The 121,521-nt window shown below is 40.0% G+C and overlaps 2 protein-coding genes and 2 long non-coding RNA genes across 6 annotated transcripts; all 4 read left to right on the top strand.

Moving 5' to 3' along the window:
• The first annotated feature begins 5,083 nt into the window (after positions 1-5,083).
• LOC311600750 lies at positions 5,084-25,483 on the top strand. Its single transcript, XR_014780351.1, has 3 exons — positions 5,084-5,204; positions 7,735-7,829; positions 22,996-25,483. It is a non-coding gene; the product is annotated as an uncharacterized lncRNA (long non-coding RNA).
• A 12,869-nt stretch (positions 25,484-38,352) lies between these two features.
• Positions 38,353-38,774, top strand: LOC311608192 (large ribosomal subunit protein eL31-like). Its single transcript, XM_084800550.1, has one exon. The coding sequence runs from the start codon at positions 38,369-38,371 to the stop codon at positions 38,621-38,623; it is 255 nt and encodes an 84-aa protein (XP_084656676.1). The 5' UTR covers positions 38,353-38,368; the 3' UTR covers positions 38,624-38,774.
• A 5,420-nt stretch (positions 38,775-44,194) lies between these two features.
• Positions 44,195-116,443, top strand: ATP6V1H (ATPase H+ transporting V1 subunit H). 3 transcript variants are annotated; one of them, XM_084791486.1, is made up of 14 exons: positions 44,195-44,389; positions 45,537-45,684; positions 50,017-50,119; positions 52,697-52,786; positions 56,338-56,451; positions 57,912-58,016; positions 60,682-60,735; positions 75,049-75,146; positions 79,556-79,748; positions 90,152-90,330; positions 92,916-93,041; positions 94,553-94,654; positions 100,305-100,418; positions 116,097-116,443. In XM_084791486.1, exons 2-14 carry the CDS (start codon positions 45,572-45,574, stop codon positions 116,155-116,157), a joined length of 1,452 nt encoding a protein of 483 aa, XP_084647612.1. In that variant the 5' UTR covers positions 44,195-44,389; positions 45,537-45,571; the 3' UTR covers positions 116,158-116,443. The 3 variants fall into 3 exon arrangements, with proteins under 3 accessions (XP_084647612.1, XP_084647614.1, XP_084647613.1); XM_084791487.1 differs by lacking the exon at positions 44,195-44,389 and adding an exon at positions 44,561-44,711; XM_084791488.1 differs by lacking the exon at positions 60,682-60,735.
• On the top strand, positions 68,264-70,918 carry LOC311597325. The gene is made up of 2 exons (XR_014779188.1): positions 68,264-69,148; positions 69,249-70,918. It is a non-coding gene; the product is annotated as an uncharacterized lncRNA (long non-coding RNA).
• Positions 116,444-121,521: the final 5,078 nt, after the last annotated feature.

Here is a 121,521-nt window from a genome sequence, read left to right as displayed (position 1 = left end):
GGGACCGCGGCGGGCGAGTCTGGGAACTGTGCGAGGTGGACAGCAGGGAATAAGAGAAACAAAACCAGCATATCATTATGATCTTGTTCAGTCACCTACTTGAGACCTTGCTGAAGCATTTTGAGAATTTACTTTGAGGGTGCTAGGGAAGGTCGGTGAAAGAACAAAAGAAAAAGCCCTAGGTTAGGGTTCCCCTTCAAGACTCCCCTCCTTTAAAACTATGCTGCTCAACGTTGAGGACACTGGACCAGCAGCTGTTGCGAATATCCAGTACTGAGCCTCTCCATAGGAATGCGAAATTTGTGTCCCTGTCCAGCCTAGTGCATCATGATCTGCACGTTTACACCCCCATGGAGTCTTTATGCACGCTAAATGTGCCTGTGTAGAAAGGCTTAGTTCACATCTATTCATTTTTTAAATTCTTCCTCTTTCATCATCCGAATCCTCTTCGCCCTGCCCTGTCCTTTTCCGGTAGTGATAGACTTCCTTACCAGGTGCCACTGGGAAAGCTGTTAAGTGAGACAAGAATTCCAGACCCACTTTAAGCTGGAGGCCGGGGTTGGGTAGAGAGAGAGGGAAGAAGGGGCCGACCAACTTGGCCTTAGCTTTTAGGGGAGTGGAGGAGATCAGAGTTCTGTTTTGTAAGCATTCCTACTGCAGGCCTCTTTCCTGAATTCCATGTGTACATATTATTTTAAGAATTCTTCCGCTTTCTAAAACGTATAACTAGGAGACTTAGGCATCAAAGAAGGTGAAAGTAAACATACTAATGTTTTTCTTGGGGAAAAAAGTAAAAAAAAAATCATACTTGTACATATTTAGACTAGTAGGCAGGAGCACAGAGTCCTATAAACAGCCTTCTCAGTAACAGCACCCAACTGTCATACTGTAGGAATGACACTGTAAATTTCAAGTTTATCTACTTTTGTAAAAAAAAGAAAGAAAGAAGGAATGAAATTAGTTTTTAAAAAGAATTTTTAGTGGGGGTGGGGGTCGTGTCATATGCCTTTAACCCCAGTACTTTGGCAGGCAGATCTCTGTGAGTTCAAGGCCATCCTGGTTTAAATAAGTGAGTTCCAGGACAGCCTGGGCTATGCAGAAGTGCGGCTAGACCGTGTTTTAAAAACAACAACCTTTAAATTTGAATTTTAAATATTCTTGCCTTAGTGGGACAATTAAGATGTAGCGCAGGTAAGGCTGGGAATAGGGTACATTTGGTGGGGTTTACCTAGCATCCTAGAAGCCCTAGGTCAGCATAGCAAAACTGCCCATATGACAGTAATCTCAGCACTGGGGAGGTGGGAGGTAGGTGGATGCAAAGGTCATCCTTGACTTAGTGAATTTGAGGTCAGCATACTACATTAGAACTTGAGAACCTGGCTCAGACAAGAGGAAGCAGAGGAGGGGGTGGGGGTGGGGAAGGTGGAGGAGGAGAAGATTTTGAAGTAGGATTGCCAAAAGGAACCATTTGTCAAAACAAAAAACTTTAAAAATTTGTTCTTATTGTTGTTTGCTTGTTTTTCTGAGACTATGCCTTTCTGAGTAGCCCAGGCTGCTAGTAAACGTTCCATTCTCTGGCCTCAGCTTCCTGAGTGTGAGGATTGCAGGTATGGGCCATACTGCAGCTTAGTGCTGTTTGAAGACCGTGGCTTCCGTCTTTAAGCCCTTCCTACCTTCTTGGGCACTAACATTTAGTGTAGTTACAAACCGGAACCGAACTCTGCCAATCTAAACACCTCCCTCAAGCAAAACACAAAAACATTTCACTCTGTCTTTGAAAGGAAAAAAAAAAAGAGTAGTGGTTGCCAAGAAAAGTGAAGGGGGAGGCAGGAAGCAACGAATAAAAGTGACAGTGTGTTGGGGCTCGGGTGGGGAGAGAGTGCCAGGGACAGCTGGGCTCAGGTCCCAGGGGCGAGGCGCGGGCGCTCTCCAAGGTCCTGAAGGCGGGAGCGGCCGCGGGCGCTCTGGGGCCTGGCTGGGTTCCCGGACTTGGGACTCACCAGGCCTGCCTGTTTTCTTTAGGCGGTGGAAATCTTGTGGGAAGGGATTGTCTGGGTGGGGGTGGGGGCTGGAGGTAGAGGAGGAGTGGGGGCGGGTGGGTGGGAGGGTGGAGGCAGGGAAACCTAGCAACCTATTCTCATTCATGAGACCTTTTCTGGGAAGCAGCCGGGCGCTAGCTGATTTGTCTCCGTCTTTTGTGTGTGCCGCAGAGTTGATCTGGGTTTGCATTTCCGTGTAAGCACACATTGTGTTGCTTTCCTTCACTGCCGTTTCTTGGGGAACGGGATCATTCTAAATTTTTCATTCTTCACGTTCACATGCCCCGCCCCTGCCTTCAGCCACGGTGCATTTATTTTAGCGGATGGGGCTATGAACGCCGGAGGTTTCTGGAGAAGTGCCAATAGCTCACTTGTGGAGGGCGAATGAGCCATTTGGAGAACTCAGACAGGCAGGCCACCTCACTCAGAGACCGAGGATTGCCTTGCCCTGAGAGGGAGCAGTGGACAGTAGCCCTCCAGCTCTCTGTCTCTGTCCTGTCTCCCTCTCTCTGTCTCTCTGTCTCTGCCTCTCTGTCTCGCCCCCCCCCCCGCCCCCTGTGTGTGTGTGTGTTGGGGGAGGTGTTCAATACGGGGCAACAGGCTTGCCTGCGCTGAGGAGCCGGACCTGGGCGGTTCTCATGAGTGCAATTACCCGGACCAAGGTCCTAGGCCACACCTGCTTCTGCCTCCCGAGCCCCAGGTGCAGACCACATGGCATCGGTCCCAGAACCCGCCACCAACCTGGGCAGGACACCAGCAACTGGGTGAAGCTAGAAGCTACGAAATTAAAACAGGACTGGCTCCTTCCCAGCAATCTACACCCGGCTACTCGCCCACGCACGGGGAAGTTAGAATGCAGTGAAAACGCTGACAGTGCCCAGCACACTTCTGAGACGCAAGAGTTTGTAGAGCCTCCAAAGGGCCTGAAGACGCTTAAGGCCTTTTGTAGATCGCCGATTTGGTATCACCAGCGTCTGTTGCGTGAAAACTCGACCTTCCGTTTTCCTCTTCTCTATTCCCAGTCAGTCTTCCCAGTCTCTCTCAAGCCGCTTCCTTGGGCATGCTTCATTGGGCATTTTGCTCCGGTCCTCTGCTTCAACACAGAGACTCTTTTGAGGGAGCTATGAAGTGTTCACCAAGAATAAAAATGTCCTAACATATCCCAGAGGAACAAAGTTTATACTCATTTGCTCATCTCGAGTCACACACCATTTGGGGTCCTTCAACTTAGCTGTTCTGTTCACAGGCCCTGGGAGCGTGGCTGGAACCGCAGGGGTAAGTATGGGAGGGCGTGGCGTGGTAGCGATTTATAGGCTTCAATAGCAAGGGCAGAGACAGCCACGGAGTATTGATGCAGCCACAAAATTCCACCAAAGAAGGTTATCTCAGAAAAGACCTCCAGCTGTCCGGTCTGCACCCAACTTCCCACTCCTCTGTTCTGCTGAGGGCCCTGTTTGCTCCCCTTGCAACTCTGTTGTCTGTCCTTTCAGCCTGATACAAAGTAGACTCATCATTCAATCCCTACTCCTAAAAAATCTTCAGGGGTTGGGCGATTTAGAGGCACTATGCTGAGTGAATGTCAGACGCCCTAATTAGTCGCGTTGTCGGTTGAAGGCAATCAAAATGACTTTCTGCACACAGAAAAGATACCCTCGAAACAATGTAAACAATACCTCCCAGTTTCCCAGGCAAATCGAAGTTGTTTTGCATTTGAACAGTAGGGCTTCACAGAGGAAATGCCCCTTTGCCAAAACAGACCTGTAGAGTTAAAAATCATAGCTAAGACCGAGTTCGAAATTAGTTTTAATTTTATGAACTGATCTACTTTTTCCAAAACTTTTTTTTTTTTACTGTGGCTTAGCCATATTGCATTTTAATTTTTTTTCCTGCTATTGGAAACAACATCTTTCTCTAGGACCCAAGGATCCAGTAGACAGCAATCAAGAAGTAGGAAGGCAAATTTTGCCTGTAGTGATGTAAACTGAGCGATGCGATGCGATGTGATGCCTGAAGTAGAACACGGCTGGTAGAGCCACAGAGTATTATTCATTCAAGGACCACCCAACCATTAACAACACGCTTCTGTTTGCATTTAGTTAAAATCTCTATGTTTATTCCAGAAGCACGCTGATTTAAAGCAATATTTCTGCAGCTCACGATTAGTTCTGACTTGACATATTATTTAGTGAAAAATTGTAGAGACGTTTTGTAATGGAAGTAATGATGTTGAGGAACAAAAGGCCAAGCACGGAATAGAGTCGGGCCATAAGTGAGCTTCTTCAGGACAGGCAGCGCTCACAGCTCCTCCTTCCTAGTTACTTCAGAGGCAGCTGGGCCCACCTGCACCTTTAGTTACTAAGTAAAGGGCTTAGGAGAGAAAGTGGGCCTTTGAGTATTTGTCGTATCTCCATGGCTTGAATGTGTTCAGGGCCTTTAGGAAGACATTTGATCATAAAGGCTCTGCAATATCTAGAGTGGCTGAGTTACAAAATTGAGTTCTTTCTAGCTTACCTGCTCTGTCTTCTCCTGTGATGCCCTCCAGTATATCATGATTCAGCAGGAAGATTCTCACTGGATGCACTGCAAAAGCTGGAACTACGTTCCTGGACTATTCAGTTGCCAAAAATGTCTATTCTTTATTTTGTTATGGAAATCAAAATAGAGTAAGACAAAATCCCAAAGTAAACTCCTGACCCCCATCATCTTCTCCTTTTTAAGTCTGTATCAGACCAGTATGTGTCAACTTGTTTATTATTTTTTAAAGCAGAAGTTTACTTAAAGAAACATTTTTTAAAAACAGACTTAAAACAGTTAATAGAATGAAAAGCACTTTACCTAAGAAAGAGTAAGGCAAACCCAAGAGCACTGGTATAGGCTTCTCAAGGAAGAGTCTGCACAATTTGATTATTTTTAACTTTCTGTCCCCTCTGTACCTCCTTGATGCTAGAAGTTGAACACAAGGCAAGTTACATGCCCCAGCCCTGAGCCTGACCCCAGTTCCCCTTTTAAAACCAACTGCCTATTATTAATCTTTGTATTCACAGATCACCCTGTGTTACCAGCTGCCTTGACACTTACCAGTTTGTAGCTTGAAATGTGAACCCTGAGCACCTCAGGATATGACCTTACTTGGAAGCAGAGTTGTTGCAAACGTTATTAGTCAAGGTGAGGTCATGCCAGTGAAGAATAAGGATTCTGCTGAATGGTCTCTTTATTTTTAAAAAAGGAGTGTGGACTTAGCCTTGCACATGGGGAGAATGCTGTATAGGCATGCAGACAGCGATCGGGGTGATGTGTCTATAACCCAAGCAATGCCAGAGATTCTTAGCAAAGCACTAGAACTCAGGAGAGGCCTATGGCAGGTTCTCCATCAAAATGAATTTGGCCTCCAGATTGCAACACAGAAACCCTGACCGAGTTTCTAGCCTGTTTGTCCTGTCCTGCAGATTGCAGAATCAAGACTGAAGCATCAGTTCTTATTTGCATTTGTGAGCTATTGTCTTGTTTCCCAGACTTAGATTTTCCAGTGTTCCCAATTTCCTGAACCTTAAAATAAATCTTTCCAACACACACACACACACACACACACACCTCACATATATACACATGTATGTGTTTAAGTACTTGTGAAGGAAGTTGTTAACAATCTTGTCTCTTATGTTTATTGCTGTCTTGATAGTACCACAAACAGTGCTTACCCCTTGATAAAAGACTCCATAAATAGTCAGTGGTCAGATGAACTACAAATAAATAAAAATTATGCAGCCAGCGAGGGCCCAGGGTTCTTATGTAGGCTATAACAATAGATGAATCTTCAACATTTTGTGCTAACTGAAAAAAAATAAGATACAGGAAGACAAATATTGCAAGAATCCATTCATGTGAGTTACCAAGAACAGGCACATTTAGAGAGGCAGGGAGTAGAGTAGAGGTATTAAGGGACGAAGAGGTGGGAGAATAAGTTATTGTTGCATGGTCATAGAATTTCTGCTTGGAAAGAAGAAAGTTCTAGAAGCAGATAGTGGTAATGTGTACAAAACATGATATATGGGCCAAATGCCCCTGAATCGTATACCTAAAATGCTTAATATTGTGGAGTGTGTGATACTTCCATTTTACTGCAATGAACAAAACCACCTCTGAACTGCAACGGGATGGAAACAAATCTCAGTGGCAGAATGATCCATAGGATGTGCAAAGCCTGGGTCCATTCCTAGACTTGAAAATACAAACAAGCAAGAGAGTGAGCCAACTACTCCAGTCCACTGGCTCTATGATGAAGGCAGCAAGCTGAGCAAGGAAATACAAAATGTATAGTTTGGAGAGAGAAGGAGCTCCAAGAAGTGCAAAAGGAGATGACAAGCTTACGGAAAACCCTGATGCTATATGGATAAAGGGACTGGTAACCTCAGGCAAGAGCCCACCCCAAACAACGAAAAGGAATTAAAGAAAAGCTTAAACATGGGAGGAAACCAGTGAGAATAGAAGGCTGATGTAGATGCATTTGGGGGCAGTGTTCCAGTCCCAGCAAACAGCAAAACATGGTAGCTTTGGCCATGTCATTCTGGCTTTAGAGTCAAGGATCCAAGAAAAGGGTCCTGGAGTCTTCCTCCATGGGAAAAGAAAACCACTGAGGTCATTTATGTGTTGGAGGTGTCCCTTCATGGAAGTCCAGGGAGGCCCTCATGTGAGGCTGTGAAAGTGAAGTCTCCAAGATATGGAAGATGCCAGAGTCATGGGACACCTGTCGAGGAGAACTGCTAGCAGGATGTGCAACCACAACAAAAGAGTGTTGCGGTTAACAAAGCTGTGAGGAGCTGGAGATCTGAAAAGCACCATGACATCAGATGTAGACCTGGGTAGCTTAGTGCTTGCCCAGCTGGTTTTCGATTTTGCTTTGGACCAGGGTTTCCTCACTATGTTCTCTTTCCTCCCCTTTGGAACAGCAATGTGTATTATATGTCATTGTGTATTATAAGTATGTCGTCTGCCTCTTAATTTTTATTTTATAGGGGGTTGCAGTTAAGAGATTGCCATGAGTCTGAGAAAAGACTTCAAACTTTGGGCTTTTGAATACAGTTGAGACGTATAGCGTATGGGGGCTTTTAAAATTACACTGGATGCATTTTGTATTATGATATGGCTACCAGGCTATGGGGCCAGGAAGTAGACTGTTGTGGTTTGAGTAAGAATGGCCCCCCCATAGCTTCATATGTTTGAATGCTTAGGAAATAACACAAATTGACAGGGTTGGAGGTGTGGCCTGGTTGGAGGAAGAGTGTCTCTGGGGAGTGAGCTTTGAGGTTTCAAAAGCCTAAGCCAGGCCTGGTGGCTCTCTCTCCTGCTGCCTATGTATAAGGATGTAGAACAACCAGCTCCTTCTCCAGCACCAAGTCTGCCTGCCGTGCCACCGTGCTTCCCACCAGGATGATAATGAGCTGAGCCTCGGAACTACAAGCCAGTCCCAATTAAAGGCTTTCCTTTATAAGGGTTGCCGTCATCACTGGGCCTCTTTACAACAGTAGAACACTGACTAAAACACAAGGTCTTCATATGTAGTCTAGGCTGGTCTCACACTTACAACCCTGCACCCCAGCCTTCCAAATGCTAGTATTAGAAACATACACCACCCTATCCTACTTTGTCATTCTGTCAACACTCTTTATTCATGTCTTCTATTTTTTTCCCCATGAAGGCTTGGAATTCAAGGTGAATAAGAAAGGAAATAAGCATTTTTCATCATGGGGTGGTCAGTGAGAGGGCAGGAAGATTCTATATAGAACAAGCCAGGTAAGTAGATCATTTTAAAGGTTTTAGATGTATCCAAAAGGCAATAAAAATGTCACTAAAAAGCTGAAAGGAAGCAAGTGACATGATCTGATTGCTATTCTGTATACTAGTCTGAACTGGGCTGGGTGGGATGTGATGAGGCAAAGATGGCTACAGGAAAAAATGAGGCTTTACAGTGGTCTAGGTGAAAGATGATGATCTAAGCAGTAAGAGTAGTGAAAATGCAAAAAAAAAAAATTGGTGCAACTTTTAGAGGTGGAATTGATAGAACTTTGGGTGGATCAAATAAACAGAGGAGTCAAAGGGAAATTAGAGTTGATTTCTAGTGTCCCCTTCCCCCCCCCCCATTCAACAACTGGGTGGCTTGCTGAAATGAAGAAATTGAGAAAGAAAGGTTTTCGAGATGCCTATGAGTCACCTAATTGTAAATGTCAAGAAGTTTGCCCCAAGAGGGATTTGAGCTCAAAGTAGAACTGTGGTAGGAAGGAGATGTAAATGTGTCATTAGCACAGAACGGTGTTGAAAGCCGTTCCTTTGGAGGGTGCGGATTGGAAGGGAAGGGGGCATAAACACACTGAGTCAGCTTATGGAGCCTGAATGTTGTCCGGCTACAAATGAGCCATTGATAACGTTTAAGCCAGAAGTCAATATGATCAAGTCTGTATTTTAGAAAGATGTCTTTTCCCCTCTGGTGTTACTTGGAGGCAGGCATGGGTGGGAAAAGGGACACCAGATAGAAAGCTATTGCAATAATTTTTTGACATGTGATTATGACCTGATCTAAAAGTGATAAAAGGGATGGAAATAAATGAAGAGGTATTGTGGGTTCATTATGCAGGAAGTGTAGACGAGCGTGTTTTTGTCTTTCCACAATGTTAGAAATTTTTGAATAAAAATAAATTCACAAGGCACAGTAACTATAATGGCAGCAATTTGGCAAATAGTCCCTCCTAACTTAATAGGTTGGACAAGGTGAATACCGGTTCTGTTAGTCCAATCTCTCTCTCTCTCTCTCTCTCTCTCTCTCTCTCTCTCTCTCTCTCTCTCTCTCTCTCTCTCACACACACACACACACACACACACACAGCAATAACAGAGTTCAAGAGTTTTCAGGAGTGGGCTGACAACCCTGGAGAAGACTATTTCTCGCACTCTCAGCTCTCTGTGGTGGCCTGTAGTTCTGTCTAGGATTGAGGCCCATTGAGCTTTCCCCCTTCCACACTGGCATGTGCATTGGTGGTGTCCTTGTTTAGGTCACATTTAGGCATATACATACAAGCAATATTATATGGACTGAACAAGTTGTATTTATATTTAAGGAAAAAATGAACACATACATATACATGTGTGTATATATATATACATGTGTGTATATATATATACATATATATATATGTATGTATATATGTATTTCTGAAAGTGGAGAAAGGGGAGGATTGAGAGACAGGTTAGGTGCAAGCACTCTGAATACATATATATATTAACATCCATGAACCAGGTCCAAGAATTTATCAAACACTACAGATCAATGTTGTGGAAATTTTGGTTTATATGTAAACAGGTTTTTGTTTTAATCCCAGGGGTGGGATATGGGACCGATAGTTGTCTCCAGAGAGGGCACACAATGTTTGTCAGCTATGAACTACCTCATGTGGGGCATGGTGTTTGCTAGGGCTATAAAAGTCTGACGGGGAGGAGGAGGAGGAGGAGGAGGAGGAGGAGGAGGAGGAAGAGGAGAAGGAGGAGGAGGAGGAGGAGGAGGAGGAGAGAAAGAGAGAGAGAGAGAGAGAGACTGACTGGGAGCTCTGAGAGAGAAGATGGAGTCGGCTGCTGCTGCTCCCCCCTGCTGCTCCTGGTTGCTGTTGATGCAGTTTGATGAGAAGAAGTTAGAGATGTCCTGAAATGAGGATTAGACTTGCCCCAAAGAACCTGATGACCCTAAACAGCAAGAAGCAGCTAAGGAAAGCTATGCCTCCTCTCCCCACTGACCTTCTTTCTCCCCTACCTGGTGTTGGGGTGTTGGGAAGGATTGGAGTGCAGTAAGGAGGAAGAGATTTAGGGAACCCAAAATAAAAACAGATTTTAAAAATATGCCTACCGATCAAGTAAAAGCTATAACTCCCTCACCCAGGGAAGAAGAATGAAAACGGTCCCACACTAACATGCATCGGATTCCTGGGGTATACATCGAGAACTAATAGGTTTTTTTTTTCTTTTAAAAAAATTTTATTTATTTATACAGTAGTCTGCCTGCATGAGTACCTGCAGCCAGAAGAGGGCACCAGCTCTTATTATGGATGGTTATGAGCTACAATGTGGTTGCTGGGATTTGAACTCAGGACCTTCAGAAGAACAGCCAATGCTCTTAACCTCTGAGCCATCTCTCCAGCCCTGCTAATAGGTTCTTCAAGTGGCCTTTAGTGTTACTTGTCCCTCTACCTATTCCCTCCTTTACCCTTCTCTCCTGTCACCATTCCCATTTAATACTCCCAGCTTCTCCTTTATCATTCCATATTACTAAATGGTGCTTCCTCTTCCTAGGGACAGTGTTTCTGTGTTCCTTGGTCCTTTTCTAGGTACGTAGCTTCTGTTGTTATCTGGATTGTAGACACATATCAAAACTGTTATGAGCTAACATTAAAGAAAAATTCAGTATTTGTGTTTTGGCGTCTGGGTTACTTCACTTAGTGATTTTTTTCTTAGCCCAATCTACTTACCTGTAAATTACAGAATTTAAGTTTTTCTTAACAGCTGGTTAATTTTCCATTGTGTAAATGTACCACGTTTTCATAACTTATTCATCATTTGGTGGGCATCTAGGCTGTTTTCAATGTCTGGCTACTATGATTAGAATAGTAATAATCATAGATGAGCAAAGTATCTATATAGTAAGTTGTAGAATCTTTTGGGTATATGCTTGATTCAGCTTCCTGAGGAACCTCCACACTGGTTTCCATAGTGGCTGTACCACTTTGCTTTCCCCCCAGCAAAAATGGTATCCTTTGTTATACAGAAGCATTTCAGCTTGAAGGTTGCTTAATTGTTGGCTTAATGTCTGTGTTATCAGTGTCCTATTCAGAAAGTTCTTTCCTGTGCCACTGAGTTTAAGCCAAATCCCCATCTGTAGTGCATATTTTGAATTTTATTTTATTGAGTCCTTATGCCTTTTTCTCCCTTCTCCATCCCAATATGTTCCAACACCCCAATACCAGAGAGAGAAAGAAGGTTAGAGGGCAAAGGGGGTGGAGCTCATTATACTATTTCCTGCTGGTTAGGCTTGTTGGGTTCCTTGAGTCAACTCCAGTCTTTGTTTCAGGATATATCCAACTTCTTCTGGTCAACCGACATCATCAACAGCTAGGAGCAGCACCCCGGAGCATCAGCCTTCTTTCTCAGAGCCCTCCTCTCTCTCTGGGCTCTGGAATTTATTTCCTCTCCAGAGTCCTCAGAGTTAAGCTATCTGCAGCCCGCACAAGGCAAATAGTTTGCTGCTGTGGACAATCTGAATCAGCCCTATATCCCATACCTGGGATTAAAAGAAAAGCATGTTTACATAACATAACTGAAAATTTAAAGACACCAAAGTTTCCACTACACCCACCGTCTCTTTTATTATATTCAGGCATCTGGTTTCAGTGTGACGTTCTTGATTCATTTGCAGTTGAGTTTTGTGCAGGGAGATAAATATGGATTTATTTGCATTCTTCTCCAAGCAATTATCCAGTATACTAGAACTACTTACTGCAGATGCTATCTTTTCTCCAGTGTGTTGGCTTCTTTGGCAAAAATCAGATGATCATAGGTGTATAGAATTATGTCTGGGTCTTTAATTAAAATCTATTGATCAATATATTTTTATACTAATACCAAGCTATTTTTATTACTATGGCTCTGTAATAGAAGTTGAAATCTGGTGTGGTGATATTTCCAGATTTCTAAAATATTATTATTTAGGATTGTTTTTGCTATCTTGGGTATTTTGTGTTTTCTGGGAATTGAACTCAGGACTTTTGGAAGAGCAGCCAGTGCTCTTAACCTCTGAGCCATCTCTCCAGCCCTGAATTGTGTTGTGATTTTGATAGGAATTACATTGAATCTGTAGATTGCTTTTGGTAGGATGGCCATTTTCACTGTATTAATCGTACCAATCTATGGACATGGGAGATCTTTTTCTTGTGTCTTCTTTGATTTCTTTTTCAACATCTTAAATTTTTTAATTATACAAGTCTCTCACTTGATCGGTTAGAGTTATCCTAATGTTTTGTATTTATTTTGTTTTTGAGTCTACTGTCAAAGGTACTATTTGCCTTATTTCTCAGTATGCTTGTAATTTGTGTAGGAAGGCTACTGATTTTTGCATGTTAATTTTGTGTCCTGTTACTTTGCTGAAAGTACTTACATGTTTCTTGGTATGGTTTTTAGGGTCTTTTATGTATAAAATCATATCATCTGCAAATAAAGATACTTTGAATTCTTCCTTTCCTTTTTGTAGCCCCTTGATCTACTTCAGTTGTCTTATTGCTTAGCTATGACTAGAGATACTGTATTAAATTGTACACAGGGAGTAGATATCTTTGTCTTGTTCATGATTTTAATGTAAGTGCTTTGAATTCCTCTCCATTTAGGTTGATGTTGGCTGTGGGCTTGCTGTGAATGTCCCTTACTATGTGACATATGTTCTTTGTATTCTAGTCTTTCTAGGACTACCATGAAGGAACGTTGGGGTTTGTTAAAGACCTTTTCTACATCTAATGTAATGATCACAATTTTTTTGGTCTTTCAGTTTGTTTATGTGGTGAATTAAGCTTATTTATTTGCTTCTGTATCCATAAAGGATATTCTTTTTTGTTGTTGTTAGGTCTTGCTGTAGTTTTTGTATCAGGGTAATAGTGGTTTTGTAAAAAGAATTAACAAACGTTTCATCAGTGGCTATTCTGTGAACTAATTTGAGGAGTATTGGCTTTAGTTCTTTTTTTAAGGAATGGTAGAATTCTGCACTGAATCCACCTGATCCTGAGATGTTTTTTATGGTTGGGAAATTTTAAGTTACCAGATTCATTTCACTAGTGATTATGCATTTGTTGAAACTGTTTATTTTGCTTTGATTTAACTTGGTATGCTATGTATGTACCAAGAAATTTATCCATTTCTTTTAGGTTTTCCTACTTCGTGAAATACAGATTTTTGTTGTATGTCCTTATGATTCTCCAAATTAACTTTTTATCTGTTGTAATGTCTCTCTCTTCATCTATAATTTTATTCATTTTTATCTTCTCTGTGTTTTTTAGTTATTTTGACCAAACGTTTATCAGACTTGTTGATTTTCTGGAAGAACCAGCTCTTCATTTCATTGATTCTTTTGTTGGATTGTTTGTTTCTATTTTATTGATTTTAACTTCCTGTCTATTGTGTTATTCTAATGTGAGCCCTCTATAGGTTGTTGTTGTTGTTGTTTGTCTTGTGTAAGCACTTAGTGCCATAGTTTAATGAGCTTGCCTCTTAGAACTACCTTCATTGTGCCCCATTGGTTTGGGCATGTTATATTCTAATTTTCATTAGATTCTAAATAGTTGTTATTGTTGTTGTTGTTATTATTATTATTAATACAGTGCTCTGCCTGCATGTACATCTGCATGCCAGAAGAGGGCAACAGATCACATTATAGAGCCAACATGTAGTTGCTGGGAATTGAACTTTGGTAGAGCAGTCAGTGCTCTTAAATTCTGAGCTATCTCTTGAGCCTCCTCTAAATAGTTTTTAATTACTTTCTTAATTTCTGTTTTGCCTAAATTTACATTCAGTAGTAAGTTGTTCAGCTTCTATAAGTTTGTATACTTTTGGTGTTTTTTTTCTTTTTCCTGTTGTTATCCAGCTTTCATCAATTGTGATTGGGTAAGATGCAGGAGGTTATTTCAATTTTCTTATATCTGTTGAGTCTCACTTTATGTCTTAAGATGTGTTTAATTTTGGAAAAAGTTCCATGAACTGATAAGAAGAAAGTATATTTTTTTAGTGTTTAGGTGAAATATTCTTTTAGGTCCAATTTGTTTATGATGTTACTTAGCTCCAATATTTCTCTGTTTAGTTTTTGTTTTGATAACTTGTCTATTGGTGAGAGTGGGTCACAGAAGTCACTTGCTATCCCTGTGTAGGGGTCAGTATGTGATTTCAGCTGTAACAGTGTTTCACTTATGTACTTAGTATTTATTTTTCTATCTGGCACATAAATGTTAAGGATTTTAATATCCTTCTGGTAGATTTTACCTTCAGTGAGTATGTGGTACCCTTTTTCTACCCATTCTGTTTAGTTTTGGCTTGAAGCCTATTTTGTCAGATATTAACATGACCATTAACCATTAACATGACCTGCTTGCTTTTTGTGTCCATTTGCTTGGGGTACTATTTTCTATCTTTTTATCCTAAGATAATGTCTGTCATTGATGATGATGTATGTTTCCTGGGTGCAGCAGTAGTTTGGACCGTATTTTCTTCTCCAATCTATCAATCTGTCTCTTCTTATTGGGAAATTGAGAACATTAGTATTGAGGATTATTAATGAGCATTGTTTATTGATTCTTGTTATTTTGTTGTTATGATATGAGGTTTCCCCCTTTTACTTACTACTCTTGAATTATTTATTCCTTGTGTTCTCTTTGATGTAGTTAACCTCTTCAGACTGAAGTTTTCTGTCTAAAATGATTTACAGTCTAATCTAACAATGACAGCCTATGAGTGAGAATCCAAGCATCCAGAGTTTTTCAGTCTACAAGGCTAGATATCTCAGCTTGGATTCAGTACATGCTGGGATCCCTAAGAAGTAGCCTCTAGTGCCCATGAAGGAGTGGACTTGTTAGCAAGGTGAGAGCAAGCAGACAAAGAGCAAAAGCTTCTTTCTTCCATGGTTTTATATAGACTTCTAGTAGAAGATGTGGACCAGATTAGAAGTGGGTTTCTCTAGTTCAAATGATCTAGATTCAAGGTCTGTCTTCCTACTTCAAAGATCTGGATTAGAAGTAAATCTTCCCATGTAAAATTAAGCAAAAATATCTCACAGGTGCACCCTCCATTTTTGGGTTTTTCCAGATGGAGTTAAGTTGGCATCCAAGAAGAGCCTTCAGATCATATGCCTTTTGTAGAATTGGATTGGCAAACAGAAATCACTTAAATTTGCTTTTATTGTGCAATTTTGTTTTATCCATCTATTGGGATTGATAGCTCTGCTGGGTATAATAGTCTGGGTTGGCATCTGTGCTCTCTTAGAGTTTGCAGAATATCTGTTCAGGCCTCCAGAGTCTCCATTGAGATGTTGGATGATACTCTATTCTAATGATTCTGTCTTTATATGTAACTTGGTGTTTTGCTCTTCCAGCTTTTAATATGCTTTGTTTTGTACATTCAGTGTTTTGACTACTAAGTGTCGAGGGAAATTTATTTTCTGGGGCTTCTTGCTGTTCTGTATGCTTCTTGTACCTGCAAAGACATCTCTTTATATTAGGAAACATTTTCTCTAAGACTTTGTTAAAAAATACTTTTTGTACCTTTGACCTGGGTTCCTCGCCTTCCTATTTACCTATTATTCATGGATTTGGTTTGGGGTTGTATAAGAAACATGTTCCTTCTCTGGAGAGCTAGACAGTAAGCAGGATTTCTCCATGACCTCTGCTTTGGTTCCTGTCTCTGAAGTGCCTGAGATAATGCTTTCTTGTCCTGATTTTATTCCATTTTGTGCCTGCTCAGGTGTTTTTATTCCCTAAGCCTCTGAACAGTTACATCCATCTTGGCAATATATTTTAGAGTTTCCATGACCAGACACAAAATGAAAAAATCTGCTGAATGTATGGCCAAAATAAAGTTGCCAAATATTATTGGGAAAAGTCATTGTGTTTTTTACCTTTGTAAACACTGTGCCCATGAGTTTGGTGCTGAGAGTTTTTTTGCGGGGACAAGAGTCTGCTTTCAGTGTCTGATGTAAATAAGACTTCAATTTGGCTTTATATGCACCATAGCCTGTAACTTTCTCACCTGGATTATCACACTATTTCCCTCGTTGATAGAATGTAATATGAGAGTTGTAAAATGAAATAAATACTTTCGTCCCCGTACAGCAACGGAAACCCTATCTAATACAGAGACCTTGGCTTCCTTTTCCATACAACAAGGCACTCAGGGAGGATGATTTCTAGGACTTCTTTTAAAAAATAACTGATTTAATTTTATTTTATGTACGTTGGTGTGAGGGTGTCAGAGTCCTTGGAACTGATGTTCCAGACAGTTGTGAGCTGCTATGAGGGTGTCATATCCCTTGGAACTGAAGTTACAGGCAGTTGTGAGCTTCCATGTGGGTTCTGGGAATTGAACCTGGGTCCTTTGGAAGAGGAGACAATACCCTTAACCACTGAGCCCTCTCTCTAGCTCTGATTTCTAGGACTTCTAACCAAATCACTTTGTGGTTTAGAATGGCTAAGTCATGCCAGTCTCCAGAGTACTCTCTTGAATACACACTCATAACCCAAAGCCTAGCCTTGCTTTAGAGAAGTAGAATAGAACAGGGGCCAATCTGCCTCCTCGGGCCTGTGCTCCAGAGCAATTTTTCTGGCCCTTCTGCAGGCCTCTTAATGAAATCACTTGCAGCCTCCTGGCCTGTTCTTGCTTCTGGCCTAAGAACACTGTTGTGCATCCTCACCCTTCCCGCCCACCGCCCATGGGTGATTTTTTTTTTTCTGTCATTGTCTTCTTTAATCATTCTGTGACTTTCAGCTCTTGTTTTTTTCTAGGATGAAGTTGAGTGAGTTCATATGGCAGCCAAGAGCTGTGGTAACTTGGATTTGGGTCCATTTTTCTTTCATTGTTCCTTTGAATGCAAAGCCCCAGTCTGACTAATACTCCTTCAGTTTCTAAGTTTTGTTTGTTCTCACTCCTGGGAATTTATCTTCTGTTCCTTCTCCTGGACATTTCTCAGTCTGCCCCCTTTTCATTTTCTCTGAGTTATCTCCTATTTATTCTTCATGGCCCAGCATAGTTCATTTCTTTCAGGAATGTGCTCCTGAACGGGTTAGCTGTCTGCTGGGCTTTCTCTTACCACACATTTACTGCTGTGTTAGATCTTTGTTTCCTCATTAGATTATAAACTTACTGTTATGATTTAAAAAAAATAAGAAAATAAGATGATTAGATAATAAGATGCCAGGCAACAGATATTATACTATATGAGGTTTATTAAGTTAGCATGGGGGGAGAAGGAAAAGGGGAAAGGGTACCCCAGAGAAAGAGAAAGAGAGAAAGATAGAGTATGAGGTAGAAAGAATAGAGGGAGAAGGAGTAGAGAGAGACCATGAGGAGAGTTTGTCCTTTTATATATCCCTGCGCAGGGCGACACCCCGTGGCAGGTAGGCAATGACATCACAGGTAGGCAGACTGAAACAGAATGCTAACACTGCCAGTGTCATGATTTTTGCCATATTCAGCCTCTTGTCTTAAAGACTTAAACAATAGTAGAATAAACTGTGCATGTGTTGAATCTTTGTTAACTGGTTGAACTTAGAACTGATATGATATGGAGTTGATAATTGTTGGCCATGATAATAGTCAGGTAAGGTTTCATTATACTAAGAAGCGTTTGACATTCTTCTGTGTGTTTTGTGTGTGTGCATTAAGCATCTTCTTCAGTTGCTTCTCTGCCCTAGCTTTGAAATAGAGACTCTCACTGAATCTGGAGCTCACCAATTCGCTAGACTTGCTGACCAGTGAGTCCTAGGGATCCTCCTGTTTCTACTTCCTCAGTGCTGGGATTACAGGAGTGTTCTATGAGGGCCTAGTTTGCCCGTCCTTTACATGGGCGTTGGGGATGCAAGCTCAGGTTCTCATGTTTGTATAGCAAGTACTTCACTAATTGAGCCATCTTGCCGGCGCCCTGTTTGAAGCTCACACACGTGCACGCGCGCGCGTGCGCACACACATACACGCACACAGACACAGAGACACAGACACACACACACACACACACACACACACACGGGGGGTGGGGTGGTGGTGGCTAAAAGTAATGCTTCTCATTTAGAATTAGGGCATTTGAGACAGTCTCACCATGCAGCCCAGACTGGCCTTACCTTACTGTCCTCTACTTCAGTATCAAGAGAACTTGGATTGTAGGCATGACTCACCATGCCCATAATCATTTAGCAGCAGATATGTCTTAAAGCACTGTAGTTCATATCCCCTCCCCCCAATTGCAGCATATCAGAGATTTGGATGAGCAAGCCTCATGGGTAAGAGGTTTATCATAATGGGTATTCAGAAACGGCCTGATGCCAAAGGGAACACCTCTTTGTCCCCATGGCCTCAGGCTGGATCTCCCAATTACATTCTGGTGCACCCAGAAAATCAACAAGCAAGATGGCAAGAACAAGGGAAGACTTTGTGCGCAAAGTGGGGGGAACTTGCAGGAGGGCTCAGAAAGGCTGTCGGGGCTTCATAGCTTTTGCAGTCAATTATTCCAATAAAGTGAGCTTTGTGAAGCCTTACTTGGCCAGCTGTTCTCTAGTTTTCTTCCTCTTCTGGCCTGGCTGCTGGAAACATTTGTAAGCAGTCATTGATTTCTTTGAGTTGGATGCAACTGAATTAGAACGCTTTGCTTAGCATTTGGAAAGGGCTGTTTTCTCTTGGCAAAGCTGGAGGTTGGTACTGTTTTGAAATGATGCATTTTGTAAGCCACTCAGGATTCGCAACTTACATCATCTTCTTTTAGAGCACATGAGTGTCTGAAAGAAGTTTTTAAAAACAATCTTAATTTGAAGAAGTCAAGAATAAAAAGGTTACACATTATGGTGGGGATGAAGCAGGGAAACAATTTTTTTTCTACGAATATATTGATTAATTAGTGTATACTGGGTTCCTACTATGTGCCCAGTAAGCAAAAAAGCCACTTGTTATGAAGTTTCTGGAGAGGAACCCAACACATTGGCTTACAGCAGTTCCCAGGAACTCATGGGAATATATATATCAATATATTATTAATTTATTATCTATTAAATATATATATTTAATATATAATATATATATAATATATATAAAGTTTCCTCCAATGCTGGGGATATAATCCAGAGCCATGGGCAAGTAAGGCAAGCATTATGCAACTGAGCCACACCCCACCGTGAACATTTTTACATATTTACCTCATTTGATTACTTTTCAAGACAACATATTAAAATGTACAGTGGGTGTTATTATTGCCTTAATTTTATAGGTGGTTAAACCAAGACTCAGAGAATGAGTCTTAGATGTGAATAAACTTAGATGTGAATAAAAAACCCAGTTCTTGCACTTCCAAAGACATTATTCTGGATGTAGCCTTACTTCTTTGTTGTAGTTTGTATCAAAAGGGTGCTCACTGCACAACTTCTTCTTCTTCTTTTTTTCTTTGTTTTTGTTTTTGTTTTTGTTTTTTGTTTTTTCAAGACAGGGTTTCTCTGTGTAGCCTTGGCTGTCCTGGACTCACTTTGTAGACCAGGCTGGCCTCGAACTCACAGCGATCTGCCTGCCTCTGCCTCCCGAGTGCTGGGTGAACAATTTCTTAGGTGCTTCACAAAAAGGTATTCTTAAGTAATCAAAATTAAGGGAGGACAATTGAATTTTGAGTTTTACAAGCTGGGAGTCACACAATATTTGAGCCTCCACGAGGTGTCGCCATTTAGTATTCTTTTTTTTTTTTTTAACCTTTTTCTTTTTCTTTCCTTCTTTGCTTTAGAAAAGAGTCAGGTGACTCTGGGAGCCATTATTGCAATGGCAGGGTGTGCAGAGTTGTGTGCCCAGAAGCAGCAAATGAGATTGCATCTTGACTGGGGAGAAGGAATTTGAAAATGTAGTGAGGCCTCTACCCTGTCCCCAATTCCTAACATGCAAAAGCATTCACTTTTAATTTTCCCTTGTTATTTCATATAAACAGTAGCTCGTTTCTGATAGATAAGGCAGGCTGACTTGTAAAGTGGCTTTTTTCCAAAACTGCTTAGAAAATGAGGACCTTGCAAAGTAGAGAGCAGGCCACAGGATCAGCAAACTTTCTCTTTAAGCAACAGAAGAAGCCACCGGTGGCAGACACTGTCAATAAAGCATGAAGACCATGAAGTAAAATATGAAAATGGATTAAGACATTGCTTGAAAGGCAGGAGCAAAGTGTTTAATATCAACTTCACATGTTTCTGAAAGGTGCAACTGAGATTTTGGACTAGAATAGAGTTTGGTTCTGAGGCAGGGCTGGAAATAGCTCCAAGTTGTTCTCTCTCTCTCTCTCTCTCTCTCTCTCTCTCTCTCTCTCTCTCTCTCTCTCCTTCCCCCCCCCCCCCCGTGTGCTTAGGTATCTTGTTGGATCTACCTGACCTCTCATAAGAGAACAGAAAAGCTTACACAAATACCCCATAACCCACCCATGCCCTATATGGAGCGCGTGTGGTCTATAACTCTAGGCCTTATTTGGAGAGCACCCATTCGTGCATTGTTTGTCAAATGCAGGGAACACCAGGAAGACATGTGGAGTTTTCTTTTAGTCATGATCATAAAGCTTATGAACAATAGAACTGAAATGCAAGAAACCAGGTATCCAAACCAGGACTTGGTGTGATAGAAGAAAGACAATTTTAAGGTTTTCAGAATGTATAGAGGGAGAAGGAATAACCCAGGACTAGAAACCAGCTCCTGCTGTCCCAGCTTTTCTCTCCTGGGAATCTGAGATGAAAACGTGGAGATGGAGCTGTGTGTGTGTGTGTGTGTGTGTGTGTGTGTGTGTGTGTGTGTGTGAGAAGTGGTCTTTTGATCACATTCCATATACTCATGAATTTTATTTCCTAGTCACATGGATGTCTTTTTCTTTTCTTTTCTTCTTCTTTTTCTTCTTCTTCTTCTTCTTCTTCTTCTCCTTCTTCTTCTCCTTCTTCTTCTCCTTCTTCTTCTTCTTCTTCTTCTTCTTCTTCTTCTTCTTCTTCTTCTTCTTGTTTTGAGACAAGTTCTCACTGTGTAGCCATCACCGGTCTGAAAGTTGCTAATGCAGAGGATGGTGGCCATAAAAGCCCAGAGATGCACTTGCCTCTTCCTCCCAAGTGCCAGGATTGAAGGTTACACCACCTTGCCTTGCCATTCATATGCATTTTAAGCAGATAATTAAAAATTATGTCTAGTTTATATGTCTATGATTTTAGTTCATCTGCAGTTTTATTTTGAATGGATATCCTTAGATCGACCTGACACTTGAAAATGAAGCCTGGGAATCTTTATTGTTTCAAGTTCAAAAATCATATGAGGAAAATATATTCTTAAGGGAAAAAACATGGTTTGCTACATAAGCAATGTCAAATTAAGTCAACAATATTGTCTGTGATTCGGGTTCCATTGTGTACATGACTTGGCAACATATTTGCTTCACTTTTAAACTTCCTTTTCTAGTCATTTTAAATAAGGTTGCTGTAAAAGTCATCCCAAAGCTACAATATGGCATATGTCTAGCATCCCAGCACTGGGGAAGCAGATTTTCAGTGCCAGGGATTATTAGAACCCAGCCTGAGCAACACCAGACCCTGACTTACTACTGCTCCAAAATGAACTATCCTGTGGAAGTTTTGGAAATAAACTCTCAAGTGACTTAAGTTTGATCTGAATTATGTTTATCCACAGAATGAAAGTAGTTTCTCTATAACCTATATCAAGTTTGATCAAGAAGCTCCAGTAAAAAATTCTCTATATCACACAGTGTAGTTTTCTAAGGTGTTTGTAAAGATTTTATTGTAATTGAATCTAAAAGCCTCTAGACAGGCACTCTGCCACTGAACTGTGTGTTTCCAGGCTTTTTTGTTTGGGTTTGTAATTTAACAATGCTGTCTGTTACAGCAGAGGAAGGCGTTGTAGAAGCCTTCCCTGGCTGGGGCAGCAAGGACATGAAACTGCCTGCTTATATCTGAGTGGGTCAGGATGCAGAGACGAGAGTGTGTCGGCACTCAGCTACGCCCACAAGATAGTGTCACCCACAATCAGTTCATCTTTCCTGGCAACCCCCAAGTATGTCTGGTGTGATTCTCAGCCCAGTCAAACTGATGTGAAGATTAACCATCGCAGTGTTCCCATCAGAATCTCAAACGGGGCTTATCGATGCTTCAATGTGGGGTTTCATCGGAGGGTGTGGCACATGTTTATGTGTGTATTAATGTTTACTGGTACCTTGGGTTTCTCTAGGTTTCCAGCCGCTTCTGCAATTAGACTGGCTACGGGCCCAGTTCTGATCATGGAGTACAGATGAGTAAAGCCATGGGATTCACCTCCCCGTGATAGCTTAGGTCTTGAGTCGCTATAGCACAATACAGCCTCTCTGTCAGACACAAACAGGTTGTCTGAGCTGGGCTACACCCTGACAGCATTTTCTGCTGCTGCCAGAGAATACGATAGACTGGATACTTTAAAAAGAGAAAGGAAGTGTATTTGGCTCACGATCTCAGAGGCTAGCAAATCCAAGGACAGAAGGGCGTGGCGCTGGCCCGTGCTGTGCTGCATTATGGTAGAAGATGGAAAGGTGAGGGCAAGCTAGTAAGAGAGGCAGGGAGGGGAGCCAAAGGTACTGTTGGAACAAACCTCTGTTGCGAAAATCAGCTCACTCCTGTGACAAGGACATTGATTGGTCATGGGTACACCCTCATGACCAATCTTTTCCTGTTCAGCTCCATGTCCTAACAATGTCACCCTATGGATTAAGTCTCCATTACGTAGTTTGGGGAACACACCCAAACCGTAGCAGCTAAGTACTTGATGTTATTTTTGTATAAGTTGTTTTATCCTTAAAACTGTTTTCTATTTTTATTTTAAATTAAAACATGGCAATTTTGTGTAATTATAAGGTGCTGCAGTATGATATTTTGATTCATAAATACACGTTAAACAGTTAAATCATCAAGCTTATTTACAAGCTTCATCTCACCTATTTGTACTTTTTGGGGTATAGAGAATGTTTATGATAAACAATTTAACTGTGGTCACCATACTATGTGACAAACAGAGCCCATATATATGTGTTGCACACTGTCCTTTGACCAACACTTGTCATCTTCCCTAGCTTCCCTGCCCCCATGATTTGTCTTGGGTTCTGTGATCTAGAAGCTGAATAACTGAAGACCATTCTTTTTCTGTTCTCAAGCTTTTGTCTATGCTGCCCGTCCGAGGAAAACAATATAAGCATGATTATGGACAGCTCACGGCCCTGGATCTGCAGCCTTTTGATCACATCCAACTCTGCCTCAGTCGGATTTATTACAAAAGGCCTGGACTACCTGAAACTACGCAGGCTGCACATGGCAGGCAGAACGCAACAAAAAACACAAAATAAGCCTTCCCTAAATAGGTCCAAGAATGTCAGAAGAGTTAAATTAATTGCTATGAAGTCATTTCCAGAGGACTTTTGGAAGGAAAAGATGCAACTTTGTGCTCCGTTAGTTCACCCATTGTCAGGGAGAAGTAGAACAGAATATTATGGTGCCTACAGAAGGCATTAATGGTGATTTCCTGGATGGCACCATGGTAATTGATTTCTTGCGAAGGTGTTTTTCCTGTCTTCTTTCTTCAATATTTTCCTTACACAAAGCACTATGGTTTTAGTAGCTCCCTTTGGAGTCCTGAGAGTTTATTTTTCTCCACTCACTGCTTAAAATCTCAAAATAAGTGTCTTCTCAGCTGTTCAAGGAGTCACACGGGCCTGTAAGAAGACAGCATTTAGTCCTGGAAAGCTATTGACACTGGAATGAGGTGACATATGATGTTAAAGGAAACAGCTCTTCCGCCTCATCCCTGACTATATTTATTACTGTGAAAGAATCCATGTGCACACAATAGACATCTATATTCAGATATGGAGGTCTCACTAGGCTGGCTGTGATGGTGTCTCTTTCTCTCCTTTGGAAAAATGTTGACCCAGGATATATCTGGCCACCCATTTGTTCTCTTTGTCACAAAGGGAAACAAAAATGTTAATGAAGGAAAAAAAATCTGATGAAGATAAGAATGTGAGGGTGTATGTCTATATAAAGTAGTAAGGTGCCATGTTGGGAAATTTGTAATTGATTCATGGAGAAAGACTCATTAAGAATGCTGCATTTGGGGCTGGAGAGATGGCTCACTGGTTAAGAGTACTGGCTTTTCTTCCACAGGGCGTTGCTTTAAATGCTAGCACTCACATAGTAGCTCCTAACCCTCTATAATTCCAGTTCCGGGGGATTTAACACCCTCATATAGACATAGTTGGAGGCAAAACACCAATGTTAAAAAAAATGCTGTATTTAGCTAGGCATGGTAGCACATGCCTATAATCCTAGCACTCTGGGAGGCAGAGACAGGGGGACTCTCTATGAGTTTGAGGCCAGTCTGGTCTGCAAAGTAAGTTCAGGATAGCTAAGGCTTCACAGAGAAACCCTGTCTCAAAAAATAAATAAATAAATAAATAAAATAAAATAAAAATAAATAAAATTTAAAAATGCTGTATTTAAAAATATAAGATCACATTTATTTTTCTTCTTTTGAGACAGGTTTTTGAATGTATTAAGTCGTGTTAATCTCTCCACTATCACCCAGTGAGAAGAAGACCACTACCACAATTTTGAGCCAAATTTGAAGCAAACTTTAACTAAATTCTGGACAGGATAATGGACTCTGGCCAGGTCTATTCCTGGGTTCTCAGAAAACAGCCTTGAGTCACATTTTGCAGAAGCTTTAAAGGGCAATCCCATAAGGCCATGCATTTCCTATCAGGCCCAATCAGATGCAAGCATATATGCTGACTTATTTCCTGCTTCTGTACCTCCCACCTAAATGTGACCACGCCCATCCAGTACCGTTGGGTGAAACAAGCGCATATAGGAAAATGAAAACACGTGGCTTTATTATCTCCCATAAACAATAGCCTGTAGCATTTCAGGAAGTATCTTTGGGCAAGGGGCTTACAGGTTGGAGGTATTTTTGCTTCTTGGATCTCTTAGAGTAATTAAAACTTAAAAAATATAACCTTGGCTTGCACAGTAGCCAAGGCTGGTCTTGAACGGCCTCCACCTCTACCAAGTGCTGGTTCACAGTTACTTAGTCTTTTTCTCTGCGGCTCTAAGGTCTTGATAGTTGGCTAGGCATGGTACCCAACACCTTTGATTACTGTACTCAGGAGGGAGAAGCGGGCAGACTTCTATGAGTTCAAGACCATCCTGGTCTATGCATTGAGTTTTAGGCCAGACAAGGACTATATTGTAAAAGTCTGCTTAAAAAGGAGAGGAAGAGGAAAAAAAGAAAAAAGAAAAGAAGAGAGAAAGAAAGAAAAGGACCCTGGAACTTCTGAAGGGAGCCTCATTAAGATTCTCGAAGAAAAAAAAACAAACTCCTAAGTCTTAGGAAAGATGTGAAATTTACCAGACGTACAAGGGGGCTCCCTCATGAGGGTTCATCACAGTCAGGGCTACAGAGGAGAGACTCAGAGCAGCCAAGCTGCCTGAAGGAGTTAGTCCCGCAGTAAGCTGGAGGGGGGTTCAGACTTCCTGAGCTGGAGTAGGCTTCTGATGCTGCCACTGTGTTTGAGTTGTTCTTGCTCCTGTAAGTAGCCCCTCACCAATAATTCTGTAACTAACCCCAATAAACTCCTTGGTTCATCTAATGGGCCTTCGGTGGTATTATGACTTTGGTCTGTTTCTTATCTGGGATGAATGGGTGTTGCTGTTGGCAGTTCCCCAGGAATAGCAAACATATCAGGTATATAGCTTACTTTGTATTTTTTTCTTTTATGTGTGTTGTATGTGTGTGTGTGTATGTATATATATGTATATATATATGTTGTATGTCCATAAGTGTGTGGGTACATGTGATGTGGAAGCCAGAGGAGGATATTGATTACCCTCTACTTCATTCCCTTGAGGCAGGGTCTAGCACTGGACAAGAAGCTCATCTGGTTCGGCTAGGCTGCCTGGCTGGTGACTTCCTGGAATCTGCCCCTCTCCACCATCTAATGCTGAGGTTACAGGAACATGGTACCACGCTCAGCTTTTATGTGTAGCCAGGGATTCAAATGCAAGGCTTCATGCTTGCACATTTAGCACTTTTACTCACTGACACATCTTCCCAGCCCGCAGTCTGTTTTCTAAATTGCTTTTGGCAACTATTAGTTTATTGTGGAAATCAGTCAGAAACTCCAGATTCATGTCAACACTCATGTGATTTCCATATGTAGCCAACAGTATTTCCAAACTTGTTTTTTTACTTCTAAATCTGGTTTGACAACCTCAGTCTATTGACTTAATGACGTTGGGCAAGTATGCAAAGGAAAAGACCAACCAGAAAAGCCACAATAATAAATGTACGCAGCAAGCATGTCAGTGACATTAATCTAACCTGCCTGTGGAATGTATTTACACTCCACTGTCTGTAATCAGTTCAAATTCACAAGAAATTGCTAAAGACAATAAAGTGCACTGTGGCGATTCAGTTTATACCTATGAAGATTGCATAACTACAGTTCAGTATCAAAACCAGGAGATCAGCATTGGCACAGTTAATAGTGCTTACTCAGATCTCCCCGGTATTACATGCACTTGTGTGTTTGGGAATGTATGCATGCAGCTATGTGAGGTTTGTACCACAAGTCTAGATTTGTGAATCAGCAACTACAATCAAGATGTGCTGTCCCGGGTCTGCTTTTCCCCTCCGGTATCCAGGCACCACTGTGCTGGACTGGAGGGAATGAAACTTAGCTGGGGCAGGAGGGTTAGGCAGGATCTTGGTCGGTGTGAATGCAGGAGAAACAGCCTCCTCTAGAGATGGTTTCCAGTGAAACAGCTCTCTTTATTGGGGAGGAATCAGTGGCTATTATAAACCTTGGGGGATTGGCTAGGGGTATTCAGGGTGAGTGTACATCATTGGCTCAGGATGCTTTGCTTGCATGAAGAGGAATCCCAGGTGTTTGCTGGACATATCCATATAAGGAGAGAGGAAGTTCAACCTGGAACCTGGCCACCAGGCTACATGACTACCTCAAGGATGGCAGAGGTAGGGGTCACAAGGCTTACATGAGCTAGGACATGCAGACCCAGAGCAGAAAGGAAGCAGTCCTACTCCTGGTGGTCTTAGGATGAGACTTTCGAGGTTTGGACACATCTCAACTTCACTCTTGCTCTAGAAGGCTCTCCCTATTTGCACGGTTTTCCTGGACCCACATTGATGTGCCACGGCAAGGCTCCCACTAATCCGATCTTCACTTCTTTCTAGCTGTACCCACCACTCTGCCTTCATTCTGAACAGTAACTAATCTAGTCTCCATCTCTATGATTTTATTTCAAGAATGGGATGATCTTTGGGCATGAGTCACAGAGCGTTGCCTTGAGATCTGTAAAAGTTGTATTGCATCAAAAGTTGCTTCCTGCCCCCACTTGCCACTGGTGGCCTCACGCCTACTCCTACTGCAGCCCCACAGAAATATTTCCACTACCAACCATCCTTTGCCAGATGAGACCAGTGTCGCAAATGCTGGCTTCTCATCTCACTGAGACCTATGCCAAAAATGTAAAATTTAGTGTGGCTGCCTGAACCTTAATGCTTCATGGTGTAGATCTTTCAGCCAAGGCTGCAGCCATGACTCAAAGGGAAGAACAGTGACTATTGACCAGACTTGGAAAAGTCCCAAAGTAGCAAAAGATGGAATTACTGAATTACTGTTGCAACATCAATTGATGTAAAGGATAGCTATGAAAATATAGAGGCTAAACTAGTTCAAGATGCTGCCAATAACACAAAGATCCTGAGGATGGCACCACCAATGCTACTGTTCTGGCACATTGTATTGCCAAGGAGAGCTTTGAGAAGATCAGTAAATATGCTAATCCAGTGGAGATCCAGTGTCGACTGTTGCTGCTGTTATTGCTGAACTTTAAAGGGGGATCCAAACCTGTGACAATCCCCAAAGAAACCATTCAAGTTGCTATGGTTTCTGAAAATGGAGACAAAGAATTGAAAGCATCATTTATGATGCGATGAATGTGGTTGAAAGAAAGGGCATCATTGCAGTGAAGGGCGGAGAAAAAAACACCCTGAACGATGAATTAGAAATTATGCAAGGAATGAAGTGTGATCGAGGATATATTTGCTAATATTTTATTAATACACAAAAAGGTCAAAATGTGAATTCCAAGATGCCTATGCTCTATTGAAAGAAAAGAACATTTCTATGTGGTTCGTAGGTGTCATAGCTGGTTAGGACTGTTGGTTGATTCCCTTCTTTAGAGCTTGCATGGTGCCTTCTGGTACCACTAAAGCTAGTCCTCAGGTAGGGGACATTCAGATCACTTCTAGCTCAGGTGTCTCTGATCCCTATTTGTGAAGTATATGATGTCTTCAGCAATAGAAATTCAGCTTCCTCTGCTGGGCTATGGGTAAGCAAGGGCCACAGCAATAGGCTGTGTGTTTTGGGAGTCTCCTACACATCCCTGGCCAACAACTAAAAAGAGGATGTCTCATGTCTGATACTGGGCTTTTCGTTAGGTGATCTTTAGCTTTTGGAGGGAACACCATCATCCCAGACCAGAAAAGTTCATTATGACTATATGTGTATTTATACACTGAATTCTTTGTATTGTGGGTTTTGTTTTTTTTCTAAATAGTTAATAGTTTGATTCCTTGTGGCTTTTTTTCAGGCATCTTTTTTTATCTACTAATATGTTTATAATTATGGTTTTTCCGTTTTAGAAGTTTTCCCCCACTGTGGATTGAATTTGCTATTATCTATAGCTGATGCTGTTGAATATCTTTCCCTGTATTTATCTGTCATCTTTAGATGCTATTTGATGAATTATCACTTCATAGCTTTTGCCCATATTCTTGTTAGATCTTTTTCCTTTTCTGAGTTTTTAAAAGAATCTACTTGATTCAAGGACTTTACTAGATTCAAGGTAGTGGTTTGTGAAATGTCCCTCGCAGGCTCATGTGTTTGAATACTTGGTCCCCAAGTGATAGTACCATTTGGAGGGTTGTTGAATGTTTGTTTAGGAGATGAAAGCTTACAACAAGAAGTGGGTAACTAGGGGTGGGTCTTGAGGTTCTACAGCCCGGACTCACTTCCTGTCTCTGTTCTGCCAAGATGTGAGGATGTCGAAAGTCCAAGCTGCACAATCTGCAACCCTGGGGTTACCAGCTACCATACATGCCTTTCCCTCAGTGACAGACTGTATCCTCTCAAATTACAGAATGAAATGAATCCTTATTAATTGCTTTTGCCAGGCTATTTGTTATCACAATGAGAAAAATAACTATTCTATGAGGTTTGCAGATTTATCTATAAAGCTCATCTTTCATGCTCTTAATACAGGTTTTTGCAGTTCAAGTTTTAAAAAATTCTGATAAGGCATAGTTAATTGACTTTTCCCTTTTATAAACTATTTTGAGGTCTGTTTATTCTTTGCTTAATTCTATATTTTCTCTTATTTTTCTTTTAAGTGTGCTACAGTCTTCTATATAGTTGCTTGTGGTCTATTTTTGATCAGTTTTTCTGAGGTGTGAGGCTGAGCTTGGGGATTTTTTATTTTCTTGTGTTTTTGAGACAGTGTTTCTCTGTGTATCTCTGGCTGTCATGGACTCACTTTGTAGACCATGCTGGCCTTGAACTCAGAAATCCACCAGCCTCTGCCTCCCAGAGTGCTGTGATTACAGGAGTGTGCCACCGCACATGGCTTATTTTGAATGATTTTAATTGCTGACCCCGCAGCATTGAGCCACATTTTAGTCTATGTACCTTTTACTATTTATATGAGTTCTTATTATTTTTCTCTCAATTTTTAGAGATTATTTTATGTCCACTTTAACTTTTACTTCTTCCCCTTTTTCTTTAGAGCTTTGAAGTCAGTTTTACTGTAACTGATGGTGTGGTAGTTTGAATAAAATGGCCCCCACAGGCCCAACTGAGTACCACCAAATTTTCACTTGCTAGGAAGAGACATGTATAATTTTTATATTCAAATGCAATATGAAAAGTTTGCTGGGCATGGTGGTGCATGTCTTTAATCCCAGCACTTGGGAGGCAGAGGCAGGTGGATCGCTGTGAGTTCGAGGCCAGCCTGGTCTACATAGTGAGTCCAGGACAGCCAGGGCTACACAGAGAAACCCTGTCTCAAAACAACAGCAGCAGCAGCAGCAGCAACAACAACAACAACCAATATGAAAAGTTTTCTTTAAAGACAAAATGGGGCTAAAGGGACAGTAGCATCCAAACTGGACCACTGCCTGCTACTCTTAATGGCTCCTGTAGAGGTTGGGACCTTCTTATTCGTGGTAACAGGTCAAGATGCCAGATTAGACTGTTCAACGTCAGCAGAGTGCGGTAGGTCTCAGAATGCTGCCTGAAAGTGTCCTGGTGATTCTTAGATTCCTTGGCATTCATTTTCATGTGATCCCAAGTAAAGCATATGCTTCACACATCTAAAACCTTAATAGCACATATACACATAAAACATATATCTTGTTATATAGTTATATAAAGTTGTATATGTATCTAACTGCACACACAGTTGGCTTTCCTTATCTAAGGGTTCCACATTCCCCAATCTGCACACATGGATGCAACCAACCACAGAATGTGAATTATATACACATATTATATAAATAGCATAGATAATGAAGTAGCATCTATGCTAAGCATATACAATTTTCTTGTTATTTCTAAGTAATTTAGAATTATAACTGTTTGAATAGTTTTTTTATTACTTTAAGTATTATAAGTAATCTAGATATGAGTTAAAAATCTACAGGAGGATATGCACACATTATATGACCACTATACCAGTCATATAAAGAATTTTGAATATCTAATAGTTTTTATGTATCAGATGAGTACTATAAACAATCTCCTTGAATGCACATGGAAACATACACACACTTGCTGTTGTCTATATTTTTCAAAGTATTGTCCAATACCCACCTTGTAGAAATCTCCTTTGAATACTGTTTACTTTTAGATATTTGCTAATAAGGAACTTCCAGTTGGTGGGTTATTAAATAAATAAAAAAGAAGACACAAACGACACAAAATTTGGTCTGTCAGGTGGATTTGGAAGGAGTAAAATGGAGGAGTGGATGATAAACATGATTAAAATACATTGTATGAAATCTTAAAGAATTGACAAAATTATTCATTAGAAATAAAGAATGCCTACCTACCCATGACATCCTTTCATTTTAGTTTTAGTTTATTTTCAATTTGGTGAATTAATGCTTAGCCAGTTGCAGGGTACACACTGTTAATTACAGTACTCACAAGACTATGGCGTATACATTTTTAATTACAGTACTCAGGAGACTGGGCAGAAGGATTCTGAGTTTGCGGCCAATTTTAGCTACATAGTGAAATTCTATCTGAAGACATCATAAATGACTAGCTAATCAAATCAACCCTGTACTTAGCGGATGACAATGACAAAGGAGTCAGAACTTCACAATCTGCTCACACACATCAGAAAGTTTAAATTATTTCTACAGAAAAAGACTCACGATAAAATGACTTTTCTTAACCCTTCTTCTGCTTGTGCCAGTTAGTTAAAATGACATCAGAGGAAAGGGTTGGAGAATCAAGTGCAGCATCGGCCACATACTGATGGTTTTCAGGACATAAGGCATGGCGGAGGGACAGCCGAGTTTTCCGGTGCTGACTAACCTATGTGGACAGGCTTTCTGCAGACTGGTTTTGCATCATTTATTTCTAAGATGTCAATTATTTCTTCAGCACTGACACAATCCCATTCCTCTCCATACCAGTAACCTTTAAGAGATGCTTCTATTAATAGTTAAGAGGATTTGCTATCTTACACTGTTCATTCTGCAAAGAAACATACAACACTCTGTATAGGAGAAACGTCACTCTGGAAAGTAAAATGGACTGGCGGCAGAAACACACACTTAGAAAACTCACTTTAGGAAGCTATACATTTAAAAATAACGCCCCTTACTTTCATATTATTCATATTCCAATAGAAGTGTGTCATTGTTTTATAGCACTATTTTTAGAAAGTAGTCTATATTTTTTCACAATTGTCTAGATTTATATCAGAGAAAATCATTCAAGAGCTAATAGAAATAACTAAGGAAACGACATTTCTTCTTAGGTTTTCTGCTTTTAGAAAAATCTCCTAAAAACACACCAACCAACCAACCAACAAGCAAACAGCCAAAACACCGAGAATGTAGCTCAGTGGTTGAGTACCTGCTTAGCATAGCTGGGCCCAAGGCTCTAGTCCCAAGTACAAGCGCATAACGAATAAACAACCACAGACCATTATACAAAACAAAAACTCAAACAAAAAAGCAATGGCAAAGGAAAGCTGTTTAGGATGGAGAAAAAGGGACAGCAGGTAATTTTCAAATTTTTAGATTTCCAAAACACTGTCTCAAAAAATCTTCTTGGTAAATCTTTAATAATCTACTGTGAGAAATGATAATAAAACTGGCTACTGGCTTTATAGTCATGGCGGATTAACCCTTTCCCTGCTGAAGACAGTGGGTACTGTGAAGGTCATCTTACCTTGACACCAGCCACACTCTGAGAGTCTCCTTTATTTTCTGTGTCTTGGTGAATATTGGGATTATAATCTCGCTCTGCTCTGAACAGGGGCAGCAGTTGTGTCCATGTAGCCTGCCTGGAAAGATGCTCCTCGAGGCACTCTTGGTTTTCTTGGGAAAGGCTAGGCATGTTTTCCTAACAAATGCCCCACGGGAAGCTTGTCATCTGGTTTTACCAACACCAGTGGATCCTCTGTTCTTCCATTGGCTAATGCTGGGCCACGGCTGAATCTTCTGAGGATCTTCTTGCGAAGTTCTACTGAGCAAAGCAAAAGGCTGACCTGTCCTGTGGATCAGTGGGGGCTTAGCCACCTGTCTTAGCTTTCTCTTCCAGATAGAGCTGCCCACTGAGTGTGTATGCCATGACTGCCCTCTGTAGGTGAGCAAGAAGATTTTCTTCTTTATAAGTCACTTGGCTGTGGCACTGTGTTTCAAAGTGAGAACAAGCTCAGCCAGTGACAAATGAATGTGTTGTCAACGCCATCTGAGGGTACCTGCTAGGCAGCCCTCCATCTTTTCACGGCACCCTTCTGATTTTTCCCCTCATGCCTTTCTGCCTTATGAAAGCAGAGCCCACCACCGCTCCCGCCCCGGAACTCCATGTAACCAGTGCTGCTGCTGTTCTGTCAGTACAAGGAGAGAACTGCTTGGTGGCCATGTCATTACAGACACATGCCATTAAGTGAAAGTTGGCTACATCTGCAAGTGGCTCAAGTGTAGAAAGAAGAAAAAGTAAAACAAAAAACCCAGATGTATTATTTTAGCTTATGAGTGTGAATGTTGTTTTGTGCATTGGTGTGTACATGTGGATGTGCCCATTGTGGCCATAGGCATCTGATCTCCCTGACGCTGGAGGTATCAGTGGCTGTGAGCCAACAATATGGGTGCTGAGAATTGAACTTGCATCCTTTGGAAGAGCAGCAGCCACTTTTAACCATTGGAGCATCTCTCTAGCCACAAAGCATATATTTTTCCAAGAACATCTTCAGGTTGTAGTCGATTAAAACCATAGCTACAGAGCCCATGAGTATGAAGTACAAATATACACGCACTTTGTATTCGCTCATGACACATGTCTTTTGGGATCAGAAAATGTGCACAAGTCTTAGCTTGTTGGCAACCAGGTGCTTTCCTCTCCCCGTTCACTATGGTTACTTTGAGGAGGTGGCATCATTTTGTTTCTATTCATGGATTTCATAGACAAGATACAACTAATGAAAAAATCTTTGATGTCTTGTGTGCAAACACATACAATAAAAATGTCCTTTTTTTGAGACAGGAAAACCTTGGATCTATAAGCTCTGAGAACTGAGGGAAGAACATGAGCTGTGATCTTTGGTTTCAATTCCTCCTTGAAAATGTTGAGGAATGTTGCTGCTGTGCTTGCTCTGCATGGAGGAACTCCTCAGCCAGACCTAGGCAAGGCAGTAACATCTGGATCCTCTATCCTAAGATGCACAGAGATGCTATCTATGGCTTTCCTGAGCTTACCTCCCAGGGTTCCAGAGTGTGCCCCCAAGGAGAGCTCTTATACATCACTGCTTGTCCTGTCTCACTTCCTTGACCCATTTTCTTTCCTTCTGCTAAAGAATGAGACACAGATGAATCCTTAGTGTTCAAGTGTCAGTAGCAACAAGAGAGCATAGAGAAACGCTGAAAGGCTAGACTAGGGAGCAACCAGGCCTTCACTGCACCCTGAGGGTACTCCTGGAGAACAGCAAGCAAAGACTTGACTGGATCCTGCCTGCGTTTAAAGAACTAGAGTGGGCCTCAATAATAATGAGTCCCTGACTCCAGGCCATGGTACAGTGTTACCATGTTGAGGGTGAGTTTTTCCCTCTCAGTTAACCCAATTTAGAAACTCCCCCCACCCCAACACACCAAGAGGTTCATCTTCTGTGTGATTCTAAATCGAGTCAAATGGACACTATCACTGTAATACGTCTGTTTTTGAACTTTTCTTGCCAGCAACTCTAAAATCAGTCACGATCCCTTCCTCACAAAACTGCATGTCTTTCATGCCCTCCTGCTCTACTTGGTTTTTCTTTACCATAAATTTAAGTAAGCTCACTGAACAGAAACTTGGTTTTTGCTCAGATATACAATATTGTATATAAATTGCTTTCGTGTGATAGTCATGTAACAGGCTAAGGCCTGAATTCAAACTGACTTATGAAAGCAACTTCTTGTGGGTGGTATGGAGGAACATTCGGGAATGTAAGAACATCTCTTCCAATCTCAGCCTATTTCAGTTTCACTCAAATCCAGCCCACAGGCCATAGCTGCTAAGTTATTAATGGAAGTTGTAGGAAGAAAGGATTTCCATATTTGGCCTCTCAGGTGTTTGCTTCAAATATCCATCCTCTCCTTAGATAGTTTTGACATCTCATGATTGAAGGGACCCTTGCACTGTGGGGTGCTTCCCTCTTGACCCAGGATTAGGTACAGACCACATCCAAACACCAGTTTCCAAGCACAAACCAAATACAAAGGGATCCTTTGTTAAGTAGGGCAAAGAGACAAGGAGGAGGAATCTGAATCCAACGTACGCAACAGCAAATAGCTTTGCAAGTGTTAATTTTAAGGCGGAAATGAGAGGGTCATCTGTATTAAAATAAGCTAGGATGTGCTGGTAAACTCTTATTGGGTATTTTAATTACGTTAATTAAAAAATAAATTTTGATTCCTGGATCTTGCTGTTTTGATAGTTGGCCCTTAGTAATCAGTCTCAGGGATGAATCAGGGATCAAATAAGGGAATGGACCATGGGGAGCTAGCTTTAGGGACGTAATCTAATGGTTTAGCAAGGAAGAGAAAAGTAAAAGGCAAAACCTGTTGGTGCCATGTTTGCTGACCTCCAGGCTATGCTTGCGATGGTCCTGCCTGGTAGAGTCCTTCAGTGAGTTTTATTAGGAAGCACACATTTTGGCCATCTGCATCTATTTTTTGTTGTCGAGGCACCCACTATGACATGGACCCGAAGAGCAGAAACAGGCAGAGTATTAAAACCTCAGTAGTAGAGATTAGTATTTTTGTTAAGCACAAGGTACAAATGATGCTGAAAAATTCATAATGTTTGTTGAGGACTGCTGGGAGTTTTTCTGAGAACAAAGATCCTGGATACATTTAGATGAAAATCTAATGTGCCCGTTGTCACTTGGACTGGAAATAAAGAAGGTGTTTTTTTTTTTTTTTTTTTTTTTTTTGGCTGGCCTTACTTATCTATTTATTTATTGGACAGGATCTTATACTCAGAGTAGCCTTGAATTTACTGTGAAACCAAGGCTAACTTTGGACTCCAGCTCCTCCTGCCTCCACCTCTGGAGCATTGAAATTATAAGTGTGCATTCCTACAATAGGCTTTTTTCTTGACTATTGGAAACATTAAAGTTAACTCTGTTTCAGATTTTTTTGGACTTCATTACTACTGTACCATCATTTTCTGCTTTTCCTATACAAAAACTTGCCCTTTAGATGTGTTTTCCCAAGAATACTCAGATTTCTACTGGTTAAGCAGAATGACAGTGGCCCAATTTACTTTCCTACAGTAGCAAGCAAGAACAACAACAACAAAAAATAACGGCACCCAGATTTTGGGCATCTGCACTGAAGGGCAGTGATTCCCAAATGACCGAAAACAAACACACCGAGGAGGTGGGCCATTGGTATCCTGGCTTCGTGCTCAGAGAAAGGCTGGGAGTCAGGGAAGGGACTTAGGGCGGGAGGTGAAGAGGCGAGCAGGAATTCTGGTGGATGCTTGGGCATCAGATGCTCAGAAGGCTGAGTGTTGGAAAGGAAGAGTTATGGAGTGGCCCTCGCTATCAGTATACTGTGTGAGTAGATGAGCTGAGGAACAGAGGAAATCCATTTCTGAACTCAAGAAGGGCTGGGAACAGATTGCAGCAGTTCTCAAAGGCCTTATGCTCCACAACTCACTGGGTCCTCACAACTCACAAGAGTTTTGCCTCATTATTGATGAAATTAGACTACATTCTGCCCTGGTCTTTTCTAAGAAAGCTTACATAAGACACAAACAGCATACTCTTGGTAATGGAAGTATGTCCTGGAAGAAAACTCAGTGTTATTCAGAGAGAGAACAATCCCAACACCCACTGAAGTAAAGTTCACCAGATATGTGTCTAAGAAGTCCCAGACATGCCACAAAGCAGGACTATATATAAGCCGTAAGCAGAGATGAGGCAACCAGTCAAAAACTGATGCCTGAAAGGCATAGATGGTAGAATTAGTAGACAGGAAATTAAAGCAGTATTTTGCAACGTACTTCACAAGCTCAAAGAGCTACAGGGAAAAAGCAACACATAAGGTAGTGGCATGGAAGACACAAAATGTGACTCAAATTAAAATTCTGGACATGAAAATTTCATTTGCTGAGCAAGCAGAATAAACAGCAAATTTGAAGACATGGCTGAAAGAAACTAGCCAAGGCAAAATATAGAAATAAAAAGAAATGGAAAGCTTTACAGAGCATTAGTGAACTATGGGACACTTTCAAACCATCTAATATACATCTTTTCAGTCTCCATGGAGAGGAGGGTGGAGCACATACCATATGTGAAGAAGGGCTCAGTGAGATGGCTCAGCAGATAAAGTCGCCTGTTCCCAAGCCTGAAGAAGAACTTGATGCCTGAGGACCCATGTGGTAGACGGAGAGAACCAACTTCCACAAACTGTTTCCTAACGATCACATATGTGCCATAGTGCACAGGGATAAATAAACAAATTAGAAATGGAATAGGAAAACTTGGGGAAATAGAGGCCCAAATGTTTCCATACTAGACAATCACAATAAAATCTAAGAAACATTAAAAAAAAAACCACAAAAAGGAATTATCCTAAAACTGATCAAACTGGTGACAAAGGGAAATCTTAAAAGGAATCAGAGAAAATAAGAAAACCAGTAGGAAAGGGACTTAGCTAAGGAGATGAGTGAACTACACACAGGAACTGGGCTCCTGTGAAAAGTGTAGGGGCTTAACAGCCAACATCAACACAACTAAAGAAAAACTGTCAGTGAGGAGTTGTTTCCCTGTGAAAGGAACATTAAAAGATGAAGGTAAAATACAGATGTTTTCAGACCTTCCAAAACTGTAAGAATTAATCAGCAATGGACCTTAACTGTGAGAACTGCTATGTAAAGTCTTTTAATGCAAAAGGAAAATGATAATTAAGACCACAAATTTGGATGTACACAAAGAAAGAATACTCAAAATGAGAACTATTGAGGCTAGATATCAGGATATTAAATTTATTTAATTCTCCTTAAAGGTTTTTTTTTTTTTGAAAAGTACTAGGGACGGCTCAGAAGTACGATGCAAGCCCACTGTGTACGAGGCACAGGAGGGTTCAGCTCTTAGCTGAAATTCTTGGGGTAATCACTGAAATTAAAAAACAAAACAAACAAAACCAACAAAAATCCAGCAATCAATGGAGAAAAATGTCTGTTTGAGATAGAAAAAAATAAACGAATCCTCAAGTCAGTAGCTAGGTCCTGGGCTTGGTCCTTAGCTTTGGAGAGACAGAGATAGAAACAGAGGCACATGGACAGACAGACAGACAGACACAGATAGAAACAGAGAGACATAAAAAGAGGTAGAGGGAACGTAGTGCCAATTACTGGAATGGAAAAGGCAATCTCAGCACTCATTTTATAGATGTAAGATTAATAACAGCAGATACTATGGATAAGTTTGTGCTAAGAAATTAGCTAATTAAGTGAAACTGATAGATTCCTCTAAAGACGTAAACTATCAAAGTTAAGGGGAAATAAGTTACCTGAATAATTTATATCTATTTAGGAAATGAAAAATGCAAAAAAAATTCTCACAAAGTAAAATTCAGGTCCTAATGTCTTTATTACTGAATCCCAACTTTAGTTTTTGACAGTTAGAAATAACACATGGCCTTTTTTCCAGCTTTAGCCCGACAGAATGGCTCCCGCAAAGAAGGGTGGCGAGAAGAAGAAGGGCCTTTCCACCATCAACGAGGTGGTGACCCGAGAGTACACCATCAGCATTCACAAGCGCATCCATGGAGTGGGCTTCAAGAAGCGTGCTCCTCGGGCACTCAAAGAAATTCGGAAATTTGCCATGAAGGAGATGGGGACTCCAGATGTGCGCATAGACACCAGGCTCAACAAAGCTGTCTGGACCAAAGGAATAAGGAACGTTCCCTATCGCATCTGAGTACGCTTGTCCAGAAAGCGTAATGAAGATGAGAACTCCCCCAACAAGCTCTACACATTGGTAACCTACGTGCCTGTTACCACATTCAAGAATCTACAGACAGTCAATGTGGACGAGAACTAACCTGCTGAGTGTCAAATAAAGTTAAGAACTGCCTCAAAAAAAAAAAAAAAAAAAAAAAAAAAAAAAAAAAGAAATAACACATGGGGCTGGGGAGATAGCTAAGTCAGTAATGTCTTACCACCGAAGAGCAAGGACCTGAGCTTAATTTTCAGCACCCAGGTGAACCTGACGGTGGTGTATGCCTGTAATTCTAGCACTGGGAAGGCAGAGACAGGAGGACCTTTGGGGATCACTGGTCAAGCTACTATAGCATAGTCAGGAAGCCTCAGGTCAAAGTTAAAACAAAAAAAGGGATGTCTCCTGAGGAATGATACCCAAGGCCTCTGGCCTCCACATGTACATACACCCAAACACACTAGTATGCAAACACACACACACACACACACACACACACACACACACACCATGTACACTAGTGAAGTAATGGCATGTATGTTAGACAGGTAGCTACTTTTTTTTTAAATTGGATTTTAGGCTCAACCCATAGCAGGGAATTTGTATCTGAGTGGCCAAAAGCCAATGGCTAAGGAGTCGTATGACTTTGCAAATGGACACGGTGTCAACCTGTCTTCTAAATACTTATGATTACGCAGATAGATGAGTGCCACTCTCAACTCTGGCTACAGACACTTAGTAGAAGTGGGCAGTGGTTAACGCAGAGATCTGTAGCTGGCCAAAGTACTGAGAATAAGTGGCTGCTGAGTGCTCAGTACTAAATGGGACATATATCGACATGTCCTTGCCATCCAAGGCTTAGAGAGTATTTTGGAAAAGGACGTCAAAAAGAATACAAGAGCCACAGGATAGATTGGAGTGCTATGAAATGCAAATTTCTGTACAGGACGTGGCTTTTGGATTAATCCAACCATGGCAGCGGTGGTTACCTGCATAAGACCTACTTAAGATGAAGCCTTTCAAAATTCTAGCATGGATGGGCCTAGACACACGAGCGCTTCCCCCACTGGCTGGGAAGCGATTGGAGGTTAATGGCTGCTGGGGATGTGGAGTAAGTTTTTTCAGGGGTATAGTCACTGGGAAGTTGTCTATAGTCCATAAATAACCACACACACACACACACACACACACACACACACACACACACACACACGCAAGCAACAGTAACTGAACTCAGTGGGCTCTGTGGCTAGTGAGGTCATGGTTCTTAGAGAAGAGCCCACTACTGCCATTTTCCTAAAGCAGTATGAGTCTTAACTACGTTATAAACACTTATCCGTATACCCACAGATGAATGTAGCTTTCACTCTTCATCAAAGAAACCTCTTTTGGGGGCCATGCAAGAAAGCCACAACTGGTCCCAATGGAGAGAGCAGCTGGTCGGGCCAGCTAGCTCCGGCTGATACAGAAAGGCTCAGGGTGCATCTCGGCAGAGAGACTGTAAGAGTGGAGGAACATAAGGCTTGCTGCAAGATTGTGGCTTCCACATATGAGGGGAAGCTAGGCCCATGAACTTTCAACAATATGGCCGCGTGAAGGAGAGGTGAGCAACAGTGGCAATGGCTGACGTGCCAATGTGAGGCGCAATGAGCAATGAAAGGCTGCCGAGAGGGAAGAACTCACCCGGGATGAGCTCCCTAATTGGTAATCCATTACCAAGTGGTCAGCCGTAAAAACATACACACACGCATCGATACTATGGAATCCAACAGGTTGTAACTACATACTTATTATCACATTGAACATGTATTAACATAAATATATATAACCAGTAATTAAAGAGAAAGAGGCCATGAATTTAAGAGGAATCTGAGGAACATGGGAAAGAGAAATTATGCAGTCATATTTTAATTAAAATACTATATATATATATATATATATATATATATATATATATATATATATATATATTTTGGTCTTCTGAGACAGGGTTTCTCTGTGTAGCCTTGGCTGTCCTGGAGTAGCTTTGTAGACCAGGCTAGCCCTGAACTTGCAATGATCTGCCTGCCTCTGCCTCTCAAGTGCTGGGATTAAAGATGTGTGCCACCACTGCCCGGCAAAAGTACAATAAGTTTTAAAAAAGAAAAAAAAAGTTCAGTGGGTTATGAAAAGTAAAAAAGTCAGGAAAGCAGGTGGGATGTGTTGGGGAAAAGTCTCCCTGAGGTTGTGAAGGGGGAATAAGAGTGGTTCGTGGGGCGTTGCTATTCCTCCAGGCTTCCTGCTGACATCTGAGGCCAGGAACCAACTTGTCGGTGGCGTGCTCCTGACATGCCTTGTTTATCATCAGACATCAGTATCCCTCTCTCACTACTCTAGTCACCCCAAAGGTCCAGTTTCAACCCCGAGAGCTAGTTTCCTCACTCCTAGAGCCTCTGCATTTGTAAGACAGTTAATAAAAACAGTATTGAAACCTGTAGATTTGTTATCAGCGATTTATTTTGCTAAGCATTGTTGGGCCAATTCTTGTATTTTCTTGGTAGGCAAATCTTCAATTTAGCAACAGTTTTTGTAGTTCCGTAGGGCTGGGGTTGTAGCTGAATGCATGTTTCGTATTGTTTTAATCTCTAGACAACTCCTCCCAAAATCGTATCACTCATTTTGAAAGAAACAGTTCAAGTACGCCATATGAGAATTATCTTACAATTAGTTGATATCTGTTTGCTTCTTTGAGACAAATTAGTTGATATCTGTTTGCTTCTTTGAGACAAGTTCATGTTGTTAAGCCAGGCATCCCCCCTGCCCCTCCCCCCCCAACCAAATTTCCTCTTTCTGCCCCAGTTCTAGGATTACAGGCACTACCACGCCAGGCTGCACTACTCAGTTAAAAAAACTATATTAAATTTTTATTTATGTACTTATCGAGTATGTGTGTGGGCATGCAAACAGAGCATTGAGTGAGTGAAGGTCAGGAAACAACTTTCAGAGAGTCTGTTATGACCTTCCACCTTGTGGGTCTGAGGACTGAACTCAATGTTGGTGCAAATGCCCTTGCTTAGCAGCAGAGCCTCGCCATGGCTCTGAACTACCCAGTTTTTAAAACTAACATTGTTTGCTGGGTGTGGTGGTGCATGCCTTTAATCTCAGCACTTGGGAGGCAGAGGCAGGTGGATCTCTGTGAGTCTGCAAAGTGAGTCCAGTACAGTCAAGGCTACACAGAGAAACTCTGTCTCAAAAAATAAAAGCAGACAAACCAACCAACCCCCCTCCCCCCCAAAAAAAACATTGCTCTACTTCAGGTTGGGGACATAGCAGTTTGTAGGGTACTTGCCTCACTGAAGGGGGCTCTGTGTTCAAGCCCCAATCTGGCTATAAACAAAGTCTTCCTGCAGAAAAAGAAGGCCTATTATGTAAGGTGTAAGATACAGGCCCTTTTGTAACATTATTCAGCAACTTATAGTAAATCAGGGTGTCTCCTTCTACTTAATTTCAGACAGGCTGAAGGGACGAATGGGTTAAGGATCAGGAGAGTTGCGTGGATTCTCCAGGTGAAACCTAGGTACCTTTTTGAGCGGTGGCCAGAGAAGGGCGGACACGACGGAGGTGACTTGGAACACAGAGGACGCGATTCACGAGCCTCTGTGAACTGGAGACTGCAGAAGAGCGCATCCTCCTGAGCCTCTAGCCAATCACCTCCCAGCGACAGCTGTTCAGATGGGAGCGGCCCACTCTTCTGGACCTCTGACCCACACATTACAGGCTGGTGCATTTACACTTGATTTAAACCACTAAAATTGAGGCAATTTGTGGCAGTCGTGATAGAAAATTACTACCATCTTCTATACTATCTTTCTTTATAGCCCAAGTATGATTTTGGCTTTTGATGGTTTTTGAAACTTGACTTCAAAAATATTTTTTTTAGTAGCAACGCGCGCGCACACACACTCCTTTGTGTGCTTTTTTTTTTACTAGCCTCCAAACACTATTTAATAGCCTTTGGTGTGATCAGAAAGGGCAGTGCAAGGCCTTTGTAGGAGAAAACGTGGGCTTAAGATAGGCTGTGAGACAAATTTTGGGTAAAAAGTTTTATGGGTCGGTTGGTGTCCCTCTCCCTCCACTGAAAGTCCTGCCTGGCTACAGGAGGTGGCTACTTAAGGCTCCTTCATCCCCTCTGCTAGTTCCTCTTCTGAGTGAGATTCAAGCATCCTCCCTTGGGCCCTCCTTGCTACTTAGCTTCTTTGGGTCTGTGGACTGTAGCATGGTTATCCTGTACTTTATGGCTAATATCCACTTGTAAGTAAGGATATACCATGCGTGTCTTTCTGGGTCTGGAGTACTTTACTCAGGATGATATTTCCATTCATTTGCCTGAAAATTGCTTGATGTCCCAAAATTTGTCCTGCCTACAAGAAGTGTAGGGATAAAGATGGAACAGAGATTGAGGGAACCAATGACTGGCCCAACTTGAGATCCACCCCACGAAAAAGAGCCAGCCCCTGTCAATATCAGTGATACCCTGCTATGCTTGCAGACAGGGGCCTAGCACAATGGTCTTCTGAGAGGCTTCATCTAACAGCGGATGGAAACAGATGCTGAGACCCACAGTCCAACAATAGGCAGAGCTCAGGGAGTCTTGTGGGAAAGTGGGAGGAAGGATTGAGGGAACCCGAGGGGTCAAGGACACCACAAGAAGAGTTACAGAGTAAACTAACCTGGGCCCATGGTGGCTCACAGAGACTGAACCACGCATGGGCTGGACCTAGATGCCCTCCTGTGTCCGTCCCCCGACCCCCGCTGCCATTCCCCACTTGTTCCTCTTGTGGGTCCCCTAACAAATGGAGCAGGGACTGTCCCTGATTCGGTTGCCTGCCTTTGGATGCCTTTCCTATAGCTAGGCTGTCTTGTTTCGACCCAGTGGGAGAGGGTGAGCTTAATCCTGCTGTGACCTGATGTGTCAGGGTGGGTTGGTACCCAAGGAGGGCTTCTCCTGAGGAGAAGGGAAAGTGGGAGCAGAGGGAGGGGCTGCAAGAGTGGGCCTGGGGGAGGGTAGGTTGAGGGATGGGGGTTGGGGGGGTTGGGGGAGGGGGAGGGGGAGAGGGAGGGAGTTGGGATCAGGCTTTAAAGTGATTAAATAAGTTAATGAAAAAAAAAAAAGGTAGGTCGTGAAATAAAACACCATAAGCCGACAGAAAACGAAGATGGGTAAACAATGAATAACGTTTTCCTGAAACATATATTACTGGTTAAGCCTGGAACTGTGGGTCTATGACTCATTTCTCAGCCTTAGTTCTATGCTTAAAATCTGAGTATGAATGCCTGGTTCGCTGAAATGTTCAATTCAAACAAACCCAAAGCACACAAACGTCCTAACTCCAAAGCTTCTCCAAAGACTGATATAAGGAGTGTTGGTTTCTTTGGCACTGGTGGCCTGCAGGGTCGCGGGCTCTACCCGTGCGAAGCGCCCAGGGAGGTGGCCTGAACAGGGTAGCTTCAGCGTGCGCTCCCAGCAGTTTTGGGCTTCCTCGGCTTCCGCCCTCTGCCGCGGTCACGTGCCTGTGCTCACGTGCCAGGCGCTGCTGTCACTTCGCCACAGTTCCGGCGTCCTCTGTGTGAGGTTCTTTAACGTCTCCCGCGGAGTCGTCTTCGCTTTGCTCCGGGTCTCCCGTGGCCGCCGAGGCCTTTGGAGCTCGACCGGTCCCCCGCGCCTGCCCGTGCGTCCCCGGCGTCCCCGGCGTCCCCGCGGCTGTCCAGGTGAGGCCGCCCGGGGGCCCTTCCCCCCGGCTCCGGAGGGCGGGCTGGTTCCCCGGCTTGCCTCGCTGGGGTCTGCGGAAGCGCCCGGCCTTCCCGGCAGGAGGAAGCGGAGGGCGCGCGGGGGTGGGCAGGGCAGGGCCGGGGCCTCCCGGGAAGGCCGCGCTGCGCCCCAGGTGCCAGCCGTTCCCGGATGGAGCCGGCTCTGCCTGGGACCGCCGGTCTGCGCCGCCGCAGCCTTGCTTGTTCAGGCAAGCAGGTCCCCACATAGAGAAATTAAGCTCCACACTGACTAAGCACATTGGGAGCGCGGAATAGAATTTGGGTATGATTTTCACTTCCTTATGGTCGTGGGCAAGAACATACATCTTGAGAATGGAGAGAGTGAGCTTTTTGTATCGTCGTAAAATGAGTTGTTAACTTTTAGCTGTAAGTTGAGGACTGAGGATTTTTTAGCTCGTCATTGTATAGTTTTCTTGTCAGAATAGACTCCCATTATTGGCTGTACCTAAGTTGTTCCAGAAATTTCTCTCAGTTTTGGTTTTGAAAATATGTTGTCAATTTTTTTTGGATAAGAAGGGACTGGTTTTGGAAAATCTCTCATGCCACTTGTTATATTCTGTTTTAAACCAGTAATTTTAAAGAAAGGAATAAATATGTCTGCAAATTGAAGCAGAGACCATAAATATCATAAATAAATAAATAAAATGCCATAATTGGTTCTTTTCCAGTATTTTATCTTATTTTCTGTAGAAAAGATTGGAAGGCAATTGAGTAGATTTAAAGTACTGTTTTGCTTTTTTTTCTTCATATACAAAGCATTGAGTATGATTGCACTTTCACACCAATGGTGTCCAAAGACTCCTATTTAATATTCTGTATAGGTTTTAACTTGACTATCAATCTTTTAAACAGCCATTTTAAAAGTCACAGTATATATTAAGGCTAATAACTGAAAGCTCTTTCCTGGAAAAGAACAAGCCAATAGAAAGCCCTTTTATGGGGTGGTGAACAAGATTTGAAATATGTAAATGTCTTTCAGTCATAGGGTATTTAAAATTTAAGTTAAATGAAATCAATATAGTATTAATACTAGTAGTTAAAAATATAATGCCTGCTATTCTGTTTTTATCTTGACCTTAAATTGAAGACCTGTGGAGAAACGTTCAAGGTCATAACATTTAGATGACCAAAATGGACATCCGAGGTGCGGTGGATGCTGCTGTCCCAACTAACATCATTGCAGCCAAGGCTGCTGAAGTTCGTGCCAACAAAGTGAACTGGCAGTCCTATCTTCAGTACGTACTGGTTTGTTGTGAGTCATGGATGTCATATGCTTTTGCATCAGGCCTTTTCATGGTCATGCTTCTATGAGAGAAATCCTGGAAACATACTAATAAATATGGAAGAAACATTTCCTCCTCTCTGTAGCTCGTTATCTTAGGAAGTCGGCCTGGTATGGTAGGAACAGTTTGGGGAAGCAGAGCACTTCACAGTGGTTATTTTATCTTATGTATGACAGTTTTGTGTGTGTGTGTATGTGTGTGTGTGTGTGTGTGTGTGTGTGTGTGTGTATACTACATTATGCTGGTGCCCTCAGGGCTTAGAAGAGGGTCTCAGATACCCTGAAGGTGGAGTTAGGGTTGTGAAACATCATGTGTGTGCCGAATGCCATGTCTTCTCAGGTCAGGATAACTTGAGTGGTAGGTGTCTTTACCCTGTGAGCTGTTTCATCAGCCTTCGTTTATTCTTGATACTACTTCATCATTTTATTTTCTGAGGGCTTATTTTGGTGTATTTATAACTGAGTTACTGACAATCAGATTTGAATATACACATTGAAAAATCAATTGAGAAATCTGTTGCTTTTTTTTTCTTTCCCCTATATAAAGGTTATATAGAGTAGCATCTCAAAAAGAACTCATAGGACCAAAATAGACTTTTACTTCATTGTTAGCTGTGATGGTAGAATTGGTACCAAATCAGAGAACTGATTCTACCATCAGAAACTATGGTCCTTGTCAAGGATGAGTGCTGTTTGACCTTGTGGCAAAAAAGTGGATCTGTCCAAATACAGCAGTTACTATGAAAGAGGCACCAATTGTGCTGCAGGTTATTTATGGTTTGGAGGCAAGCAGTGGTGAGCGCTAAAGCTCACAGCCAGGCAGGGGCTGCTTGTGACATTCTGGGTCAACCTGTACAAAACATGAAAGTGATAGTCAGTTGCAGGGGGGCGGTTTGTGTTCCAGGGTTGCCTTTTTCACTATCCTCACGGGAGTGCAAGGGACAGAGTTTAATATTTACTCTTGGAGTGTGAGGCGCTCAGCTGTCGAGGGCTTGTACAGTGAATGTGAGTGTGGGATGCACTGTACACCACAAGAACCCGAATGCCCTCAGCCTGCAGCAGATGACCCAGCGCCCTACTAGATGGATTGCTGCATTCAGTAGAAGAGTGGGTTTGTGGGGAACTGCCTTAGCTCTAGGGTGACATTGTAATGTTAAGGTTGTAAGAATGGTCAGAACTGGACCGATTTGAGATGTGAAAGATGTCTAGGATGACTTCCAGATTTCTGTGTTTTCTTTTTTTGGGTTTTCGAGACAGGGTTTCTCTGTGTAGCCTTGGCTGTCCTTGAACTCAATCTGTAGACCAGGTTGGCCTCAGATTCTCAGAAATTCACCTGCCTCTGCCTCCCGAGTGCTGGGATTAAAGGTGTGTGCCACTTCTAGATTCCTACTTTACGGACCTGGGTTATGGGGGCCCAGTTGCTACAGGCCTCGTAGAAGAAAGACTCACTGATGTCATGATTCCCACTGATCAATGTGTACTTACTTAAGTCCTCTGAGCTCCTGATTTCTTTAGTCCAGACAGCTGTAGGTTAGAGGACAAGGAGTTGCGTGTTTGTAGAGCCTGACTCTATTTGTAATGCAAACAGAGGAGTGTTGATCACAAAGCACTGGCAGAGCGCAGGCCTCTCTCTCTCTCGCTTTTGGAGTGTTTTCAGTTTCATGGAGAGTTTTCAGTTGGATACTTTTCCAGTCTCAAGGCCTTGGTGCTACATACATCTTATTTATCTTTTCCTTAGTTTTGACGCTTAGTTTGTTGTCTGTATTACACATTCCATTTACAAGCCCCCTCTGGTCTGCATGCTTATGTGAAAATATAACCAAATGTTTGTTTTGTTTTTGAGCCTTCTGATATGGGCACACTGGTGGGTATGAAATGTCTGTCCTGAAAGAGCAATTACAGGCTGGGCATGACGTACATAGTCAGTGGAACTTGTACCAAGACAACTACTGATGATATAAAAACCCATGGGAGAGTACCCTTGTGCCCAAGGCAAAAACACTTTTGCCCTCATGAATTAAAATGCTATGTAAATATAATACTCAAAAATGTATTTGTATTTGATTAAGCTTTTACTTAACTAGAAATTAAGTAAATTAAGAAAATTAAGTAATTAAAGAAATTAAAGAAATTAAGTAGGGATAGATTTGTGCTAGTCAAACAGGAATCCAGCAAAAGTATATGTTGAGGATACAAGAATCATAATAACTTTGTTCTTGAACTTCTAATGAAGAAACAGACCTTACAAATTAAATAATAAATTGTGATAAGTATTAAGTGAAGAAATGTAACACACACACACGCACACGCACACAGCTGTAAATCAAAAGGAGGTATATAACAAGGAAGGAGTAAACAGCGGTGTAGGAGCATTGCGGAGTCTTCACAGAGCACATGAAGACTCTCATAGTAGGTATCTAAGCAGAAGGGATGGGAACTGCAGTGCAGGGAGCCCTTGAATGTGTAGTGATTGAGGGCTTCAAGTAGCTGATTGGGTTCAGTTTGATTTAGGGGAAATAAGTGTCCTGAAGTGAGTCATAGGGAGACTTGCAGGGTTGTTCTGCTGTCATGTCTTATCAAGGAGGGCCTGGATTTAGACCTTAGGATTTGGGGTGGTGGTGGATATTGTGACATACTTGAGTCCTTGATGAATAGAACAGCTGCAAGGTTAAACCAGTTTGGATTTGAAGATGATAGGTTCATGGGAGTGATGCTGAAATTGTTTCTACCTGGAAATAAGAGATGGCTAGAGATGATTTGGTGGAGAGAAGAGGATTTGATTCTCTTGACTTGAATCTCTAGAAAAGAGTTCAGGAAGAAAAGTTAAGGTTTTTAATTTTTAATTTTTTTTTTAATTTTTCAAGACAAGGTTTCTCTGCATAGCCTTGGCTGTCCTGGACTAGCTTTGTAGACCAGGCTGGCCCTGAACTTACAGTGATCTGCCTGCCTCTGCCTCCCGAGCGCTGGGATTAAAGGCGTGCGCCACCAACACCTGCCCAGTGAAAAGTTAAGTTTTTAAGGGTTAACCCTTGGCTACAAACTGAAGAACAAAAAGTCAGTGGTGAAAGAACTCCACTGGGAGGAAAACAGGATGCAGGATGACTTTGGAGAGGACAGAAATCAGAATGGAGCTATTATTTTTCTGTTCTTTTTTCCTCTTCCTCCTCTTCTCTCTCCTCCTCCTCCCTCTCTTCCTCCTCCTTTCCCTTCTCCTCTTCCTCCTCCCCCTCCTCCTCCTCCTCCTTATTTTTCCCAAGACAGGGTCTTACTATGCAGCTCTGACTGTTCTGAACACTCATTATATAGAACAGGCTGGCTCTGTGTCTGCCTCCCAGTGCTCGAATTTAAGGTGTATACCACTGTGCTTTTGAAAGAGAGGGAGGAAGACCATATTCTCAACCAGAAGAGAAAAAAATGTTGTCAAGAAATGACTGTAACAGTTCACTGTGAAGTGACTTTGGGTGTAATGAATTTGAAGACCAAGCAAATATGTTGGGCTTGAGATAGGGAGGATTTAAGAGTGAGATTTTTAATAAAAATAAGGGATGACATTTTTATTGAATCTTACAATAGGCCCGGTGCTGTATTAACTATATCTTGATTATGTAGCTCTGTCTTCTATACAAGCCCTTTGAAGGTCATGTTATTCCTATTTTGCTTAGGTAAATTAATCCAGACTACACAGAGGTCACTCAGCAACTAAGTGGTAGAGCTAAACTTTTGAATGATGGCAAAATTTTAGTCCGCACTTGTCCTTTATAACTATCAAGAGACAAACTTCAACAACTTAAAATCAGATGTTAATTAGTTTGTTTTGTGTTTCTACAATCAGGCAATACTATTTTATAAAATGGAGTGTTTTCTGATAGGCTGACTAGATTAGGCTAGTTCAGTAGAAAGGCAAGGTAAGAAGAAATGGCTAGAGAGTTTATTCCTCATTTCTAGGTTCTGTCCTGAGGTGGGGATGGAGAGCCAGAAGAGCAGAATTGGTTACGGTCAGGTTAGTCAGGTGTGGCTTTTTGGTTAGGATTTAAGCACAAGATGCTTCTTACCATGCCCATTGAAACTATATGATTTAAGAAATGAGTCTGCTGTCTTTTCTAGTTATGTTTAAACTCTCTAGTTAGTTCTGGGGGCCCACGTGCAAAAACCTAGCACAAAACAGTGGCCTCCTGTAATTTTCTTGAACATGCCAAGGAGGAAGGAAAAGTATTAGGAATTTCCGTGTCATTCACAGTGGCTGGTTAGTACTTACTGAACAGAATAATTCGTTCTTACTTTCTAGGGGGCAGATGATTTCTGCTGAAGATTGTGAATTTATTCAAAGGTTTGAAATGAAAAGAAGTTCCGAGGAGAAGCAGGAGATGCTTCAGACTGAAGGCAGCCAGGTGACCCTTACATTTATTCCATAATGAGCATTTATTTCCCTATCATTAAAGTCTGGAAAGGACTGGGGTGTAGCTCAAGTGGTAGAGTACCTACTTAGCATGCACAAGAAAGACTAGATTCAACCTCCAGTCTCAAACTGCGACATAAAAATTAAATGCTAGAAAACCTTTAATGACTATGTGTATACTGCATGTATGTTATTAACAATGTTAGTACAACAATAGTTTTTGCCATGGTAGGGATAAAACCCATGGGTTTTTGCTTGCTAGGCAAGTGCTCTACCAGAGTGAACTATAGTCTAGCCCTTATTTTTAGGAGGCAAGATTCTGTTAAATAGTCCTTAGCTGACCTCCAATTTGTGATCACCCTATAAAATACCTGTAATTGCAGCCCTCTGCCATTGTAACAATCTCTATTACACTTTTGAATTCCTTCTTTTCTTTTTGAAGTACTGGGAATTAAACATGCCCATAAAAGTGTTCTACAGTCACACTATACATATTCTAGACATTTTTTTTAGGCCTTAAAAAAAAAAAAAAGAAAAAGAAAAAAGATTTAAGCCGAATGCAGTGGTGCACACCTATAATCCCAGTACTTGGGAGGCAGAGGCAGAGGCAGGCAGATTGATGTGAGTTCACCGCCAGCCTGATGCAAGTCCAGGACAGCCAAGGGTACATAGAGAAACACTGTGTCGAAAACCTAACCAAACCAAACCAACCAAACAAAAAAAGATTTATTTATTTATTTTATGTGCATGAGTGTTATGCTTGCATGTAAGTATATTACATGTGTGCCTGGTGCCCATGGAGGCCAGAAGAGGATGTTGGATTCTCTGGAGTTACAGACAGTTGTGAGCTGCCATGTGGGAACAGAATGAGGTCCTCTTCAAGAACAACAAATGCTCTTAACCTCTGAGCCATCTCTCTAGTCCCTTTTTAATTTTAACTTTAATTTTTTTTTCTTTTTGGAGACAAGATCTTGCTAAGTTTCCAGTGCTGACCTTCACCTCAGTCTAGCCCAGGCTGCTCTAGAACCTGCAGTCCTCTTGGCTTCGTCTCTTGAGTGGCTTGCTGAGTATCCCCTGATTTCTTAGAAGTCACTGTTTTGAAGTCATGCAATTTTCAAACTTGTTTAAAAATTTTTTTTTTACATTATATTGTCACTAGTGATATTTGAAAGCCTAATATAAGTAAAATATTTGAATTTGTAGCTGAAAGGACATCCTATTACTTTGATTATGTGATATTTACATTTTTTTCCTCATGAACTATTCTGAATTGTTTTGAGTCCCCTGTATTTTAATCTAAAATATTTTGGTACTGCCTCCTCCTCCCTTCCCTCTCCCTCTTCTCTCTCTCTTTCTTTAAAAAGAGATTTTTAAAGAGGCATGGTGGTGCTGTTGTGATCGAGCCTACTGCATCCCGTATGCCAAGCTCTTGCTTTACCTTCGAGTTGTACTTGTGGTCCCCTCATAGTCTTTATATAAATACATTGATATTTGCCATATTTATAGCAAAGATGGGTTTTTTATTTTTTGTTTTCTAAAATTTTTTAGAGCTTTTCTTGTATGATACTTCAAAAGTGTTTATCTAGTTAATATGCTTTTGTAATTTATATTATTAAACAACTATAAGAAAATAAGCTTTATAGAATCTGATATTTTTCTGTTCAAGTTGAGGCCTGTGCTATCACTTAGTGTTTTCACTTTGGTCTTTCACTTTTACTAATGCAAATGATGGCTTTTAAAATAATTTTAAGCTGAGTGTAGTGTAACACCTTTAGTGCCAGCACTGAAGAGGCAGAGGTAGGCGGATCTTTGTGACCACGAGGCCAGCGTGGTCTACATAGTGAGTTCTAGGACAGCTGGAGCTACATAGGGAGACTGTCATAAAATAAACAAAAATCTGGAGCTGTTTATTAAGTGGATTTTGATTCCAATTTATATTGCGTTCTAGAGAGATTCATGTGGTTGATATGTGGTAGAGTGTAGACAGAGCAAGGCTTTCTGATTGCAGTCTCCAGCTCTCCTGAGTGTTCTGCTTCCAAGTTAAGCCTCACAGATGATGAATAAATAATATTGTAGAATCATTTTTAGTCTTTAATTGTCTATAAGATGTTATGTTGTCCTGAGTAGTCAAGAGTGCTAATGACTAGGTGTGTGTACTTAAAAACAGTAACTATTTTAAAGCTTACCAATAGAAAATGTCAAAAACCTGACATAAGTCATGGTAAAGTCCTTAGGTCTCATCATAATGATGTTTGTAAAAGTACATTTTCTATAATTTGTTATCTAATAGTATTTCTATCTTGTTCTGTGAAAGAAAAATAATATTTCTGGAATATTTATGGAAGTTTCACTAAAATTGTGAAAAAATAAGAATAATTTGCTGGTGTATTGCATGCCTTTGGTCCCAGTACTTGGACTTGGGAGGCAGAGGCAGGAGAATCTCTGTGAGCCTGTGGCTAGCCTGTTCTACATAGTAAAGACCAGGATAGCCAGGGCTACATAGTGGGACCCTGTTTCAAAATTAAAAAAAAAAAAAAGAGAATAATGACATTAATTTCATGTTTTGCAGTGTGCTAAAACATTTATAAATCTGATGACACACATCTCCAAAGAGCAGACAGTGCAGTACATACTAACCATGGTTGATGATATGCTGCAGGTAGGTATATTTCTAATGCCTTTGGGGACTTTGCTGTTTTATGCTTTACAGTAGCAGCAGTTGAGAAAGGCTTCACTTAGTGGTTCTTTTCTAGAGCATGACACATTGGCTTACTTTACTAGTAGTGCTAACGGTGAAAGTACTTAAATAAAGCTGGTTTCCAGTTTCACAATACCAAGTAATTAATATTTGTATTTTTCTGAAGTAGCTCAGTTCCCGCCCCCCTTTTTTTAATTGGGTTGGGGATTTAATTTAGAGGCTCAGGCTTGCGAAGCATGTCCTCCACTGATCTACATATAGTCCAGGACTACCTCTTTAAGTTGGATACCAACACAATCTGCTAAAACCGTGAGGCTTCTTCTATTTCAGTCACCAGCTTTTGATGCTGTTTGTTCTAGGCTAGGCATAGGCACAGAGCTTTTGTTACCTTTGAGATAGTTTGGTGTATAATCTGAAACTTGTAGTTACATAAATTCTGATTACTACTTTAATTGCCCATGAATTCAGAGGGGTCTAGTAATAATCTTGGCTTGATATGGAGGTGGGGCTTTCAGCTTTTAAGCTAGTGCCTGTCTGTCTCAGGAGCCGTGAAGAGGCTTGGAGATGGAGTTCACTTGTAAAGGCTTGTCTAGCCTGTGGAAGGACCCCGGCTCAGCTTCCCTTTCCTAGTGCTGGGTGGGAGAGGAGAGGAGACACTGGGAGAAAAGTGCTAGTTTGGGTTCTTAAAGAGTACTTTTGGCAGTTCACAGGGAAAAGATCCCTACATATTCATGGCCTAGCTTCTAACAGGTACAGTGGCCATTATTAGGGATGTATAAATCAGGAAGAAAGGCTCAGTTGCTGGGGGGTTTTAGGGAGATAATTATTTTATAACAAGCCTGGGTTGATGCAGGCCTAGCTGATCATGGTCTTATCTGTCTGCATACTTAGTCATTTAAAACAAAGGTATTGGAAAGTAGAAATGCTATTATCTGCCTGGGTTATTGTGTGGGAAGCTTGTGAGCTGATGTGTAGACTGTGGTGTTAGGTACATGTATATGTATGAAACACATATGTGTTTAGTTGTTAGACAAATACCAGTGTGAGATCGCAGTTTATCATTTATAGATGCCTCTTTTATTTTCAGCTCAACACTAGATGTTTGCTCTTGTAGCTTATGGAGACAACAGCATTCTCTTCTCAGTTTGTGGACCTACTTGCTATCCCCATAATACTCAGAAATTAATTCAGAGTTCCTGATCCCTGTATGCACTGAAACTCAAACTTTTTACCTAGTTTAGTGTTTTCAGGTCTTTGTCTTTGGATATGTGACCAGTTTTTCAAGTTTTTGCCACTGTGTCTTTCCTGCTATGATGAGCTGTAATCTGGAACTGTGAGCTAAAATAAACTCACTCTTTCCTAAGTTGCTTTTGCCAGAGAATTTTGTCACAACAACAGTAGGGAGCCTAAAAGTTACTAAGATACAGATGTTCCATATGATAATTTTTTGTCTTTCATAAAAGCTTTTCTGATTTTTGTCTCATCTTCTGACCTGGATTACGAAGGTGAATGCAATATTATTTGGCATACATACTCATTATTACGTTTTTACTATTTTGGGACATTTAATAGTAAAAAGTTTTTGTCATAAAATAGTATTAAAGCTAAAATGCATTAATATTGGGATAACAACCTGTGGTGAGTGTGTAGAGTGGTGGTTCCCTCCTTTCCCCCGTCTTCCTTCTCTGTTTACTCCCCTTTCCCTTTCTCTTTCTCCTCAAGGCTTGTCTATATAGTCTAGGCTGGCCTCAAACTGTAAATCATCTTGCTTCAGGCTCCCCAGTGCTAGGATAATATGCATGTGTCACCAGGCTCAAATCTGTGCTTTCTTTAGTTTATGTGTGTATGAGTTCTTTGCCTGCATATACCGTACTCTGTGTACCACTTTCATACCTACTGCCCACACAGGCCGGGGGTGGTGGTTAGGGGATCATTGTATCTCCTAGAACTTGAGTTGTGGTTGTAAGTCACCATGGAGTGCTGGGAATCAAACCTTAGGTCCTCTGAAAGAGCTGTCACTGAGTGCTCTAAACTTCTGAGCTATCTCTAGTCACCCCTTCCTGCCCTGCACCCATGACTTTTTATTATTTCTACCTGCCTGTATATTTTTGCCTATTACTACTTTAGGTGAGTGATTTTATTTTAGGTACATCTCTTGTTTGCAGCCCTTCCCTCTTCAGGTCTCATATATATTAAGTAATTATTCTATCCCTGAGCTATTAAGATATATATACTCACGTTATATCTGTTTCTTTTAATAGGTGCATTAAGCAGCTCTTTAAAAATAACTATTACTAATAAGTTTCTTCTAATCTCTGATGAGCACCCTATAACTTACTTTTATTTTTTATGTGGCTGGAGATTGAACCCAGGGCTTAGTGTATGCCTAGCAAGGTTTCTGCGATGGATCTATACTCTCAGCCCTTGTTTGTTTTCTTTTCCTTCCCTCTCTCCCTCCTTCTTCCTCATTTTCTTTTCCCTTTTTCCTTTCTCTTCTCCTTCTTATCTTTCTGCCTCTTTTTTCTTTCTTTCTCTTTCTCTTCCTCCCTTCCATTAGGGACTGGCTATTGAGGGCATGTTAGGCTTAAACCTATGTAGCTCAGGTTGGCCTCAAACTTATGATCTCCCAACTTTATCCTTGTTGAGATTACAGGTATGTAACATCAGGTGTGGCTTTTTTTCTTCCAGATAGCTTATCACCCAAGCTGGTCTTGCATTTCTCAATTTGTCCTTTACTTTGCATGTTTTATTCTTTTCCATTTTCTGTTTCTTTTGTTTACCAGCCAGAGTGCTCATACTTTGATTGAGATAGAAATGTCAAGACAGTGTTGAGAATTTAAAAAAAAAAAAAAAAATATATATATATATATAACAGTCTGTTTGATTTAAAACAAATAAAAGACTGTTAATTCCATCAAATGAGAGTAGAGACCATTTTTTTTTTTATTCTTTGGTCAAATCATACAAACTTTATTTTCTGTCAGGCAGGGCTGTCTCCCTAAATGCGGTTTGAAAAATAGCATCAAACATAGAAGACAGTGGTGTTTATATAGTCGAAAAAACTGCAAGACTAGGGGATTTTGAAGGACTGGGGGGATTTCTAGAGGAAGTTTGGTTACATAGGAACTTGGCTAAACATTTCAAAATTATTTGGCAGAATGTCTTATCAGAGTGGAAGTTAGGATGTAGGGTGTGGAGCATGTCAAATTCTAGAAAACGGGTCAATAACTGTTCAAATCCAAGTTTCACAGAAAAGAGGAATAAACTTGATTTGACCTTGTAACAAGATGCTTTTTAATCTTAAGATGGAGTCATGCTGGTCCATTAAGACATAATGAAATGATTTTTGTGAAATTTCTTTGTGCTGTCTTTACTTTCTTATCTCATATACTAATGACAGACAAATTATATATGTAGAGTAGAAAAAGGACACATATATATACATATATACATACATACAGTAAGCAGATGAAAAGCAGTACATAATCATTATATTCTTGTTTTTCTCTTAGGAAAATCACCAGCGTGTCAGTATTTTCTTTGACTATGCGAAACGAAGCAAGAGTACTGCCTGGCCTTACTTTCTGCCAATGTTGAATCGCCAGGATCCCTTTACTGTTCATATGGTAAAATTTGAATTGCTAACATTGTTTTATGTATATTTTACTCTTGCTACTGTGAAAAATAACTGACAAGAGGCAGCATCAGAGAGAAGAGGCTTATTTCAGCTCAGAGTTTTAAGGAATTATAACCCTTCATAATGGTTCTAAGGCCAGTGGCACTGGTAGTAGGAAGAGGAAGCAGGGCCAGGTTGTAAAACTTGATGCGCTACCCTTAGTGACTTACTTCCTCCAATGAGACTCCCATTCCTCGAGGTTTAGAACTTCCCAAACAGTACACCCAGCTGGGGACCAGGGGCTCAGCACATGAGCCACAGCACACATACACCATATAAGAAGTGAGTTTATTTTTTTAAACTGGCAAACATAAGAAACAAACCTGGTTTGTTGTGATGTGATAACTTGCCTATTCTCAGAGGAGTGACTACTTTCCTTAATGGTGCTGAGTAAGGAAGGGCTGATGGGGTGTGAAGGAGCTTGTGTTGGTCTGATGCAGTTATAAAGTTTTATAGATGAATGTATTTATTAGCTTCAATGCACATGGTGAGTTTACATGTGCAAGGAGCTCAAGATTGCCTACAGCAAGAAAAAACATTTTACTATGTAGAAATTAAATTTTGTTTTGAAATAACTACTGTGTTTTATTTTAATTTGTTATTCTTAATATCTTGAAACTCTTACTTTAAACTTAGCTTTAAGAGCTACAGTGGACCCCCAGCACTGAAGAATCTTTCATGGTATCAGTGAAAAGATGATAAAAAAGGCTCAGAGAATGGGTTCTTGCACAAGCAAGTTGCCTATTTTCACTGGAGAGTGGGCTGTAGGTTTCTTAGTAAATAAATGTCTTCCATTCTAAGTCAGGGGCCACTTTTCCATGCAAGTGTGTTCTTTCCTAACTCACTTCTTCTTTAGGCATCTAGATTTGTTTGTTCATATACTCAGACTTGATGTGTTATAGACATTTAAAAAAAATTCCAAAAAGAAGTCACAAGAAAGCTACTTTTTTTTTTTTTTTTTTAGGAATAATGCTTTAAAAACTAAAATATATTTTCCTTTTCCTCTTTCCAGGTGTAGAGGTTTGTTTCCATTGTCTGGTTGTCTAGTTTAAATGTCCTCATACTGTTACATAGCTATATCATCTTTTTTTGATGTTATATTTCTGGGCCTGACACATGTTAGGTAAGTGGCTTCTGCCACTGAACTATGTTCCCAGATCCCAGATAAATTTTTTTTTTTAAAGATCAAGTCTCATGTAACCCAGGCTGGCCCTGAACTATCCAAATAGCTGCAAATGATCTTGAACAACTAATTCTTCTGCCCCCATCTCCCCAGATCTGAAGTCTGCTCCCTCCCTGCACCAAGGAGTTGAGTGTTATGAAAATCACTCAGCAAAGTGATTAACAAGAGCTGGCTCTTAAGGTACAGGATGTGATTGGCATTCAGATATATTTCTTATTTATTTTCAGGCAGCAAGAATTATTGCCAAGTTAGCAGCTTGGGGGAAAGAATTGATGGAAGGCAGTGACTTAAATTATTATTTCAACTGGATAAAAACTCAGCTGAGTTCACAGGTAACAGAAATTTCTTCTAGTATCCAAAAGAAATGTGGTATTAGTATCTATGTTCTCATATGTTATTTATAGTAAATATGTTAAATTATGAAAGGTTCTTTATTGAAGTAACTTTGCTTTAACTTGTTAAGTAAGCCCAGCTACTGCTGATGTGATGGCATGCTTTACTGTTTGTTCTTTCACTGGCTACAATTCAAACCTTCTGTTTCTCTGTCACTTGTGGTTTTCTGTCCTTGCTTTTGAGCAGGTAGGGACTTATGTTCCCTCTAGGCAGCTACCAGGATTACACAGCTTGGAGAACTGAAAGGACCTGCAGGAAGCAATTCAGTGAGTGCTCACAGAAAGCTTCCATGTAGGAACCCCCATGGTCCATTGGGAGACAGCATGTGAATAAGTCAGGTGGAGTGTCTGCCTTGGCCTAGGTGTTAGAACAACCAACATTTATATGACAAGTCTTGGTTTTGGGGAGTGGTCTCTAGAGGTTTTCTATTGTGTTCTTTTCTACTCTTTAGATTGTGTAACTAGGCTATCTTATTTAACTGGTTACACAATAAACAAAGTTTTCTTGGATGCTGCTGGAGGAGTTTCAAACTGCAAGTAGCACATTTTAGACCTTTAGTCAATCTGCTTGTCCTTACCTTGGCCAAGAGTCTGTACCAGGCTTCTAGGTGTCCTTGGGAAGTCTGGGCTGCTCAGTGCGACTGACGTACAGTCCTGTCTCACACAGTGGCTCATTCCCACAGCATCGTACAAAACTGTAGGATTAAGGACATCCTGCCTCCTGGTCGTCTGGGTTGCTTTCACATTTCTTTAGTTCTGTGTCTTCATGAAGAAGAGAGCTCACTGATGGATCATCTGGGAAAATGTCAGCTATCTTTGCATCTGTGGAATGGGTCAAAAAGGATATTTATGATGGCGTTTTGAACTGTTCCTTTTAGGCTTCCAGTGACTGTTAGATTGTCAGTTGGAAGTTTGGTAGGACTGACACTAATAAAAGGAAAGAAATCAAGGTTGGCTTGAGGAAGAGTATTCTGGGGAAGAAAAGGCAGAACTTGGTGTAAGAGTGGGTGACATGGAAAAACTAAAGCAGGGAAAACAATATTGAGTTACTGTATTGTCAACTTTAGGCTACAAATAAATATGACTTTCGTAGATTTTTAACTTAAGGCCTGAGAGACACCTGATATTCTGTAGTTTGATAAAGAATGTTTTGAATGAAATTATGTCGGCATCAAGCTGTAGGTTTTACTGAGTTTGTAAGATTTTAAAACATGAAAATGGGTGTATGAAGATGAAATTTTAATCAGAATACTTCATTTGATGGGCAGGAAATACTTCCTTTCTCCCTTTTCCCCCCCTACATTTTAAAATTAAGCAACTGTTTAAATGAATCTCATTCTTCTTTAATGCTGGCTTTCTAGTAAGGTGCAGATGTACCTGAATTCACAAAGCGAACCGTGATATGGAAGAACTGCCTACTACTGCAGTTTCTTAGCTCCTCCTTGGGCAGTTTACCTTTGACATCTGTTCACAACAGGACCATTTGTAGTGCGCCTCAGAGATAAATTGCCACTCCTGAAATGATTAACATCCATTTAATGCTTGCACAGTTGTAACTATGTCCTGCAACTCAGGGAAGCCTTTCATCACTAGTGGCTGCAGTATTTCAGAGAGTATAACAGTTTTTATTGGAGTTGTGCTTCTAGGTGTTAAGTGGATATTCTTCAAGACCTTTCTGTATCTTTCCAGTGTGCTGTCTCTGTCATCTTCTTTGGCTTTCTGATGTGACCTATCCTCTACAAGTCCTTCTGCTATAGGGCACCTACTGAAGGTCCCAAGTGCAGCCTGGCTTTGCTTCTCAGAGTCTAGGCACTGCCTCTGCTTGGTTCTGATCATACTGGCTTTCTTGCTACTGGCAGAAAATTCTTCCATGCCTTTTTATCAGGATTAAATTGTAAATTTCTTGATTAAAGAAAGGTAGGATTATTTGAAATTTTATTTGCTATCTTGGTCAAATGTCTTCAATAGTATGTGAAAAGTTTTTCCCCACCAAAAGTATTTTGTCCTTTATAAAAGGTTCATAATTTCATGATTCTAGTAACAGTAAACTTTCAAATGCCCAAGTCAGTCACTAGGTGGCAATATTTTTTGACATTACAATGGCAATTTTGGCTTCATATTTAATAGGTATAGATAAAAAAAAAAATAGCTCCCCCAAACTTCATTATCAGTTTTTTTCTTGATTTGTTACACGATACTTTGTTTTGTAATTTTTGTATAACATTTGCAATAGTGAATATTGAGATCACTTGATGGCATTGTTATCTTATTATTATTAAGGACCTAATTTAAAAAGCTTTGCCAAACATATTGAGAGTGGTAAGGTAAGCAGTCATCTAATTGAAAACACTATTCAATTAGTAAATACTGAAACAGTCATTTTTACTAGCTTCACCTATACCTTGTTTTTATCAGATGACTGTTTAGCTCGTAGTAGTCTGTTGATTGTCTGGTGGAGGAGAACAACTTTTATATCATCTTCATGTTCTTTATAAAGTAGTATTAGGGAAAATGTTGATAAAATGCATCCAACTCTTTTGTAAGCTGATAAGTTAGGATAAAATAAAAAACAAAACTAAGTAATAAGTCATTTATTTTGTAATAGAAACTTCGTGGTAGCGGTGTTGCTGTTGAAACAGGAACAATCTCTTCAAGTGATGTAAGTACGTTCCTTCTCATTGACTGGTTTCTTAATACCCTGAAAATAAATTGTTTTGACTCACAGGCATTAAAAAATGTGAAAATGTTTGCTAGATCCCCAAATGTAAATCCTTGGATCTGATATGCCACTTACCCACAGAGAGGCTAATTCTATTGCCCCTCCCTTTTCTTTTTCTAATGGGAGACAAAAATCCTACCCTTCTTTGTTGCTGTCTTTGCAGGACATCCTACTTGAGATCTTCAAATCAATGCCTGAGTTAGAATTGTAGTACACTGCACAGAGGTTAATTATGTTATTTGTGTCACAGTTTAGTAGTATGTGAACTGCCTGGAATCTGTCTAACCTAGGTGTAAACAATGCGTCAGTTGATTGATGGCACAGAACCACTGCTGTGCTGCTCAAGCCTCTGTGGCCTGTGTGGTGGCTCAACATGGACCTCTTCACCCCTTCTTCAACCAGTCTCTTCCCACTTTTAAGTGGTTAAAGGTTAATACTAATTATGGACCTTAGGTTCTTAGCCAACATCATCTTTCTCATTTGAGAATGCTTTAACTTTGCTGCATTTTAGCTCAGGGACTGACCACTAATTTGAACTAATAAGGACAGATATGGTTGGAGCCAGGGAAAAAACCATCAGGAAAAGGAGGGAAGCTGGAGGTATATGCAGCTTCATGTGATGGAAATGCCCACGGGATGATAGAAGATGTAAATGAAGCTTTGTCTGAAAACCATATAACAGCTGCATTGATTATTTTGGCTTACATTATCTGAATGGAATATCCCTGTCTTTTGGTCTAAGAATGAAAATAGTCTCAGAATCTACATTGAGAACTATTAGACAAGCTTCCCTTTGGGGTTGAAAGATGTGATGAATATATGTGAAGCTACAGAAGGGAGTCAAAAGTTAATCAGAATAAAGATAGAGCTTTATATGAGCACTGTTGGTACCAGAGTGAGGAGAGAAAGTTGTTTTTATTTATTTATTTATTTATTTATTGTTTGTTTGTTTGAGACAGGGCTGCTCTGTATATGTAGCCCTGGCTGCCCTGGAACTCTTTTTGTAGACCAGGCTGGCCTCAAACTCAGAGATCTGTCTGCCGCTGCCTTGAGTGCTGGGAATAAAGGTGTGCTCCACCGCACCTGGCTGGCATCTTTATTTCTTTAAAACAGCTTTTATTTTACTATGTGTCTGGTAGTTTTGTCTGCATATATGTCTTTATACCATATCTTTGTAGTGGAGGTTAGAAGAGGGCGTCGTATCTTCTGAGACTGGAGTTACAGACCTTTGTCAGCTGCCGTGTTGGTGCTGGGAATTGAAAGCCCAGTGTTCTGAAAGAGTAGCCAGTACGCTTTTTTTTAAAAATTAATTTATTCATATTACATCTAATTTGTTATCCCATCCCTTGTATCCTCCCATTCCTCCCTTCCTCCCACTTCCCCCCTACTCCCCTCCCCTATGTCTGTGTCTGAGGGGGACCTCCTCCCCCTGAATATGCTCATACGGTATCAAGTCTCTCCTTGGTGACCTATTATCTTTCCTCTGAGTGCCGCCAGGCATCTCCGTCCAAGGGACATGTTCAAATATGGGGCATCAGAGTTTGTGTGAAAGTTAGATCTCCTTCTCTACTCAACAGTGGAGAATGTCCATCGGCTAGTCCGGGTAGGGGTTCAAGGTTTACTGCCTATTTTTTCCTTGGCTGTTGCCATAGTTTGCGGAGGACCCCAGGGCTCGGACTCGCCTGTAGTTTTCCAGGACCCGCTGGATCCTTCTATTTCCTCTTTCTCCCAGGCTTCTCACACCTAAAGTCTCAATAGGATGTCCTCCCCTCTTACCTACTATCCTGGTAGGTACAGTTTTTCATGGGGACGTACACCTTGGACTAGTGTCTCGATATAAGTGAGTATATACCATTTAGCTCTTTTTGCTTCTGTGTGAACTCACTCATTATGACAATTTCTAGTTCAATCCATTTGTCCACAAATTTTGGAAATTCCTTGTTTTTAATAGCTGAGTAGTATTCCATAGTGTAAATGTACCACAGTTTCTTTATCCATTCTTCTATTGAGGGACACGTAGGTTGTTTCCAAGTTCTGTAGCCAGTACTCTTAATTATTGAGTCATATACTACCACCACCCACTCCTGGCATGTATTTTTTTTTGTGTGTGTGGAGTTTTTACTAATATGAAGTTTGGAAAAGTTACTATATTGTATCTTAGGTAATTTTAGACTAATTTATTTTATGGACTTATTTTAGTGTTTGCCATACATTAAACCTTATGTAGAGGTAAGCTGAGCTGTGTGAGATTCTCAGTTTGCTCTTTTTTGTTCATTGTATCAGGCAGAATTGATTGAGCTGGTACTGGATTAGTGTAAATGGTTTTTCTAGTAGATGCATACACACATACTCTAAATAGTAATTATAAGATTTCACCTTGTTTTTAGTGCCCTTCAGCCCTGGACATACTCTCTTAACTTTTTCTGCGGGCTTTTCTTTTTCATGTAGATACTAATTTCAAAAGCCGACCTTACATTGAGAATATTGCCAGCCTTTTATTTGATCCTCTTTTAATGGGCAAATCTTGAGCATTCACTATGTAACTACCATTGTTACTTATATTTACATTGCCTTGTGTAGCTTTATATATATATCTTATTTTGGTGTAGATTATAATGTTAGTCTATATAAAGTTAGTCTCTTATGCAAAAGCAATGAGGCTGAGCAAGAAAGCACATAATCTTGCTGAAGATCATACAGCTAATGAGTGTCAGAAACACTAATACAATACATTACTTTTTGAGAGAATTGTTTCTAGAGGCACCTGAACTGGAATTGAATATTTAGGCATTGGGCCAACCCAGTGGATACTAGGACTTTTGTTATATTCCTATTGGGCCTTTGAATAGCTCTTACATTGTCAGTGTGGAGAACAGTTTGGTAAGCTGCATTATGTAATATTGCCACTTGAGGGCAGTATAAAGCAGCAGTTGACAGTGCAAAATGAGATCCACTTCTGTCTTACTTTCAGAGGCTTCAGGTCATTATCAGTAAGTGAGGGATTGATTGTTACAGACCTTTTCAATTAGTAATACATAACTGAAGTTTGCTTAAAATGTGTTGACATTGTTTTCACACAGTTATGAAAATAACCAGAATCGTCTGATTATGTTTCTTTACCTTGCTTGTTGAGTTCTTTACTGGTTTTAATGCAATTATAGATCATCTCTTCTGAGGAGCAGCACTGCCTTGGAAATGGACTTGTGGGCTGAGGCCCTGACCAAGGAGTGCCGTGATCTCTCCAAGTGCTGTGATCTCTTTCTCAGGAAGACTGAGAATTTCTGTTTGCTTCTTTCTCACTTTCCTTTTTCCTTGTCCTCTTTCCACTGATACCTGAGTATAGGAGAAGATGGCATCTCACATCAGTGTCTGAGGTGTCCTGTACTCTGGCTTTCTTCCCTGTGGACCTTGTCCACCATTGGTTCCGAGATGGACGTTGTTTCATGGGTGGAGTGGCTAGGTTTTCCTTCCTGCTTGTTCTGATTTGCCTTTCGGTGCTCTGGGGTGGCTCTAGCAGGGCTTCTTGTAATGCAAGTCTTCTGTGTATCTTGCCTGTCCATGGAGGTAGCCATTTGCCACATGTGACTGATGTGATTGAGGATACCTTCCTGAAATATATTTCATGTATTCCAAAATTCATGCATTTGCACTTCAGTGTTTTATAATCATGGAATTGTGCAGCCATTGCTATAATCTAGGTTTATAGTATTTTCAGCTCTACAGAAACCAAGAAGTACCCTGTACATATAAACGGTTTCCTTGAGCCCACTCTTCTTCTTTCAACCCCTGGCAGCCACTAATCTGTTCTGGATTCACCTCTTGTGGATTGTGATGTGAATAAAACGCTTTGCCTTGTTTATTGTTCAACAAACTTCCATCATCTAGTGTAGTATGTTTAAGCATGTAGCATGTTAGAATGAGAAACAGAAAAACCTAGAAAATTGAGTTTCCTTGTTTTTCAGCCCCATTTCTTCAGTGATTTTTTGTGACAGCTCTGATGTCTTTACTAACGGGCATCGATTTTACTGCTTTGCCTTTGTTTTTGATTGAATGCTGTGGCCCCTGCAGTCTTCTAGAGAGGTGGAGGATGGTGTCTTTGATACAGTTCCCAACCACTTTGTTGATAAGTCCATCAGAAGTGCTGCCCATGCTGCAGATCAGTGGGCTGCCTCAGTTATTCACACAGCACAGGCCTGCTCTTACATTGTAGGCTGTGCTGGCTGGTGGCCTGCTGTAACCCAGAGCAACTTATGTCTGTAGTTATTAAGAGACTGTAGTCTAAACATATTAAGTAGAACATTCAGAAATAACTTGTAAGATTTAAATAACTTGTATTTATTCTGTTGTTATAACTACTCTATTTCATTTGTGTTACTTGCTTACTATGCCTGAATTATAAATTAAATTATCATAAGCATTTGTGTATAGGAAGAAATAAAACCCATATCCATAGGGTTCAATGCTGTGCAGTCTTAGGATCTGTTAGAGGCCTGGGAACATGGAGGAATGGAGGCAGCTATACTTGCCTTACTATGTAGGCTTAGAAAGCATTGTTCTTACCCAAGGTAATTATTAAGGCCTTCATTCTTTTGAGTTCTTATCACATAGTTAACACTTTAAAGCATTGGGATCATTGTATGTATGTATCTAGTAAAGGCATAGTACTCATTGTTTTTCTGATCAAGTTTCTGGAAGGGTTGCCTGGGGTTATATGGAATATTGATAAATGCATCATAATACAATGCTGAACAAGTGAATTCTGATCCCTTTACATGCAGCCCAAGATCAGACCATATCAAACCTACATTAGCTGATCTCATTATAACAAGGAGGCACGGTGAAAAGACCTTGGTAGGAGAAACCAGGAAGTATAAATGCATTTCAAGGGAGGAATGGTGGCAATGTAGTTACAGACTACTTGCTTAGCACACATGAGACTCTGGTTTCATTCTCAACACTGAAATGGGGGAGGGGAATAAATACTTGAACAGGAATGAGAAGCTTTATCTAGGTATCTTGGGAAAATCACTTAGCTTCTTCAAAAATTGTTTTATTGTCAATAAAGGAAAATAGTACCAGCTGTGTCAAAATTAAAAATCTATCCACTATAATCAGCTTCAATTAAAGACTAAATACTTTTTTTTTTAAAATTAATTTATTCATATTACATCTTGATTGTTAGCCCTTCCCCTGTTTCCTCCCATTCCTCCCTCCCTCCCACTTCCCCCCTTCTCCCCTCCCCTCTGTCTGTGATTGAGGGAGACTTCTTCCCCCTATGTATGCTCTAAGATTATTGAGTCTCTTCTTGGTAACTTGCTATCCTTCTTCTGAGTGCCACCAGGCCTCCCCATCCAGGGGACATGGTCAGAAAAGGGGCACCAGAGTTCACGTGAGAATCAGATCTCACTCTCCACTCAACAGTGGAGAATATCGTGTTCGTCGGCTAGGTCTTGGTAGGGGTTCGAAGTTTACTGCCTATTTCTCCTTGGCTGGTGCCTTAGTTTGAGGAGGACCCCAGGACCCAGATCTGCCTGTCATAAAGTTCTTCTTGTAGGTTTCCAGGACCCTGTGGGTCCTGTTATTTCTCCATTCTTCCATGCTACTCTCGCCTAAAGTCTCAATAGGATGTCCTCTCCTCTGACCCACTTTCTTGGTAAGTAAGGTTTTTCATGGGACGTATCCCTTGGACTAGTGTTTTGATATAAGTGAGTATATACCGTTTGTCTCTTTTTGCTTCTGGGTGAACTCACTCATTATGATAATTTCTAGGTCAATCCATTTGTCCACAAATTTCGGGAATTCCTCGTTTTTAATAGCTGAGTAATACTCCATAGTGTAAATGTACCATAGTTTCTTAGTCCATTCTTCTACTGAGGGACACTTAGGCTGTTTCCATGTTCTGGCTATTGTGTATAAAGCAGCTATGAACATGGTTGAGCATATGTCCCTGTTGTGTGTTCGAGCATTTTCTGGGTATATTCCAAGGAGTGGGATAGCTGGGTCTTGAGGAAGCCCTATTCCCATTTTTCTGAGAAAACGCCAGATATCTTTCCAAAGTGGTTGTACTAGTTTGCATTCCCACCAGCAGTGAAGGAGTGTTCCTCTCTCTCCACATCCTCGCCAACATGTGGTGTCATTTGAGTTTTTGATCTTAGCCATTCTGATGGGTGTAAGATGGAATCTCAGTGTCGTTTTGATTTGCATTTCTCTGATGCCTAACGAGGATGAGCATTTCTTTAAGTGTTTCTCAGCCATTTGATATTCCTCTGTTGAGAATTCTCTGTTTAGTTCTAAGCCCCATTTTGCAATTGGGTTGTTTGGTTTTGTGGTGTTTAATTTCTTGAGTTCTTTATATATTTTGGATATTAAACCTTTGTCAGATGAAGGGTTGGTGAAGATCTTTTCCCAGTCAGTAGGCTGTCGCTTTGTTCTCTTGACAGTGTCTGCTGCCTTACAGAAGCTTCTCAGCCTCATAAGGTCCCATTTATTAATTGTTGACATTAAGGCCTGGGCTGTGGGTGTACTGTTCAGGAAGTTGTTTCCTGCGCCTATGTGTCCCATGCTCTTCCCCACTTTTTCCTCTAACTGAGTTAATGTCTCTGGTTTTAAGTTGAGGTCTTTAATCCACTTGGACTTGAGTTTTGTGCATGGTGACAAATATGGGTCTAATTGCATTTTTCTACATGTAGACATCCAGTTAGACCAGCACCATTTGTTGAAGATGCTATCATTTTTCCATTGAATAGATTTGGCTTCTTTGTCAAAAATCAAGTGAGCAAATGTGTGTGGGTTCATCTCCGGGTCTTCAATTCGATTCCATTGATCCACCAGCCTATTACTTTGCCAGTACCATGCTGTTTTAATTACTGTTGCTCTGTAGTACAGCTTGAGATCAGGTATGGAGATTCCTCCGGAGGATCTTTTATTGTATAGGATTGTTTTTGCTATTCTGGGTTTTTTATTTCTCCATATGAATTTGAGAATTAATCTTTCAATATCTTCAAAATATTTTGTAGGTATTTTGATAGGGATTGCATTGAATTTGTAAATTGCTTTTGGTAAGATGGCCATTTTTACTATGTTAATTCTCCCGATCCATGAACAAGGTAAATCCCTCCATCTTCTGATGTCATTTTCAATCTCTTTCTTCAAAGGTTTGAAGTTTTTTTCAAATAAGTCCTTCACTTGCTTGGTTAAAGTTATTCCTAGATATTTTATATTGTTTGTGGCTATCGTGAAGGGAGTAGTTTTCCTAATTTCTTCCTCTGCCTGTTTGTCATTTGTATACAGAAAGGCTACTGACTTTTTCGAGTTTATTTTGTATCCTGCCAATTTGCTGAAGGTGTTTATCAGCTGCAGGAGTTCTCTGGTGGAATTTTGGGGATCGCTTATGTACACTATCATATCATCTGCAAATAGGGATAATTTGACTTCTTCCTTTCCCATTTGGATCCCCATGATCTAAAGACTAAATACTTTTAAGGTACACTATTATTGTTAAGTGAAATTCAAAAACTAAAAATGCATATAGCCAAGAATTTCTTGAAATAGAGTTATGAAAAGAATTCCTTAGTCAATGTTCAAAATAAATCAATTAAGATATAGTAGGCTAAGAAGCTGTCACTCCTTGTACACACTGTAAGAAAAATCTTAGTGATTTAAAATAATTTTTAAAAAACACCTTTTAAAAATTTCAACATATGTAGGAGGGTATTCCTAAAAATATATACTCTCACATTACAATAGAATAATCACAGCCTAGGGAAACAACCTCTGACAGATTTCTTCTTCCTGGTAAATATGGGCTCAGGGCTCACTGAAGAATTTAAGTAACTCAAGAATCAAGGAACAAATATATAAAATTAAACAAATGTATTTATCATTGGGATGAAAGTTAAAAAGTCAATGACACTGTAGGAATAGAAACTAATGTTTCAAAAGTATAGACAATGTTTAATAATCACTTTGATAATGCTATGAGTTAAGTGCAAGCTATACTTTATCACTTTATAAAGTAGTAAAAGATGATGGTATTCACCTAAATTTTGAAGTTGTAACCTCTAGAGAAAACAAGTCTGCATTGTAGTACAAGCCTCCCATGAATTCAGCATAAAAATGCTCTGTACACTGGTATCAGTGAGGCACAAAGGTAGATTTTAGAAACATATAACTAACTAAAATAAGCCCCATAAACTAGTTTTGTCAGAAATAGAATGCTAACAGGCCCAGAATATAAAATAACTATTTTCTCTTAGAACCAAAAGACTATTATGAGTCCATTTATATAAATGTGATTTTATTTATTCCTTTAACTTGCATCAGACATTCACTTAAAAATAACCACAGAAGCCAGGTGTCATAGTGTATGTCTGTAATCCCAGCACTTGGGAGGATAAGCAAGAAGTTCTCAAGTTCTCAAGTTCCAGGCCAGCAAGGCCTGTTTCAAAACAAAGCATGATAAGCCAAACACCACCACCAACAAAATCTCAGAACTTGTCAGGAAGAAGCTAGAACTAAAACCCGGAATTCTTATATCTTGCTGAAGGGTCATAAAGTGGCTTAGAAAACCGATTAGCAGCACACTAATGCTAAATTTGCATAATCCCATTACTCACAATTCCACTCTGGACATAGGTGCTATGGGTATAATACCCATATCTAACGAAAGACACGCTCAGATTGCTCAGTCCTAAATTATTCACAATAATCAAAAACTTGAAGTAACTTAATACCCATATATAATAGCTACTACTCATGTGATCACTTTCCTTTCCTCTGGCTCATACAGTGTTTTCTATAACCACTATTGCATTCTTTTAGGGTTATTAAATATACCTTTACTTTTAACCTAGAAACTTAGAAAAATGTCCATTTCTATAAATCTTGTGTTTACGTGTAGGCAGTGTGAATATTTTCAGCATGATCTGTAGCAGCACAGTTAAGTCATTGGAAATGGCTCAACAGTGAGTGTTAGAAGTCTTCCCTTTAGAGATTAGAGGCTGCAGTGAAAGGAGCTGAGTCAGGCCATTTTAGGTGTGTACAATATACTTGTGTAGACTTGAGAAGTTATTCCATGTCCTTGACATTCTGATTCCACAGCTTCAAATAATATTCACTTATATTTACTTAGAAAAATCTGATTAAAATTTTAGACCATTGAGCTGTCTCTACTATGACACCATTTATTTGGAATTAGTGTAAGAGATTATTTGCCTCACCTTACGTTTATTTATTTAAAAGTTATTGATTGAGTGCCTCCTCGGCTGGTTCTGAAAGTTCCTCTAAGTCATATGGTATGACTGCCTCAGAGGGATGTATTGCATTTGAGGTCAGTATTAATCAGGGATTGCATGGTTGATTATTTCAGTAAACTTGTAGCACTGCCGTAAGGGACAGGTATAGGCCCTTTGCCAGGGTACAATAAATGATCTCATGGGAAGGCTTAGTTTCCTTAAGCTGCCCTACAGAGCATGAGGAAGGTGAGGGTAAGCGGAGGAAAGGATTCTGAGTGGCGGTTTGGTTTGACCTGCCGAGTGGAAGCCTGGAAGTTGGAGAGCTCTTACGGAGAGTGACACAGAACAGATGAGAATGCTTATGGTTTCTCATGGCTGTGTGATTTTTCCTTAGTAGTATTAATTGAATTGTTTTTCTGTAGGATTTTCTTTTTTTTCCGAGACAGGGTTTCTCTGTGTAGTCCTGGCTATCCTGGAATTTGCTCTGTAACCAAGATGATCTTGAAGTCACAGAGATCTACCTGCCTTTGCCTCCTGAGTGCTAGGATTAAAGGTAAAACTGGTTGGATTGATTTAACTAAGGCCTATTATTTTCTTTTAAAAAAATCATTAAATTATTTATGCAACCTAATAAGTAATTTAATGAAAAGTAAAGGAGAAGATTCTTTCCATTTTAATTGAAGGCAAGAATTCAGCTGGATGTAGCGGTATGCACCTTTAATCAAGCATTTAGGAGGCAGAGGTGGAGGCAGGGGCAGAGGCAGAGAGGCAGAGAGACAGAGGCAGAGAGGCAGAGGCAGAGAGGCAGAGAGGCAGAGAGACAGAGGCAGAGAGACAGAGGCAGAGAGACAGAGGCAGAGAGGCAGAGAGGCAGAGAGACAGAGGCAGAGAGGCAGAGGCAGAGAGGCAGAGAGGCAGAGGCAGAGAGGCAGAGAGGCAGAGGCAGAGAGGCAGAGAGGCAGAGGCAGAGAGGCAGAGGCAGAGAGGCAGAGAGGCAGAGGCAGAGAGGCAGAGAGGCAGAGGCAGAGAGGCAGAGAGACAGAGAGGCAGAGGTAGAGAGACAGAGGCAGAGAGGCAGAGGCAGAGAGACAGAGGCAGAGAGGCAGAGAGACAGAGGCAGAGAGACAGAGGCAGAGAGGCAGAGGCAGAGAGGCAGAGAGGCAGGGGCAGAGAGGCAGAGAGACAGAGGCAGAGAGGCAGAGAGACAGAGAGGCAGAGGCAGAGAGACAGAGGCAGAGAGGCAGAGAGGCAGAGAGGCAGAGGTAGAGAGACAGAGGCAGAGAGGCAGAGAGACAGAGGCAGAGAGGCAGAGAGACAGAGGCAGAGAGGCAGAGAGGCAGAGGCAGAGAGGCAGGGGCAGAGGCAGAGAGGCAGAGAGACAGAGGCAGAGAGGCAGAGAGACAGAGCAGAGAGGCAGAGAGACAGAGGCAGAGAGGCAGAGAGACAGAGGCAGAGAGGCAGAGAGACAGAGGCAGAGAGGCAGAGAGACAGAGGCAGAGAGGCAGAGAGACAGAGAGGCAGAGGCAGAGAGACAGAGGCAGAGAGGCAGAGAGGCAGAGAGGCAGAGGTAGAGAGACAGAGGCAGAGAGGCAGAGAGACAGAGGCAGAGAGGCAGAGAGACAGAGCAGAGAGGCAGAGAGACAGAGGCAGAGAGACAGAGAGACAGAGCAGAGAGGCAGAGAGACAGAGGCAGAGAGGCAGAGAGACAGAGGCAGAGAGACAGAGAGGCAGAGAGGCAGAGAGGCAGAGAGACAGAGAGGCAGAGGCAGAGAGACAGAGGCAGAGAGGCAGAGAGACAGAGGCAGAGAGGCAGAGAGACAGAGCAGAGAGGCAGAGAGACAGAGGCAGAGAGACAGAGAGACAGAGCAGAGAGGCAGAGAGACAGAGGCAGAGAGGCAGAGAGACAGAGGCAGAGAGGCAGAGAGACAGAGAGGCAGAGGCAGAGAGACAGAGGCAGAGAGGCAGAGAGACAGAGAGGCAGAGGTAGAGAGACAGAGGCAGAGAGGCAGAGGCAGAGAGGCAGAGAGGCAGAGGCAGAGAGGCAGAGGCAGAGAGACAGAGACAGAGGCAGAGAGGCAGAGAGGCAGAGACAGAGAGGCAGAGGCAGAGAGACAGAGGCAGAGAGGCAGAGAGGCAGAGAGGCAGAGGTAGAGAGACAGAGGCAGAGAGGCAGAGAGACAGAGAGGCAGAGGTAGAGAGACAGAGGCAGAGAGGCAGAGGCAGAGAGGCAGAGAGGCAGAGGCAGAGAGGCAGAGGCAGAGAGACAGAGACAGAGGCAGAGAGGCAGAGAGACAGAGAGGCAGAGAGACAGAGGCAGAGAGGCAGAGAGACAGAGAGGCAGAGAGACAGAGGCAGAGAGGCAGAGAGACAGAGAGGCAGAGAGACAGAGGCAGAGAGGCAGAGGCAGAGAGGCAGAGAGGCAGAGGCAGAGAGGCAGAGAGACAGAGGCAGAAAGGCAGAGAGACAGAGACAGAGAGGCAGAGGCAGAGGCAGAGAGGCAGAGGCAGAGAGGCAGAGAGACAGAGGCAGAGAGGCAGAGAGACAGAGGCAGAGAGGCAGAGAGACAGAGGCAGAAAGGCAGAGAGACAGAGAGGCAGAGGCAGAGAGGCAGAGAGACAGAGGCAGAAAGGCAGAGAGACAGAGAGACAGAGGCAGAGAGGCAGAGAGACAGAGAGGCAGAGGTAGAGAGACAGAGGCAGAGAGGCAGAGGTAGAGAGACAGAGGCAGAGAGGCAGAGAGACAGAGGCAGAGAGGCAGAGGTAGAGAGACAGAGGCAGAGAGGCAGAGAGACAGAGGCAGAGAGGCAGAGGCAGAGAGACAGAGAGGCAGAGGTAGAGAGACAGAGGCAGAGAGACAGAGGCAGAGAGGCAGAGAGACAGAGGCAGAAAGGCAGAGAGACAGAGACAGAGAGGCAGAGGCAGAGGCAGAGAGGCAGAGGCAGAGAGGCAGAGAGACAGAGGCAGAGAGGCAGAGAGACAGAGGCAGAGAGGCAGAGAGACAGAGGCAGAAAGGCAGAGAGACAGAGCAGAGAGGCAGGGGCAGAGGCAGAGAGGCAGAGAGGCAGGAGGCAGAGAGGCAGGAGGCAGGAGGCAGGAAGCAGAGGGCAGGTAGATTGAGGCCAACCTAGTCTACATAGTGAGTCTTAGGATAGCCAGAGCCCCAGAGAGAGACCCTGTCTTAAAACAAAACAAAACACAAAATAGTTTAATCATTTGCTATACTGTCTGTCCTCTCTGGTATGGTGTGAGCATTGTGTGTAGCCTTCAGTAGGGAAGAGTCCTGTGAGCTGTAGGACCAGTGCCTTAACTGTGCTCATGCTGTACATACCAGAGTTGTAACTGACAGTGCTGTGCTCATGCCTGCATTGTGCTGTGTGCGCTACCTATTTTAGCATAGCATGATACACGGACCCAAAAGACACATAGGTAAACCAAGATGTTTTTGTATTTATAGAAAATTAATGTGTCAATAGAAGAGTAAGGATCCTCTGTTGCCTTTTTACTCATTTGTATCCAGAAATCTCTTCCAGATTCTCTCTAAACAAGGTAGGGTTTATATGCTTCAGTGAAAGCTTCTGACTGCTGAAATAATTGGAAAAATTCATATTTTTCCATGGCAGAAAAGTTTGAGATGAAAATTCGTAATTTTGTCATTAACTTCTGCTAATATAATTTTTCTTATGTTTGACTTTTGAGACAAGACCTCACTCTGTAGCCCAGGATGGCCTGCAATGAAGAATAGTCCAGGCTTGTCTTAGACTGGCACTCCTCTTGTTTCAGCCTCCCAAGTGCTCAGCTAATGGGCATGAGCTGTCAGCTTCTGCTAATGTATGTTAAGTTATGTCTGTGTATATATTTCATGGTCGCTACTGTCTAGGTAGAAATTAGGTACCCTTTTCTTCATAGCGTTTGTCTGTTTCTACCACATGTACTCATATCATTGTGCTTTTGTGTTTGAATGCTGTAAATTCAATGGAGTGTTCAGCTTGTTTGTTTAAGTTAAAACACCAAGCTTTAATAGTATCACATTTTAGGATTTATGAAATTTCATGGTATCTGTGCTTCCTTTTATTTTTTACTTATTCATTATGAAGGCTAGAGCTTAATTTGTCTTTTTCCCCATCACTTTTTAAGGACATACCTCTCATGGTAGATATTTAGACAAGAGCTTAGATCAGAAGTTCTTATTAGCTGTGGTAAAATGGAAGGACATATGACTTCTAGGAAATATGGTTTTATTTATTTTAACTTATAGATTTAAACACAATTTCTATGAAATACAGCTATTGAACTAAGTTTTAAAAATATGGGCGTTGTCATTAACAAATGTTAATTAGGTTTTTTTTCCCCCCAAGATAGGATTTCTCTGTCCTGGAACTTGCTCTGCAGACCAGGCTGGCCTCTGCTTACTGAGTGCTGGGATTAAAGGCACCACCATGTGCAGCTTAATTAGATATTTTTTATATGACATCTAGAGGCCAAGTTTTTTCATATTTCGAGTTTGTGCTGAGTGGATTACTGCCTTTGGCCCTGGCAGTGCCCCTTTAGGTGTTGTCCTCTTGATAGTAGTGTCCTTATGAGGAGTGAAGAAGCCGAGGACTACAGTTAAGGTTTATAATGTGTTGTTTTAATTTTTTCATATTTGCCTAATTGTGTAGAGAAACATTTTCTGTTTGTAGATCCTCTCTTCAAGATATGTAAATGCAAAGTGAAATACTTATTTATCATGTTATATCAAAGGTACAGTTACATTGTTAATTAATTTCTGTAAATGTATTATATAATCCTGAATTGTGTAGATTTAGTTTGGGAGACAGCAATCTTTTTAATTTCTAAGAGGCTAAGATAAAAACAGACACAAGAATTGACTTTTGAAAACATATTAGGAGACTCTGGGTGCTTTAAGGCTAACAAATTATAGCAAAAATTATAGAGTATGACTCTTCATGTAGAAATGTGTGTGCTTGGTCTCATGACTTAGAATGCTTTTCAGTCTAACAGTGCACACTTTTCCTGTGTAGAGCTCTCAGTATGTGCAGTGTGTTGCTGGCTGTCTGCAGCTGATGCTCCGGGTCAATGAGTACCGTTTTGCCTGGGTGGAAGCAGATGGGGTGAACTGGTGAGTGAGTGTTCTTTACTTTTATTGTAGAAGACATTTAAAAACATTTCTCCTTACCATTTTAAAATAAGTTAATACATTTAATCATTTAAAGGAAGTATTTTGTTATTTTCTTGTCTGTTTAATAGTAGATTATGTTGGGTTGGGGAGATGGCTCAGCAGTTAAGAGCATTGATTTTTCTTCCAGAGGCCCTGAGTTCAATTCCCAGCAACCACATGGGATCTGATGCCCTCTTCTGTCATGCAGGTGTACATGCAGATAAAGTACTCATATACATACAATAAATAAATCAAGAAAAAACCACAATACATTATGTTAACTTTCTTAGAAATCAATATCAAACTGAACATCTCTCTCCACCCCTTGCTTGGCCTATGTTCTATAAGAGGTTAATGCCTCTTAAGAACCTATTGCTGCCGGGCAGTGGTGGCGCACGCCTTTAACCCCACCACTTGGGACGTAGAGGCAGGTGGATCTCTGTGAGTTCGAGGCCAGCCTGGTCTACAAAGTGAGTATAGGACAGCCAAGGCTAACCTAATGCTGCATAAAATAAACCCTGGCACTGAGAGTATATGATAATTATAAAAGTATTTTGTGGCAGATGCAGGGAGAAATCAATAAAGAAAATAAAGCATCCAAAGAATGGAGATTCTGTCACCATTAGAAAGCCAACTAATTTCATACTTAATGACGATCTAAGTGCATTTAAAACAGGCACTTTTCAGGTAGGAGAAGGGCATCCTTTTTCTTATAAGATCTGTATAGCATGCTCAGAATCAGCAGTAGAGTTTGGTAAGAGACTTAAATCCCCTCTGCAGACTGGTGCATGCAGTTAATTAGAGCATTATTTTTTTTACAAATTATTCAATATTCATTGATTGACTCAATAGGAAGAGGCAGGTGGATTTGTGTGAATCCAAGGCCAGCCACAGATACAGTAAGGCCCTGTTTGAACTTTTTTACACTATTTATTATTATTTAGCCCTCTGTCTTCTGAGAATACCAGAGATTGTGAAACAGTAGGTAGTTATACTGTTAACTCACAGCAATTATGACTGCATGCACAAAGCCCTGTTCTAGCTCAGGACAGGCCCAATTCCAGCATGGACTGGGGAGCTGGGCCTAAAGTCCCACCACTAACTGAGGCGCTTTTGTCATTTGATATCTAGTGGGAGAGACATGATAGCTAGTGGGAGAGACAGAGTCAGTTTTCTTCAAGGGTGTGACCCCTCCCATTTGACAGAATAATCATGGTAAGTTCTCCCCCTAGGACCTGTATCCTCTCTAGTCTGATATTTGTGCTAGGTATGGGTTTCATTTTTTAGAGGGGGATTTAAATAAATCTAAGCAGAAAGTGATTGGTTATTCTTATGACATTTATGCCATTCTTGTACCAGTGGACATATCTTGAAAGGGCAATCATTATTGTAGCTTGCAAAGTTCACAGCTGGGTATGATTAATGATTCTCTATTATCCTCCATAATACCTTTTGGCACTGTGAAAACTAGCCAGTACAGATGAAGCTTCCAGGTCTGTTCCAGCTTGATGTTGCCATATTGTATGATTTGGGTATGTGGTGTCTTCAGCAATAGGCTCTTACTCTGAAGTTTTGGAGGCTTACCAAGAGTATTGTAAAGGTTGAGGGTACATAGGACCCCACTGGCTAACAACTCTAAAGGAATCCATTCCTGCACTGAGCTTTTTGTTAGCCTTTTGTGTGTACTAGGAACATTGTTGCCCTATTGTAGGATAGCTCCATTTTAATGTTTTTATGCTAGATCAATTTTTGAATTTGAGAAAATTCATTTATGATTCTCATCTTTTGGTTGTTGTTGTTTTTCAAGACAAGGTTTCTCTGTGTAGCCTTGGCAGTCCTAGACTTGCTTTGTAGACCAGACTGGCCTTGAACTCACCGATCTGCTTGCCTCTGCCTCCCTGAGTGCTGGGATAAAGGCATGTGCCACCATGCCCAGCTCATTCTCATAGTTTTAAGGATGTTCTTACAAAACCAGTTTCATCACATGAGAGAATAAGATATTATTACTCTCTTTGCTTTCTTCTTCTGGTCACTCATTGAAATACCTTTTCTTGTTAGTTGCTATTCTGGATGGAAAGTAAAAGAGGCTGAGTTCTCAGGTATGGTCACATTGTGTTGAGGGATTCATTTGAAGGATATTGGTACTCATAGCTAAGATTTATCATGAGGATTGCTAAAGCATAGCTGAACCATGAAGCACAAAGACATAGCTGATTTTTGAGAAACCCGTGTATAGTCTTCCTCGTGTTTCCCTCTTCCATAAGGCCACTTGGATCACGTCTTCCTCAGCAGTGAACATTTGTGTTTCTGTTCAGGAAGACTATTACAAACTAGATCCTAAGGGCTTCACTAGAGGTTAGTTACTTAGGCACCCTATGTTGGTGGCATATTCCTTAGTTACTTTTAGTGCAGTGATAAAACACCATGACCAAGGCATCTTAAAGAAGGAAGGGTTTATTTGTGCTTACAGTTCTAGAGCAATGAGTCCATCACCACCAAGGTAAGGAGTTTGGCAGCAGGCATATTGTAGCAGCAGTTGAGAATACACATAAGGAACTGTAAGCGGAAGCAGAGAGAATACACTGGGATCTCAGGAGGCTTTTAAAACATGCCCCAAGTGAAAAACTTCCTCCAACAGGGCCACACCCCTTTAATCCTTTCCAAATACCCACTAACTAAGAGCCAAGTATTTAACCACAACACAGGAAACATTACAGACTTCTAACTGGAAGTCCTTACCTAAACCAAAATGCTGAGGGCTAAGCGGCTTCCAGACTATGGAAATATGTTTTACACAGCTCTTTAGGCTTGGAAGTCCAAAATTTGGACTGTGAAATTAGGTGTAAGTGAGCTGTAACCTTATATAATAGAAGGACAAGGGCTCTTTTATCTGATACTCATAAAGGCTCTCCCTGTGTGACCTAATTTTCTTAAAGCTCTGTGTCACCGCACTGTCAGTTTGGGGATTATGATTTTAACTTAATGAATTTTGTAGGGACACAGACTTGGAAACCATAGCTTTAGCTGTCTAGCATAAATCATACAGTTTGTGCAAAGTGGATAGGTACTACGAGCCACTTTTATTTAAGACTAGCAGTCATGGGTGTGATGCTCTTGTCTGTATAGAAACCAAAGGTAGATGTTATTTCATCTTTTACCTTCTGAAAAGATGCTGCAGTATTTAGGGTAGGATAATTAGAAAGGTTGATTTCATTATGTCATTTTTTGTAAGGCATGTCATATGACTGCAACTTTCATTTATTATAATGACAAATTAGGTATAACTAATAAAATAATAATATAACTAGTGAAATAATATCTATTAAGATGAAATAGCACAAGGTATCTATATTCCCATAGTATATTAGAGGTTCATAAAAGGTCTAGTTAGCTCATATGGTTATTACAAGATACAGTGAATTTTTATTTTACTACACCAAAAGCAGATATACCTCTTAACCCATATCAGGGGGCATGTAAGAATGAATTACAGTTGCAAAATAGAAACCTGTCTACGGATAGTTTTGTTTTGTTTTTTTCAAGTCCAAAAAGTAGAAAATGACACTTGTTGCTATGGATCTTCTTGGTTTATAGAGGTAGATCAAATCTTGTTATTGTCTTTACTAGAATTAAACAACTTTGAAGGACAGTTGATAATGTTAAGTATATGTTGCTTTTTTTTTTCTCTCAGAAAGGAAATGTACTTTATAAATTTTCTTTTGCAGTGGAAGTTTCTGTTTGTTTTTGATACTTTTTAAATCACAATCAGAAAGGATATGAGGAGAAAATATTTCAAGTGTGTGTTCAAATAGCTGGTCACTGATTAAGAGAAACTAAATATTGATCATCATCATTGAATTTTCTAGTTAAAACATATTGCATACATGATACAGTCATATATATATATATGAATGAACAATTCTTTTCATTATTATGTATTGACTGTACTAGCTACCTGATGGTTAGCACTGGTTTTTTGTTTGTTTGTTTGTTTGTTTTTGTTTTGCTTTTTTTCCTATTAATTTAAGCTCCCTCTTAAGGGATCTGTCATTGTTGATGCCTACCTCCTTGGAAACTTTTGTATTTTGGTTTTAGCAGCTCTGTCCTTTCTCTATGCTCCCCACAACTCCTGTGCTGACAAATAAAACGTTTTTAGAAGCTAATTGGATATGAAGAATTAAGTTTCCATGCCTTCCAGAGCGGACTACAGGCCTACTAACTGTAATGTAGTTATGCGTTAGCTGAGAGCTATGTGAGTGCTATAGGCACCTAGAAAAGAAATGGAAGACATAGGTCAGAGACTTGCTCTTTTACTCACTTCTTTTTTTGTTGTGTTGTGTGAACTGTTTTCTCTGCTTTTTTTTTTCCAGTATAATGGGCGTTTTGAGTAACAAGTGTGGTTTTCAACTCCAATATCAAATGATTTTTTCAATATGGCTCCTGGCATTCAGTCCTCAAATGTGTGAGCACCTTCGTTCCTATAATATCATTCCTGTCCTGTCGGACATCCTTCAAGAATCTGTCAAAGAGAAAGTAACAAGAATCATTCTTGCAGCATTCCGTGTAAGTACTCAGGGAGATTGTTATTGGTCGTGGTGTGGGTATGTTTATAGAATTTTTTGCTGTGATGTATCTTTGAAAAGTGGGAAGTAATGTAAGTAAATGGAATGTGTGAATTATAGAATGCTTATAAAGAAACATACTTTGGTTATATTTAGATGGAAAAGTCTCTTTGTTGTAGCACCTGCTGCAGGACTATTATTACAGGAGTTTTTCTCTCAGGGCCTATATTTTAGTCTGGAGCTGTGTTTTTGATACTGTCTCTTCTGGCTAAAAGCATGCTTGTCAGTCAACTGTAGAGGCTTCTAATTAATGTAAATATTATAATTATGTTGTCAGGATATTAGAATTTTGTCACTTATGAGCTTAAAGATGAAGAAGCTTGAGGGCAAGAAAGGAGCATTGTTATATCATATAAGGTATTGGTAAGTGTTTCCCCAAAGCCATTGTCTTCCGTGAATCAGTTGTCTGCTTGGTCATTTTCTTGGTTGTCTCAGTATTCAGATGGGTTTCTGGGAGATGTCTACCCAAGAGATATTACTGAACATGTTTCATTACTCTGTGGTAGTTGTCCTTAGAAATCCCATTTGTTAACTGGTAATCAACAGAGTCTTATAATGTTATTGTTATTATTAATATATGAGGATCTTGGTATTTGGGTTGGTCTTTGGTTTGCAAATGGGAATACTGAACACGGGTGGCATTCCCAGTAGGTATTCGAGTTGTAAATACAGGTGGTTTGTTCAGAATCTGTGCTTTGAACTATTTATTTTTGGTGTTTAATTCAAGTAAGTAGCAAGAAGTAAAAAACAAAATGAAGTACAGTTGTGTTTTAAAATTGTAACTTTGCTATCAGATTTGTCAAATAATAGTCACTAATATTTTTTAGATATTTCTAGTTATGTAGAGATAAATATGATTTTGATTTGTAAAAATAAAGATGACATATTATGGGTCATACAAGTTTTTTCTTTTAACAATTAAAAAATATTAATTATGTGCATGCATGAAAGGTGTTGTACATGTGTGGGTCTCTGGGAGAACAGAAGTCAACTTTGGATCCCCTGAGGCCAGAGTTACAGACTGACAGCTGTCCAGTGTCAGTGATGGGAACTAAACCTGGGTCCTTTAAAAGAGAAGAGAGTGCTCTTAACATCAGAGCCATCTCTGCAGCCTCCACAACTTCTTCTTCTTTCTCCTCCTCCTCCTCCCCCTTCTCCTGCTTCTCCTCCCCCTCTTTTTCCTCCTCCTTCTCCTCCTCCTTCTTTTCTCAGAAAAGGTTTCTCTATGTAGCCTTGGATGTCCTGGACTCACTTTGTAGACCAGGCTGGCCTCAAACTCACAGCGATCTGCCTGCCTCTGCCTCCCTGAGTGCTGGGATTAAAGGCATTTGTCACCACACCTGGCTTACAATTTTATTTTTAACATTATGTAATATGTGTGCCTCAATATTGCTTTACTCATGTTCTACTGTGTTGCTGTGTTAACCATTGCCTTATTAGTGAGGGCATGAGGTATTTACAATTTATTTTATACTTCCATGAATAATTTTGCATATGGTTCTGCTGAGTCAAAGGAATAAACACTTTTTTATACTTAATACCAAATGATCTTTTAAAAATATGCCAGCTTACATTTCCATCTGCTGTGTATTAGGTTTGTTGTTTTTTCTTACTAATACTTACATTTTCACTCTGGATTTTTATAGAATCTTGGATGAAAAGTGAAACCATTGTTTTAAATTTTGTTTTGTTAGTAATGAAGTGAAATATCTTTTAAAATTTATTTTCTTCTCTTAATTCATTGAGAATAACATGTAAGCATTTTTATCATGTTTACTGCCTTCAACACTTCCAAGATCCACCTTTCTTTTCCTTTCCACCCAAGTTTGTGTCCTTTTTTGGGTTTTCTTTTGCCCATCAAGGGAAATTTGTGTTGATGTTCTTATATTGTTAGATGTGTGGCTTTCCACCGGAGCATGGTCAACTTATCAAGGGCTGTACTGCTGAGAAAACTGACCCTTTCTCTTCTCAGCATCTCATAGTTGCCAATAGCTTCTCAGCTAGTGGGATTTGCTCTCTCTTCCATGATGATCTGTGAGCTTTTGGAAGTGGGAATATAGTATATACGTTCCATTTAGAGTTGAGCATTCTAAAGAGTGTTACTCTCTGCACCTTGGCTAGCTGTCGCTATGTTGATTGCTATCTACTCTAAGCAGAGGGTTGAGAAATGGCATAATCTATGGGTGTAATGATAGGTCATTACTTGCTGGTTTGATACTGTGTCCATTTAGCAGATTAATAGTAGTATGTTCTCACCAAAGACTTGTGTTCTGTCTAGCCAGAGGTTCTTGGCCTGATATTGCTGCCAAGTATGGGTTTCATTTTGTGGATTGGGTCTTAAATCCAACCAGAAAGTTTTTGGTTACTCTGATAAGATTTATGCCACTATTGTACCTGTGAGCATGCCTTGCCAGGCTGAATTTTATTGTAGTCTATAGGGGTCATACCTAGGTAAGACTGGTGAATACTTTCTCTTCTGGTAGCCTGCATAGCACTTTCCAGCACTATGAAAGCTAGCCAGTAGGGATGAAACTTTAGTTCTGTAGGAGCTTGATTTTGCCATATTATATAACTCAAAGTATGTGGTGTGTTCAGCAGTAGGGTCTTATTGTCAAGTTCTGGAGGCCTAGAGTTCAGGTTTTGGGCAGGTCAGTGTTGAAGTTCGAAGGGAGTATCAAAAGAATTCCTGGGTGAGCTTGAGTTAAATGACATTTCTAATCCCAATAGAAGACCTTTTTATAAGGTTAGAAGGTTCTCACAGCTTATTTTCAGGAATGTGGGGAATGTGCAACATGTACTGATAGTATTGGTGATGTGAGTTTAGGATCCTTCCCTGAAGAGGAGGCATGGGGATGGGATAGAAGGCAGATACCTGGGATTTTTGATACTTGGACACATTTTGGGGGTCTGTGGAGGTACAGGTGTGGGTCTGCTTTAGTGTCCCTCTTTATAGCAGGGATTCAACTCAAGCAGTCTGATTCATACACTCAAACACTATTATTTGCTTTTTTGTAAAGTCATTTTCATGTATTAGCCCCCAAAATACTTAAAAAATAGTTTGGTGTAAATTTTGATTAATGCTATGCCTTTGTGTGTACATAAAACCTTCTAAGCTAATTCACCATCTCCTTTTTCCCTTTTTGGTATCTTTAAAATTGGGTACAGGAGTGGTCATGAAGGGAAAAATCAAAGGTAACATGAAAGAGCAACTTCTTTGCTTAACATGCTCGCTAGATGTGTTAAATTCAGTGCCTTTCTAAGCCATCTGAGGAAAATTGAGGGGCCGATTGAGGGCATGTGGGAGGGACTTTCACTGTAGTGTTTACTGTTGGAGAGGTGGACAGTGAAACCTCAAGGTGACTTTCTGAAGATCTGCAATACTAACCAACTCTTGACCAAATATTCTGAGCATTATATTTGATTTAAGTTATTTTGTTTAGAAAAAGATACTCATTTTAATATAAAAATTGCCTGAAATAGTTCCTTCTGAAATTCAGGCAAACAGGCTGGAGAGATGGCTCAGTGGGTAAGGGTATCTGGCCAAGTCTGATGACCTGACTTTGATCCCCACCAGTTCTTGCAATTAGTCCCAGATTGCTTCACACATACCATAACACCAGTCTTGTAGCGTGCATGTGCCCACAGTACATACACAATTATGAATACACAACAGTAATTAATAAAATAAAATTTAAAAAGCAATTAGGCAAGTGCTGTGCTTCCTTATTTCTCTCACAGGGAAGCTAACATTTGTGATTCTAGCAAATTCTGTCTACATGAGTTGTCAAGGCACATTTTTAAGTGTAGTCCAGGTGAAATGATAGTTAATTCTTGAATAATTTGTGTTAATGAGGCCTTTAATTAAAAAACCAACATTGTTTTTCTTCTTCAGTGTTCATTTTCTATATTATTGTTTAGAAAAGATGAAAAATTTCAGAAGTAATAGTCTTTAGTCTCTTAAAAAATGACTGTCGTTGAGTTGCTTTTGTGTCAGACACTCTACTAATTGATGAAGAATACAGATGAAGATGCAGTTTGCCATTGGAGGTCTTAATAGTTACATAGTCTGAAGATAGACTATGTAAATAAATGTTGGTGTCATACAGTACATAGTGTGCAAGAGCGATAGTTACAGAAAAGATAAAAGGTTTGAAGACCCTTTGAAGAGTGAAGAGAAGTTCAAAGCTTGGGAGAGGTCGATAAATATTAACACGTGAAAGAATTAACCTGGAATTGTTGGTAATTTCTTTTCATAGAAGGACCCCATCCTCTCTTAAGGTTTCTATTACTATGGAAACACCATGACCAAAAGCAATGTATGGACAAAAAGGTTTATTTCACCTTACAATTCCCAGGCCATTACTGAGAGAAGTCAGGGCCAGGAACTCAACCAAGGCAGGAACCTGGAGGCAGGAACTGAGGCAGAGGCCATGGAAGAGTGCTGCTTACTGGCTTGCTTCTCATGCCTTCTCACCTTGTTTATTTTAGGAAGCAAGTTGATACAGGGTTCCCTATGAGCCAGGTAGCTCTGACTGGTCTAGAACTCGGTAAGTAGACTAAGCTGGCCTTAAACTCATAGAAATCTACCTTCCACTGCCTCTCTGGTGCTGGGATTAAAGGTGTGCATTGTCTTGCCAGCCTTAGCTTTTTTTAAAAATTCCATTCAGGACTTCCTGCCCAGGGATGGCACCACCCATAATGGGTCGGGCCCTTCCATAGCAATCATTAATCAAGAATATGGCCTACAGACTTGCCTACAGGCCAGTCTTATGAAGGCATTTTCTCAGGAGTGTCTAGGTTTGAGTTAAGTTTACAAAAACCAGCCAGCACAGTTGGATTACCTTTATGATAGTACCAGCCACTTAAAATATACCATGATTGTCTTAAGACAAGTAGGCAAAGATCCCAGCTGATTGACTTGCACCTGAAGGTACAGCTGCAGCTAGGGCTGTTGGTAGCAGATTGTATGGTGTACTCACCAGCTCAGAAGAACCACTTCTGCCTTGACCAGACTAGGAGCAATTCTGGTGGAGGGACTACTGTGATTGATGCTAGAAAGCAAGGCAAGTGCCTGTGTTTGGTGCAAAGAAGATTGCCCCCATCTTCCCACATGTCAGGCAAATGCTATACCAATGAGTTACAAATTCCAACTATGTCATAGATGAATAAAATCCTATAGCTTATATATGTACACCATTTTCATCAACCATTTTTCAGTTGAAGGACATTTAGGTTGTTTTTATTACCTAGCTATTATGCATAGAGCAGCAGTGAGCATGGCTGAGTTAAGTATCTGTGGAATAGGTTATTGAATCATTTGGTTATATTCCAAGGAGTAATATAGCTGGTAGATTTATTTTTAGTTTTTTTTTTTTTTGGAAAATTTCCATACTGATTTCCATAGTGTTCTACCAGTTTGCAAATCCTACCAACAGGGAATAAGTTTCTCTTTCCCTATATGCCCTCCAGCATTTGTTGTCAGTTGTTCAATTGATCTTTCTCATTCTGACTGTAAAATCTAAAAGTTGCTTTGATTTGCATTTTCCTAATAGGTAGGGACTATGAACATTTTTTGAGATATTTCTAGCCATTTTTTTTTCCTGTTGAGTACTTTTTGTTCAAGTCCTAGGCTTGTTTTTCAAATGGACCATTTGTTACTCTTGGTTTTTGAGTTCTTTGTATCTTCTGTTTGTTAGTCCTCTGGCAGATATATATCTGGCAGAGCTTCTCATTCTTTGGTTGATTGTTGAATTAGCTGTGAAGAAGCATTTCAGTTTTATGAAGTCTTGCTTGTCAAGTATTGGCCTTAGTTCTTGGGCAAATGCAATTGTATTCATGCCGTCCTTTTCTATATTATATAGGGCACTGCCTGTTTTTGTTTTTCCTATTAGTTTCACTCCCAGGATCATTTATGGAAGATGGTTTATTTTTCCCAGCTCATGTTTTTAGCATCATTGTCAAATATTAAATGGCCCAAATGACATGAATTCATGCTTGGGCCTTTGATTTTGTTCTATATGTCTGTTTTTGTGCCATTACCATATTGGGCTTTTTTTTTTTCATATTGGGCTTTTATTGTTGTTATTTGGTTGTTTTTTGTTTTTTTGAGACAGGGTTTCTCTGTGTAGCCTTGGCTGTCCTGGACTCACTTTGTAGATCAGGCTGGCCTCAAACTCACAGAGATCCTCCTGCCTCTACAGGCATATGCTACCATGCCCAGCTCCATATTGCTTTTATTACTGTTTATATGCTAAGACCTGGAATCATAATCCTTTCAACATGGTCTTTTTGTTCAGCATTTGTTTGGATATTGTGGTTCCATATCAGTTTTAGGATAAGGTTGGATTTTCTTGTTTTTTGTTTTGTTTGTTTTTTCCTGTTTCTATGAAGAATGAGAGGGGTTTTTAATTGGAATTACATTGAATCTGTAAATAGCTTTTGGCAGAATGGTCATTTTCAGAGTATTTTGAGTCTGTTCATCAGGGATATTGGCCTATAGTTTGTTTGTTTTGTTTTTTGTTTTTGTTTGTTTGTTGTTGTTGTTATGTCTTTACCTGGTTTGATTATTAGAGTGATACTGACTTTGTAGGAATTTAGGTGTGCTCCTTCTGTTTCTATATTTTTGAATAGTTTAAGAAGGATTTTTTGTAGATCTTCTTTGAATTTCTCATAGAAGTTTAGAAGTTTGCTGTGAATTCATCTAACCCTAGACTGACTTCCCTTTCCCCTCCTCAGCTAGAAGGGTTTTATTTATGCTTCAGGCTCCTCATATATTATGAGTCTGTTTAAGTTGTCAACATTTTCTTAGTTTAATTTTATCCAATTTTTTTATGGTTTCCTAAGTAGAGTACAGGTTTTAAAAAATATTCCCATATAATATTCTGAATATCTTTGGTGTCTGTTATACTGTTTCCCTGCTCATTTCTGATTCTGCTTATTTGGGACCCCTCTTCCTTTTGGTTAGTTAGGTAAAGGGTCTGTCTTGTCTTCTCAAAGAACCAGCACTTAGATTTTATTTATTTATTTATTTATCATTGATTTATTTCCCTTTTGATTTCATAATTTCTTACCATTGTCTAGGTTTGGATTTGATGTATTTTCCCCCTCAATTTTTTGAGTTGTAGCATTAAGACATTTATTTGTGATTTTTCTGATTTTTTAATATAGACACTTAGAGCTATAAATTTCCTTTTTAGGACTGTTTTTGATGTGTCCCAGAGATTTTTTTATCTTGTGTTTCATTTTTATTTAGTTCTAGGAAGTTGTTGTTTTAAATTTTCTTTTCTTGATTTTTATCTTTGTCTATTTATCATTCTATAAGAGTTGTTAATTTTCATGAGTTTGTATATTTTCTTTTCTTCCTTTTTTCCCCTTTCTCTTTTCCTTCCTTTCTTCCTTTCCTCTTCATCTTCCTTTTTTTCTTCTTTTTCTATTCTTTTTGCGTTTTTGAGACAAGGTTTCACTGTGCAATAGCCTTGGCTTTCCAAGTGCTGGGATTAAAGGCATGTACCACCACCACCCAGAAATTCCAGAAATTGTTTGATGAGAATTTTAAGTTTTATTGTATTCTGTTCAGATATGATACAATTTCTGATACAGGGTTAGGGTTAGGGGTAAGGGGTTAGGGGTTAGGGTTAGGGTTAGGATACAAATTCACAGAGATATTTCAATCTCTGTGAATTCATAAAGATTTGTACATTGTCTGTTTTAGAAAAGCCTTTGTTGCTGAGTAGAACGTATATAGTCTTTGGTTTGGGGCAGAATATTCTATAGATACTGGTTAAGTCCATTTGATGTATGGTGTCAGTTTATTCTGATGTTTCTCAGTTTTTTTCTTGTCTTTTTTTTCAGATTACCTGTCTATTATAGAAAGTGGGGTGTTGAAAACACCTGTTATTAGTATGTTGTGTAAACCTGTGTCTTTAAATCCAGTGGTAGACTTTTAATGAAATTGGGTACTCTAAAGTGTGGTGCATATATGTTTAAGACAGTAATGTCTTCTTGTTAAACTGTTCCCTTACTTAGAATGAGGTTCCCTCTTTTATCTCTTCTGAGTTTTCGTTTGAAATCTATTTTGTTGGAGATTAGGATAATATCACCTACATGCTTCTTGTCTTGATTGGAATAATTTTGTTTATCTTTTTATTCTAAGGTGGTACCTATCCTTAAATCTAAGATGTGTTTTCTGTAGATGGCAAGTAGATGGATTTTGTTTCTTGTTCTTTTCTGGTAGTCTGTGACTTTTTATTGAAGATTTGAAGCCACTGATATTTAAATTTATTAATGAAATATACTAATTGTGTACTAATTGTGTTCACTGTGTTGTTGGTTTTTGGTGTTGTTTGTGTTCTCAGTGATATTTTGAAATTCAATGGTAACTATGGCTTCCTATGTCTTTCCATAGTGTCTCTGCTCATTCTTCTCTATAGCCTGGCATGGTGCTTCCTGGATTTCTTTCTTTTTTTCTTTTTTTTTTTTAAGGTTTCATTGCTAGTTATATTTTTTAAAGGTTATTTATGTTGTGGGAAGTTTTTCTTTCTCCTTCAATCATGGCAGATAGTTTTGTTGGGTATATTTAGTCAAGATTAGTCATCATAGTCTTTTGGGACTTGGAATGCCTTATTCCAAGGATCTTCTGGATTTCAAAGTTTCCATGTAAAAATCAGCAATTAATTCTGATGGGGTTTCCTTTATATATGAATTATGTTCTTTTTCTCTTGTAGCTTTCAATACACAGTTCTGTTAAGTATACTTAGGGTTTTTGTTTGTTTGTTTGTTTTTAAACTGTGATATGCCCTGGGGATTTTCTTTTCTGGTCATGTCTATTTAGTGTTCTCTGTGCTTCTTGTATTTGTATGTATATGTTTTTTTTCTTAGTTTGGGAAAGTTTGCTTCTATGATACTATTGAAGATTTATGCCACTGAGTTGGGATTATTCTTCATCTGTGTCTATAACTTAGAGGTTTGCTTTTTTCCTGTTGTCCCACATTTTCTATCTGTCATGTGTTTTTAGACATTTTTTATATTTATTGTTTATTTGTTCTAAAGCACCTCCTTTCTTTTTTAGTTCTGATATTCTATCTTCTGTCTGATTGATTTTACTTATAAGGCTTTGCTTTGAGTTTTCTAGGTGAACTGTTGGGTTTTTCAGTTCCATCTCCATTTCAACTTCAGCCATCTTGAGTGTTTGTATCTTCTGATGAATTCACTTTTCAAGTCTTGATTAGCCTTTGCCATTTCTATCAGACTTATGTTTGTGTTTTCTTGGGCATCACTCGGGCATTTATTCTCAAGGTCTTCCTCTTTGAACTACTGCTTTGCGTCTTCTTTAAACTCTGAATTCTTTTAGGAGGCTTATGATTGTTCTTATAATTCCGTGTCTTGTTCATCTAGGTAATTATCATTGACAAACATTTCTACAGGACTGACAAGTTTTGGAGAGAAGATATTTGCTTGCTCTTTCATATTTCTGGTATATTTTAGAATCGACTCTAGGCATGTGGACCTATTTTGTTAGTTCCGAGTTTCTTATGGACAGAGTATGCTTGGGTAGAAGAGAGGAGGAAAATGAGTTGGGTGGAATGAAGTCAGGTGAAAAGGATACTGGGCTTGTGTACAGGAGGGTCTCCCTGTTACAAGCTCAGAGTGTGGAGAAGTAGATCTTGCTGTGAAGAATTTTGGCTATCGTATGGAAGAGTCCTGTGGCTTGGGGGATAGGTATGGAGGATCCTGGATGAAGCCTAGAGCTTCTTTGCTGTGCAGGCAAGGGAGGAGGATGTGAGGTTGTGAGACATCTGCCTACTGAGTAGAGTGGTTGCAGTAAATTGCATAAGGGATCTGTAGATGGTCATAGATAGGGCATATCTTGGAGGAAGCCTACTGGCTGGCTATGGCACAAGCTGGGACAGCAGACTAGCCTGGCACACAGGTTGTTGGACTTGGGTAGATCCAGATGGTTGAGGAAAAGGCATGTATGGTGAGGTCAAGGGGATTCATCTCAGTAGGCCTGGAAGATGACATGGGAACTCTGGTGTAGTGGAGACAATTACTGATCTGACTTCTTCAAGGAGATTGCAGCTCTTAAAAGTTCGGGGTCATCACAAAATTACTGTAGGCTGGCAGCTAAACTTTTATAATAGTGACCTTTGGAGGACATTTCAGATTTAAACTAGAGATAGTTCATACTCAGAAGTGGGCTTCTGATTAGAACTCTGGTAAGAATGATTATAGATAGAGTCACCTTTTAAAAGTGCTGGTTAAATGGGAAGCTTGAAAGACGGTGTGAAGAAGGATGGATGTCTGCATACATCATGTGCTTTCTCCATGTCTCTTTGTGTAACTCAGAATTTCTTAGAAAAATCAACTGAGAGAGAAACTCGCCAAGAATATGCTCTGGCTATGATTCAGTGCAAAGTCCTGAAACAGTTGGAGAATTTGGAGCAACAGAAGTATGATGATGAAGATATCAGTGAAGACATCAAGTTTCTTTTGGAAAAACTTGGTGAGAGTGTCCAGGACCTTAGGTGTGTTATTTTCTTCATCATTGTCATCATAATTACTTGAAATAGGAACTCATTATGTAGCTCTGGCTGTTCTGGAACTCACTATGTAGACCAGGCTGGCCTCAAATTCACAGAGCTCTGCCCACCTCTGCTAGGATTAAAGTTGTATATCACCATGCCTAGCATTAACATTCTCTTAAAAATTGCTACCTACTAAATCCGTTAAGATTTATTTGACTTTGAACTCCTGGACAGAAGGGACCCTGCCTCGGTCTCGTGAGTGCCTGGACCTACTTATGTGCATGGTGGGTTATATAGCTTTATAAAGAAAATCTACATTGATTGGAAAGTATGAAAATCATATATACCTATGATATTCTGTATTTCTGCTGAAACAATTTACATTGTTAACTGTAGCTTAGCACATTGGGCTATTCTTATTTGGAGAGATTCCCATCCTTTTCTTTACAGAGCACTAGTTGGGTAATGTGCATAGCTGGCTTATATCTTTTTTTATCATTAGGCTTAGAGTATGGTTATGAAAATGCTAGCTTACTTATATTATACTCACTTGTCTACATTAAGTAACTTCAAACAGGATATTCAGGTCAATTTACCCTCCATATCCTGGTTATGCTGAATTGTCTGTCAACATTAATGGTTACATCTTTTAACACTGTAATTGAAAGTAAGTCCAAGTATGTCTTGATAACTGTTGGCTTAGTAGCTCTATTAGTTATTTTTCTCATTCTGTTAATCAAACTGAACAAGAGTAAAGTGTTAATCCCACCAAATGAGAGCAAAGACCATTACCCAGACTCTTTGTTGAGCTTGAGTAAGCTTTATTTTCTGTCAGGGCTCTCTTGCTAAAGCAGAGTTTGAAACAGCAGCATTTAACATAGGAAAAAGTGGGCTTTATATAGCTCCCCAAACTGCAAGGCTAGGGAGTTTTCAAGGGTTGGGAGTTTACAGAGGAATTATGGTTATGTTGGAACTTGGCTAAACATTTTGGAATTATTTGGTTGAACATCTTATCATCAGGGCACATTCAAGATATGAATCAAACTCCATCAAGTGGGGAGCATGTCAAATTCCAGCAACAGAGTAAAGCAAGGTCAACATGAATTCTGTAGTGAACAGAAATGAACTTACTCTGATCTTACAATAAAATGGCTTCTATCCTTAAGATGGAGTCAGGCTGGTCCATCAATTCCTGTGATAAAATACTCTGACAAATAACTTAAGGGAGATGGTTTATTTTGACTCAGTTCCAGTGTGTGTACTTTCTATCCTGGCATAGAAGTCATGGTGGCTGGAGCTTGTGACAGCTGACTAACTACATCAGCAGTCAAGAAACAGGAAGGGATAAATGCTTGTGCTCAGGTCACCTGCTTCTTACAACTCAGGATTACAGCCTAGGGAGTAGTGCCATTTAAAAATGGGCAAGTCTTTGTGCCTTGTCTTCATTGCTTTCTTGTTGCTATGATAAAATAATAAAATACCCAGACAAAAGTAACTTAAGGGAGAAAGTGTATGTTAGCTTACAGTTATTGAGCGATATAGTCATAATAAGAAAGATATGGTAACAAATAGAGAAGGCATGTGGCCGCAACAGGAGTTGGCTGATGGATCACATTACATCTGCTCTCAGAAATCAGAGAGTGAACAGGGTCCATCCTCAGTAAGCCATTTCTTCCAACAAGACTCCACCTTCTAAAGATAACACAGTAATCTCCAGTAGCACCACAATCAAGGGACCAAGTGTGTAAACATGAGACTGTATGGGCCATTTCACATTCAAACCAGAAACTTCAATTAACCTAATCTAGATAAACTTCACAATTGTGGCTAGAGGTATGTCTCAGCTTTTTCTAGATCTCATAGAGTTGACAAATCAGTAATGAAACCGCATTTTAAAACAAACAAGTTACCCGTACATTAATGTATTGAGTTTGCTAATATATACAGACTTTTTTGCTTTTAAGTTTGAAAGAGGTTATTTCAAGAAATCATGTTTATATTACAGGAGTTATACTTAAAATTTTATATGGATACATGTGATTTTTGTTTTTGTTATACAATACGGTATGCTATGTTATTTTAAGATTATCTACTTTTTACATATATTTACAATAATAGGGCCTCAAAAATTACACTGCTTTGACTTTCATGGTAAAAATCATTTTTCCCACCAATAACATTCCAAAATTTAATTGGGAGTAAAGATTTTGGGAACAAGTAATGATTTTTATATTTCATACCAAACATTCAATTTTGGTAATGTTCCTGTGATTTGTTGGAGATTAAACTGCTTAAATTTACAGTAGTGGCTAATAATATAGAGGCCAGTCAGTCTTTATTGTTATTATTGTTAGTTTTTTGAAACAACGTCTTACTCTGTAGCCTTGGCTGGCATAGAAGTGGATATGTAGATCAGGTTGGCCTTGAACTAACAAAGATCTGCTTGCCTCTGCTTCCTGTGTGCTGGGATTAAAGGTGTGTCATTAAGCCCAGCTTCAGTTTTTGTAATTAAGTAATATTTTAGTTTGATTAATTTTGGAGTAGCTCTCAGATTCTTATAACCGGAATTTTAAATAATTTTATAGCTCATTTGATGAATACAGTTCAGAACTCAAATCTGGAAGGTTGGAATGGAGTCCTGTACACAAGTCTGAGAAATTTTGGAGAGAGAATGCTGTGAGGTTAAATGAGAAGAACTATGAGCTCTTGAAGTGAGTGTGGACCCCATGTTGTGCTCTCTACTTACTTAGATCCTCATCAGCATTTAGCCCTGGAATTCCCTAAGTACTAGGTGTTCTGTGGTCTTAGCTTATATTTTCTTGTCAAATGATTGTGTTGAGTGCCTTTTATGTTTTGATCAGTTAGATGACATCTTCTCTTGGAGAAGTGCCTGCTCAAGTTGATGAGCTTTCTTTCTTTCTTTCTTTTTTTTAATGGGAACTTGATATTCTGATTTTTTTCTCTTTTTTTGTCATGCATTCATTGAGACTATTTTTACCTTATTTGGGTTCATGCCATTTTACTTTTTAACTGTGCCCTTGATAAACAGAAACTTTTAAATTTAGGAGACTCAATTTACTAATTTTTCTATGTATGTCTAGTGCTTTTTCTGTGTCTTGGATAAGATTTTGATTATGATCTTTTTCTGTGCTACTGGGATTAAACCTAGTGCCTACTGCATGTGAGGTAAGTGCTCTACTCAATAGGCTATATTCATTTGATTTTTAAAAATGTTTTCCTCTCTCATTTCTTCTTCTTTATTTTTTTACTCTTTTCCTCAACCCTCCCTTTTTTGAGATGGAACTCACTTTGTAGCCTAGGCCTGACCTTGAACTCATGACAATCCTCCTGACTCAGCCTCTCACATGCTGGGATTCTAGGCATGTGTTATTACTTTCTGCCTGTCTGCCCTTCCTTTCTTTTTTGGAAGATCCCTACTAAATAGTATTTCCAAGTCTGCTATAGCAATTAATAACTCTCAAGTGTGTAATAGTTTCTACATCAAAACAACCTATTAATTGCTATTTACACTATGAAGATATTTTGTATGGAAATTTTATTCATAGAAACTGTGTTGCTTGGGCTTATATTTACATCTCCAGTATATCTGGAGTTGAATTGTGGCTGTGCAGTAGAAACCAAAATTTACTTTTGTCCTCTTTACATAGTATTTAACTGAAAACAGTACTTACTAGGTTGTGGATGTTTCTCAGTGAGTGAGAATGATGCTTACTACATAGTCCCTAGGCTCCCTAGCACATATGTAAGAGGCTGGGTATGGTCTTGTGTACCTGTGACCTCCAGTGTGCTGTGAGCAGGGGACAGATGGACAGATGGAAAGGTCTCCAGAGCTTATCACCTGCCAACCTAGTCAAAAAAATTTAGCAATTTCCATATTTATTGGAAGACTGTGTCTCAAGGAAATCAGACAGGGAATGATAGAGAAAGACACCCGATGGCCGTCTCTGGCCTCTGCATCCATGCACATGGAATTAAAAAACAAAATAGCAATTCCCTTTGTGTTCAGCAGCTTCGTTCTTGTCATGATGACTAAATGTGTACACTTCCCATTTGTAGTACAATACTTATATACCATATAATGAATCTATTTAAAAATACAATTCAATTTTTTTTTTAGTATATTTATAGTAGTCTATACTTACCAGCACTCTTAATTTTGAAACATTACACAATTGATATTTCTGGTTTAAATTTATTTCAGAATCTTGACAAAACTTTTGGAGGTATCAGATGATCCACAAGTCTTAGCTGTTGCTGCTCATGACGTTGGAGAATATGTCCGGCATTATCCCCGGGGCAAACGGTAAAAGACAAAGATAAGCCAATTTTTATTTTGGTTTCTTGAAACAATCCAAAATAATGTTCTTTTCAAAATCAGATTAGTTCATTAAACAAACTAATGAAGAAAATGAACTCAATTAAAAATGAGTACTATAAAAATAAAAATACACTTGCATTAATACTTCTGTGTAATTGTCAGTGGAGATTATTGGAAATATCTAATTAAAAGTTTCTTTTGTTTGCAGACTTTAATTCTATAGCCATTTTATGAACACTGTTTTTTTTCCCCCTGCTCATAGTTATGGAAATGAATTGACTGTAGTTATAAAGCTTAGAATTAATTCCAGAGTCTGTAAGGAAAAGTTGATGTAGATGCATAATAATATAATTGCACATTTCAAAATATTGAGGTGTGCTTATACAATTAAATGTACTCAACTACATTGACAACAAAACAATGGATATGTTTATTTGGCAAAAAGGCTTTTGGTACTTTAATAGGCACACAGTTGACTAGCATCTTTCCAACAGCAGAAACATGGGATGTCCCCTAGTGTAGTCAACAGAAACTTCTTAAGCTTTCTGTTTGCATTCAGCAACACAAGCACTTCCTTATCTCAGATGTAGCTTCTGTGTGTTTTTTTTCCTGTTGTCCTTACTCTTTTTCTCACAAATAATCTTCTAAGATGTGGAATAATCTTTCATATTATATCCATTTCACTGCAATCTTAGAAAATTACTTTGATATCTCACATTTGATGATGATATTTGGATGATAGGCTTAACTTATTAAGGTAATCACAGCTGCTAAGATATGTTATATCATAAAATGGTGGTATTTATTTAAGTTTCATTATCCAAGAAATATGCTATCTCATGTATTAGATATCTATAAAAAACAAGCAGTAGACATTTTCTGCTGGTCCCGTGAAAAGAATCCCAGCAAAGACCTTGGATTTTTAAGGGTTCCAATTCAGAAGAAACAAAGGGAAGGAGAGAGGGAGGGTCACATGTCTAATTGTAAAAGTACAATTTCTATTCCCCAGCTCTTCAAAGAGCATTCGGTTTCTCACAGGTGCTGACCTGGATGTTGTTCCCTCCTGATACGCATATCCTTCCTTCTGTTCATCCTAGTTCTGTCTTCCCTCCCATCCTATCTAGATCCATTTTTTTTCTTTCATTAGAAGATTAACAGGCTTCTAAGGGATAAAAATAAAACATAGTAATTGTAGTCATAACTGTACAAAAAAAGCAAACAAGGAAAAGAGCCCAAGAAGAGGTATAGGAACAGAGATCCACTCATTGGCACATTTAGGAATCCTATGAACTGGAAGCCATAATATAAACACAAAGAACTTGGCGTAGAGCCTTACATGCTGCCTAAGTTTCTGTGAGTTTATATGACCTTTTCTTATGCTGATTTAAAGGGCTTTGTTTTCTTTGTGTCCTTCTTATTTTATGAGTTGTTTTCATAGTTGCTTTTGTTGTTAGAAGGTACACTTTTGAATCAGAGGCCTGTTTTGTGTATTCAGATAAAAAGTATAGCCAGCAGTTATTCTCCCAAATTACAAATTTAGTAATTGTCACTGGGGTTTAGTGGCAGAACATGTGTCTAGTAAGGTTCTTATCTCTACCACCCACATCCTACAAAATGACTTCAAGAAATTCAAATAGTCGATTGGTCATGTTTACACTTGTGACAGTTTCAATATTAGGAACCCTTCATCCACACAGCACTTACTGCTGGATATATCTAGTCCTCCACTCATGTAGGGCAAAGTGAGCATCAGCCATTCACTACAACAGTGTGCTAGCAATTTGAGCACCCTTTCAAGCTCTTTACAGGGGGATAATATACCTTCAGAACCTGGAATGCCATAGTGGGCTTTCAATTTTATTTTTCTTAAAGCAATTCAGTATCAAAAACCACCTTATTAGAATTGAGGCAATCTTAAAAAGCATCTGTTCTGTCTCCACATTGTAGTTGGTCAAAATGGCAGTGACTTGCTTTCCCGGTTCATAAACTTCGCCACCTCCCATGGCCTGAGCTCACCAAGGTAGATGTTGCCTCAAGTCTGCCATATGAGCAGATGGGGAAGGAAGCACAAGCAGCAGGCTTGAGGGGCAGCTCTGGGCATGCACAGACTGGAACAGCACCTGCAGCAGGGCTGCCTGAATTAGCAGATTAACCTCGGTAGCTTTCAAATATGCTTCTCCAGCTTCCAAACTGCTCTTGCCTTTCCGTCCATTCTTTGGCTGCTGAGTCAGACTCAAATTTCTGCAAGTTGTGATTAGAAATACTGATGGATATGTAAGATTATTTTTAAAAATCCTGCCTTCAAACTGAAACAGTAATGTCTTTGGTATATATTGCCATTTTATAATGTGATGACCTGGTTCTATTCCTTCCTAAAATTAGACTGTACACTTCTGAAAATGAGTATCTGATGAGGAAGAGTGTTCACCATTCAGCAGGGCATCATCAGTCCTGAGTTACTCATGCTTTCTCTCTTAAGATACAGATTTTTACATGAGGTAAATGGCTCTTCACTATGCAAAGCTTAGTGGCACACACTTTATACAGGACACCCAAGTCACTTCTCTTATAAATTATAGTTCTGACCATTACAGGCGCTCATTGTAGAAAGCGTGAAAACTGCCGAGTAGAGAAGCAATGCCTTTGGCACCATAGACACAGGCAGTGACTTCCTCGAATCCCTCTGTGTCTTTTGGAAACTGGCCACATCATAGCTCATGCTTTAGCACTTTCTTTCACCTTTTTTTAAAAACTGACGTTTGCTTGCGTTCTGATTTTTTAGTGAGAAAAGAATGAACTGCTGTTCATTTTGGTTACTTTCTGCCATTTCCTGAAATAGACACAAGAAGATAAGTGTGTACTTAGGTTTTAAAAACATGATTATGATGTAGACTAATTTAGACTCCCAACCACTAGTGTGCAAGAATATTTTTATGACCCTTTCCGGTAGGAGCAGGAAGAACTACTGTTTCTTTTTTAACGTCTTGTAGGAAGGAAAACATAGCATCTTGTATCCTTTTCTTATATTTTGTTTATTTAACATAGTTTAAGAATGTCAGCTGTTGCATTTAAAATAAACACTGTTAAGCTTGCTGTTTACATTATGTTAAACATTACAGTTATTATATTAAAGTATACTTATATTACTTTTTAATCATACTTCAGGCAGTAATAGTGAAAGCTGTTAGGTCATGGGTACCCTCACGAGTGTTGTTTTGTCTCGGGCTCTGTGCATTGCTTCATGGAGCCCTTCACTGAAACCAATGTGAAGTGCTTTCTTCTGCTACTTTTTTGCTCAGAAAAGGTTTTCTGGCTAGAGATTTGTTAAAATCTCTTACATTATTTTTTTAATCTAATTATGCTTCCTAAGTGAAAGCAAAACAGTAATCCTGGAAGGTGTGTCTGCTGTGAGGACTGCAGAAGGTAAAATCAGGAGTTAGCGCCGTGCCCTACGTTATGCACATTATACTCGTTCTGTATTTGTAATATGACAGCTTTCTCAAGTATGTGCTCATTTTCATTGTTCATAGATTCAAAACTAGTGGATTTGCTTACTTGCTAAAATTACGTTTTAAAGTTCATGTAAATAATGATGGCACTTCTGCAATCATTCATGAACATGTACAGAGCCATGGAAAACATTGAGTCCTTGATGGACCCATTACCAATCGAGGTGGAGCAAGGCTGAGTTCTGCTCTTTTTTTTTGTTTTTTTTTTTTTTTTGTTTTTTTTTTTGTTGTTTTGTTTTGTTTTGAGACAGGGTTTCGCTGTGTCGCCTTGGATGTCCTGGACTCACTTTGTAGACCAGGCTGGCCTCAAACTCACAGAGATCTGTCTGCTTCTGCCTCCTAAGTGCTGGGATTACAGGTGTGCTCCACTGTGCCCAGCTAAAGTTCTGCCCTTTTTGTGCTCCCTCTTCTACTATAAACATGTACTGTTTACATGATCTGTTTTTTTGTTTGTTCTTAAATTTTGTGTTTAAAATGGCTCATCAGTATGGTGCTGAAATTCTGTGTAGTTTTCCAAGCTCAAGAGGCTAGTCACTTGGAGAAAATGCATGTGTCAGGTAAACTACTTTCAGGCGAGAATACTTACTGTTGGTTATGCACTCAGGGCCCAGAGAACAGCTCAGAAGCTGGATAGGAGGGCAAAGTGTGTGATAAGGTGCTTTGTAGGCACTGCTAAAGATTTTGGTGCCTTTGTTAAACAGCAGAGTCACTGAACTGCTTTAAAGGGGGAAAACAATATTCAGGATTTTGCAAAGATTGCTTTGATGACAGGGAAGAGAGTGGATAGAGCAGGAACAGCCCCTACCATTATTGACCAGGCAGCAGGGCTTACTACAGTGTCAAACATGGGCTTTGTGTCTTTTGATCATTACCAATGACTCTGTAATGGATTTATACTTGTTCTCTGTATTTGGCAATTATTGCAAATTACCTGCTTAATGTGATATGTCTGACTAATAGCTGAACTGAGCTGACATAACAGATAACATTTCAAAGTACAGTGGTTGGCATATTGTAAGCACTTGATGTTTAATTGCTTTGTTGTTCTTCTACCTATCCATTCCTTACTGGTACAAGAAGCCTGGGAGGCCATCTTAAAGCACCAAATGCCCTTTTGTGTTGAGATGTCCTATGACACTAATAAGTAGCAAGCATAGTCCACTGGACAGTACTTGTAGATGAAGAACGGACAGGGAAGCCCATACTCTGGGGCTGGAATTAAGAGTCCCAAAGCAATGGCCACTTTTATGTAATGTTTGTGTCTGTACTAAATAGACTTTAGGTTGTTGTGGATATGGTGTTAGAAGAGAAAGCAGTATGATTGTGAGTTGTCTTAATTCTGAAGCTTGATTTTCTATGTTTTATAGCCATGTGACATGTCCTGACATTACAAGAAAAAAGCTTTCTTAAAATTAGGTCTTCCAAGAAATTAACACAAGTGCTCTTTATCCTTTGTCCTTTGTTATTTGTGTCTAAATCTGTGTCTATGAGATAATACATCCACTAGTGGACTTCATATTGATCTTGTGAAAATTAATTAGAATTACATATTGATTGCATGCTAGAAGTTAATACTTAGCTGCTTTGAATTCTTTGATGTACCCAGGCAGGTGATAGATTCATAAATGAGAGTGTCAGTTAGTTTGAACACTGGAAATGTAAGAAGACATATTCAAATGTATTTGTTACTTTTCTATTATGATAAAACACTATGACCAAAGCAAATTGGACATATTGTTTCAGAGAATTCCAGTCGGTTTTGGCATAGGAAAGGCATGGCAACAGGAGTGGCTGAGACCTCACATCCATAAGCTGGAGGCAGAGAGAACACACTGGGAATGGCACAGGTCTTTTGAAACCTTAATCTTGTCCCCAGTGACACATATCCTAGTCTTTCCCAGATAGTTTCATCCGCTGCAGAATCATAAACCTGTGCAGATTATTCTCATTCATCCCCACAGTCGTAAGTAATTGAGAGTGATGTAAGATGTAATGTTAGCTTACTTCAGTTAGTTGTAACTTTTGTTTTGGAAATCCTTTGGGCATTTGATATTTGCACTTTTCAGTTGTAACCAGCATCAATTAGAAAGAAATGACGTCTTCACCAAGTCTTTTCTGTTCTGCAGGGTTATTGAGCAGCTTGGTGGAAAGCAGCTGGTGATGAACCACATGCACCACGAAGACCAGCAGGTCCGATACAATGCTCTCCTGGCGGTGCAGAAGCTCATGGTGCACAACTGGTATGCCTGGGCAGCTGTCTTACTTGCACATTGCTCTGCTAGATGTCACATACTTATCCTAAGAGCTCTTATGCAATACTCCAGTGAATTATTGGTGATCTTAGAAAAAGCCTACATACATATTGCTAATATAGAGCAAAGACTTATTTTTAAAAAATGAGCTGAATAGTCATAGGAAGGTATAGACTGCTGATATAAAAAATTATTTCAGCTGTAACTGAAAAGGCTCTTGTGGCAAAAACAAATGCAGGTTCCTTAGAGTTGTGTGGACGCAGCTGGACTGCAAATTCCTTTCTAGGTCTGCAAGGTGTCTAAAGTATAAAGTCAACCAAACAACTTTGTATCAGTTCACAGGAAAACATTAGAAGCTTGTAGCTTAACTCAAATTCCATGGTCATGGACATTGATTAGTGTTTTGCTTTTGAAGTAATCAGAGTCATACTTTTTCCTGTCTTTTTTTTTAACTGAGATTATTGATCTTTTTGTATTTTCTCTAAAGACTGAACATAATGGTGAGTCCTTGGTGTGCTATATAGAACAGGTGAGATTCCCCTTTAGAACAACTAGTTTCAAGGGTAGGTTGGTTGTTCAACACTTGGAACAGATCACATGGTTGTACCATACTGAAGTGTGTTCTAATTTGAGACTATTTTTGTTAAAGTACAAGGTATCTATAAATCTCTTGTAGCTAACAGAAGTGTGATCAGTATTTCCAAAGGAAAGAATTAATGATACAGTAGAATGGGTCAGTCAAATACAGTTCAGGAGAGTATCCTAGGTTTGCTGCTGTACAAAGTGTGACAGTACTGCCTGTAAGCAGTTTTCTTATAAACACTGACATCTTTGCGGGCTTACAACAGTGTCTTTTTGAGTGTTTGGATTGTTGCTGTTAAGTGCTGGGCTGAAGATGGAATAGAAGTGCACGCAGTTTTACATTGGTCAATTAGACAGGCTTCTCTGAATAGGCCAAAACAGTTATGCTGAGGTGACAGTGGTAAGGAGCCAGCTATGCAGCCCTATAGATGTAAGAAATGAGACAGGAAATATAGGAAGCAGAAATAAACACGTCTTAAAGCAACACATAAAGATTTCAGTACTGGGTGGTACTGAGATATTGTAGGGAGGTACTGGCTACTGAAAATACTTCTCAGGGCACAGGCAGCTCCCACAGTATGGTTTTATTAAGACTGAGGAAGTAACTGGAAGTTATAGAGTAAGCCCCAGTAAGGATGGATACATTTAGGAGTACAGTTGCACGGGGTCTTGTATGCTGTAGTTTGAGGCATAGATGAATTAAAAGCCACTGAAAAGTTTTTTTTCTTTAAAGATTTATTCATTTTTATTTTATGTGTATGAGTGCTTTGCTGTATGTGCATGCAATGCCTATAGGGGCCAGAACAGGGTGTCACATTCTTGGAACTGGAGCTTTAGAGGATGGGGAGTGCTGTGTGGGCACTGGGAGCCCAGCCTGCATCTTCTGGAACAGGATCAGTGCTCTTTCACTGGGGAGCCAATGCTCTAGCCTGTTGGTGTTTTTGAGACAAGATCTCACTAAGTAGCCCTGGCTGGTCTGGTACTCATTTTGTAAATCAAGCTGGTTTTGTACTTACAGAGATCTACCTGCCTCGGCTTCACAAGTGCTGGCATTAGAAGCATATGTTACCACTCCTGACCCATTGAAAGGTTTTTGTTTTTTGTTTTTTTAAATTGGGGAATGGCAAGATTGAGTTTATGCTTAAAAAAAAATCACTTTGACTCCTTTGTGGCTAGTGGATCTCACCAGAGTGAGTCGTGAGAGCAAGAAGGTTGTTTGGGTTAGTTTAGCTCCTAGGGCTGGTGCTAGCAGTATATACCATGTTCTGAAGTGTTTCTGCTTTTCCCCGACTTGTGCAAGAACAGGGCCCTCCAAAAGTGGCTTTGGATCTAAACAAAACCGTGGGTGTCACTGTCACTGGCTTTCTCTTCCTGTGTCACTGTTTTTGGAGTTAGGTTTTACAATGTAAATTAGTAATTTGGGAGTTTATGTATTTTGGCTAGTTTATATCTCTTAAGGAATTAGTTTGACAAATGCTCACATTTAATACAGTGGGAGGCTATTTTGACTATAGACTTAAATTTATTTCCAAGATGTTTTTCTAAAGTTTCTGTAGAAATAAGTTTAATTTCTTTCCATTAAATGTCCTCAGGCATGGTGTTTTTTCTTTTTTTGTGTTTCTTTAGGGGCAGGCTGCTGTTTGTTTAAATGTTTATTCCTTATATGATTTAAAAAACAAAAAAAAGTATGTGCAATAGAATGTTGACCTTATTCTTTGCCTGTAGAGAAAAAATTTTGGTTGAGGATTTTTGTGGTTAAGTGATCATACATTATCCCCTCTTGTATGCCACTCGTGTCTGATTTATATTTGTGATCGTATGTAGGTACTGATTTGTGTTGACTAGCTGGTGGGAATATCCTTTCCCCCCTTGCCCAGTCTATTTTAACTTTGGAGGTTAATGTATTTCCTGTACCTTCTTTATAAACAGATTTTTACAGGAAGATTAGAATTCAGTTGTGACCTTTACATTTTGATGCAGCTTTTATGTTTTCATGGATGCTTGACCAGAGAATGAAAATTAGGTAATGACAGTTTATTTCTATGTCAGATTAATATAGACTAGAGTCTCATATGGAATGTAAGCCTTCTGCAGATTCTCTTTTCAGTAGAAAAGCAGTCTGGATTCATCTCTTGGTTTAGTGTCTATATGCAGCCTGGTTATAACTGCTGGTACAGGCTGCCTCTCTATTTACCTAAGATGGGCATGGGTTGCTTTGTTGTTTTTGAGACAGGATTTCACTTATAATCTAGGATAGTCTGGAAGTTAGTATGTAGCCCAGACCTGCTGGCTGTGAACTTACTGCTGTTCTGGTTCCGTTCCCAAGTGCTGGGATTGCAGGTATGAGCGTTAATGGTTAGAAGAATATTTTTGGGTATGTATTTGGCTTGTCTTTCTCTCTCTCTCTCTTTTCCCTTCCTTCCTGCCTTCCTTAAAAAACAAACAAACAAACAAAAAACCCCAAAACAACCCACTAAAATAGGCTCTGATGTTTTACATATGTTTATTAATTTCATATTGTGAAGTTCTCTGAGAATTATTTACATATATACCAAGTAAAAACCTTATTTCTGTGATACGTTTAAAAATTTGAAGTATAATTTCAAACTTTAAGTATAGATTAGATATTTATAAAGTCATATGAATAGGCCATTTATGAGTCTTAATTTAGAGTTTATTTTAAGAAGTTAAATTGTAAGTTTCTTTAAAAATATAGATTTAGATTTGAGTTTATGTAACATGGAATCTAGAGTTAAACACCATATGAAATACTTAATTTTTTCAATGTTTTAATTGATTTCACAAGACTTTCTTTGAAAGTCTTAGAAACGCTATTATTTTTCTCCTTTTGACATCTGTATGAAGTGGAATAAAACATTGTAAGATCCCCAAGTGTGGGTGGCGAGTCAGGAGGAATTTGTCCTTGGCTGAGGGCAAGAAGATGATTGACACACAGAGAAGCCTCTCACCTTAAGAGCTTTAGGCCAGGCCGTCCTTATAGCTGACATCAAGCACCTCAGAATTTCCTTTTCCACAGTTGCATTCTTTTTTTTAAATATATATTTTATTAATTCATTCATATTACATCTCAGTTGTTATCCCATCCCTTGTATCCTCCCATTCCTCCCCCCCTCCCATTCTCCCCTTATTTCCCTCCCCTGTGACTGTGACTGAGGGGGACCTACTCCCCTGTATATGCTCATAGGGTATCAACACAGTTGCATTCTTGATGCACACTTTGTTCTTCTCAGTAGTGGTGGGTTACAGAGATGTGGCAAAAATATATAAAGAGTGAACATTGATTCTAGAGAACTTTAGGATGTACTGCTGATCATACTTCCAGTTTAACATCATAAAATGTCATCATTTTTCTCCTACAGAATGATTTTAAATGTAATCCTCTAATTCAGAAGCAACAATGTATGTGCATATGGACAGCTCAGGACTTCAGGAAAGAAACACTGAATTTTGTAGGTAGAGGATCTCCTTTAGAATGTTGTTTGTGTTTCTAGATTATCTTCCAGTCTTTTCTCAAGTAGAATAAACTCTTGAGTGCTTTCCTGCTTAGATACTTTATATATGTAGGAAAATTAATATAAAAAGTCATCAAGCCAAGGGGTTTTGTTCTATGATTATGTTGCCTTAGAACATTTTAGTTATTATATAAGTGTATAGCCATAAAGACAGTGATTAAAATTATTGCATATGAACTGAAAAGGGAGAAATCCTTAGATATTTTAATATTAATAATCATGGTACAAAAGGATTCCATAAGATGTTTCTAGCAATAAATATTTATTCTTTGACAATTATATATATATATGTACAATGTATTTTTATCTTATTTATCATTGGATTTTCCTATTTTATCTACATTCACTTCTGGAACCTTCCTTCTTCCCAATACACTCATGCAACTTGTGGTAACCTATTGAAACACCTCCAGATTTAACATTTTTTTAAAGAATTAATTTAGAAACTGTGGTCTCTTTTTGGGTACCCATAGTTTTCTATGTTATCTTTATGACATTTTCAGTAGTGGAATCTTTGAAATGTTTACTGCTCTAGTTGGCAGCATAAGCCTGGGAGAGCAGGGGCCTAAAAATGAGGCAGAGTAAAGTCTCATGCAATATAATTTGTACTCTGAGAGTTAAGAAGAATGACATGAGTAAGATGTTCAATCACAAGGACAAGCTGCACATGGAAAAAACATGTTTTTCCATGGAGACACATGCACTAGCATGCACTAGGTCCCGAGCTTGATTCCCAGCACTGCTATAAAACATTTGCAAGTAACCAGGGATTCTTTAGAATTGTTGTTTCTATCACAGTCAAATCTTGTAAAATTATTTATGCTTCGCTAGTCATAGATTTTTCTTGAAGCTGTACTCTTTAGTTTCTCCAACACTGTGTATGACAAATTTCAGTTGATTTGGCAATGACAATATAAGTATTTTCTTTTTCTTTTCTTTCTTCTTGTTGTTGTTGTTTTTGCAAAATACCAATTCCTGTAACAGAATAAATAAATGAGGAGCATTATGACAGACACAAAGTCCTAAAGATTAAGAGCTTCTGTGCATTTTATAAGTAAACACACATTTGAATATAGGTTTCTACATATGGGTCCTTGGAACTAGGAAGTAATGTCTAGCTCATATTTTGATTAAGATCAGCTTCTTAGCCAGTGGATGTTGGATCTGTGTTTTGAATAATCAGTAAATCTTAGAAGAAAGGCTTGTCCAGTGTGAAGAAGGAGAAACAGTTTGTTTTGCTTTTCAATACTGTTTGTTTCTTCATGGGTATAGTAGTTGTATCTGTGGTCACTTGCTGTAGTTCATTAATGGATTTTGTATGTGTATATTCATGCATGCTTTAAACAATCTCCGGTTGAAGAATATGCTAAAATTAGCTAAATAGCAAACCTAGGTTTATAATTATTTTCTTAACTTTCTTATGCATATGTTTTTATTTTTACTGGAGTGAATTTTTTCTTTAAAGGTTGCAAAATATTCATTGGGATTTTTAGTTTTTATTGATATAGTGCTGTTTTACATAGCAGTTTGTATTCAGCACACAAGAAACAGAATTTTAGCCTGAGACAGTGTGGCAGCTCAGTAAACCCCTTTGTCTGGGGATAAAGGAAGAATGGCCAGGCAATTGACATTCATAGCCAGGGAGAATTTTATCTTACTTCCATTTCTACTGCCTTGTAAATGGAATATCCACCTTAGAAGGAGGGGCAGAATGAAAATAAAATGAACTACCTTTCTGTTTTGTTCATTTTACACAGTTATGTTGAGAAAAGAGTTTCTTTTTTTTATTATTACTTTTTTTTATTGAAAAATAAAATCATTCATATTACATCTCAGTTGCTATCCCATCCCGTGCATCCTCCTATTCCTTTCTCCCTCCCGCTTTCACCTCATTCCCCTTCCCTATGACTGTGACCGATGAGGACCTCCTCCCCATGAATATGATGCTAGGGTATTAAGTTTCTTCTTGGTAGTCTGCTATCCTTCCTCCAAGTGCCATTGGGCTTCCCCATGAAGGGGAAGGGGACATGGCCAAATATGGGGCACCAGAGTTTGTGTGAAAGTCAGTCCCAAGTCTCCACCTAACTGTGGTGAATATTCTGTCCCTTGGCTAGGTCTGGGTAGGGGTTTGATGATGACTGCACATATTGTCCTTGGTTGGTGCCATAGATCAAGCAGAACCCCTGGGCCCAGATCTGCCCATCATAGTGTTCTTCTTGTAGGTTTCTAGGACCCTCTGGTTCCATCTATTTCCCTATCTCCTATATTTCTCTCACCTTAGGATGACCTCACCTCTATCCCACTTTCCTGGTAAGTGAAGACTTTCATGAGACATGCCCCTTGGCCTAGTGTCCAGATATAAGTGAGTATATACTATTTGAGTCTCTCTGCTTCTGGGTTAGCTCACTCATTATGATTATTTCTAGTCCAATCCATTTGTCCACAAATTTCGGAAATTACTTGTTTTTAACAGCTGAGTAGTATTCCATAGTGTAAATGTACCACAGTTTCTTTATCCATTCTTCTACTGAGGGACATTTAGGCTGGAGAAAAGAGTTTCTTAATACCAGCTTCCTATCACAGTTGAGATGTTTCTGAACATTGTTTTGATCCTCTCAGGTAATTGATGTGTTGAGCATTATAAAGCTATTAGAAAGGTCCTCCTCCAAACCAGCCTTTTCAATAGAAGTTAGAGATTGTCTTTCCATGAGAACACAGTAATGAAAGTAAATTCTAAGGTATTCAGATTACTACATACCCCCTCCCCCCAATTTTGTTTACTCATTTTGGGTGGCTTCTTTAGTTGGCTTGGTAGTTTTGAAGTTGAAATCCAGTGCCTTAGGTATCTAGGCAAGTGCTGTTATTCAGCTCTACTCATAGGTCTTTGCTTTCTTTAGTTTTTAGATACAAACAAATGATAAGTTATTTTGGAAGGTTCATGTTCATGACCAATAGTAATGTTAATAAAACATTTGCCAAAATAGCTAAAATATAAGGAAATGCATTATAAGGATATCAGGTAGCTTATAGAATCTGTAGGTGTTAGGTGAAATCATGGCACCCACTTAATAGGGTACCAGTAAGCTGGCAGGAGGCAAAGCAACTTCTACTTTCTCTTCCCTCTGGACCACAGATTTTACACATTTATAGTCCATCTGCTTTTTTCTTTCCTCTACAGGTAGACTTGCCTTTCTATGCAAGACTTCCTTAGTTTCTACAGAGAAGAAAACAGGCCCCAGTATCTTCATTAGTTTCTGGTTTAGTTTTCCACATTGAATTTGCTTAATTTGAATGGTTTATATTCAATGAGAATCCAAGAGATAGACATTCAGGCTTGAAGTTGAGAACAAAATTAGCAACTGGTGAAGTGATAGCTGAAGTCATGGTGGTGGGAACATTGACTGCATAGAGCATGGCTTTTTACCTGGGAAGTCTGAAGGAGCCATGCTTTCTCTCATGTTTTCTAACAGGGATGTGTGATCTACAGAAGGTTAATGTAAAAGAGAAAAATCCAAACATGTAAAGGGCATATAGAAGAGTAGGTATGTAATGCCTTAGTTAGGGTTTCTATTGGTGTGATAAAGACCATGGCCAAAACTTATTTGGGGAGAAAAAGGTTTATTTCAGTTTAGTTATAGTGCATTGTGAAGGAAGTTAAAAAAGGAACTCAAGGCAGAAATCTGAAAGCAGGACGTGAAGTGGAAGCCATGGAGAAATGCTGCTTACTAGCTTGCTCCCCATGGCTTGCTGAACCTACTTTTTTATATAACCACAACTCTCTGCCTATGAGTGTATCACCAACAGTGGGCTGGGCCCTCACATATCAATCATTAATCAAGAAAACGTCCCATAGGCTTGCTTACATGCCAACATGAAAAAGGCATTTTCTTAATTGAGTTTGCTTTTTCCAGATAACTCTAGCCTGGAATTGGCAAACCATCCAGAACAACTGATCCCATAACACATCACTATTCAACTGTAACCTTTCTTTTCTTGTTTACCCACAAGATCACATATTGGATTAATATCACAATGTAAAATATTAATAACTTTAAGAGTCCCACGGTCTTTTAAAACACTTAAAAATTAGTCTCTTTGTAATAACCTGTTTCTTAACAGTAGGTTCCTGTAAAATAAGAAATAGTTACATACTTTCTTGCTTCAAGAAGGAAGAATGGGGCCTAGTCACATAGTGACTACATGACTGAAACCAAAGTCCACCAGTGTGAAAGCTCAGTGTCTGATGTTTTGTACTCATGATTTTCTTGGGTTCCAAAAGACTTGAACAGTTCCACCTCACTGGCCCTGACATACATAGCACACTTTGTGTGTCCAACAGGCTCAGGCTGGCTCCACTTCACTCCATAGTTGCTGCTGTTCTAGGTGGTCATCCCGTAGTGCTGGTATCTCCACCTGGATCTTCACTGCAACCGGACTGTACTTGAACCAGCATCCTCTTCTGGCCTCTCTTCAGGGACTCTCACTCTGCCATGTAGTACCAAGCCTCATGCTCTCTCCATGATGTCTTTAGTCCTGGGGCTTCTACCACAGTGGCGGCTGTACCTTCACTAATAGCCTCTCCTGGCTTTGTTAGTGTGGAAGCTTCGGCTGCTCTCCATGAGTCCCTTATATGCTTTTAAGACCAGTACCACCCGGGAGACACTGACACATTATCAAGTTTGGCTGCTAATACAAAGTGCAGTGTTGGCCCCTTCTGGACCACAGTTTCTGTCTCTTGACCTTGACGAAACACTTCCCAGAAGTTTTTTTTTTTTTTTTTTTTTTTTTTACCACATTGCACATTGGTTCTTGCCTCTTCTTAACCACAGATGAGTTTCAGCAGTGGCTAACGAGATTGATTGTCCCAGTAAAACTTTGTTGTGATTTCTTGTTAATCAAAGCAGAATTTTCAGCTATAGCTGACCAGAGCCACAATTTATTATTTCAAAATATTGAACAGTCCCAAGACTTTCAAACTTCTCCCAAAATTTCACAAGCAAGACCTCTATCGCGTGCACTGCTCTCAGCATTATATCCCAAGTCCCCACAATAGCCCATTAAGCTCCCAATGCTCAATTAATGGCCTTTTTTTGGGCTCAGAATTTTAACATCCTTCAATAATCCTCCCCTGAAACAACATGGTCAAATCTGTCATAGTGGTATCCCAGTCTTATATCAATTTCTGTTCTAGTTAGGTTTTCTATTGCTATGACAAAACACCATGACTAAAAACAACTTTGGGAGGACAGGGTTATTTTATTTTATAATTCTCAGATTATTCATACTCCATGTGTGAGGAAAGTCAGGGCAGGAATCTGCAGGCAGGAACTGAACTAGAGGCCATGAAGAATGCTGCTTACTGGCTTGTTCTCTGTGGCTTGCTGCTTTCTCACACATCAAGACCACCTGCTCAGAGGAGGCACCACTCACAGTAGGTTGGGCCCTCGCATATCAGTAATTACTCAGAAAATTCCCCTACAGACTTGTGTATAGGTCAGTTTGATGGAGGAACGTTCTCAATTGAGGCTCCTCTTCCCAGATAAATCTAGCTTGTGCCAACTTGGCAAATCAACTAGCACAGTATTGCATAGGAAGAACAGTGAACTCTCAAAAGAAGTGTTGGGAAATTTGGAGTAAACCAGTAATATGATATTAGAAAAGCAAAAGAAAAAATATATTTGAAGAAGGGTTTTGAAGTGAGCAGTATTTAAAGAAAGCTGAGGAAATGTGAAAGGGAGGTCCATGGAAGCATGAATGCTGCTGCTGACTTAGACCAGGGCCCTTGGCAACCATGATTGCAGCAGGCTGGGCATGGTATCAAAAGTCAGGTCTCATGGTGGGCATTTCTTCACAAGAGCATGGAGCTAGAGATGGGAGGGTTCTTCTGGTAGATACTGGATTTGTGTTATCATTTATTTTAAGATAGATGTTTAAGTGTTGTAGAGGTAATTTAGAATGGGAGAAATGGGAGAGTTGAAGGCTAGGTAGTTAATAGGAAGGTCCAGATGTGGCATTGGGATTCTTACACAGGAAGGGAAACAAGGTGAGGATTCTTTACCAGTAAATGAGCAGTTTCTTTCCCAGTAATATTAATAGATGAAACATCTGTCTGGACTTATTTTTAGAAAAATGTATTCATAAATTTAGGTTGGGTAGATGGAGTGCCCAGTTCACACTGCATACTGTTTTCTTTACAATGAAACATTTTTAACTTTTTGTGTTCAAATTTGCAATTTGGGGATTGGAAATGATACCAAATAATGAGTAGCAGGCAACAATTCTTTATGGATATGCACCATATTCTTCAGTTCCTTTCTCTTACTGTGAGGATGGAGTGGGCAGTCCTATTCCAGGCATTGGGAAGGACAAGATTAGCATTAATGAGATACACCTGCCTGAGGTATAGTTTATTCTCACACTTCCCCTCTCACATTCATTACAGGAAGCCTGGGCATAAGGATAGTTAGACTTTACTTGTGTTCTCTGACCTATGGGTGTTAGCTTTGAACCTAGGTCTGTGTATACCAGATTCTGGATGTGCTGTCACTTCTGTAGTTAGGCATTCCTGACACTCAGAAGTTCCAGGATGATATTGCTTATACCCACCCTATCCCAACTGCTCCCAGATCGGGTGCTTCTTTGAGGTGGTGTGGTTGTGGAGCTGACCCGTTCTGCCTCCTCTCTCATGTTATCACTTGTGACTGTGTTTACTCACTAGATTTCCATTTCCTTCCTCACATCCATGCTACCCTCCACCCCAGACAGGGAGACTGGTTTGTCTGTGTAGCCTTGGCTGTCCTGGACTTGCTTTGTAGACCAGGATGGCTTTGGACTCACAGTGACCCGCCTGCCTCTGCCACCCTTGAGTGCTGGGATTAAAGGGGTGCACCACCATGCCTAGCCAACATCCTTGCTATTTTTTTAAAATTTCAATTGCCTCTACTATGACTTAAGTTTCTGAGTGATTTTATCATCATCACCATCGTTACTACTGTGTTGTTGTATTTTGCCCCCCCTCCCCCATCCATTTGTTTCCTCCCACACCCTGGCTTTTGTGCAGAAGGTTGACTGTGTCAGCAGGTCATGCTCAGTAATCAGAGCTGCTTTCCTAAGGCCTGAACTAATGATGTCCAGTGGGTTAGCCCCAGTAGGTTGATTGCCTGACCTCTTCTTTTTACCTTCCTTTTTAAAATCATTGCCTGCTTCTCCTGGCTCTTTGTTGATGGAAAGAGATGCCTTTCTACCCCTTATTTCCTGGTGTGACTTTAGCTTTAGGAAAATGATTCTGTCACCTCCTATAGGCAAACTAACTTGGCCTTCTCTATGATAAACAAATCACTTCTATGAATCCTGCAAAAATGTAGCCAAACACCTTCCCAGATCTTTTTAGAAGTAAGGAGGATATGAATTGTGAGTACATTAGTCAGGTAAATATAGATGTTAGCCTAGTCTTTTTCAAATGAGAGTGATTTCTGGCTCATTAAATTGCTTTGTTATATGTCACTTAACTGTAGAGTTATGAAAACTAATTAAAAAGCTTTGATAAATGTAGCTAATATATCATTTTTAAATGATAGCAAACTTAACAATCCATTCCATAAAAATCGTACAAAGAGTGAATTTTCTGTAAGTTACTTTACTTGCAGCACTGGGAATGAGTTCCCCAGCCTCCAGGGTGCCAGACAAGCACCTCAGCACTGAGCTCCATCCTCAGCCCTGCAAGTAGTTCCTTTCATCTTGACAGCTTCAGGACCTGTCTGTAATTCCTTCCCCCGAGAACCTATAATTACTTGCTTTATTTATGATGATGATGATGATGATGTCAAGATTTGTTTTTTATTTAATTAATTTATTCAGATTACATCTCAATTGTTATCCCATCCTTGTATCCTCCTGTTCCTCCTTCCCTCCCGCTTTCCCCCTGTTCCCCTCCTCTATGTCTGTGACTGAGGGGGACCTCCTCCCCCTGTATATGATCACAGCCTATCAGGTCTCATCTTCGTAGCCTGCTGTCCTTCCTCTGAGTGCCACCGGGCCTCCCCATCAAGGGGACATAGTCAAATATGGGGCACCAGAGTTTGTGTGAGAGTCATTCCCTGCTCTCCACTTAACTGTGGAGAATGTCCTGTCCATCGGTTAGATCTGAGGAGGGGTTCGATGTTTATTGTAATGCATTTTAAACGTCTTTTTATCACTGACATATTTTTGAGGTAATGTTTCTCTTACGGTTTGCCCCTTGTGCTTTATGGTATACAGAAGTTATTTACTGACTGTAGAATATTTTACTTGTTTGTGCCTCTGTTCATCAATAACACACTAATGTCTGAAAACAAAGCAACTTCCTTTTGGATTAATTTGACCCAACAGTGAGCCCAAATTTGAATTATATGGTTCCCTCTTTGTGTCTTTTGTCTGTCTTTAGTTCATGGCCACTGGCCTGTCTGTTGTCTGTGTCTGGTTTGTCTTGCCTCTTGCCTATGAGTTGTGCCTATGTTTAATGTATGAATTTGTGCCTGATACTTGATATGTGTGTTTGTGTGTGTATATCTGAAGTCTGTTGTACTATCCCTAAAAAAAGGGCATTTTGAACAGAGAAAAAAACCAAATCAAACAAACCACTGTATGCAAAAGGTACAAGAGATTCTTTACAGAAAATGTAAACATTTTACTAGGGAAGAAGTTATTTTAGAGCCCCCACCTGACTCAGAATATTATTTAAAACTGCCAACAGGTACTGTCAGCCTATATCCACATAATTGCTTTCAATGTTTGTGGGATATTTGTTGTACAATGTGGCTTTTGAATTGTTGGCTGCTTTCATGAAATGATCACCATAACATGTATATACACATACATATATTAATCTGATCAGGGGCATGGAAAAATGCAAAACTTAAGGTTAAAGCTATGCATTTAGCTTAGGTTGTAAAAGCTGATTACATGAGAAATCCAAGAATTAGTAAGCTTGGTTACACTGTTCTCTCTAATTTTTTTTCTTTTACAGCCTGATTGCAGCCCCCTCCCTCCTCTCTTCCCAGTCCCACCCTTGCACCCACTCCCTGCATTCCCCTCTTCCCTTCTCAGAGAAGGAGAGGACTCCCATAGGTACCATCCCAGCCTGATGCATCAAGTCTCAGCAGGTCCAAACACATCCTTTACAGAGGCCAGACAGGGTAGCCTAGCTAAGGGGAAGGGGTCTAAAGCCAGGGAACAGTGTCAGAGGCAGCCCCCAATCTCTTTATTAGTAGACTTGCTGCACATCTGCTACATGTATGTAGGGGTCCAGGACCAGTTCATGCATGTTCTTTGGTTGGTGGTTCAGTCTCAGTAAACGTCTATGGGCTTAGATCAGTTTACTCTGTAGATCTTCTTGTGATGTGCTTGGTTCCCCTGGCTCCCTCAATCCTTCCCCGTACTCTTCCACAATTTCTGAAGTTCGGCCTATTGTTTGGCTGTGGGTCTCTGCATGTATTGCCATTGGCTGTAGGATAAAGACTCTCAGAGGATAGTTATACTTAGCTCCTGTCTGCAAGCATAGCAGAGTATCATTAAAAGTGTCAGGAGTTGGCTCTCTCTCATAAGATGGGTCTCAAGTTGGGCCAGTCATTGGTTTGCCATTCCCTCGAACTCTGCTCCATCTTTATCCCTACACTTCTTGTAGGCAAGACAACTTTTCGGTTGAAGGTTTTATGGGTGTGTTGCTGTCCCCATCCTTCACTGAAAGTCCTGCCTGGCTACAGGAGGTGGTGACTTTGGGCTCCCTATCCCCACCCCCCTTAGGAGTCTCAGCTAGAGTCACCTCAGTAGACTCCTGGGAGCCTCCCCTGTCCCAAAGATGCCTCTCTCCTGTCAATTTCCATTCTCTTTCCTCATCTTTCCCCCATCCCCCCTCTCCCCACATGTGATCCTTTCTCCCATGCAGCTCCTTCCCTCCACGTACTTCAGATGTCTCTTTTATTTTCTCTTCTGAGTATCACGTTTCCTCCTTTGGGCCCTCCTAGGTTTCTTTGGGTCTGGGGATTGTAGCATGGTTGTCCTGTACTTTATGATTCATATCCACTTATAAGTGAGGACAAGCCATGTGTGTCTTTCTGAGTCTGGGTAACCTCACTCAGGATGATCTTTTTTTTTTTTATCTAGTTCTATCTATTTGCCTGCAAGTTACAGGATTTCCATGTTTTTAATAGCTGAGTAGTATTCCATTGTGTAAATGTACCACATGTTCTCTGTGTATTCTTCAGTTGAGGGACACCTAGGTTGTTTTCAGTTCCTGGCTATTATTACAAATAAAGCTGTTCTGAACATAGTTGAACAAGTGCCCTTGTATGGTGGAGCATCTTTTGGGAATATGCCCAGGAGTGGTATAGCTGGGTCTTGAGGTAGAACTATTTCCAGTTTTCTAAGGAACCACCAGACTAATTTCCACAGTGGTTGTACAAGTTTGCACTTCCACCAGCAATGGAGGAGTGTTCCCTTTGCTCCAAATCCTCACCAGCATGTGCTGTCACTTGAGCTTTTGATCTTAGCCATTATAATGGGTGTAAGGTGGAATCTCAGAGTCATTTTGATTTGCATTTACCTGATGACCAAGGATGTTGAACATTTCTTTGTTGCTTGGCCATTAGTAATTGCTCTGAGCTTGAGTACAAACCCATCTCCTGATTCCAAACTGAAGCTTCTCTCTTTTTTACTGGAGGAAATAAAAGTTTAGGAGTCTTTTAAAAATAGTTTCCTGTCCTTATTTGTTGATTGTTAAAAAAAAAATGTTTGGGTAATTCTCAGGGGTTGGGGAGAGGGTGGGAGGAGTAAAGAACATACCCATACTCTCTGTCTCAGTGGTTACTATGTGTTATTTTTAAGCTAACTATACACATATTGTATGTACATGTCTAATTTCTCTTCTTACATGTAACTTAAAAATTACTATGTAGTTCAAGCTGGTTTTGAACTAACAATCTTCCTGCCTTTGCCTACTGAGTGCTGTGATTGTCGTCTTGCACCTCTATAACCAGCTGTTAGTTTATTTCCTGAAGGATCTAAATGGTTTGGAGACCATCACTCTAGGTCATTTGCCCCATATGTAGAATAAGAGAAAACTGCCCCTTAGCCCTGTGATAGCCATGGGTTCAATACTGTGTTTTTTTGTGTAGGTGTAAGGCTGTTCAATGCATAGCAAGTGCCACAACAGTAGATCCTATTAGAGTTCTGAGTTTTGATGGTATTGTCAGGGCTTTGTTTTCATGGCCCTGTGTTCACTCCAGGCTATACATATGTGCATTTTCTAACTCTAGGAAACTTATTTTTCTTGTTTGAAGGAACCCCTTGGAATCATAAGTTGGTTGCTAAACTCAGACTGCAGAAGTAGTAGTCAGTGCGTCATGTAAACAGGGGAGTAGACTCCCCAGTGTCAGGCATGACGACCTACCATCTTTGTGGTTAATGTAGGCTGTGTTGGAATAGTGTAGGTTTCAGGGATTATTTTATTAAGTTTTGAATCTTGACAGTGATTCTCTGTATCAAAGTCCTAATTTGTTATGTTCTTGTTTTCTAGGGAATATCTTGGTAAACAGCTCCAGTCAGAGCAGCCTCAGACTGCTGCTGCCCGGAGCTGAGCTGACCGCTTCAGCCTCTCTGAGCCTCCGATGGACCACTGGAGTGAGAACCTCAGTCCTTGGGGCCAAAAATGAATAGTTTTTTCATTTAATGGTTATTTTCTTTTCTGTTGCATAGGTTTCTCCAATGGTAACTCCTGGGGGAATAAAAGTGTTTGCTTGTTAAGTTGTATAAAAGTAGATGCTGTCTGCATCTAGGGAAATACTACTGTTACTTATATTGCTTATAATGTCTGTATTTATTGTTCTCTGGAAATGAGTATAATTAAAAGATTCTCACTCCAAACATGTTCCTTCATTTTGCTTATTCCTAATGTGGACTTTGAATAAAAGTCATTATTTATACTCTTTCAAATCGAAATTTGAAGAATTATTCCCAAGTGATGATGGGAAGTAAATGTTTTGAAAAGAACACCGATCTCTCTCTCTCTCTCTCTCTCTCTCTCTCTCTCTCTCTCTCTCTCATACATTCTACACACATATGACATCACCTCACTTAGTAACAGGTATGTCGTGAGAAATACATCTTTAGGTAATGTAGTCATTTTGCAAACATTACATAGTACAGGTACATACCTGCTCTTGGCCTTTTGATGCAATGAAGAGTGTCAAAGGTGGGTGAAGCTGCTGCTGGCACACTATGGGAGACGGTTTCATAGTAAACTTTTTTGATAAATAGGGTTATATTTTAATATAGTGACAAAAATACTAAATAAATAGGTACCATGGTTGTTTATTACTAATATTAAGTATTGTATATGTGTTGCATTCTTTTTCTTTTTAATTTGTTCACTTTACATCCTGATTGTAGTTCCCTCCCTCATCGCCTCCCGGTTCCACCCTCCCTCCCTCATCCCTCTTCCCCCTTCCCCTAGTCCTCAGAAGTGGGGAGCCCTCCTCCCCTATAATCTGACCTCAGCCTATCAAGTCTCATCCGGCCTGGTTGCATCCTCTTCCTCAGAGGCCTGGCAAGGCCACCCTACCAGGGGAAGTGATCAATGAGTAGGTACCAGGGCCATCAGAGGTGGCCCCTACTCCCATATTATGGGACCCACAGATGACTCTGCTGCCTATTGACTACATCTGAGGAGAGGGTCTAAGTCCTCACCATGCATGATCCTTGGTTGGTGCATCAGTCTTTGCAGCACCCATTTCCCCCCGACCCCCGCCAAACACACAAGATTTCTTGGCTCCATTGGTCTCCTTGTGGAGCTCCTGTTCCCTTCAGGTCCTTCCATCCCCCAACTCTTCCATAAGACTCCCTGCATTTCTCCCCAAAATATGGCTGTGAGTCTCAGCATCTAATTCGATCCTCTGCTGGCTGGAGTCTTTCAGAAGACCTCAATTGTAGGGTCCAGGCCTGTTCCCTCTCTTCAACCTTTTCTGATAGCTATTCTATTTGCCTTTCTGAATGAGAATTAAGCATTGTCACTAGGATTCTCCTTTTTATTTAGCTTCTTTAGGTCTGTGTATTGTAGTGTGCGTATCCTGTATTATGTGGCTAATATCAGTTTGTAAGCGAGTGTATACCATGCATGTTTTCTGGGTCTGGGTTACCTCACTCGGGATGATTGTCTCTAGTTCCATCCATTTGCCTGCAAATTTCAAGATTTCCTTGTTTTTAATAGCTGAGTAGTATTCCATTGTGTAAATTTCAAGATTTCCTTGTTTTTAATAGGTGAGTAGTATTTCATTGTGTAAATGTACCAAAGTTTCTTTATCTATTCTTCAGTTGAGGAACATCTAGGTTGTTTCCAGATTCTGGCTATTACAAATAAGGCTGTTCTGAACATAATTGAGCAAATGTCCTTGTGGTATGGTGAAGAATCTTCGCCCAGGAATGGTATTGCTGATTCTTTTTAAAATTTTAATTATTTTCTTCTTTTTTACATATATATTTATATTATTGCACATATATATACAATAAGCTACCTACAGCAAGAAGAACCACGAAATAATCAGGAATTATATAAATGTTACATTCATAGTGTTTTGGCTATTTGTATTTGGCAGCCTTGAAGAGAACATCTTTCCTATCTTGGTGCGTCTAAAAGTTTGAATGTAAATCAATATCTATCCTATCTCGTCTTTACCAATTTAAAATATCTATCTAGACCTAAAAACATCTTAACCCCCAAACAACTAAGCTTAATTGTAAAACTTAACTATCTGGTCTTCAACACCAGAGACTTGAGAAGGGATACAATTAATTACCTGAGTAGACAAGAAGTGCAGGTTAGCAGCTTCCAAAATAAGAAAATGAGAGGGACAGTTTGCTGACTGAACAGTCTCCCAAAACTCTATAATATGGAGCATTATCATAAGCCTCCTGGCCCAATATATTTGACAGACGTATTTGTGAGGCAGGACCTATTGAGAACTTGCTTACCTTGTCTTGGCACAGTTTGGCCATCAGCTCTACCTGCACCCAGTTTGCTCATTTTTAGGCAACATTCTGTGGTAAAAATGAGGACATTTTGCCCAGTTTGCCTCATTTGAAACCATCTCTATAAGGAGGTTCACTGATGCTCATCATCTTTGAGATAGGCTAGGTGTTGCCAGGAGTTAACCTGTTTTGTTGGCAAATAATCTTTAATAAAAACACCTTTAAATGCCATATTCTGTAGGTCTCTGTTGATTTTTAAGACCTTATCTAACTCTTTTACCTTATCTATCTATAAAACTATATTTATCTGTTAAACCTAGGATGTATATTTTCATGTTAGAAATAGACTAGTAATTGACATGACCATGGTTAAATCAACTAACAATTAAGTTGTATTCCTTAATTATCCTAAGCAGCCTGCAATACCACTTTCAAAGTATTAGGAGTAAGCTTTGGAGTATACTTGAGTTGTATGGGTACAATGCTTCACATTAGAGTAGAGATATACTGTGTGTGAAGAATAATATTAAATTTGAATTCTATACCAATGTATTATAATCAAACTTATTTTGTGTTAATATACAGTGTTCTATACCAGTGAGTTAAAAATAACCTTGGAACAAGGCATTAATTTGAGGAGTAGATTCAATAATCTACTTTTTGTCCTGTTATCCATATATATCTCCAAACCTAAGAAAGTTATGGGAAAAGAGAGACATCCCTGAATCCAACCTTGTTTTCTCTCTGAATAAGACCAATAATGACATAACCAACTCCCGATGAAAATAAACCCCTATAGCCCAAGAAAGCAACTAAAAATCTACCCAGCCCCCCTTAAGGGAAATAGGGTGTCGTTCTCTTAAGGTTTCTTCTGGCTGATTTGGGATGAATAATACTTTTGTAGGTCCCAAATAAAGTTGGGAAAAATGTTTAAACATGCTAGGAATAGCATTTGTGGTCTAGTTTCTAAATGTTGAGAAATTCGCGGCTTAATTAAAGTCCTGGGTGGGACAGTCTGAATTGCTGGAGCAATTGGGATTGGAAGCTTTCTTTGAAGCTGTCCTGTTTGAATTGAAACTGAAGCATTTGGTGCTGGAACATGAAGGATGTAGGATGTCAGTGTTGAGAGGAATAAATTCTGCCAGGTCTTATGCAGCATCACTGTCCGGTTCGTTTGTTCAGAAAATACATAATTTCTCACAAGCATTATACAGTCCTAAAATTATAAATATATGGGGTGTGTGTGATACACAGAACAATTAAGCCTGGTTCTCTGCTCTTTGTATGAGCAGAAGAAAGACATTTGTAACTCTTCATTCCTGCCACATGAAGAATGGCATCTAATAATAAATCATATGGATTCTGTACATCCTGGTTTACCTTCTCCTTGTATAATTGGGCCTCCTGGCTACTATACCTGCTTCCCCTCTATCTTCTCTCTCTTCCTTTCCCCCTCTCCTGACATGGCACAGCTCATTGTGGTCATGTCCACTCCGAATCCTCCCAGATGTGTCTGTCTGGTTATGCTCCCTACATGTCTATAATGAACTTCCTTCTTCACCGTACCTAGGAATAGTCATTCTCCATTTCCTTATTTATTTTTCATTCATATGGCACTGAACTCTTGTTTAAAAAAATAGATGCTTTAAATAGCAAATGTGACTGTCCCTCATATTGGCAGATAACATCATCAAGATGTAAGCAACCACATGGCTAGCAGCCATCTTTATTAAGGTTAAAGGGGACATGCCATGTGATTCCACCATCTTAAGATGACCAGATGGTATAAAGCAACAATTGTAAAACCTCAGTTCTACTGAGCCCTCTGCTTATCATTATGTCTCCTTTTAAACTAAGGAAACAACAGATTGGTAAAGTATTTTGGTTGGTATGGATTTTTGTATGATAAAAATTTAAGGTTATAAAGGTCTACTTAGATGAACAAAAATGGGCTTAGAGATTTACACCTAACTACTTATGTTTTTGCTGCCTGTTCAACACCAAACCTCTAGAAAATATAGATAAGTAACATGTTTGATAAATAAGTTGTAAATAACAAAGTTCCACTCGGGTTCACAGTAATATTTGTTTAGCTCTTTGTCTTTGTTCACTTTGTTAAGCTTTAGGTATTTAGATAAACTAAGTCATACAATAAACTGTGGTACCCTATTTTGATGCTAAATGTAATTCAATTAAATCTTCAACTCAAATTTTAAGGTTCAGGCTTAACAGAAATAAAGCTCTGAAATCCTAACTTTATATAAGTACTAACTTATAAACTATTCATTTAGTAACAAGCTTTATTTAGCCTCCTGTATGTGTTTTCAAGGTTAAGCCTAAAATCAGATCTATTTAATAGATAAATGGTCCTCAAACTCTTCAGAGATCTGCTGAATATGGCAGTTAAAATGTTTGAGCTTCCCTCAATAGACAATGCACTTTCATAATGTGAACCTAGAGGTCTCCGAAGAAGAAAAGTGGGGCATGACAACTCTACCTGGATTGTGGTAATGCTACCCACTGGGCAAAACTGCCCCACATCTTGCCTGTTGCCAAGACTCTGCACACATTGCACACTCTTTGGGTTTATTCCCTACTTTGCCTGTTCAAAGTAAGGTCAGTTTTCTCAACTTTCTCTACAGGAAAAAAAAATCTCAGACCTGGGTCTGACAGCCAATCTGTATGACAACTACAACTGAATATTAAATGCTGTTCTATATAACAGGTGAGGACCTATGCCCCCAACAAAACTATAAACCACTGGAGTCTCAGGTAACCCATCTAGGTAATAGATCTGTGTCATTGTAATTGTCACATAGATCATTAGGATTATACTTGCAACTTTAACTTATCCTCGGATCTCTGATGATATTGACTGGCTGTAGCTTTAACAGCAAGCATACTAGCTTTTTTTATTGAGGGTGCTGCTGCTTTCTCTTTAGAAGTAAAAATAAGGCCCTATGCCTCACTTACCTAGA

This window comes from Acomys minous (assembly GCF_964271855.1).
Source record: "Acomys minous genome assembly, chromosome: 1".
Classification (NCBI taxonomy): domain Eukaryota; kingdom Metazoa; phylum Chordata; class Mammalia; order Rodentia; family Muridae; genus Acomys; species Acomys minous.
Note: the sequence above shows the minus strand (reverse complement) of the source record. Positions and strands in the feature narration are given on the sequence as shown.

Coding starts and splice junctions, on each gene's coding strand:
- ATP6V1H (XM_084791486.1), top strand. CDS start 45,572: ATGACCAAAATGGACATCCGAGGTGCGGTGGATGCTGCTGTCCCAACT. Junction 79,749..90,151: donor TCATTCTTGCAGCATTCCGT/GTAAGTACTCAG, acceptor TGTGTAACTCAG/AATTTCTTAGAAAAATCAAC. Junction 93,042..94,552: donor AAGAACTATGAGCTCTTGAA/GTGAGTGTGGAC, acceptor AATTTATTTCAG/AATCTTGACAAAACTTTTGG.
- LOC311608192 (XM_084800550.1), top strand. CDS start 38,369: ATGGCTCCCGCAAAGAAGGGTGGCGAGAAGAAGAAGGGCCTTTCCACC.